Source organism: Mesoplodon mirus (genome assembly GCF_964341445.2).
Source record: "Mesoplodon mirus genome assembly, chromosome: 6".
NCBI lineage: Eukaryota > Metazoa > Chordata > Mammalia > Artiodactyla > Ziphiidae > Mesoplodon > Mesoplodon mirus.
In genome coordinates, this window is record NC_138982.1 from 16046494 (window position 1) to 16173497 (window position 127004).

The window sequence follows — 127004 nt, forward strand, 5'->3', positions numbered from 1 at the left end:
TTTACCTCAAGGGACTGCTGCTAAAAGATCCAAAGACATATTTTTGAATATTTACATTAAGAGAAATACCCTGATCAGATAATATATGTGAAAACTTTCTAAACTGATAGAGGTTTCACAAACGATCCTTTTACCTCTATTATGGAAATCTAAAAAATTACAGCCTTCTATAAAGTAAGTGAAAGCATTGGGACAACTTCTGCCTAAGGGGCCTTTGAAATGAGTCTAACAAATTCCAAAGGCTCCATTCCTAAATCTGAAAATAAACGAAGCCAAAGTCAGGGGGATGGTAATGTTAGTGAAACTGACATCACATCACATTACATGGCGGGGAGTGGGCATCAAGACACTTGATAGGGCTTCCCTGGTGGCTCAGTAGTTAAGAATCCGCCTGCCAATGCGGGGGACATGGGTTTGAGCCCTGGTCCGGGAAGATCCCACATGCCGCAGAGCAACTAAGCCTGTGCACCACAACTACTGAGCCTGCGTTCTAGAGCCCGCATGCCACAACTACTGAGCCTGCATGCCACAACTACTGAAGCCCGTGCGCCACAACTACTGAAGCTTGCCCACCTAGAGCCTGTGCTCTGCAACAAGAGAAGCCACTGCTATGAGAAGCCCGCGCACTGCAACGAAGAGCAGCCCTCGCTCGCCACAACTATAGAAAGCCGGAATGCAGAAACGAAGACCCAACGCAGTCAAAAATAAAATAAATAAATTTATTTTTTAAAAAAAGACACTTGATAACAAAGTATCTGGAAAACACATTTTACTGTCAATTACCAAAGTATTGTCTGAGAACCAGCAGCAGCCTCACTTGGGAATTTGTTAGAAATGCAAATTCTCAGGCCCCAACCCAGACCTGCTGGAATCAGATCAGAAGCAATGGGACAGGGGCCCAGGAAGCCATGTTCAGGGAGGGTTTGGATGATTCTGGGGTGCGCTTGGGTTTGAGAGGTACCGCTGTGCCCAAGTACTTTGTGTAGGCTTTACAGATGATTAACATTTCAAACACCTGGCTTTAGCTCCCGAACACTGGATGTAGACTCCGATTTTAACTCACATTTCTCTTCTTTGCCGGGGTTATTTGCTTAGCAGTATGAATCTCAGGGCACAGACTGGAGCTTATTTTATTTTCTATCGCCTTAATTTGAACAACCCGTCCTAGAGTGGAGGGAGACCCATTTCGGTCGTGACGTGCTCTTTTCTGCTCCCAAGCTATGCAGCTCCAGGGAGGCACGCATGGAACAGGAAAATGGGTCTCGCTTCCGGTCCATCAGACCCCGCTGACTCCCTCGGGGTCCTTGCTTGCCGGGAGCTCTCAGCCTCCACACCCTGCAAGGGGTCAGGCAATCTCCTCCACAGGTCCTTTCCAGCACCTACCCAAGTCACTTCCAGCCCCAGGGGACCCGCTGTGCCTCTCCGATCTCTCACACTCCACGACACCCGGCTTTATCTCTTCTCTGGCTTTTAAGGCCGGCCGGGAGAACATTTGACTTCTGGTTGCTTCTGTGTTTAATCCTGCAAGAATCCCTGAAGCCTCAAAGCCCTTAGGACCTAAAATGGAGGGAGAGCAAACACAAATTTTAAATTCCGTAAGTTATCTAGCCATAGGTTTTTCCCAATATCCCTTAAGTAATCTGATATGTATTATTTGTTCCATTTCAAGGCTATACATAAGGGTAAAATGTGAACGTTTGCAATTAAGTCGTAATAACAATAAGCAATTGCACTGTTTTTTTCTCTTGCTTTACTTTTCCTTTTTTTTTTTTTTTTTTTGCTGTGCCCCTGGGCTTGCAGGATCTTAATTCCCCTGACCAGTGATCAAACCCTTGCCCCCTGCAGTGGAAGCAGAGTCCTAATCACTGGACTGCTAGGGAGTTCCCATACTTTTGCTTTTTAAAATTATCCAAGTATTTTGGACACAATGATAAAAATATAAACAATTTTAAAAACACACACATGACCCTACAATGGTTTAAAAAAAAAACCCCACCAAATTAATATTACCCATATTCCTTTCCCATTTTCGCCTGCATATATCAGTACACCTATTATTTTATATCCTGCCCTTCTCACTTATTATTAAAGATGTCCATGTTACTAGACAAACTTTATTAAATGAATATATAGGAGCTACGTAAAACTGATTAAAATATGCCTAAATCCTTCAACCTAGTCATTTCACTCTGAATTCTACTCAACACAAGTGTTCAGAGCAAACTTACCAATCTTGTCTTCCCTGTAAATTTCTCATTCCTCCGCACATGGGACAAAACAGAACGCTTCCACATTTCACTCCATCCCCTTAATCTCTTCTACATGAAACTGCAACTGCCTGAGTCCAGTGCCTCTGTGTAAGACACTGTTGTTGCCTCACAGAGAAAAGACATAAAACGAGTGACAGGCAGAGCCAGCTGCTCACCCATGGCTGGAGGAAGAGGTCATCTTTCCTACCTTTTATCCCACCCAAGAAAGGCTTTTTGTCTAACTCCCTTAGAGTTCCCCGGGCTAGGCATGCAGGGCTATCCCCAGAGTGCTCTCAGACCTATGATAATCTATGAACAAAATCTGCTCAGTCTTCCTTCCTAGAAACAAAAGTGATAAGGTGCAACCCTGAAATCTAAAGGAAAATCCTGAATGCAACTTCACCTTTCAAACTCCTGCAGTGGTTTTCAAAATATGCTTCACAGGTAATGGTTTGGAGTACTAGGAGAACGGAGAATGGATTTTCTATCCCTGGAATCTAAAACATCTATACCCTGTGCATATTCCACACATCAGCAATGGCCCCCTTCCTCCCATCACCCACTCCACCAGTAAAGAATCTGATTAGACTAAGGTCCCAAGGGGGACTAGGATCAAATGTTCATTTATGGCCCCTTATAGTTTCTCAAAATTTAAGGAGGAAATGGGGGAGACAATACTAAAGTAATTCCTTTTCTTTCTTTATCCCCTACTCACACCCCCAAATTAGGCACTATTTATTTATTTATTTAGGCTGCATTGGGTCCTCATTGCTGCGCACGGGGCAGGGGCTACTCTTCGTTGTGGTCACAGGCCTCTCACTGCGGTGTCTTCTGTTGTTGCAGAGCACGGGCTCTAGGCATGTGGGCCTCAGTAGTTGGGGCACGTGGGCTCAGTAGTTGTGGCTTGCGGGCTCTAGAACGCAGGCTCAGTAGTTGTGGCACGGGCTTAGATGCTCTGCGGCATGTGGGATCTCCCCGGACCAGGGCTCAAACCCGTGTCCCCTGCATTGGCAGATGAACTCCCAACCACTGTGCCACCATGGTAGCCCCAAACTGGCACTATTTAGAGCCCACCTTTCCAGGTTACCTGATTCTAGCCTTTCATTGCTTTTTAGATATTTTACAACTCTGTAAATTATGGATAAATGGTAGCAATGCAAGGAAAGTCTTATCTATAAACATGCAAATACACTGTCTGATGGATGTTTAATTGACTTTTCTTCTCCCCATGGAAAAGCCAATTTCCCTATTCATTTGTAAATTCATTTCAACATTCCTTTATTTCATATAAGTTTGTGTTTCTTGACTTCCTGTTTGAACTGGTTAACATCTTACAGGTTCCTTCATTAATAATGAATTAAATAAATATTTAATACATGTTCATATATCTAATTGAGAATTATGATTTTAGCCTTTTTTGAAAATCATCCTTTAACAAGATCAAACCTCCCAATTCCAATAAGAGTACTAGAAAAATCTAGCCTTGCATTCAAAGAATTGCTAAATAAAGTTTAACAATTATCTCCTTAAGTGAGTGGCTAAACTCGCAGATTATAAAGGAGAATCCCCAAGTGCCAGAGTAAAGAAGGAATGGAAAACCAAGGTGGTAAGTACAAGAGATAATCCTGTGGCTGTCCTAGAAGTGACAAAGGGACTAGAGACAAGCCTTGGTTCCACAAGGGTTAGGGGAGGTGGAAGTGAATAAATTGAGCCCTTTGAAGGCCTATGACCTCAGTGACAGGGTAGATCAGAATGAAATGTGTCCACCAAGTCAGGGAGATGTCAAGGAAGCTTGTCTGTCTCTGTTCTAGACTCTGGTTAAAAACAGGTTTTGTTTTTTGTTTTTGTTTTTGTTTGTTTAGAAGGTTTAAACCCTGGGCCTAATACCTCACTCAGTTTTGGTATAAGAATTTCATGATTCAGGAACTCCATCCCCACCACCACAGCTGATAAATTAATATAAAATACTGTGAGATTAGTGATATCTTCCAGCTCTGTGAAAAGTCCAATGCTCTTCTGTGGAAGAATGTTTCCACAACTCAGGCCACTAACTATTTTCACAGAAAACACAACCCCCACTAAAGTGAGTTAACTGTAAAAAACTGTTAAAGCATGAGGAAATATTCCACCATAAGTGATTCAGTGAACACAAGTACCAGAACTTGAGGTAATTAAAAAGATAAACTGGGACTTCCCTGGCACTCCAGTGGTTAGGACTCCACGCTTCCACCACAGAGGGTGTGGGTTCAATCCCTAGTCAGGGAACTAAAGATCCCACATGCTTCGTGGTGCAGCTTAAAAAAAAAAAAGTGGTAAACTGAAGGAATAAAATAATTATTAAAATTATTTAAAATATTTTTTTAAATAAAACCAACCAAAGAAAACCACAACACCCTATTTTTAAAGGCAAATTGGAGGAGAAAATTTGAAAAAGAATTAAATAGAAACTTTAGAAGTAAAAAGGAGTTATTCGAAATTAAAACAAGCACACACACACAATGGATGAGTCAAAACCCATTAAACAAAACTAAAGCTAATTATCAGGCTAGTAGACATGGGAAAATGATCCAAAATACTAAAGAGAGATAAAGAGAAAGGGTTATGGCCAAGAGATTAGGAGACATAGAAGGCAGTATGAGAAGGTTAGCCATACTTAGAATGGGAATTCTGGGAGGACAGAGTGAAGAGAGAGAAATTTGAAGAGATAACTGGCATAAAAATTTTCAGTCTTCGTGAAAGACATAAATCCCCAGATTCAAGGATCACTATGATCTGGAAATCAGGAAAAGTAAAGATAGACTCCTGTCCCAAACACCTTAGTGAAACCAAGAAACAAAGAGAAAATCTTCTAAGACTTAAGAACCCTGAGAGAAAATACATATAATGCACAAAGAAAGGACAGGAAATTGATAGCTGACTTTATAACAGCAATAATAGAGAAACCAGGAGGTAATAGAATAACATCTGATTGCTGAGGGGAAATAACTGTCAGTCTGGAAATCAATATGCAAGCCATTCAAGACAGAAGACAGAATAAAAACATTTTCATACAAACAAAAAGACTGAGAGCAATTATCACTCACTGTTATTTGCTGAAAGAAGTACTAAGGGATGTACTTCTGGAAGAAGGAAATGGAACCCAGAAAGAATGAGATGCAAGAAGAAATGGTGAACAAATAAATTGGTAAACATGGAGCAATGTAAAAACAACACAGGCTCATAAAAGACAACAATAGTTAATTTGGGCAAAGAAAAATACTAGACAACATTAACATAGATCATGGAAGAAGAGATGATTGAAATCAAAGCATGTTAAAGTCTTTGTTCAAGGAGGTAGAAATAAACGTTAATTTTTTTTTTTTTTTTTTTTTTGCGGTACGCGGGCCTCTCACTGTTGTGGCCTCTCCCATTGCGGAGCACAGGCTCCGGACAGGCTGGCTCAGCGGCCATGGCTCACGGGCCCAGCCGCTCCGCGGCATGTGGCATCTTCCCAGACCAGGGCATGAACCCATGTCCCCTGCATCGGCAGGCGGACTCTCAACCACTGCGCCACCAGGGAAGCCCAAACGTTAATTTTTGACTTCATCAAACATACCTAGTTAAGTTTTAAAAGTGTTCATTGAGAGAATAGGTATAGAATTATAACTATGAAAAAAAGATGGTGGGCGGGGGGTGATAAAGAAGCCTCAATTGGATGCTCTCCCATACACGGCACCCAGTCTCCCAGGACTTTTGTGTCCCATGCGCCAGGGAAGGAGACACAAACCCAGATCCCCATGGCAGCCATGCCCAAGAATAAAGGTAAAAATAGGTACAGAGGTAAGAATGAGAATGAATCTGAAACAAACAACTAGTGTTCAAGAATGGGCCTGTAGCCCAGGTAAGTCAATGTTGGGAAATGGACAATCAGAAGCAATGTGTTTTGATGGTCAGAAGAAATTGAGGAAAAAAAGTTTCAATAAGAACTTAAGACACTATACTGTTGGGCTTGCAAGACTACTGGACAGCAAAGCTACATAATTTTTCATTACATCTCATACATAAAGGCATCTGCAGGCATATGTTGAGCTTCCAAGACAAGCTACAGTCAAAGGCAGGTTACATTTGTTCCCAGAGATGATGCCAAAATCCAGTTAAATGTTGGAGATGATGATGAAGACACTGAGGATATCTAAATTGAACTCAACGTTTAACATCCTGATTTTTCTGAGGATTCTTGCACAATTTGGATCTTAGCCGCAACCCGTGAAGAAGACTAAAACGTCATTAGCATGAGTGAAGTGTGTTAAGGCTGATAGATTTTTGATATTTGTTTTAAAGTATTATATTTCTCTTTTTAAATAATATGTATTTATTTGGCTACACTGGATCTTAGCTGCTGCACGCAGGATCTTCGTCGTGGCGTGTGGGTTCTTTAGTTGCGGCATGCAAGATCTAGTTCCCTGACCAAGACTGAACCCAGGCCCCCTGCATTGGGAGCACGGAGTCTTAACACTGGACCACCAGGGAAGTCCCTAAAGTATTATATTTCTTTAAAAATGTATGATACTAAGGGACTTCCCTGGTGGCGCAGTGTTTAAGAATCTGCCTGCCATTGTAGGGGACACGGGTTTGAGCCCTGGTCTGGGAAGATCCCACATGCCGCGGAGCAACCAAGCCCGTGAGCCACAACTACTGAGCCTGCGTGCCACAACTACAGAAGCCCACGTGCCTAGAGCCCGGTCTCCACAACAACAGAAGCCACTGCAATGAGAAACCCGTGCACCGCAACGAAGAGTAGCCCTCGCTCGCCGCAACTAGAGAAAGCCCGCACGCAGGAACAAAGACCCAATGCAGCCAAAAATAAATAAATAAACTTATAAAATAACATTTAAAAAATTTTTAAAAAGTATGATACTGAATTATCTTAAGTCAAATAAATGTTAAATCCACTTTGTTCTTTTGTTATAATGGAATTTGCTTTAAAAAAAAACTACATCTGTTGTTTAGAGAAAAAGAAAAAAAAGCTACTAGTTCTCTGCTGTGACCAACTCACTCCAGTATATGGATGTTCTGAATAATAAATTTTATGCCCTGTAATTATTATGGATTATGTGTAAATCCCTAGTTTTGACTAGTCTGTGAACTGATCAGAGGCTTCTTGTATGCTCCAGCTACTGTGATGTCCTCTCACAGTTTTGCTAAAATTCAAGGGAGGCAGGGACTTCCCTGGTGGTCCAGTGTCTAAGACGCGGAGCTTCCAATGCAGGGGGCCAGGGTTCAATCCCTGGTCCGGGAACTAGATCCCACATAACTCAACTAAGACCTGGTGCAGCCAAATAAATAAATAAATAAATAAATATATTTAAAAGTTCAAGGGAGGCAGAAATCTGCATTTGATATCACAATGCATGGCTCTTTTTCTCATATTTAATAGATTTTTTTAAACTAATTTTGATCACATACATTATTTTTATAGTCTTATGTTGCCAGCATAAAGAAATCAATAAAAAGTTATTTCCAAATACAGTTGGGTTTAAATTTGTAAGATTAGCAGTTGCAGAAATTGAACACTGGGTGGCACCGAATCATCATCAAAAATTTTAATGTATTCACTTTTTTTACTTAATATGAATGGAAATTTTCACACAAAAAGAAACTTTCTTTTAAATATTTTGATAAATATAGTTTAAAATTTTTTCTTTATATTTAGAGTTCTCCAAACATAGTTTTAAATATTTTTTCTTTAAAATAATTTCAAAGTTATAAAACGTTGCAAATATAAAAATAGTACCAAATCAGTCATATACCCTTTACCCTGATTTACCTAATATGAACATTTTATATCATTCGCTTTTATCATTCTCTCTCTCTTTCTTTCCAATAACTCTTTCTATCTGTAATTATTTTCCTGAACCATTCGCAGAAAAGTTACATACATAAGGAGTCTTCACCCCTAAATATTTTAGTGTATATTTCCTGATAATAGGGATATTCAAAAGAGTCTCTCTGGGGGCTTCTCTGGGGGCTTCCCTGGGGGCTTCCCTGGTGGCGCAATGGTTGAGAGTCCGTCTGCCAATGCAGGGGACACGGGTTCGTGCCCTGGTCCGGGAAGACCCCACATGCCGCGGAGCGGCTGGGCCCGTGAGCCATGGCCGCTGGGCCTGCGCGTCCAGGGCCTGTGCTCCGCAGCGGGAGGAGCCACAACAGTGAGAGGCCCGCGTACCGGAAAAAAAAAAAAAAAAAAGAAGGCATATTGAGTGAACTGATGAGGATGATTATAATTTTTGTGACTTTCTGTTTGAATTAAAAAAAAATATTGATTCATACTACAAAATAAATGAACCCTGAATACATTGTGCAAGTGAAAGTAGTCAGTCACAAAAGGCCATATATTATATTATTCCATTGATATGAAAAGTCCAGAATAGGCAAATCCAGAGAGAAAGAAAGTAGATTAGTGTTTGCCAGAGTTAGGGGGAAGGGAAAATGGGGAGTGACTGCTAACTGGTATAGGATTTCTTTTGGGGAAGATAAAATATTCTGAAATTAGATAGTGATGATAGTTGTCAACTTTGTAAATATACTAAAAACCACTGGCTTGTATAGTTTAAAGGGTGAATGTTATCATGTATTAATTATATCTAATATTTTTAAATGTTTTAATCTTATCAGTAGGAAGAGGCAACAGAGTAGAAAGGGTAGGAATAGACACTGGGTTTCTCTGAATGTACATTGTTTAATAGATTTGACTTTAGAATCATGTAAATGTGCCACATAGTTATAAAATCAAACTAAAAAATTAGAAAGCAACCCCCAGGGGTCTATTTCTGGCATGGTAATGTGAGGATCTTCGTGGTCCACTCCACAGTAAAACTGGTGAAAATCACTTTAAAATATTCAATTCTCTAGAGATGGTCTTTAGGCCGTGTAGCAAATGCAAAAACATTTATTCAGGAAAATTTACTAAAATCTGGTAAGAGCAATGAGAATCTGTGGCCTCGGAACCCACTCCCACCCTTCTCCCAACTCAGGGTGATGGAATCTTCACTCCAGATGGATGGTGCCAAGACATAAGGCTCCCATCTTCCACCCACCTCCCACTCATGGGACAGAGGCCCTACCTTGGGTCTGGCACACTGAGAACACTAAGGTCTGATTCCCCTTGCTCCAGCTCATTCATAAAGCAAAGGTTCCATGCTCAGACAAGCAAGCCAAAAATACCAGTGGCTATACAGCAGAAATTAAAGGAGTAGAAAATAGAAAAACAATAGCAAAAATAAATAAACTTGAAAGTTGGGGACTTCCCTGAAGGCGAAGTGGTTAAGAATCTGCCTGCCAATACAGGGGACATGGGTTTGATCCCTGGTCCAGGAAGATCCCACATGCCGCAGAGCAAATAAGCCCGTGGGCCACAACTACTGAGCCTGCGCTCTAGAGTCCGCAAGCCACAACTACTGAGTCTGCGTGCCACAACTACTGAAGCCCACGCACCTAGAGCCCATGCTCCGCAGCAAGAGAAGCAATGAAGACCCAACACAGCCAAAAAAAATAAATTATTTTTTTAAAAAGTTGCTTCTTTGAAAAGAACAATAAAGTTGACCAACCTTTAGCTAGATTGATCAAGAAAAAGAGAGAAGGCTCAAATGTAAGAGGGACATTACTACTCATCTTACAGAAATAAAAAGGATTGTGAAAGAATATTGTGAACAATTGTATGCCAATAAATTAGGTAACTTAGATAAAATGGACAAATTTCTTAAAAGACATAAACTGAGTCAAAAAGACAGAAAAGCTAACAAGTAAATAGATAGAATTTGTAATTTAAAAAAACTATCAATAAAGAAAAATCCAGACCCAGATGGCCTCACTGGTGAATTCTTTTCTCCCTGCAGCTTTTTAAAATTAATTAATTAATTAATTAATTAATTAATTATTTTTGGCTGCGTTGGGTCCTTTCATGCGGGCTTTCTCTCATTGCGGCAGCAGGGGCTACTCTTTGTTGTGGTGTGCAGGCTTTTCATTGTGGTGGCTTTTCTTGTTGTGGAGCACAGGCTCTAGGTGCTCGGGCTTCAGTAGTTGTGGCATGCTGGCTTAGTAGTTGTGGCGCACGGGCTTGGTTGCTCTGTGGCATGTGGGATCTTCCCGGACCAGGGCTCAAACCCATGTCCCCTGCATTGGCAGGCGGGTTCTTAACCACTGCACCACCAGGGATGTCCCTTCCCTGTAGCTTTATTGAGATGTAATTGACATATAACATTGTGTAAGTTTAAGGTGTACAATGTAATGATTTCATATATGTATAAATTGCAAAAGGATTACCATTCACTGGTGAATTCTACCAAACATTTAAAGAATTAACACCAGTTCTTCATAAACTCTTCCAGGAAATAGAAGAGGAAGGAACTCTTCCCATTTCATTCTATGAAGCTAGTATTATCCTATCCTGCTTATACCAAAACCAGACAAATACATCTCAAGAAATGAAAACTCCACCCAGATCTCTTATGAATTTGGATGCAGAAATCCTCAACAAATGCATTACAAAAGCCCCACAGCTGGGGCTTCCCTGGTGGCGCAGTGGTTGAGAGTCTGCCTGCCGATGCAGGGGACACGGGTTCGTGCCCCGGTCCGGGAAGATCCCACATGCTGCGGAGCGGCTGGGTCCGTGAGCCATGGCCGCTGAGCCTGCGCGTCCGGAGCCTGTGCTCCGCGACGGGAGAGGCCACAACAGTGAGAGGCTCGCGTACCGCAAAAAAAAAAAAAAAAAAAAAAAAGAGAGAGAGAAGTAAAAACCCACAGCTAACATCATACTTAATGGTAAAAGGCTGAATGCCTTTCTCTTAAAATCAGGAACAAGATAATGATGTCCACTGTTGCCACTTCTAGTCAATACTGTACTGGAGGTTCTAACCAGAGTAAATAGACAAAAAAAGAAAAGACATTCAGATTGGAAAGGAAAGAACTAAGATTATTTTTATTTGCAGAAAACAATCTTGTACGTGGAAAATCCTAAGGAATACCCCCCCCAAAAAACTGTTAGAACTAATAAATGATCTTAGTAAGTTTGCAGGACACAAGGCAATATACAGAAACAAATCATTTTTCTATATAGTAGCACTGAGCAAACAAAAAATGAAATTAAGGAAACAATTTTGGGAATTCCCTGGCAATCCAGTGATTAGAACTCTGCACTTTCACTGCCAAGGGTGCAGGTTCAATCCCTGGTCGGGGAACTAAGATCCCACAAGCCCTGGGGTGTGGCCAAAAAAAAAAAAAGGACAAAAGAAAACAATTTCATTTATAATGGAATCAAAAAGAATAAAGTGCTTAGGAATAAATTTAACATAAGTGCAAAACATATACTTTGAAAACTACAAAACATTGTTGAAAGAAATGAAAGAAAACCTAATAAAGGAAAAGATATCTCATGTTCATGGATTGGAAGAATTAATATTGTTAAAATGGCAATGCTTCCCAAGCTACAGGTTCAACACTATCCCTACTAGAATGCCAGCTGACTTCGTTGTAGAAATTAACAACCCGATTCTAAAATTCATATAAAAACTTAAGGAACACAGAATAGCCAAAATAATCTTGAAAAAGAACAAGGTTAAATGACTCACACCTCCTGATTTCAAAACTTACTGCATAACAAGAGTAATCAAGACATTCTGGGACTGGTGTAAAGCTAGTCGTATAGATCAATGGAATAGAACTGCAAGTTCAGAAATAAACATATATATATAAACCACCTGAGGGACTTCCCTGGCAGTCCAGTGGTTAACCCTAACCCTAACCCAATGCAGGGAACACGGGTTCGATCCCTGGTCAGGAACCAAGATCCCTCATGCCCACGGTGTGGCCAAAAAAATAATCAATTAATCAATCAATTAATCACCCGAAATTCCTCTCTGTGATTATGCCACTAATTTGTTACACAGTTAGGTTCATTTGTTCCATTTGATTTTGATTTTCAGGCTTTTCTTTCTTTCTTTCTTTCTTTCTTTTTTTCCTAACAGTTTAATTGAGATATAATTCACATACCATACAATTCACCCATTTTATTAAAGTGAAAAATTAAGCAGTTTTTAAGATATTCAGAGCTGTACAACCATCACCACAATCACAAGATTTTTATCACCTCAAAAAGAAATCTAGTACCCTTTGGCAATTACCACTCAATTATCCCCCCTGACTTTATAGCCTAAAGCAATCACTAATATACTTTCTGTTTCTATATATTTGCCTATTGTAGACATTGCATATAAATGGAATCATTTGATATGTGATATTTTATGACTGGCTTCATCCATGTTGTGGCATTTATAAACACTTCATTCCTTCTTACAGCTGAACAATATTCCATTATGTGGATATACCATATTTTGTGAATCCACTCATGAACTGATGGAGATTTGGGTTGTTTCTACCTTTGACTCTTGTGGATAATGCTGCTATAAACATTTGTGTACAAGTTTTTGAGTGGATGTACGCTTCCATTTCTCTTGGATATATACCTAGGAGTAGAATTGCTTGGTCAAATTGTTAAGTCTTTGTTTAACTCTTTTGAGGACTGCCAGATTGCTTTCCAAAGCAGCTTTACATCCCCACCAGTGTATGAGGGTTCCAATTTCTCTAAATCCTTGTCAACATTTGTTATTATTGTCTTTTTGATTCCAGCCATCCTAGTGGGTGTGAAGCGGTATCTCACTGTGGTTTAAGTTTGAATTTCCCTGATGGCGAATGATTTTCCTGTGCTTATTGGCTGAGTGTGTATCTACTTTGGTGAAATATCTATGCAGATCCTGTGCTTATTTTTATTTTATTTTATTTTAGTAAGAACATTTTAAAAATTGAGGTATAATTGACATACAACACTATATTAGTTCAGGTGTGCAACATAATGATTCAGTATTTGTATATATGCTGCAAAATGATCACCACAATAATTCTAGTTAACATCCATCCCCATACATAGTTACAGATTTTTTTTCTTTGCGATGGGAACTTTTAAGATTTACTTTCTTAGCAACTTTCAAATATGCAATACAGTATTATTAATTATAGTGGCCATGCTCTGCATTACATCCCCATGACTAATTTATTTTATAACTGGAAGTTTGTACCTTTTGACTCTGTTCACCCATTTCATGCACCCCACCCACCACTCCTTGCCTCCGGTAACCATCAGTCAAAGAACATTTAATATGAGATCTCTTTTTGCCCATTTAAAAAAATATTTATTTCTTATTATTGATTTGTAAGAGATCTTGATATAATTCTAGATACAAGTCCTTTATCAGATATGTGATTTGCAAATATTTTCTCCCAGTCTGTGAATTATGTTGTTAACTTTCTTGATAGTGCCTTTTGAAGCACAAAGGTTTTAAATTTAGATGAAGTACAATTAATCTACTTCTTTTCTTGCTTGTGCTTTTGGTGTCATATCTAAGAATTCATTGCCAAATCTAAGGTCATGAAGATTTACGCCCATGTTTTCTTCTAAGGGGTTTATAGTTTTGGCTCTTGTCTTTATCAATTTTGAGTTTATTTTTATATATGATATAAGGCAAGGGTCCAATTTTTTTTTTTTTTTTTTTTTTGCGGTACGGGCCTCTCGCTGTTGTGGCCTCTCCCATTGCGGAGCACAGGCTCGGGATGTGCAGGCTCAGCGGCCATGGCTTACTGGGCCCAGCTGCTCCATGGCACGTGGGATCCTCCCGGACCGGGGCTTGAACCCGTGTCCCCTACATTGGCAGGCGGACTCTCAACCACTGCGCCACCAGGGAAGCCCCTGGCGAGGGTCCAATTTTATCCCTTTGTTTGTGGCTATTGTTGTCCCAGCACCATTTGTTGAAAAGACTATTGTTTTCCTATTGAATTTGCCTTGGTGTCCTTGTTGAAAACCCAATTGACTCTATCTCCCTCATGAAATATTGCCCAAGGACAAAAAGAACTGCAAAGAAATTTTTTATTCTTTTTGTTTGTTTGTTTTGTTTTTTCTTTTAAAAATTTTTTTTGGCAAAGAAATTTTTTAAAACACTGTTTTCAGTAATCATAGTGTTAATAAAATTATTACCACATTTTGAAGCTAGTGTAGATTTAGTAGGATAAAGTAACTAAATAATTACATTAATGTTCTCAGGAGCCAAGGTTTTCAATTTAAGAAAAAAAGGATACAAATATAAAATTTAAGAAATATGTGCGCAAAAAAAAAAAAAAAAAGGGGTCTTCCCTCATGACACAGTGGTTGAGAGTCCGCCTGCCGATGCAGGGTACATGGGTTCGTGCCCCGGTCCGGGAGGATCCCACATGCCGCGGAGCGGCTGGGCCCGTGAGCCTGCGCGTCTGGAGCCTGTGCTCCGCAACGGGAGAGGCTACGGCGGTGAGAGGACCGCATACGGCAAAAAAAAAAAAAAAAAAAAAAAAAAGGAATATGTGAAAGCCTGTAATCTTAAATTTTAGTTGGAATAAATTCATGTTGTATTTTCTCTTTTGTTTTCTATCTTTTGTTATCTTCGTTTTATCATATTTTCTATCTTTGTTCACTAAAAGTCTTAGAAGCAATGAAAACACAGGGGCAATGAGCATCCATAGACTTTAGGTTGTGATCTCTAAATACCGTATCCTGGTACAAAGAACTCTTTGAGAAAATGGCCAATTCCATATCTAGGGCAGGAAATATCTCAGGTGAATCTTGGGCATCTTGTTATGCCAGTCTCTTTTCTATGTGCTTTACATGTGTTGGGCTGTACCCCTCAGGCCTAGAGCCTGGAGTCAGCAGCAGAGACATCAATGGTTTAATGGATAAGGGGGAGCTTACATGTCTGAAGCAAAGTCGTGGAGCGACATCCCACCATGTGTGGCAGACAGCGAGCAGGACATGGTGGCAGTCTTCTCTGGGTTGGGGGTGGGGGCAAAATTACCAGTTACAGGGGAATTGACGTCAGGTAGGCTCATTAGTTACCAGGGAGATGCGCAGAGGAGCGTGCCCTTCATCACACCTTTGATCAACTGTCACTGGAAATTCCCTGGAGGTCCAGTGGTTAGGACTCTGATAAGCTTTCACTAGCTGGGGCCAGGGGCAACTACTAGGAAGGTCAGTCATATGTGTAGGGCAGAGGTGAAGCAGGCGCTGGTTGGGCAGGGGATGTACAGAGAGCAAGAGAATGTCCATCTTGAGTGGCCTGATCATGCAACATGCATTAGCTCATTTAATTTCATTTTATAGTTGCGAAAATGGGACTTTAAATAGATTGCCCAAGGTTACACAGATACAAAGTGATAAAAAACAGATACAAACCCAGGCTTCAGAGCCAGCGTTTGCAAAGTTGCTCAGCCTTGCTAGGAATTAGAGAAATGCATATTACAACAACACTGAGACTATTTTCTTATTAGAAGGGCGAAAGTTAATGTCAGATAAAATGACATTTTAGGGAGCACTTGAGGATATAGGAACTCTTACACATTGCTGGTGTAAATTTAATTTTTTAGAACCTATTTTGGATAATGATTTCACCATACTTAATACATTTGAAGATGTACATACCTCATACCCAGAAGTTCCACTTCTAGACTGGAGAAATTCTGTATACATCTGTACAAGGAAACAATGTGTAAACATCCACGTTCTTTACAGCCCTACAAATTTTGAGAAAAAGAAAGCTGGTGACTTCCTGCCACGTTAAATATGGATTCTTTTTGTTCTTTTTGTTTTCGATGAGGAAGGCCCCTTACCCTATCAGAGATCTCTTTGTTTTTGCGGTTGACAAAGAAGGGGAATGTTATTTGCATAGAGTATTTTTAACTTTTCAAACTGCTTTAACAGTTGCGTGTGACAAGAGGGTAAGTGTTTCCTTTTCCTTAGGCCAAGAAACTTAGGGGATTTAAGCCCATAGATCGAGAACTCAGAGCCCTCTTCAAAACTTCTCAAAGTTTAATTTTCATACACATCAGCTGGCGGTCCTGTGAAAATGCAAATTATCTTTCAGTGGGCCTTGGGTGAGGCCCGAGATTCTGCATTCCTAACAGGTTTCCAGGTTACTGTGGGTCCCCTGGCCACGCTCTTGAGTAGTGGAAGATTAGACCATTGACACAGGCTGGATATTAAACTCCACCGGTCCACTTTCCCTGTCTGTCCTTCGCAGTGCAGATGGATTTTAACGTACTGTTTAGCAAAAGAAAGGGATCTCACCTTGAAAAAATCCTGATGTTGTTCTCAAGCAAGCAGAAATGACTTTAAGATTTCATGTTTTCATTCTCTCTGGCACCTTCCTTCTTTGTGTAATTCATTTGTAATTAATAGGTAGGCCATGCACGGGTAACCAAGACTGGAGCTAGGCAGAAACATGCTTGGGTACTTCCAGTGTTTATTTGTCATTATGATTCAGGCTTTGTCAGAAATTATAGTCTGTCTCAGTCCTGGATGCCTTTCCACCTTAGAATCTGCAATTGTTTATTAACTGATGCTCAGTGTGTCAAACAGAAAACAAACCTGCAGCAACTTCGTGGTTCACCCGGGTTCCCCAGCACTCCTGGGTGACAGGAACTAAGTGCTCTTCTGGAGCCCTGAGTGGGAACACGACTGGCATTTACCCAGAGGGGCCCTGTGAGTCTCCTCTGCCCAGAGTATGAGATCTGATTTGGTAACCACACCACACCCTAAATGCTTAACAATGTGGTACGGCCCTGCTGTAGGGAATTCCTCTGTGAAGAGAAGCAGCTATTCTCCCAGGGACTGGATCTGGTTTGGGGGTACAGAGCCATTCTGGGTTCCCAGTCTGGTGTGGAGAAGGGTGTCCCAGTGTGGCATCCTTGCCCCTTCCTGTGCCCTAGAATGGGGCTGGGGACAGAGGGCAGCTGACAGCCCATAGGCACCTGTCCTAAACAGCAAGTGTGGTGGTTTGACTCTTTCCTTATAACTGGACAGACTGGTATAGTGAGGTATCAGCTTTCTTTGTGAAGCATTTTTTGGTTTTCTCAATTACAATTACAATTCTCAATTCTCATACAATTCTCAATATCATACAATTACAATTATGAATGGTTATTATTATGAATGGTTCTCAGACGTGACTAAAGGACAAATACGGCTATTGATATATTTCCAACTATCAAGCTTCTCTTGGGAGAGTTTGTTTCTAAGGTAGTCTGAATTCTAATGCTGAGGCCAGCCATTAAGCAGAGGTTGCCACGATTGGAAGTATCTGGGATGCATGTTATTCTGGGGTTAGATGATCTTACAAGACACGTTCTTACTTTAAAGATGATTCTGATATAATAGCGTTCTCATCGTTCTCCTTCACTTTATCACTTAACTCAAATGTTTGTCTCAGGACTTCCCCGGTGGTCCAGTGGTTAAGGATCCACCTTCCAATGCAGGGGAGGCGGGTTCGATCCCTGGTCTGGGAACTAAGATCCAACATGCCGCCGGGCAACTAAGCCCGAGTGACACAACTACTGAGCCCGCCTGCTCTGAAGCCCATGCGCCACAGCTAGAGAGAGGCTCCTGTGCCTCATCAAAAATCCCTCGTGCCGCAACTAAGAATCAATGCAGCCAAAGATAAATAAATATTTTAAAATAAATAAATAAAATGTTGAGCTCCCCCTATGTATGTAAAGTTTCACACTAGCCTTTGTGGTGGTGAGAGTAAATGAAAAAGAATGAAAAAGAAAGATATGGCATTTGTTCTTTTTTTTTAAAATAAATTTTTAAATTCATTTTAGGCTGCATTGGGTCTTTGTTGCTGTGCACGGGCTCGCAGGCTCTAGAGCACAGGCTCAGTAGTTGTGGAGCACGGGCTTGGTTGCTCCACAGCATGTGGGATCTTCCCAGGCCAGGGCTCAAACCCGTGTCCCCTGCATTGGCAGGCGGATTCTTAACCACTGCACCACCAGGGAAGCCCCTGGCATTTGTTCTTAAGGACTGCATACACTAGCTGAGAAACTAAGAAACAAAACTAAGAATTATGGGAACATAATAAACACTAACTGGTCCAGAGTCATCAGTTCCAAAGAGAGTGTTTCTGACTCCCATAGCAAGGAAAAACTTCACAGAGGAGGTAAAATTTAAGCTAGACTTTGAAGGCTGTGTAGCATTGTAATGTAGGAAAAATGAGCAAAAACACTTAAAAGTGCAGGTTATCTAGAGAACAAGTAGGTGGTTGCCAGACGGGAAGGGACTAGGGGGAGGAGAGAAGTAGGTGACAGGTGAGGTGGTACAAAATTCCAGCTTCATAATAAATGAGTCACAGAGGTGAAATGTGGGGAAAATAGTCAATGGTTATGTAATGTCTTTGTATGGTGAGAGATCATAACTAGACTTATCATGATGATCATTTTGAAGTGTATAGAAATACTGAATCACTATGTTGGGTACCAGGAACTGACATAGTGTTGTAGGTCAACTATACTTCAAAAACAAATCAACTAACTCACTCAGAGAAAAAGAGATCAGATTTGAGGCAGTGGTGGAGCTGGGGGGAGGGGGAATTGGATGAAGGCAATCAAAAGGTACAACTTCCAGTTATAAGAAAAATAAGTATTAGATGTAATGTACAACCTGATAAATATAATGAACACTGCTATATGTTATGTATGAAAGTTGTTAAGAGAGGAAATCCTAAGAGTTCTCATCACAAGGAAAATTTTTTTTCTATTTCTTTAATTTTGTATCTATATGAGATGATGGATATCACTAAACTTATTGTGGTCATCATTTCATGAAGTATGTAGGTTAAATCACTATGCTCTAAATCTTAAACTTACACAGTGCTATATGTCAATTATATCTTAAGGAAACTAGAAAAAAACACTTAGTAAAGTGAACAAATGCTGTTGGAAAAATGGTGCTTATAGTTGACACTGGGTTGCTGCAACCTTTAATTTGTAAAAAATGCAGTATCTGTGAAGCACAATAAAGTAAGATCTGCCTAAGCAGACATTGCTTTCTTTTTAAAAAAAAATTATTTATTTATTTATTTATTTTTGGCTGCATTGGGTCTTCGTTGCTGCGTGTGGGCTTTCTCTAGTTGTGCGAGCGGGGCTTACTCTTCGTTGCGGTGCATGGGCTTCTCAATGCGGTGGCTTCTCTTGTTGCAGAGCACAGGCTCTAGGCGCGTGGGCTTCAGTAGTGGCACACGGGCTCAGTAGTTGTGGCTCGTGGGCTCTAGAGCACAGGCTCAGCAGTTGTGGCACACGGGCTTAGTTGCTCCGTGGCATGTGGGATCTTCCCAGACCAGGGCTCAAACTCGTGTCCCCTGTATTGGCAGGTGGATTCTTAACCACTGCACCACTAGGGAAGTCCGCTCTTTTTTTTTTTTTTTAAGACAGATTGAGTTTTTGTGGCAACCCTGCATTGTTAGATGATTGTTATCATTTTTAAAAATATTTATTTATTTTGCTGCGCCAGGTGTTAGTTGCAGCACATGGGATCTTTAGTTGTGGCATGCGAACTCTTAGTTGAGGCATGTGGGATCTAGTTCCCTGACCAGGGATTGAACCCAGGCCACCTGCATTGGGAGCTCAGAGTCTTAGCCATTGCACCACCAGGGAAGTCCCAATAAAGTATTTTTTAATTAAGGTATATTCATTTTTTAAAGACCTAATGTTATTGCACACTTTAAATAGACTACAGTGTAGTGTAAACATAACTTTTATATGCACTGGGAAATCAGACAATTCCTGTGACTCGCTTTATTGTGATATTCACTTTATTGTGGTCGTCTGGAACTGAACCCGTATTATCTCTGAGGTTTGCCTGTATATGGGGATCAGTTTTCTCTTGAAGTTCATTCTTCCTTCTAGAGGAAAAAAAAAATGATTTTAATGCTAACCAATTCCACTAGTCAAAATAAAAGTAATGCAATAAAGCTCATGTACATTGAACCTGGATAATATGAGCCTTTCACGTATTTGTGATTTTAACAGAACCCCAGGGAGAAGACAGTACTCAAAATGGTAAAATTTTGAGCCCAAAACCAAGAGTTAAAGAATACTTTTTAGTTGTTTTCACTTCTATAACCTCCCTCAAGTCAGAGTGTGTAGGCAAGTCGCCATTTTATGTCTCTATTTAAGGTCAATTCTGTGTTTGTTCTTTTTCCACATAAATGAAAAGAATTAGTTACCATGTCTGGAATGCTGAATCTGAAAAAATTGAGGTACAAGAACCTTATTGTGAATTATACAAATAAAGGAAGTAAGCATTAAAAAAAAAAAAGCACAAGGCATCTGAAAAATGAAAGTAGAGTCTTTGGGCTAGAGTGAGTTTATGACAGGAAGATGTTGGGACAAGGCTAGGTTGGGCCATGTTGTGAAGTGTCCTAAAAATCAAAGCTAGAGTTAATGCATCCCCATGGCAGTAGGAAGCCATTGAAATTTAGTTAATCCTCAGATTTTACCTTTATCAAACACTCAAGGGGGTTCATGAGATTAATATATCATCTTCTAAGGTAAGAGGAAACATTCCTAAAGAATTATAATTCTTGGCACTCAACACACTAAAGAGCCAATTTGGTCATCCCAAATCCAGTTTTCTAATCCTTGCTCTGCTACTGGTTCACTGATGATGGGAAAGATAACTTCTCTGGGCCATAATTTCCTCAAGTGTAAATCAAGATCATTTGAAAAGTTCCTTTTAGCTCCAAACTCAATTATTCTCATTCTCCTGTTTGACTTTCTCCGTAACAGTGAGAAAATAAGAAAAACCTGTTACTAACCCATTTAATGATATTGAAATCATGGTTTTAATTTTGTACACTGGAAAAGAAGTCACAAATGCATTATTCACTGAAACCTGTATCTGTGGAGAGCACATATGTGTATTTTTTTGACTACTGGGCTATCAAAAATTATTTTTCAACATCACAGATAAAAAAGAAATTAAACAAAAAAAACTTTAGCAAAACTACTTTTAAAAATATGCTCTGGAATATGTGAAAGTGAATAACATTACTGATTTGGTCTTTGTTAATTTTGTGCTGTACAGGAAATAGTAAATTTGTCACAAATTCATTTTTAAAAAACAGTTGCATCCATAAAAGGACAAACTTTTTTTCTTTCTTCTTTAAATTGGCAACATGAAAAAAATTTTTAGCTTTCTAAAAGCAGAAGCAAAAAGCTCATGAAAACAGAAGTGTCCTGTGTGGGTATTTTGCAGTCACTCTTATGGTTTCTAGATGGTTAAGTGAGTCAGGAAATCTTGGCTCTAGTTTCTACTCTACCTCAACTAGTTCTGTGAGGCCAAATCCACCATTTATCTGGTTTTACTTTTCCTTTGAAAGACTTATCACAATTATGGTCATTTTCATCGTATTGTCTTTTTCCTCACTACTGGACTGAAAGATACCTGAGTGCTGAGATTCTGTATTCACATATCTGTCTCCAGATCTGGCACATAAGTTACTCAATATTCACTGAATAAATGAATTTTTTACTTATCTGTAAATGGAGGCAGTTGTACTAAATTCCCCATCATTTAAAAAAAAGAAATTTTTATTTATTTTTGGCTGCTTTTGGTTCTTCATTGCTGTGCGCGGCTTTCTCTAGTTGCAGCGAGTGGGGGCCACTCTTCGGTGCAGTGCGCGGGCTTCTCATTGCAGTGGCTTCTATAGTTGCGGAGCACGGGCTCTAGGTATGTGGGCTTCAGTAGTTGTGGTACGTGGGCTCAGCAGTTGTGGCACATGGGCTTAGCTGCTCTGCAGCATGTGGGATCTTCCCTGGCCAGGGCTCCAACCCGTGTCCCCTGCATTGGCAGGCGTATTCTTAACCACTGCACCACCAGGGAAGCCCTCTATGTCATTTCTATCTTTGATTCTTTGATATGAATTTACTTTGAATTATTTAAGTCCAGACAGTTGAATTTTTCCCTTCAGCTTGATTTCTAGCATTTTATTGCTCATTAGCACTCTTTCCAGATTTGGACATTTTTGTTCTAACTTGAAGATAAAGTGGTACAAGCAGCTAGAGTGGGACTGTGTTTAGACAGGAAAGGGTTCTCTGAGGGAGTGTCATAGAATTTGCTATTGAACCCAACTCCTACCTCTTAACGTTGTGGTTTGCATCTGAAATGACAAGTTAAAAAAACTAATACGTAGGTAAATGTAAATCAAACTTAAGAACAATTTCTAAGTGGAAAATCTGATGATGTCCTAAATTTTACAGATGCTAAAAGCATAATAAAATTTTGTTGCTGAACCTCCCAAGAATATAATCCAGCACTACATGGTAGTCCTTTGTGCCAACAAAACTCCAGGAACCTCAGTGACAATAGCCATGGCCTCGCAGTTGAGTATATACATTTCTTTAATGTAAATCAAAGCCTATTACAATGCATTCTGTTACAATGAAAATCTTCACTTATTTTGGAAGCCCACTCAGTCATTTTGAGCAACATTATATACAACCCAACAGATACAATGATATCACTGACAACTCCTTGAAACGTTATAGCTAAATTACAAAGAGTAATTGGATAATGTAGACAACCCCGATAAAGTATTTATTCTCACATTGTGCTCAACATTAGATGACATATAAAATTCAACTGGGAAAGGGAAATCAAAAAAAGAAAAAAAATTGTGCTTTTTCCTTGAACCAGACTCAAATAATGAGATGAGGGTAAACCCCAGTTGGGAAAGTATTTAGTTCATTGTGCTTTTATATATTTTTCTTGCTACCTATTCCCAGTTAAAACCTTAAATTTGTGCCTCTGGGTACTATTTCTTTTAACTCAAGTACAACATACCAGGCGTTCCTTAAAATCATTTTCTATTAAGTATAAAAAGTATACTCAGATAAGAACACTATAAAATCATTTCCTTTTAGAAGGCATCAAATATTCAGGGATCTTTATTTTTAAAGGGTAAATGAAATGACATAGCTTTCATTGACCCAAACATGCATAATCCATCCTTAAAAATGCACCCAATTGGTAATGACACGATATACAAAGGGAATGCAACTTTACATATGTAAAATGATTGCCCACTATGGCAATTTGACAGTCAAATTAACAGACATTGTACATTAAAAAAAAAAAAAAAACAACAAGCCCTCAATGTCTTAAAGCCAGTTATCTATAGGAAACCAAGGGAAATTCTGATATGGAATAGTTTGACTCAAAGCAAAGAATAAGGCACCTGCTATGAATTTAGAACAGTAACTTTCATTTTTTAAGTTACAACAAAATAGAATTAGTTAACCAAGACACTTGTTTCCAAGAGGGAAACAAGTATAGGGGTTGACTTCCTGGGTGAGAAAGGCAGGTAACAATGCAGATAAAAACCTGCTGGCCCAAGGTCAGCAGATTCCTTTCCTATTGTAGTCAAGTTCCTAAACGTCCTTAACCACTCCTCTCCTTCATTCTCCCCATACTTAGGGGTATCAGAAGCTCTGAGGTTCACGCTGTATATAGACTAGGTAGTAGATTTCCCTTCTGTTCCTCTTAAAACAGCTTATTTTCAAGAGGTATCCTGAGGCAATTAACACAGCAAACAAGCAGCTTTCTTTCCAATTCATTAACACATAGACACCTCTCAGGCTTTTTCCATCATTATGGCTAAGAATTTAAATAGCCAATACTTGAAATTTTCAACAGTACCAGAAAACTCAAAACCTGCCTTATCACTCACCCTTACCATTAGTAAAAAGAAAGTTTGATCAATCATAACCTATAAAATCATACAACAAAGGGAAGACTAAAGACTGATCCTTATCAGCAAATCCATTTAATTTCACATGACACTTTAGTCTGATGTATCTAGTACCCTAACAGAATTTTAATCATAAATCAAGAAAAAGCATTTCCAAACTAATTTGCAGTTGATGTGCCTTTTTGGTATTAAAAGTGCTATTAACATGCTGTCTTACGGCACACTGGACTCAACAGTATGTCCTGATGAGGCATCCATTTTTAGTACTGTTTTTCCCTAAAATGTTGTAATAGACCCCTTTGATATATTAAAGTAATTCTGGTGAAATCAATGGTGATATAAAAAACCTTCCCTGACTTTACTCCACCATGGCTGCTTTTAGTGAAACCGAAGTGACTAAGTTATAAAATGCTCAACCAAGTTGTTTTCTTATGGCCTCTTACGTTAGTATATTCACTCATGCAAAATCCAAGGTAGTGTAATAGAAATAATATTGTTAAAATAGACGTTGTGGCTATAAGCATCTCCCTTTATATTAGGCATGTAGAAGATTTTTAAAATTTTTAGGTGCTAAAGATTTCGGGAAAACTAGGCTAACTGTGTAGTTGTTCCATTTATAAGCACCTTATTACAGGACGGTTACATGACCCTCTATGGGAGTGTGCTTTCAAGAAATAGTAATAAAGTGCCTAGCTATATAAAAACCGTAGGATTCCAAATTTTAAATTAAGCTAATTGCATTTATACATTAGGGCTAACAAAATCTAGACCCTGTCTACACAGATTCAATCTAATTACCTATATTGTATACTGTTCTAATAACCACATTAAAAAAAAAAACAAAACCTTACTCTTTACTGACTGAATAAGTAGGGTCCACTACTGTAGCTTAACAAATTTTATTGCTTTATTCATGTGGTGCTTTTGCAAGGCACTGTGGTATGGACTAGAAAACTTGGAATGACTTGTGAAGAAACCTTGGAATGACACATGAAGGATGGTATGAAAAGTCATTCTGAGGCAGGATGCTTTACTGAATTGTTTTTAACCAGGGTATCAAACATCAGGAATGAGTTCAAGTTAAAATTCACAGGAGAATGGAAACATCTTAAGGTCAGTCACTTCACATGCCCATCCTGATACTTTGAATAATCTGGAAAATTGCTGTAAAGAGAAAGAGCAAGTATTAAAACATGCTTGGAATAAAACAGGCCTGGCAACTGACAAATATTAAGGTAGTTCAAGAATCCAAGAATACCCTTACAGTTACCTGCAAATACTATGTAACTTCATAGTAATATGAACACAGGCCTACCGTAATAATACAATTTTTTTATGCCTCAGCTTCCTTGAAGTTTATGCCAAAATGTCTAGAGAGTTACCAAATAAGCAGTGATTTTTAGAAAGAAATTAAAGCACCAAAGCAAAAAGGTTTCCTAGCATACAATTATTTGGGTTTAACCCTAAACATTAGGTGTACTTGGCCTGTAACATATGCACATTTCCTCATTCTCCCAAGACTGAAATTCAATCATCTTTAGGTTACATAAATTGCTTGGCTCTTGGCCATTTATCAGGAAAGCTTCCAATTGGTATGTTTAGGAGACAGGCACAGTGAAATGTTTAAGAGAAACCTCAGTAACTTTAAAATGTCAGAACGTGTAAAACAGAAACAAGTATTTCCATATTAACAGCTTGCATATTAAGATGAAGAGAAGAAGGCATTCTGTAATCCATCTCCATGGGCAAGAGTCTACTCCTCTAACAGCAGTCTGCCCTGATAACTATTTTTTCCTACCATATGTCAAACATTTCTTTTATTAAACTAAAAACATTTGTCTCGCACGTTAAATTGCCAATCAGGTACAAGTTCCTCTACAATTCTCTGCACTAGCTTTACTTTATAAAATATATCCAATTTTGACATAAAGACATTAGATTTTGGAACATGTTAAATTAAGTTCGAACATCCGCATGTACATGATGTTCATAAGCTTCTCTTTCGCAAAGGCTGCAAAATATTCTAAATTCTCATTCTGGGAGGTGTTTCTGTTTTTTGTTTTGGTCTAATATTTGTCAACTCGATCATTACTAAGGACCTGACCTCCTTTTCTGCTCTCTGTGAGCTCAAATCAAACGGGGAGAAGTTTCTAGAGCACCACCCTCTGTGCATATGTGGGACAAGTAATTGGGTTCAGATAAAACAGAATTATGCGGAGCTCCCGGCAGGTGGATTGAGAACTGTGCGGGCAGGATTCACCACTGATGGATCACCACGTCATCCCCAACCCGTCATCCAACACCCTACCCGATGGTCGCCCCCAAAACACTTACCAGAACCACAAACAACAAAAATGAAGAGAGCCAATAACCAGGGTCCTACAGACGCCTTCTCTTCGGGAGCATTTCTCTGCAAAAAGGAAAATCCACGGTCTCCAATACAAAAAAACCACTCTGACCCCGGGCTCTTACCCTGCACCCCGGGCCACGTCGCCGGGTCCCTGCACCTCACTGGTCTCCCCTGCGTTCCCGAGCCGCACGGCTCCGGCACCCACCTCCCTGAGCTCCCAACTTAAAGAGTCCGGCTCGCGGCCTCGGGCCCTTGAGTCGCCCGGGTCTGGGGAAGAGAGCTCGGCGCGGCGCCGGGGCCCGGGCCTCATACCCGGCTGCGGAACCGAGAGGGGCGCCCGCTCTTCCCTTACCGAGGTCTTAGCGACGTTGCCGCGCTGGGTGATGTTCTTGCTGTGCTTCTCGTTGGCCATACGGATCCGCTGCTTGGCGACCATCTTCGCGGCGCAACCACCTGCCCCGGCCACCCCTGGGCCTCGCTCGCTCACTTCTCCTCGGGCCGCTGCGACCGACGTTCCGCTCCCGGTGCCCGCGCCGCCGGAGCGAGGAGGCTCTCAGGTGGGGCGCTAGCTCCGGCCGCTGGGCCTGGGCGCGGGGGCTGAGTCCTTAGCTGGGCGCGGGCCGCCGGCTGACTGACGACGCCAGACCGTCCGGCCGAGCGAGAGGGGCGCGCGGGAGGAGGAAAGCAGGCCGCCGGGATATTCTCGCGTTGCCGCTGTGGCCTCCGCCGGGAGCGTGGAGTGAGAGAGAAAGGGAACGCAACGCTACACAACGCAACGACCGAACGGTGCAACCCGTCGCCTCGAACTACTTCGGGTTCGGCTGCCAACGTCAGCATTGGGCCGACTCCGCCCCGCGGAAGTGCACGCTCCGCCTGCTGAGGAAGAGGGAGAGGGAGGGCGAAGGCCGGCACTCCAGCCTTAGCCCCGCCCCTCCACGCTCCGTAAAGTGTTGCCCCAGAGCTGCGCGTGCGCGTTCGGGCCCCTTTTTCACGTCTCTCTCCGACCGGAAGTGAATTGGCCCCGAGGCTGGCGGCCCCGGAAACACCAGTTCGCCGTCTCACGCCGGAGGAGACGTGTTGGGGCCGGGTTCGGCTCTCGTGAACTCTGACCCAAGCATATGAGTTTCTCTTTCCGGGACAAGATGGCGCCGCCCTCGCCGCTCCTTACAGGTGAGCTCTGAACGAGCAAGGGATTATTTCTTTAGAGCAATAATTTTTGTGTCTGTAATCTTGGGCACCACCCGAGAAGCCTTGGAGTCCGATCCGCCTTTTCTTGTGGATTGTAGGAGAGCCGGAGGGCCTTTTGGATTTCTTGGTGTAGCGTGGCAGTCGGAAATTAGGCTCTAGCCTCGGGGCTCCAGCATTCCCCTTCCCTTTTGCTCGTCCATCATTCTTTCCTGACACTTCAAGTTCTACAGGAATAGAGGAAGGGGCATAAAAACGAAGAGTGCTAGTGGGATTTGTTACTCTGGATCTGCAGTACTGGTGTTACACTAGCGCTTACTTGGTGACAGACCCCGTTGACAGGGTGAAGTCATTTAGCTCTGTAATAAGAAAAAAACGTAAACGTGTGACTCGGTGTACTAGAATAACCACGCACATTAAATGCACCTGAATTTAAGTGATACCAAATCCTGCACTCCTTGCTTTAATGAAATTTGTGGGACTGCGTAGGGCGAGTGGAGCTGCGGTAGTGTAGGTTTTAAGGGGATGAGAGTGTGGTCTGGGGTGGTAGCATATAATGAACATTATAAAGATAAAGTAGCAACGTTAGAACATTACAGGATTCCTCAGGTTTCGAAGCTAAGGCAGAGTTTATAATGTTGGAGAAGATAATAAACTTAGTCTTAGACAATGTCGGCGGTGACTGGATTAGAGTAATGGCTGGAGTCTCATATATGAGCATCAAGTAAGGAGAGGGGAGTTGGGAGGGAAAAGAAGGATATAAGTTACCAATAACTTAATAACATATTAAGGAAAAAGAAGCCATTGAGAGAAAGGTTGTCTCCTTTTGAGGAAAGGGATCATTTCCCCCTGAGACTTGGAAGGAACCTTAAAAAGCTTTTGCACTTTTCACCATTCTACATTTTGAGATCTTTGTTATTAAGCACCCTGCCCATTCATATTCAATCTGGCTACCACAGTTCATTCACCACACATTTATCAAAAACTGGCTAATTTGTTAGATAACATGCCAGGCGGATACTGCTTAAAAAGTAACTAAATGAATTTATTTCTGTAGCTTCATAAAGGTAGCTTGTATGTTACTTATAATTTTGGAATACTAAATGCTTTTTTTGAACTTTAATTTAAAAACTGGTACATTTTAAAATTTGATCATTTTTTTTCCCTTTTAAAATCCTTACAGTGACTGCTTGCAGGGTAAATTCCGTCCTGTTTAGCAGAGCATATGGAACCCTTTATAATCCTTGAATAGCTCTTGTCATTCATTTTACTCCTTGCCATCCTATCCTATTTTGTTCTCCATCAATACTGAACTGCTCATAAAACCCTTGAACAACCTATTTCCTCAGTCTAACACTACCCTCTTCCTCTTGATTTGGCTGACGTCTTTTTATCTTTTAAATTTCCTTTTAGACATCATTACTTTGTGAAGTCTTTCCTTACTCTTCCCAGATAGTCTTTCCCCAGCCTGTTTTGGTACCTCATATATACTTGAGGTTTTTTTTTTTTTCCCCACTTATCACATAAGATAATTATCTAGTAGTTTAGATGCTTTTCTCCCCTGCTGGACTGTGAATTCCTTAATGGCAGGGGCAGAGCCTTATTCATCCCTGTCTTCTCAGTACCAAGTACAATGCCTGGTAAACAATAGACACTAAGGGCTTCCCTGGTGGCGCAGTGGTTGAGAGTCCGCCTGCCGATGCAGGGGACACGGGTTCGTGCCCCGATCCCGGAAGATCCCACATGCCGCGGAGCGGCTGGGCCCGCGAGCCATGGCCGCGGAGCCTGTGTGTCCGGAGCCTGTGCTCCGCAACGGGAGAGGCCACAGCAGTGAGAGGCCCGCGTACAGCAAAAAAAAAAACAAAAAAACAAAAAAAACAATAGACACTAAGTGTTTAATGGAAGAATAAATTAATGAATGATAACCACTTTATTTGTAGTCAGATTAACCAAGAGTGACAGTTTTCTTACAGTGCTTAAGATCAAGGACTTCGTAGGAGCTTAAGGGTTATCTAGTCCGTGTGCTCCAAATAGTCTCATATTTATAGCAGCTCAGAGAAATTCACATTGCAAATTGGCAGAGTCAGGATTATATTCAATCATTCAACTCCATGGCCCATTTTTCTTTCACTAGAACACACTGACTAATCTTTTAAACATTCTTAGTATAGGTATTTCAGTCAATAATAGATTCTTTTACTTCCAAAACCTTTTTTTAAATATAGACTTATGGGACTTTGGAGTTGTGAATAATTTAAAGATTATCCAGTAAATTTTATTAGTTATGACTTTTAATTGGAAATGACAAAAAGCTAAAGCAGGTAAAAAGGGAATTTTTAAAAAATTAGTTTATTTACTTTTGGCTGCGTTGGGTCTTCGTTGCTGCGCGTGGGCTTTCTCAGGTTGTGCGAGCGGGGCTTACTCTTCGTTGCAGTGCGCAGGCTTCTCATTGTAGTGGCTTCTGTCGTTACGGAGCCCGGGCTCTAGGCGTGTGGGCTTCAGTAGTTGTTGCACGCAGGCTCAGTAGTTGTCGTTTGTAGGCTCTAGGGCGCAGGCTCAGTAGTTGTGGCTCACGGGCTTAGTTGCTCCATGGCATGTGGGATCTTCACGGACCAGGGCTTTGAATCCGTGTTCCCTGCATTGGCAGGTGGATTCTTAACCACTGCACCACCAGAGGAGCCCCGAAAAGGGCATTAAAAAAAAAAAAAAAAAAACACCTCATGTAACCTTAAAGCTTCTACTGTTACATCCAGGTATTCACATGACTCCAAAAATCTGTTTTTCTTCCTCCTTCAGCTCTTGCTTTCTTTCCGATTAAACTTATTGTCAGGCTGATGTTCTAATCGGGAGCTCCAGGTTTACAGTCAACCAGCTCAACAGCCCCAGAGGCAAGTGCACATCTGTGCCAGTCTCAAGGCTTGCTGTCTTTGGCTTGCCTCATGCTCATCTTTGAATCAGTCAATTTTTAATCAGATCACCAGGACCAAATTATATTCTCACCCCTGAATATTTCCCAAAGGAAAACTAAAGTCTCCTAAAAGGGGGGCCTGGATGCTAGGCATGTAAAACAACAATAGCCCTTACATGAAGCCCATATTGTCCAATCAGCTTGCCTAGTTGAAGCCATTGAGATAATCAAGACTGAGTCATTTTCTTAAATTGATATATACTTCAGTGGGTGTAAGCATTGGAAAAAGTACCATACTATAATGATCACCATATCCCTGGCATAGGACCCTTGTTTGTTGAAGTCCAGTAGTTTTCTCATATTAACTCAGGCTTAGAGCAATAAATAGTATGTGAGTATATAGAAAGGCTCGTAAGTTTTTAAAAGATACTATGTAGGTACAGTATTTAATGTAATTGTTGTTTTTAAACAGTTATTCTGTGTGAAACTCTGGCATTTATTTGTTGCTTTAATGAAAAGAACTGTTAGCATTCCAGATTTTTCTTTCCAATAGAACATATTGCTGATCCTTTTTGATTAAAGGGGAAAATCACTAAAAATAAGGAATCATATCAAGTGTCAATACACTATGTTAAGCTATCCCCACATTTTACTCACTGTTTTACATTTAGTCACTTCTAATTAAAATGAATTCATTAGAAATTCATATGTAGAAAAAAATTGTTTCAGTTATTGAAAAGAGTTTGAGTCCATATTTATTTTTGCTTTTATTAACTTATAATGCAGTTTATGTTCTGTTATGAACCTGATTTTGTGTTTCTTCTGATAAACTTTGTATATTCATGTATTCAAGTTTGTATAAGAAGTTGCTCAAACTAATAAATCCAGTATAGTATCTTAGTGGTTCCAAAATGTCTTACAGCACTTTCTCATAGTTATGCTTCTATGTAGGGAAGTGTGAAAGAAAATATTTGTTTTAAATAGTGGTTTACATGTATGAACAAAACTATAATGACTCAATATGACTTTTATGATGAATTTAATTGATAATTAGTTCACATATAACAGACATCTATTGTAAAGCATCATGTACAAAGGTTGTCTAATTTAATGGGAACCAACAGTATCATCAGTGTATGAAGTAGCTTTGATATGTACTTTTGTCTTGCAGAATATGTTTTTGTCTTAGTACAAAAATCTTGGTCTATTCGATTTTTAATTTTAATTTAACACCTCTGTCCTGTATTCCCAGGCAAATCAGTTCTTGAGAAATGTTGACAGACTTTTGATTGGTTTTATTTCTTGCCGTATTGTGAACAAAGTATTACCAAAAAGGGATGGGCTTTGAAAAAGCCTTTTTATTTTGATATAAATTAAGACTTGAAAGAAGTTGCAGAGAGAATAAAGAAAGTTCCTGCATATCCTTCATCTAGCTTTCCCCAATGATAATATCTTACAGTATATTAGCCAAACCAGGAGATTGACACTGGTACTGCTCTCCTTATTTGGATTTTACTAGTTTGTGCATGTCTGTATTTTATCATGTATAGATTCATGTAGCCACCACTATCAGAATATAGAACTGCTTTATCACCACAGAGATGTTACCCATTTATCATTGGACCTTCCTTCACTGATCTGTCCTGTATCATGATAATTTTGTCATTTCATGAGGTTTATATATCCTGGTGAAAAGCCAACCATTTTTTTTTAGTAAGTTTTTATAGCGTGGCTGAACATAATGATTTGTGATAAATATTGAATAGCAACCTTAATATAATACAAAATTATTGAGACTACCTAGTGAAATTATCTTGATTATTATTCAAGGGACAATTGAAATGTACTTCTAAATTTCAAACAACAACAGTTTGCCTTTTTTTTCTCCATCTCTATGCAAAATACAAATGTATTTTCCTTAAAAAAAAGAGTGTTATATAAATGGAATCATAGACTATGTAACCTTTTAATTTTTGTTTTCAAAATGTTCTTTATTTAGAATGTGAATATATGCATGTTGAAAAGCAGTTGATTAATTTGACTCAAGATTTTGCTTCTCCAGAAACATACTAAAACCAGTCATTGAAAGCCACATGAGACTGAATGCTACTTGAGCAAGAAAGACATGGCACTTTTCACACTGACTTTTCTGTCGGTGTTGCCTTCTGAGATTTGGGGGTAATAATCTGCATTATTAAGTGGGAGTTTTACTCCCCTACTCCTGTCTTAGTCCATTCTGGCTCCTGTAACAAAAATATCATAGACTGGGTGGTAAACAACAGAAATGTATTTCTTACAGTTCCGGAGGCTGGCAAATCCAAGATCAGGGCACTGGCAGATTCAGTGTCTGGTGATCACCTGCTTCCTGGCTCATAGACAGCCATTCTGCACTGTGTCCTCACATGGTGGAAGAGACAAGGGACCTCTTTGGGGCCTCTTTCATGAGGGCACTAATCCCATTCATAAGGGTTCTTCCTTCATGATCTAATTACCTCCCCAAAGCCATCCTAAATACCATTAGGGATTAAGTTTCAACATACGAATTTGGCGTAGGGGTACGTAAACATTCAGTCTTAGCAACTCTTTTGGGATCTTCTACATGTCTTAGTTCGGGATGTAAGTATGAAATAGAAATTTTGGAAAAGGAAAACCTTGTACCCGTACTGGTTGCCCTGAATACCCTGAAAGTTCCCACTGCTGTGGCCAGAAGGCTACCTTCATGGGTTCTGAGGTACAGCTGCCACTTTAATATAACGTACGAAAACTTTGAATTATCACCAAGTAAACATTGTGGTCGATAATAACAGCAAAGTCAACAAATACAGAGGACCGAGGTCACTAGGTACAAGTGTCATGAGAACACAAGAAGCTGAGATGAGCTAGGGAAAGCTTTTTATCTTTTTTGCCAGTCACTTCAGGCATTTGTTAAGGCAATAGAGCGTGGCTTGATTGCATCATCATATGGCACATTTTAAAAGTATTGCGGCTTCATTGGGTATACACTGATAATGTACCGTTTTGTTTTCCTAGGTAAGTATGAGAATTTTGAAAGAGCGATTAGTGAGTTAAATTGTCACTGCAGCTTGTGGGGAGGACCTCATTAGGCTAACAGAATTATATGCAACCTAGCAGTAACGTGTAACCTGACAACTACAAACCCCCTAGTTTGGGAAATTCATTTTTCATTAATCCCTCAAATAAATGTTTATTAAAACCTTAACTGTAGTGTTAAGAAAAGAATGGCTTGTTTTCTTCTAAATCATAATGTATTATACATTATATTGCAGCAGATGATTGATTTGGTGACAAGAAACAGCACAGCTTTGCCTGTGTAGTAAGAGAATTTTGATGCAATACTTGATTTTAGCCAGAACGCCAAGAAGCAGTTGAGAATTTCTGATGCTGAAGAATTAAACTTCATAGTTTTCAAGTCTTCTAGGAAAACATTTCCTGGCACAAAATGTTTAATAAATGTATTAGAGATTTTTAGAATAGATATCGTCAGTGTTTCATTCAAGGTGTAGCAGTAGACTGAGCTCCTTTTGAAATCATCATTTTGAGTGTAGTGACGGACTCATTTATTAAGATCCCTAATGCCTAGCACATGGAGCTGTGCAGGGGCCAGGTATAGAGCCTTGTAGGCAGTAGTGTGAGGAGTTTAGATTTTGATATATGTAGAACACTTTGGTAGACTCCATTCTATTCAAGGGCAAACTACCCACAGCAGTTTGGTGACTCAGTTTAGTATATGAGGAAACGTGGTATCCAGTTGTATACTTGTGGATATCTGACCAGAAACTCATTATTCAATTACGTGTTTACTCCCTTATTTTTCATCATTTCCACTAGAATGGAAGCTCCATGAGTACATAGATTTTTATCTTGTTTGTCAGTGGTTCTTTTACTTTCATTCTAACTTAAAAACAAAAAATTATTTATTTATTTATTCATTCATTCATTCATTCATTTTGGCTGTGCCAGGTCTTAGTTGCGGCATGCGGGATCTTAGTTGTGGCGTGCTAACTCAGTTGCGGCATGCATGCAGGATCTAGTTCCCTGACCAGGGATTGAACCCGGGCCCCTTGCATTGGGAGTGTGGAGTCGTATCCACTGGACCACCAGGGAATTCCCTTAGTCTAACTTTAACTTATTTACTTTGGGAAGGTAGATTATATTACTTTAAATATCTGAAGATTGAGCTAGTTAATTTACAGGTAGAAAATTGATGTTATGAGAACTGTCCCTTGAGAAGGGATAGGAAATAGGGATCGGAGTTGGAGCCAAGAGTGGCCCCTAGCTGCCAACTTTGCTGCTGAAGAGTGGGAGATTTGTGAATAGCTGGCAGAAAAGGAAGGAAGTGAAATTGTAGCCATGGACTTCAGTAAAACTTTTTCCTTTCTTCAGCTCTTACACTGTTGCTGCTGGCAAGAGTTCTGGCTGATAAAATAGTTACAAATCACCAAGTCCTGTCAGTTTTCTCTCTTGAATATTGAACACTTATTCTCCACTGTCCATTTCCACTGCCCTACCCTAGTCCAAGTTTTGTATTGTTTTGTTTTTTTGTGGCCGTGCTGCTCGGCTTGCAGGATCTTAGTTCCCTCCACCAGGGATGGATCCCGGGCCCCTGGCAGTGGAAGCTTGGAGTCCTAACCACTGGACCACCAGGGAATTCCCGAAGTTTCTGTTATCTCTTCTGTGGGACTACTGCAGACCATCCTGAGTAGTTTCTTCACATCTTACTGCCTTCTGGTTCACTGTCTACACTGTACCAAGTTGAGCTTTTCAAATTGCAAGTCTGGTTTTAAAAATCTGCCTAAAACTTTTTTGAAGTTTCCCAACATTCTTAGGCTGCAGTCCGACGTTGCCTAACTTAAGCCACAGGATCCTGCTTGGTCTGAGCCCTGTTTTCTCCTCCAGATCCACCTCCTTCCAGCCACGCAGGCCTCCTTTCCATTCCTGTGACACTGTCATCTCTCTTGTCACGGAGTTTCTGCGACTGTTACTGTTCTCCTTGCTTGTTAACTGCTGTTCACTATTCATCTTTCAGATCTCAGCACACAAATCACTTACTCAAGGATGCTTTCCCTAACCTTCCATTTTTAGATTAAAACTCCATATTATTCACTCTAGTAGCCTCATATCTTTCCTTTGTAGCACTAAATGCAGTTAGAGATTTCCATATATTTGACTAATTATCTGATTAGTGAGGTCAGGGACAGGCTGATTTTCCTCCCTATTGTATCTGCAGTACTCAACATAAGGTTTTGGCGGTAGTTTTTTTTCCTCCAGTAAGCATTTGCTGAATGAATGAATCATTTTATTTGGTTCAGCTTTAGAAGCTTCTAATTCAGCCATTTTAAAAACGTATAATCTAGTTCTGTACATGTTTCTGCTTATTTAATCTTGAACTTTGTTCCCACTTAATTTTTTAGAATATTACTATCATTGGGAGCTTAGTAAATGAATGTGTCTCATCCTGCTTGTTCTCTTAGCTTGAGAAATTGTAAATATATTAATAATGTCATATTTTTAAGAACTTTGAATGAATTTATACTATATTTTTATGTTATTATTTTACATAAAGCACACAGTATTTTAAAGTTTATATTTTGCTGATTGGGCACAGATTCAGAGGTGGTGATGCATCTAAGTTTCCACAGTCAGATAGGAACTGAGGTCTACCTTTGAGTTCATGTCCTTTCTACTATAGTACAACTGCCTTTCACTGGTGACAGTTACAATTTTGAGTTTTTAATTATAAAAGTTACTTGAGAGAGTAAGCTGATACAAAGAAGATTTAACTTAGACTCAGCTTCTAATTCTGTTTCCAACATCCATACATTTTGAAAATGAGATTAGAAAATAATGTGAAAACAATACTAAGATCACTTTTTTCCATTTGAATGAAGGAATATAAGTATGAATTCTGTATCTCAATGCAAATGCATAGATTTCTTGTAAGATAGATAAAAGTGGATTTATTGAAGTAGTCTCCTTAGAGACTAAATGAATATGCTCTGTAGGAAAAGAAGTAAGAGGAATATTACCTGTCTCAGTCAGTTCAGGCTGCTATAACAAAGAACCACATACTGGGTAGCTTATCAACAACAGAAATTTATTTCTTACAGTTCTAGAGGCTGGAAGTCTGAGACCAGGGTGCCAGCATGGTCAGGTCTGGTGAGGACCCTCTTGTTTGTTGACTGCCAACTTATTGTATCCTCTGTGTTTTTCTTGTAAAGGTACTAATCCCATTCATGAGGACTCCACCTTTGTGATCTAATAACCCCCCAAAAGGCTCCACCTTCCAATCCCATCACATTGGGATTAGGGTTTCAACCTGAGGATTTTTGTGGAGACACATTCAGTCCATTGCATTACCTATTTATTTCTCAGCGGTTATATGATTTTATGCAAAAGAGGAAGAAAAGTGTGCCCTTTTAATGCTGATGTTTGATAGTTCTATGAAATGTTTAATGATTTCATTAGTATTTTGACTGAAAGCTTTTTTTAAAAAAACATTTGTGATAACTGAGTATTTATTAACAAAGTAATGGTGTTCTTTCCCTCTTTTTTCTTTAGTCCAAGGGTCAGAAGGACTATACATGGTGAATGGACCACCACATTTTACAGAAAGCACAGTGTTTCCAAGGTATGGTTTATTTTGTCGAGTAGTGTTACAGAGAACTATACAATGCATTCTAAAGTATTTTTGTTGTTATATTCTGAACAAAAAAGAAAAAGAACAGATAAGCTAGTTTCTTGGGACATATTATATAATATTAACAGAAGATGGAAAGAATGAAAGAATGCATATTCTCTATCAAGAAAAATGATCTTTAGATTTGAAAATAATAGCTTAAGCATGTTTAAAAGAAAAGGTGTAGGCAATAGTGTAATTCAGTTCATGCCTCTAGCTTAGAAGAATTTATCTTGGAGACTGAGGAAAAACCTGCAAATGTGATAGCCAAACCACTGCCTATAATCTTCGATAAATTATGGAATGAGAAAGATATAAGAAATGAAGAAATATGCAAAAAGTATATACATATAAATATATAGCTAGATAAATAGAGAGACATTTTTCCCAAAAAGAAATAATGGAAGGGTAAACCAAAAACTAACAAAAGTGATTATCTATAGGAGGAGAGAGAATTGCAAGATTCAGGGGACATGTCTGTAAATGAACTTTGGTATATATAGTTTGGGCTTTGGACCAAGTAATTGTTTTAAATTAAAAAAAAAAAATTAAATGGAAAACGGGAACAAGTGAACCTAGCTTTATATTAAGCTGGTGACATAACCATATGACGATGTACAATATTCTTAAATGCATTCAATAGTTTTATTATTAATAGAAAATTGATGTTGTCCTTTTAAATCTATTGTAGGGTAAAACAAATACATAATTATATTAACGTCATTAGGAACCAAAGTTTCAGCGTAAGAGTGAAGTGGGGAGATAGACTTGCGTGTATCAATGTGAATTCCTGATTTCTTTTCACAAAAACATTTGTGTTTCCTAGTTCTGTCCACTCTAAAGGTCTAGAGCCAGGGATAACCTGGTAGCAATAAATACCTCACAGATTATGATCTCTAAATGCCATTCTTCACTAAAAGGAACCCGTTCCTTGGAGGAGTGGTCAATTCCAGGTATAGGACAAAAAATGTACGAGTTGAGCCATACATATCTTGTGCCAGAAAGCGAGGAAGTTATAAAAGGCTAATGGGGTTTTGCTAAACTGTCACAGGAGTCAATCTGAAGGGGTTTATACCAACCTTCGATGGGACAATTTGAGCATTAAGAAGAATAATGACTCTAAGAATTAAGACATGTTAAGTATATAAGTAGTCTCTAAAAAAATCCTCCTCCCTCCAAATCTTACTGGTCAGAATTAGAAATCAATGGGGTCCTTGTTCATTACTTTGAAAATTGATAATGAAAGAAAAAATCAAGCATTTATGTTGCCTTTCCTGTACAGACTATTTTTCAGTAACCAAGCTGTTGATGAGGAAAACTTCTTCATAGAACAGTAATAAATTTAAAAAGAATGATGGGATTAGATAATCACCATTTCGTTATCCTAAAGGAGTCATGTATCAGTGGTTCTCAAACTTTTGCATGCATCACAATCATCTGAAGAGCTTGTTAAAACACAGGATACTGTTCCCTCTTCAGATTTTCTGATTCATTAGATCTGGGGCAGGGGCCCAAGAATTAGAATTTTTAACAAGTTCCTAGGTAATGCTGACACTGCAAGTCTAGGGACCACACTTTTGAGAACGACTGATCTACACAAATGATCATTAAAAGATGCTGTTAGATGAACTGTTGATAGGGAACTTTATAATCAGGCTGGCATCATCTGACTCTATTGACCATTTTTTTTTACTAGACTCAGTTCTCTAGAACCTTGTTACAGGAAATATGGGCCCAAGATCAGCCATACCGGCATCACCTTGAGCCAGTGCAGAAATCAAACAACAGAACATCTCAGGCCCTACGCAGCTTACTGAATCAAAATCTGTATTTTAACCAGTTCCTCAGTGACTTGTATACGCATTAATATTTGAAAAGCACCACTTTAGAAAATAAGAGTCTGTGTTAAAGCTTTTGTGCTACACTTCATTGGGGTGTGCAATCCCAAGGCAGCAGGATTGAGGGGGAAAGGGAAATGAGACAAGGAAGAAGTGAAAGCAAATATAGAGTGAGTTGCACTGAACTGACCACAGATTCACAAAATCCATCCAAGTTGCTTGGTCATGCAGAATTTCTCCGGAGAGGTTGTATAGAACCACTGTGCCTTAGAACAATCTGTTTTGAAGAGGATGGGTACGAAATTGGTCTGCAGCCAGAATCTTCTTTTGATCTGTTCGGGTTGAATCTGAGTGCCAGTGCTTCTCTTCCTGCTACTGCAATAGGCATAATGGAGGCCGTGCTGAAATGTGGCCTTCATTCTTGGAGAGTCTGAGACAACCAGTGGTGTTAGGAGATGAGGTGGCCAGGTGTCTTCGTTGAATAGCTGGTGCCTGGGAGCAGGAAGGATTAGGTGAGTCTGAGGAGGCGCATAGTGAGCCCAGTACAATCTCAGTATCACTAAGAGCAGAACAAGGAGACATTATGTGTCTCCTGGTAAGTTTCAATAGGAACTATGTGGTACTTAACCTTCTGTGAAGATTTTTAAAAATCTGCTTCTAATCAGGCTTTTAGATGAATGGTCCTTAAATTTGGTTGCACATTAGAATGACTTGGGGAGCTTTTAAAAAACCGGATATCCAAATACTGGCTATTAAATGATAGTAAGGAATTATTGTTAATTTCATGAGTTAAAGTGGCATGGTGGTGGTTCTGTTTTTTAAAAATGCCCTCGTCAGTTAGAGATGCATACTGAAGTATAGAGTAAAATGATACGACATCTGGTTTTGCTTTAAAATATTCTGGCATTAAATATGAAAGTAGGGAGTAGATTAAAGAAAATTGACCATGAGTTAATAATTATTTAAGCTTGCTGATACGTGTGTAGGGGGGTTATCATACTTTTTCTCTATTTTTGTGTATATTTGAAATTTTTCATTTAAAAGATTGTTCCAGAAGGAAATAGACAAAATTTTCCAATTGCCAAAATTAAGAAAAGAATTGAAGTCTGGATACTATAGTCTAGGAAGCTTGCCTTCATTCTTAAACATAATTCTAGAGTGAGTTATTAAAAAGACAATTTATAATCATTACAATAAGGAGGTAATTATTGGAGTCAAAATGAGCTTGCTAAGAATAAATTGTTTCACGTTTATCTCATTTCCTTTCTGAGTAGAATTTCCAGACACATCAGAATAGAACTATAAACATGATTTTAGCAAAGTATGTGAGAAATGAGAAAGTCTTTTGGTTGAATGATGTTAGTGACAGAGTTGTCATTGGTTAAGAGCTGTGAAGTCAGCTGACTAATTAGTTGATTTAGTTTGAGGGAAGGACTGTTGGTGAGCCACAGGAGCTTGTTCAAAGGTCATCCAATATTCTCATAATTAATTTAGATGATAGCTTAGAATGATGTTTTATAATTTATATTTTACTTAAATCTGTGAAGAATGACTAATGCTTTTAAAAGAGAAAATGAAGATATAAGTAGATATCAGTAGGCTGGAATAATAGACCAAAAGTTGGGTAGGATTTAAAAAGAAAATTGTAAAATTCTGCCTTAAGGTTCAGAAATGACTTGCACAAGTATAGAATGGAGGACATCTTGGTCATAGCTATTTATGTAAGGGAATGAGAAAAAAAATGTTTTAGTAACTACACAGAGGATAAGCTACCATTATTGTATGATTGCAGAAACACAAATGTCATCTGCAGATGAATTAATGCAATGACAGTGTCCAGGGCTTCCCTGGTGGGGCAGTGGTTAAGAATCCACCTGCCAATGCAGGGAACATGGGTTCGAGCCCTGGTCCAGGAAGATCCCACATGCCACTGAGCAACTAAGCCCGTGCGCCACACCTTCTGAGCCTGCACTCTACAGCCCGCGAGCCACAACTACTGAAGCCCGTGTGCCTAGAGCCTGTGCTCCGCAGTAAGAGAAGCCACTGCCATGAGAAGCCTGCGCACCGCAACCAAGAGTAGCCCCTACTTGCGGCAACTAGAGAAAGCCCGCACACATCAACAAAGACCCAACGCAGCCAAAAATAAAAAAATAAATAAAATAAATAAATTTATTTAAAACAACAACAGAAGCAAAGACATTGTCCAGTTTAGAAGGGGTGTACTAGTCAGTTCTCTGTGTGTCGTTATTCGACAATTCAAATATTTGTTAGCCACAAAGTTCTGATCTAATGTTGTGACTACACATATGGACATCTACTGTACACACACGCACACATTTCTGTTTGGGTCTTCATTATCACTGGGAGGTGTACTCACAGTAGCCATCTCCAGTTGAGAGATACAGTACTTAAAGTTTTGATCGTTTGATAGAAGGTTGCCAAGAAGTTCAAGTTCCACAGGTTAGATTTTGTACAGAATCCTGCATCCATATTTTTTTAATGTGAAGATCCTCTTATCGTTGTTATACTTTCTGTCTCTGCACATGAGAAATTGACGAAAGGTCTTTGTCCTTGAAATCCAGGGTCACTTCTTGGCCACTTGAGGATATTTTGTCCACCATTGTTTTGTTATGCAGGTAGTTTGGGAAATTCTTCACAAAACCTCCGTGTTGAAATCCTTCAGCTCTCTCAAGATAAGGGCTGACAGCTGGTAGCTTCCACATACACCTACATTTTTGGGTTTTCATACCAACTAGTTATTTACCCAAAAGGGCTCTGTTTCTTACTTAACATTGGTCTGTTGGTATAAAATCAATTTCCAGCTTTACAGTGGTAATTGGCACTGCATTTTAAGCGAGAAAGTATTTTTGGTAGACTAAAGCATTTTGGAATTATTTTCTAAAATTTATGTAAGTTCTTAGTCATTAAATTTGTGGTAAGATTGTGGATTTTTAATCAGATTTTTAAAAAAAATATTAATGCTTATTAATTTAAGCTTTTTTTCTTGTTATTTTCAGAGAATCTGGGAAAAATTGCAAAACCTGTACCTTTAGTAAGGATGGGACCTTGTTTGCCTGGGGCAACGGAGAAAAGTTAGTGTTCATTTATATAACATTTTGTGTGTGTGTTGTGAATATAAAACATAATTGTTTTGTGTGAATAACATGTATTTGGATGTCATTTATAAAGTCCATCTTTTAATGTGTTGGTGCTGTTAGGTATTATCTCCAATATAACATCCATAGAACATCTCCAAAGTTGTTAGTTTCTATTTATGTGCCAGGACTTCTTTGAGTTCTCTAGTTACTTAGAATTAAAAAGTAACATATGAAAAACGGCAATTAATTTAATGCAAAAGAAGCTGAGAGGTTGTTTTAAATAGTGCTCTAAGTGATTGGTTAGGGTTTCTTAAGTTCTGCACTAACATTTAGAGAATAACTCTCTTTGCTTGTTTATGGTAGATACCTTATATCTTTGCTGTTAACTTACTAACAACTGTCTATATTTATTACTGTTAGTTTTATTGTGTATAACAGCATGTCATCTAAGTATAAGTTATTCAAAAGTATGTTTGGTATAGTCTGTATTACATAAAATAATCAGATTACAAAATTGGTCTTGCAAAAAAAAAAGTATTTTGGTTCAGTTCATAATTTCACTTAGAAAACCAATTCTTTTCTATTTTCCATAGTCACTGTATTTCAATTCACAGCAGGAAAATGCCTGAATATTTGTTGCTTGGTTTAAAGTTATTTTTGTTGTTTTTAGCCAGATATAATACCTTAGGTTTTTTAAAGGGGGAAAAATGATTGCATCCTTTTGAAAAGTATATTTTAAATGTTTCTTACACAGTGGTACTATATTCTGAGGTCTTTCAGCTATCAGGTCAGATTGAATTAACACATGATTTTTAAAAACGCTAAAATGATTGCGTTGAGTTAGTTGATTCACTTCTATGACTATAAGTAGCTGGCAGAATTAGCTTTTATAATTAAAAATGTTCATCAGTATTTTATTTTTTTCTTAAAGTTATTGAATCCAACCAACAAACTACTACTCTCAAATTATTAAGAATATAATTATATTGGGTCTTATTCACAGTGTTAACAGACAGTCTTACTCTCAGCCTCAAAGAAAGGATGTACTCTCAACTTTTCTTATTTCTTTAGGTGTAACCTATTGTGGGTATTAGGTTTTTTTTTTCAATCCACATTTTATTATTTTTCTAATATTTATCTATCTATATATTTATTTATTTTTATTTGGTTGCGCTGAGTCTTAGTTGTGGCATGGGAACTCTTAGTTGCGGCATGCATGTGGGATCTAGTTCCCCGACCTGGGATCGAACCCAGGCCCCCTGCATTGGAGTGCAGTCTTAACCACTGTGCCAGGGAAGTCCCTAAATCCATATTTTAGTTTACACTATTTGAGTAATGAGTTGATAGAAATTTACTATCTGATGGGATGTATCATACATCTTTTCATTGCCTATTATCTTTTTGAGGTATCCCTTATTCAACTAGCTTACAGTTTATTGAGTAAGTCTGTTTTCACTTTGCAATTATTATTAATTTTTTATATGTCATATCTCCACTTTGTTTTCTGTTGGATTCAACTCAGTCCTCTTAGTATGTCCCCACATGTTGTGTCCATCTTTTTAATAGATTTTTTTATACCTGGTTCTAGCATTTATTTCCTTAAGTTGCTGCAGCCACAACAATACATATTGTTCCTGGGGCAAGAGAAACAGATATAGTGTATTGATTGTGTTCTTTGCTGGGTTCAGGGTTAACTAAGTCCGAAGCTATAAGTGATTTTTCCTTAAATGTGTGCTTATTTAAATTAAAATAAACACCCTTCATTAAACTAAGAATAACTTTAAAGTTTATTAACAACAGCAAAAAAGAAAGCTTCATGTAATTCTAAAATATGTAATTTACAGTAAGTTGTAAAGAATCTACAGTCATAAGTGTGTGTGTTTGTGTGTATGTTTCTGTGTGTTTAAACAATATATGGTAATTGTTTATTCTTACCAGTTGCTGCTTATCCTAACCCCGTGTCCTCAAAGTTGAGTTGAACAAAGTAACTTTAAGGAATTTCTGCAATGAGATGGAGTATCTTTTTTTCTTTCTTTCTTTCTTTCACCACAAGGACTACATAAGAGCAAGTCAGGCCAAACAGGTTTCAAAGCATTGCTCTGGCATTTATTAGTAGTATGCTCTTGGGCAAATCATCAAATCATTTCATTTTTCTAACCTTCAGTTTTACCATTTGTAAAATGGAGATGATAATACCTGTTTTATGAGATTGTTGTGAGGATTAAATGAGAAAATGTCCATAAAGTGGTTAAACCAGAACATGGTTCATAGAAAGTGTCCCCAAAAGTGGAAACTGCTTTTTTTTTTTTATAATCATTGTCTTTTTTGTCATTGTACCACAATAATTCTTACAGTAATATCTTTTGTAGACTGCTTCTGAGATTTTTATAGACATCAAAAGTATCCTTGCTGGGACTTCCCTGATGGCGCAGTGGTTGAGGGTCCGCCTGCTGATGCGGGGGACACGGGTTCGTGCCCCGGTCCAGGAGGATCCCACATGCCACGGAGCGGCTGGGCCCGTGAGCCATGGCCGCTGAGCCTGCGTGTCCGGAGCCTGTGCTCCGCAATGGGAGAGGCCACAACAGTGAGAGGCCCGTGTACCGCAAAAAAAAAAAAAAGTATCCTTGCTGATTTCCCTAGCTGCTGCAGTTTCCATTTACTCAAATTAAAAAATATATACTTTTCATTTTCTCTTGGATATGAAATTCATCAGCTTGTCTGTAGATTTGTTCTGTGTTCACTTAAAGGCCTGTTTTTTCCTTTTTGGTTGAAGGTGGTATCTATTGTATCTTCCTGCAAATTCTATATTATTTCCCAACACCAGCCTTAAATAGGGGCCTTTTGGTAAAATGTACACTTTTTTACGTTAAAGTGTTTATTGGATATTTTCTAGAACTGACTGAAAATTGATTTTTATGAGGAATGAACACTTTAGAGTGATCTGTATTTAAAAAGAAGTATGAATGTTTTGGATAGTGCTGGCTATTGTGAAACAGTATTTCATTGCTGAAGTAATTTCTTTTGAAACCAGAATAAGTGTTATCAATGTCACTAACAAGGGACGACTGCACTCCTTCGACCTTCCAAAGGCAGTTTGCCTTGAGTTCTCGCCAAAAAACACTGTCCTGGCAACGTGGCAGCCTTATACTAGTAAGTATTTTCCAATTGTAAAAATATTCTGACAGGACCAACTCAACTCAGTGGGGGAAAAAAAGGAGAAGGTTTATAACCTTATAGGAAAGTAATTAATATTTATGATAGTAAATAGTGTTTGAGAATATTTTTAATCGACAGTAAATCTTGTATTCCCCAAATAGAATGTACTTTAAGTAATTTCAAGGTATAGTAAGTTAGTGAGAAGATCCATCATGAAATGGGGAAAAGAAAAAAGCTCAAGGGAAAATTTATAAAGTAAATAACCAATGGATAGAGAAGATCGCAAAAATTAAGAAGAATAATGACCTTTAAAATAAAAAAACATTTTATATAATTATAAATGAAAGAGGAAGTACAGTAGACACAACATCTAAGAAATGTGTATGGTATGACAAAGAGTAGGAAATGATGTGTCATTTTCTAACGCATTTAAAGATCTAATATACATTATATGAACATTTTATTGGCTTGGCCAACAGTTCATTTGGGTTTTTCCATAACATCTTACAGAAAAATCCAAGCGAACTTTTTAGCCAACCCAATATATAGCTGTGCTTCATAGATCAGTGATAAAATATTGGGTCCCGGTATAGGGCTTATTTTAAGAAGCATTTTGTAATAATGTGGATATTGTTGAATAAATATATGATAGTAGTTCATTGTTGGGTTATGAACTTCCTGAGTTCATTCTTCCAAGAGGCATGGAGTCTAATGAATATTATTTTTCCAAGTAAGTAAAAGGGAAATTGAGAATCAGTTGAGGACTGTGAGTGGTTTGTTTTTTTTTTTTTTTTTTTTTTTTCCTTTTTGCGGTATGCGGGCCTCTCACTGTTGTGGCCTCTCCCGTTGCGGAGCACAGGCTCCGGATGCGCAGGCCCAGCGGCCATGGCTCACGGGCCCAGCCGCTCCGCGGCATATGGGATCCTCCCAGACCGGGGCACGAACCCGTATCCCCTGCATCGGCAGGCGGACTCTCAACCACTGCGCCACCAGGGAGGCCCCTGTGAGTGGTTTTATATAACTTTTTTTCACGTGTGTGACTTATAGACACAGCTTTCACGGTAAGACAGTTTAATCTGTTTAACAGCAAACTATGTCACACTTAATAAACAAGAAATCTCTCTTTTTTTTTTTTTTTTTTTTTTTTTTTTTTTTTGCTGTACGCGGGCCTCTCACTGCTGTGGCCTCTCCCGTTGCGGAGCACAGGCTCCGGACACACAGGCTCCGCGGCCATGGCTCGCGGGCCCAGCCGCTCCGCGGCATGTGGGATCTTCCGGGATCGGGGCACGAACCCGTGTCCCCTGCATCGGCAGGCGGACTCTCAACCACTGCGCCACCAGGGAAGCCCAAGAAATCTCTTAAATATTCTTAAAAACTAGTAATTAACTCATTTCAGAAATACAAAATTCTGCTCAAAAAGCCATCATATTGTCATGGCTTTAGGAATGGATGATTAAATCTATAATTAAAGCTAGAGGGGAAAGTTGATTTAAAGCAACTCTTACCCGATCTTTATAATCTTGTTCAAATTTTTTCTAAGAATGATACCTTTTTACTAGTGTTAGGAGACAATTACTGCAAAAAATTTTGTTTTTATGGCAGCTTCTAAAGATGATACAGCTGGGATACCTAACCTACAACTTTATGATGTGAAAACTGGGACGTGTTTGAAGTCTTTCATCCAGAAAAAAATGCAAAATTGGTAAATAAATGCTTTAAAATACTAATTATTTTTAAATATTTTAAATTTCTTTGTTGTATATTATTTGTTTCTCTGATATTGATTTAGTAAATAACTTGTCAGATCAAAATCTAGATCTTTAAGGATTTTGTATATGAGAATGTAATAGAGTAAAAACTTGATCTTTTATTTAGTATTTGAATCAAAAGGAATAATATTTTTCTATTATATATGCTGACTAGAACTGTTAGTAACTGACAACATCATATTTATAAGTATTTTTCCTTAAATAGTAAACAATATCGTAAACTTTAACATGTTAACATATGATGTTACATTCTATTTAAATTTTTTTAATATTCTTTCTTTTCAATGTAGGTGTCCATCCTGGTCAGGAGATGAAACTCTTTGTGCCCGAAATGTTAATAATGAAGTTCACTTCTTTGAAAACAACAATTTTAGTATGGAAAGATTTATGAAATAATTTTATTATTTGCTATAAATATGTACAGTTTTTATTGCCTTATATGGTATCATAGGGTTCTCCTAAATACTGTTATTATATTAACAATTGCTGTTATAGTAATTCATTTGAATAACTCCAAGTATAATTGCTAGTAAAATTTTATAACACAAACATTCTTTTATAATAAACTTTTACTACCTAATAATTACTATTAAGACATTTGAGTACCTCTTTCTGAGATTAGTTGCTATTGAAATTCTGTGATACAAATTTTTAAAATATTTTGTTGTGGAGAATTTCAAATTCAAAAGTAGACACCTAGTCCCATAGCCATCAGCCCATTGCCAAACCTTCTTCATCTATGCATCTGTCCACCTACCATCTCTTTTACTCTGCTAAAGCAAATTGTAGACATCATATAATTTTACCTATAACTATTTCAGTTTGTATCTCTGAAGATTAGGGCTCTTAATATTTTTTTAAAATTTAGTCATAATACCATTATCACAGATTATAGAATATCTGGTCAGTGTTCAAATTTCTAATATTTGAAAATGTGATAATTTTTTTAAAACTCAGGATCCAAATAAGGTCCTTCACATTGCAATTGATTTATATATCTTTTAAGTTTCTTTAAGCTATAAGTTCCCTCTCCATTCTTTTTCCCCCTTGCAATTTATTATTTAAGAAGCAAAGTTACTTGTCTTATATATACTCCCATATTTGAGTTTTGCTCTTGTATCCCATTCTGTAATTTAACATGTTCATCTGTTTCCTGTAAATAACTATTTGGACCTAGAGTTGGTCAGCTTCAAGTGCTTTTTTGGGGAGCTGAGGGCAAGACTACATCATAAGGCACTGTTCAATTCTTTTATCAAGAAGCACATAATGTCTTATTGTCTTTAATTTTGTATGGTTAGTTGGCGTTAATGTTCAATACCTCGATCCATTATTTCATGTGTGGTTAAAAATTGGTGATACTATAGTTTCCCTCCTTCCCCTATCATTTATTAGCTGTACTACCTCTATAAGGAGAAATTCCCCTTTCTACTATTTGGTTACCTAGTGGACCATTTATATGGGAAAGGCAAAATAAATATTCTTCTCCTTTATCACTTTTAATAAAATGAGTTCTTTCTTTAGCAATCTCCATTGCAACCAATTAGTCCCCACCCCCAACCTAATGAACTATGGATTTAAACATGATGTGTTTCAATCCATTTTAATTACTATTCTTATTGATTCTCAAATTGTCCCATCATTGGTCAATTAGTCTTTAATGACTTTTTTGCTATATGGTAGGACAAATCATTCTAGGATTATCTTGTATATTTCTTGCTATACATCCAGAATCAGCCAATTCTCCAATATACTCTGTTCCCTTTTAGTGGAAAATGGTATTTAGAGACCACAGTCTGGGTGTAGAGGATTCTCATTGCTACTGTGTTGATTGATCACTGTTTCTAGGCCTTTTTAATTTTTTTTGTTTTATATCTGTATTACCTTTTGCCAACACCAAGAACGTGGTTCACTAGGATAACAGGGGTGATAGTTTGAGAATATCACATCCACATAATGATTCATTTGCTTTATTCTTCACTGTCCACATAGCATTCTTAGAATAGCAATACCAACAGTAACGCCTATAACATGATGACTGAAAAATAACTTAAAGAAGAAAGCTTTGCAGTTCCTTTTGTCCTTAGAATATTCCATTGGTGACTGAACACTTTTTAGTACAGTCACCGACTAAAAACAGTTTGAGTTAAGATTTTTCAACTTCATGATGGTGTGAAAGTGGTATGTATTCTGTAGAAATTGTACTTTGAATTTCAGTCTCTTCCTGGGCTAGCACCATGTAGAATGGTACCCTCTGTGATGCTGGGCAGCAACAGTGAGCCACAGCTCCCAGTCAGCCACATGATCACAAGGGTCAACAATTGATACACTTACAACTCTTTTGGACCTGTACAACCATTATGTTTTTCACTTTCAGTTGAGTATTCAATAGATTACATGAGATATTCAACACTTTATTATAAAATAGGCTTTGTGTTTAAGGATTTTGCTCAACTGTAGACTAATATTAAGTGTTCTGAGCACTTAATATTTAAGGTAGTCTAAGTTAAGCTATGATGTTCAGTACATAAGCTTTATTAAATGCATTTTCAACTTATGATATTTTCAACTTACCATGGGTTTATCAGGACATAACCCCATCATAAATCGAGAAAGTAGAATGGGAATCCTTTCCCCACTAATTTGGGGTTAGCTTGCTCGCTTATCTTACTTGCCTCTTTATGAGCATGCCAAAAGAAGGGGGCTGCCCGTTTAGCAGTTTGGTACGCTACTTTTGAATAGCTGTTGATCTCTATATTTGAACAAAGAAAGAATAATAACTCTTGATCCCGTTAACTGGGAGAGCGTAGTGTTCATAACATGGTTTCTTACTGCCTGGCACAGAGTAAGCACTCAACAAATATCGGCCATTGTTATAGTTACTGTTGTTGATTATCATTGTTGTAGATGTGTTTATTACATTAGTTACAGAATTTTCATTTCCACGTTCTACAGTAGCAAGCAAGGGTCATCTGTCCCGTCAAATGGGCTCTAAGACTACTTTAGTTCAGAGATTTAAGAGAAGAGAACTGATATTTATTTAATACCTACTGTGTGCCTGGCCCTGTACACTAGGAATTAGGTATGTAATCCCACTACTTGCCCAAGGTCACACAGTAGTGACTAGGAATTCAAGGTCTGTCTCCCTCACCCATGCTTTTTTCACTACGTTACCCTGCCTCACCGACATGAGACTACAGTGAGCCGTTTTGCGTATAGTTACGTTAACCTTTTATAATGCATTCAGAATTTGAGATATTTCTATTAGCTTCTCTCATTAATCTAATACCCTTTACTTTTTTTAGATACATTTGCAAATAAATTGCATTTGAAAAAAATTAATGATTTTGTGTTATCGCCTGGACCCCAGCCGTACAAGGTAACTGCTAATGTTTTTGTTTGTTCATGTGGAATATTATGAGATTAAACCTTTTCCTAGTTTTTAGTGATTTTAAAAACATGTCCATTTTCGTTTATATGCTTCAAAAAATTTTAAGTCATTATTTATGTCTGTGTCTCTTAGGTGGCTGTCTATGTTCCAGGAAGTAAGGGTGCACCTTCATTTGTTAGATTATATCAGTACCCCAACTTTGATGGACCTCATGCAGCTTTAGCCAATAAAAGTTTCTTTAAGGCTGATAAGGTTACAATGCTATGGAATAAAAAAGGTATGATAAATATATTTTATCTCCCATTTTGTTTATCAAGCATTAATTTAGACTTATAATCCTACGTATATAGAAAAAGAAAAGAGTATCAGTGCTTATTCAATGAAAATTTACGTGTGCTTTGTTACACTTTTTAATATTTTTCTAATCACCATTAGTTTAATTTGTGTTTTAAATCTAATTAAAGTTTTTACCCTTACAGCTACTGCTGTGTTGGTAATAGCTAGTACTGATGTTGACAAGACAGGAGCTTCCTACTATGGGGAACAGACGCTGCATTACATTGCCACAAATGGAGAAAGTGCTGTGGTGCAATTACGTGAGTGTTCCAGCAGTCTTCCTTTAATAGAATAAATGATAGTAAAAAATACAGTGCCATAAAGATGATACCATCTAAGTTCTTGATCAAGTGATAGAACTCACATATTTTCATAACCTTTAAGATAAAATTCCTCTTATCATCCCCAAACATACCTTATTTTGACAGAATCCAGTCAGTTAATTTAGTTATGCCAGCAGTTTAGTAGGGAACTTGCTGAGTGAGATAATTCCATTGTAATAGCTCTTTGGGGGCTTGTTTAATTAATTATGACAGCAAGTTGGTGCAGTGTGTTTAGCATCATCTTCAGAACTGAAGAGTTTTAACCACTTCATATTTTGTTTTGATGAGTTAACTGTGAAAAACTAGTTTTAAAGTTCTGGCAACTCCCTAATCTTTTTTATTTTGAATTGAACATGTAAGGGTAAGGTAACTTTTCTTTTAAAAACTGTGTGTATTCCCATTCAAATCAGGAACAAAACAAGGATGACCCACCCCCCCTTCCATTTATTATTTAACATTCTGAAAGACCTAGTCAGTGTACCTGATCAAAAGAATAAGTATACAGTTTTGAAAGGTGAAAATCGAATCATCTCTGCTCATCAGATGAAGCCACAGCATAAGCAACAGCCTCTTAAAAAGCAAGATGGAAGGAAAGATTCCATATACAGCAACAAAAAAGAAATATATAGGGCTGATGGGAAGAAAACTTTAAAACTTCTGAGGGGCGAACTATAACCTTTAATAACTTTACAGAGATGTCATTTCTCTCCAAATTGATCTAAAAATTAAACTAAAATGCCAGAAGATTTTCTTTTTTACAACTAGATAAGCTGGTTCTAAAGTTGATATTGAAAAATAAACATGCAAGAATGTTTTGAAAACTTTGCAAAAAAGAGTAGTGAAGGAGGGATTCTGATACTATTAGATATTAAAATGTAAAGCAATTGTAATTAAGACAATTTGGTTCTGGCTTATGGATAAGCAGATAAATCAGTAGAACACAATAGGATCCACAAATAGATCCATACTTCCAAAGCCATTGACATATAATAAAGTCAGCATTTGAATCAATGCAGGAAAATATCATTTAATATATGGTTTGGGGACAGTTGGCTAGCTATTTGGAACAAAAAGTTACTATTGCTAATTCTTTACCAAAATAAGTTCCACTTGGGCCAAAAAAATGTATCTAAAACTACAGAACTAGAAGAAAATGTGGGAGAATTTTTTTCTAATTTTTTTAAAAAATTTTTACTGGAGTATAGTTGCTTTACAATGTTGTTAGTTTCTGCTGTACAGCTGCAGCAAAGTGAATCAGCTATACGTATATTTTTCTAATCTTAAAGTAGAAAAAGACTTTAAACAAGGTAGAAGTCGTATGGGGAAAGTGATAAATTTTAGTATATGAAATTACAGATTTCTACACTGGGGGAAGAAAAGAGTATAAATTAAGCAAAACAAACAAAAAATTAGGGAAAAAATTTTTAGACAATGGATAAATATGAGAAAAGGTGAATTTTGTTAATATCTCAAGTGTAACAATAAACAACCAATAACAGGAGAGAAAAATAGGTATAGGACAGTAAGAAATAGTCCACATAAAAGAAATAAAATTATGTATAAGTATACTAAAAGGTGCTTCATTTATACTAAGCGAAAACAAGATATAATTTTTCACTTAATAGGTTGGCAAAGATAAAAATATGAAACAGTATGTGTGAGAGTGAGGGGAAAATCTTTGCTATCTAAAACTACTGGTAGGGCTTCCCGGGTGGCGCAGTGGTGGGGAATCCGCCTGTCAATTCAGGGGACACGGGTTTGAGCCCTGGTCCGGGAAGATCCCACATACCGCGGGGCAGCTAAGCCCGTGTGTCACAACTACTGAGCCTGTTGTCTACAGCCTGTGCTCCGCAACAAGAAAAGCCATCGCAATGAAGAGCGGCCCCCGCTTGCCGCAACTAGAGAAAGCCCATGCACAGCAACAAAGATCCAACGCAGCCAAAAATAAACACATTTAATAAATTAAAAAAAAAAAAACCTGGTAGTGTAAATTGGTACAAGTTCTTTGAAGGGCATTTCGGTCGTACATTATGAAGTAAATGTATGTGCCCTTTGACCAGGCAGTTTCTCTCCTACAGATGTATTTGTGTACATTTACAGTGGAGTATAAACAGCAAGATTAGTAATGGAATACAGTGCAGCCGAATGAAGCAGAGCTCAATGTGCTTATTACATGGAAAAATTTCCTAGAGCATTAAATGAAAACAAAGGTTTAGAACTTTTTGTGTGTGTGTAAGTACGTAAGAGAGAGATGCTTAATTTCAACAAAAATATTCTGAAAGGATATGCAAGAAGTATAACAGAGGGCTGCCTTTGCGTAGAGGGACTTATTTTTGTGGCATGTCTTTTTATATAGTTTGTATCTTTATTACTGTATGCATATATTACCTCTTGCAAGAAAAACTAGTTTATTAATAGCAATAATAACCTATGCTTCTATGAGCCCACATTGCCAGAACGTTTACAAGAAATTAAGGGACTTCCCTGGTGGTCCAGTGGTTAAGACTCCGTGCTTCCACTGCAGGGGAGCACGAGTTTGATCCCTGGTCAGGGAACTAAGATCCCATATGCTACACGGCATGGCCAAAAAAAAAAAATTTAAATAAAAGTACTGAAGACAAATAATAATATACAAAATTGCAAAACAATTATAAAAAAATAAAAGAAATTAAGATTCATTAGGGATTCTTAAATAAATTTATAATCATACATTAATCCGCATAGTATGTCATATAGAAATATTTTAATTTTAAAATACCATGAAATTTTTGGATTTTTTTTAGTGTTTGATGTGTTTATGAGTGTTATATAATTGTAATTTGTGCTATTAAATATTATAATCCTATACATATTCCTTTATCACTAACTTAGATTTTATATTCTTTTTCTAGCAAAAAATGGCCCCATTTATGATGTAGTTTGGAATTCTAGTTCTACTGAGTTTTGTGCTGTTTATGGTTTCATGCCTGCCAAAGCAACAATTTTCAACTTGAAGTGTGATCCTGTGTTTGACTTTGGAACTGGCCCTCGTAATGCAGCCTACTACAGCCCTCATGGACATATATTAGTACTAGCTGGATTTGGAAATCTGAGGGGGCAAATGGAAGTGTGGGATGTTAAAAACTACAAACTTATTTCTAAACCGGTGGCCTCTGATTCTACATACTTTGCGTGGTGCCCAGATGGTGAGCATATTTTAACAGCCACGTGTGCTCCCAGGTTACGTGTTAATAATGGGTACAAGATTTGGCATTATACCGGCTCTGTCTTGCACAAGTATGATGTACCATCAAATGCAGAATTATGGCAGGTTTCTTGGCAGCCATTCTTAGATGGAATATTTCCAGAAAAAGCGATAACTTACCAAACAGTTCCAAGTGATGTACCTAGTGAAGAACCTAAAGTTGCAACAGCTTATAGACCCCCAGCTTTAAGAAATAAACCAGTCACCAATTCCAAACTGGTAAGTAAAGTTTTACTACTTTAGTAGGAAAAGGTTTTTCAGTGTGTAGAGTTCCCTAGATCCTTTTCTTATGCATGTTCTTGTGTTACTTAGTATCTGATTAGAAGATATAAACTCTAGGATAGAAATTGTGGAGGACCTGCTGCTGAAGATGGTGAATGGTTGTTTTGGGTTTTGTTTTTTTGTTTGTTTGTTTGTTTTGGCCATGCCATTGCGGCTTACGGGATTAGTTCCCTGACCAGGGATTGAACCTGGGCCCCCTGTAGTGGAAGCGAGGAGTCCTAACCACTGGACTGACACGGAAGTCCCGGTGAATTATTGTTAAGTTGACAAAGTAATTAATGTAAAATCTCTGGGAAAGATAACTGGGTGTGACTTACTGGGTGTAGATTGTGGGCTCAAATTCAAATGCCTGTCAGGCTAGGCTGGTAGTGTAAGACAATGGTGAGTGGGAGAGAATGGTGAAAGGGAGAGAGCATGCCCTCTTTCAAGGCCATAGCAACTACACAGCAGTAGCCCGTTGTTTCCACAGGAGATTTTAGGCCCAGTTTGCCAAAAGTTTGTCTTTTCAAGACAAGTCTGGATGCTTGTATGAAATTTCTCAATTTTTAAAACACTGCTGTTCAAACAAAACACACATTGTCCTTAGGCCATCAGTTCCAGACCTCTGTTGTAAAGTTATGACTGGAGTATTGGTCACATTCTGATCTGCTTTAAAATGTTAGCATTTCAGAGCTCAGGGGAAAGCATTTATTAATATCCTGAGTTTCTGTGATGACATTAAGGAATAAAGTTGCTCTATAAGAATGAGCAATATTATTCATATTAATAGAATGATGACCATACAATAGGTGTAAACTGGGACTGTTCCAAGTAAATGGGAATATATAGTCACTTAATTATTAAGGCACTCAGGGAAGTAGATACTTTTTCAAAGGATAAATATTTCTGTGCCTACATTGTGCTCCTAACCCTCTGAAAAAAAAAAACAAAGGAACAAGCCTTCTTCCTCCACAAAATGTAGCATTTTGACTTCAATGAAATGTTGAAACATTTTTGTTGCATTAAGTTATTTAGTAAAAATATATAGAAACATAACAAATTAAGCCCTGTTTATTATTTTTGTATTTCGATTTTTTTAAAAAGGGTATAATAGTCTTAGGATTTGTTCTGTCTCTTTATGGAAATTTTCCTTACCTGAGATAAAAAAAAGAAGTGACCTTAACACATCCTGCTTTCTAAATCTGTATAAGATAGCACAAGAGGAAGAACTTCTGAATTAGTGTATATTTTTATTCTCTGACTCATAAAACTAATTTGTTTTGGTTGGTGGAGGGAGAAAAATTAATATAGAAAGAATATATTTTGAAAATAGTGGGGAAAAAACTAGGTAAGAACTTCTTAAAACCAAACTTTTTTTTTTTTACACTTTTTTTTTGGCTGTGCCGGGTCTTAGTAGCGGCACGCAGGATCTTTGTTGCAGCATGTGGGGTCTTTCATTGTGTCATGCAGGCTTCTCTCTAGTTGTGGCGCTCGGGCTCAGTAGTTGCGGCACGCAGGCTTAGTTGTCCCGCAGCATATGGGATCTTTGTTCCCCCACCAGGGATCGAACGTGCGTCCCCTGCATTGGAAGGCAGATTCTTAGCCACTGGACCACCAGGGAAGTCCCCAAACCAAACTTTTTTGACATTTAAGGTTTCTACTAAATTCTTGCTTTTGTATATAACCTGGTGATTATGTGATCCTATCACATCATTTTATTTGAAGGAACTATATGCCTATGAATGAGAAATTATTGTTTGTATCTAATTCCAGAAAACTAAATGGCAAAGAAAACATTGTCAAGAAATTACTAGAAACAAAGATAGTCTGGTCAATAACTTCACAAAGGAAGAAGGTTACATAGCAGAGGGGAAAAAAGGTGTTTGGATTCTTCCCCCTGAAGGAAAAAATTACTTTTTTTATAAGTAAAAATTCATATATAAATTATACTTAAAGAAGTATTTCTTGGCTTTCAAAAAAACCCTTCACTTTTATAATGTGTTCATCAAGACAATCTTATAATTGATGTAATTGAAGAAACAAACTTTATTAATGAGGATGAAATTGTGTACAGTAGACACATAGTGCTAAAGCCAGAGAAGCTCATGATCCATAGTAGCTGTGTGGATTTTTTTCATCTAAAATGAAAGTCTGTCAGGGGACTTCCCTGGTGGTGCGGTAGTTAAGAATCCGCCTGCCGGTGCAGGGGACATGGTTTCCATCCCTGATCCGGGAAGATCCCACATGTCGCAGAGCAACTAAGCCCACACACCGCAACTACTGAAGCCCGCGCACCTAGAGCCTGTGCTCCGCAACAAGAGAAGCCACCGCAGTGAGAAGCCCACGTGCAGCAACAAAGACCCAACACAGCTAAAAATAAATAAATAAAATGAAACTCTTGTCAGTGGCTACATGATGCTCATAGTGTGGAACAGACTTGTAACTCATCCTTTCTTCTTGCATCGTTCTTAATTGCTTTCTCTTTGTTTTTAAACTTCTCATGAGTAGAAACTTTTTCATCCAAAGCAAGATACTATAGAAGAACTAACTACTGAAAGAATATAAAACAAATGTTCAAGGATTAGTATATCTTAACTAACATTTTGTGCAGTGGGGATCAAAAAAGTGCAAGAGGCTTGCCATGCAAATTTGTCTGTCCTGCAAATGTGGGTTCTCATATATTCAGTTGCTTCAAGTAGGGTATGTTCACACACAGAACTTCGATGCCTGCAACAGTTAATGCAGCTGCTAAGATAAAAATCACTTTATGGTTTTTTACTTATTCCTCTATATCTTAAATGTTTGAGCCCTGCGCATTTGATTATAGCACTTACAAGTACAATACAGCTCTGAGATCTAGTACTCAAGAAACTTCAAAAGTGTACATCATGGTGATTTAATACACATTGTGAAAGGTTTCCCCTCATCTGGTTAATTAACATATCCATCACCTCACATATTTATCTTCTTTTTTTTTCTTTTTTTGGTGAGAACATTTGAATTCTACCCTCAGGAAATTTCAGTTATGCAATTATACAATACAGTGCTATCAAGTATATAGTCACTGTGTTTTACATTAGATCCTTCTTGATCCTGTATGTAATTCTGTTGTTGTTGAATGTGGTTGATAGTTATATAAATATCTGATGATGAAAATGATTGCCTGTTTTCACAGTATAGTCTGACAAGTCATTTAGTGTTTTAAAACCTCTTCATTATGTTAATTCTGGATTTATAACTATATAGTTACCCCCTTCTTATTTATTTTTTTATTGTCTGTTTTAGTTTTTCCATTTGCTTTTATTTTTAATCTTCTAATCTCTGATTTTGCAAGATCTAGCAAGTGACTCTTTGTGCAAAGAAAACAAATGAGGCAACTGTTTTCTGTTGGCAGTAGTCAAATCCAAAAGGACCCCAGAAGAAGCGATTGTTAGTATCTAATTTCATAAAAATCATGTGCCAGTGGTAGTAGTAAGAAAAATTCCATTGTTTAAACAAAAACAAAGTGAATTTTGCTGGCTCTTAAATAACTGAAAGATATCATATATCAACTAGTAGGAAGAGCCTCATTAAATCCATCTTGACCGTTGAAGTGTGCCTACAACAAGAGTTTTGAAATATTCTTTGCCAGTGAATTTATGATAAATTTGGTAAAGTAAGTTTGTCCTGTACTAGCATTGTCTAATTTGTTGTATATGTTTGTAAATACATGGACTCCATTTCAAAATCATTTATTTTACATTTTCTATAGCATGAGGAGGAACCACCTCAGAATATGAAACCACAACCAGGAAATGAGAAGCCGTTATCAAAAACAGCTCTTAAAAATCAAAGGAAGCATGAGGCTAAGAAAGCTGCAAAGCAGGTACTTGGGGCACTTATCTTTTCAAACAAAACAAACAAATAAAACCAGTTAAATTAGCTGTATGCCTTAAAGTTTAAAGAATTGTAGTCCTAAAAACTTGACAGGTTATAAAATGTAGTTGGAGTTAGACTGAAGTAGCCAGAATGTCTCTTTTGTGTTTGCCTATGAATTTCTCAGTAGTCCTTTATATATAATGTGGGACCTAGGAAACTGGAACTGACCTTAAAACCTGAAACCCTCATGGGATTATGTAGTGTGTTACTTGCAACAGACCCTTTTGGAGGAGCCTGTGTGAAATGGTATAGTTTTGCTTTCTTGAAAGCATATGTTTAAGAGAAACCAGAAATTACATGACTATAAGGCCATTTTGTCACTCAGTATATTACTATAGGAAATTGTTCAGCTGGGGATCTAAACACTAGAGTACCCAAACAATGGAATTGTTCTAAAATAATTTTTTATATGATTTGGTAGTTGAAAAACCACACCAGCATAATAATTGACAAGTAAATTGTGGTGATGTGTGGCTTACGGTGATGGTGAGATCTGCTGGGCTGGAAATTTGTGGTTAGTAAAGTTGTGGTAACCACATTTTTGAGATTGAGACAATTCCATCTTGCCTATGAATGCTTAAATTTTGACAGCTCTAGGTTACTTGTGTGTTTTGGCAGGCAGTTACTTTTTTTTTTTTTTTTTCCCGCTACGCGGGCCTCTCACTGCTGTGGCCTCTCCCGTTGCGGAGCACAGGCTCCCGACACGCAGGCTCAGCGGCCATGGCTCACGGGCCCAGGCGCTCCGCGGCACGAGGGACTCTCCGGGGCCGGGGCACGAACCCCCGTCCCCTGCATCGGCAGGTGGACTCACAACCGCTGCGCCACCAGGGAAGCCCAGGCAGTTACTATTTTAAGGTATAGAATTTCATTATGCAGCATATATTCTGCTAAAATCTGGGCCTAAAAAAATTGGTGTGCTCTTTTGTAGTTAATATATTTCATCTCCAGAAATGTCTTTAAATAACTCAGGCTTAGGTCATTCCAAGTAAAATGATCTAGTCCATGTATTAGACTTGTGTGAAAAGGAGGACTTGGTCTTTCATCAGAGTGGGTAGAGACCTCTGCTGGCCCCAAATATTACAAACTGGTAGCTAAGATTCCTTTTTTGTTGTTGTTGGTTTTCCAGCTAATAATTACAGGTATAATTGACAAATAAAAATTTTAAAGTGTTCAGCGTGATGATATAATATAGGTATACATTGTGAAAGGATTCCTACAATCAAGTTAATTAACACATTCATCACCTTACATATTTACTTCTGGGGGATGGAGCACTTAAATTCTACTTTCTTAGCAAATTTCAATTACTGTATTCAGTACAATACATTATTATCAACTACAGTCACCATGTTATACATGAGAGCCTCAGACCTTATTCATCTTATAACTGGTGGTTTGTACCCTTTTACCAACCTCTCGCCATTTCTCCCACCACCCCCCAGCTCCTGGCAACCACCATTCTACTCTCTGTTTCTATGAGTTTGACTTTTCTTTTTTTTTAGATTCCGCATATAAGTGGTACCATGCAGTATTTCTCTTTCTCTTTCTGGCTTATTTCACTTAGCATAATGCCCTCCAGGTTCATGCATGTTGTTGCAGATGGTAGGATTTCCTTTTTTTATGACTGGATAATGTTCTACTCTGTGTAAATATGTAGGTATGTTTATATATCACATTTTCTATATCCATTCTTTCGTTGAAGGATACATAGATTGTTTCCATACCTTGGCTATTATAAATAATGTTGCAGTGAACATGGGAGTACAGCTGTCTCTTTGGGATAATGAGTTTTGTTTCCTTTGGATATATACCCAGAAGTGAGATTGCTGGCTCACATATTTTTAATTTCTTGAGGAACCGCCATACTGTTTTTTATAATGACTGTATAAGATTCCTTCTAACTGAGATTTAAGGGCCTTCAGAAACCCCCTCAACGTAGAATCCTACTTTTATAAATGATGTTTCTTCCTCTTTATCAGCAGATTTTTTTATTTTATTTATTTATTTTTTCTGCGGTACGCGGGCCTCTCACTGTTGTGGTCTCTCCCGTTGTGGAGCACAGGCTCTGGAGGCGCAGGCTCAGTGGCCATGGCTCACGGGCCCAGCCACTCTGCGGCATGTGGGATCTTCCCAGACCGGGACACGAACCCGTGTCCCCTGCTTCGGCAGGTGGACTCTCAACCACTGCGCCACCAGGGAAGCCCTATCAGAAGATGTTTTTAATATGACCATTGCTGGTACTGAGCTAAGGTTCCTTTGTAATAAAATATTAGTTGTTTATTTTATTTTTTTTTTTTTTTGCGGTATGTGGGCCTCGCGCTGTTGTGGCCTCTCCCGTTGCGGAGCACAGGCTCTGGACGCGCAGGCTCAACGGCCATGGTTCACGGGCCCAGCCGCTCCGCGGCATGTGGGATCTTCCCAGACCGGGACACGAACCCGTGTCCCCTGCATCGGCAGGCGGGCTGTCAACCACTGCGCCACCAGGGAAGCCCTAGTTGTTTATTTTTTTTATTTTTTTATTTTTTTTATTTTTTATTTTTTTATTTTTTTTTTTTTTTTGCATTACGCGGGCCTCTCACTGTTGTGGCCTCTCCCGTTGCGGAGCACAGGCTCCGGACGCGCAGGCCCAGCGGCCATGGCTCACGGGCCCAGCCGCTCCGCGGCATGTGGGATCCTCCCGGACAGGGGCACGAACCCACGTCCCCTGCATCGGCAGGCGGACTCTCAACCACTGCGCCACCAGGGAGGCCCCTATTTTTTTTTTAAATATTTATTTACTATTTATTTTGGCTGCGCTGGGTCTTAGTTGAGGCACGCGGACTCTTAGTTGTGGCATGCAGACTTCTTAGTTGTGGCATGCATGTGAGATCTAGTTCCCGACCAGGGATCGAACCCAGGCCCCCTGAATTGGGAGCATGGAGTCTTACCCACTGGACCACCAGGGAAGTCCCATTAGTTGTTTATTTTTGTGTGTTTTTCTGGTATTTGAGCACATAAAATTTGGGGAGGAGGGTCATAGAATCAGTATGTCTTATTTAGAAAAATTAATATTAAAATAGTCTGACTGCTTTTTCTTTTTGCCTACACCACACGGCATGTGGGATCTTAGTTCCCCAACCAGGGAACCCACACCCTCTGCCATGGAAGTGCGGAGTCCTAACCACTGGATCACCAGAGAAGTCCCAATGTGACTTTCTTAAAGATAACTCTGTGGTTCTTTTGAAAAAACAATCAGTGCTATTAATGTAAAACATAATAATTACAAAAACAACCCCCCCGACACACCCCACCTCATACGACCATATAAGCACCCACACACGTTATTTACTAAAGATGATACTACTAATCCGTCATTTTGGAGTTATTCTGCGTATTTTCTCAGTGATGACAAAGAGTTTTCTAGTTGCAAGATAATCCTTTCAGTATGTATTTTTGAGACAACTGGCTGGAGTTAGTAAAAGTTATGACTGTGTGATACAACAAAGGTAAATGATCTATGACAGGATCTCATCCCTGACTGAATTAAGGAACCAGAGATAAAGGAGTCAGATGTACATAATCTAACCAAGTACTTTTATAAACTGGTGATGACTTTGTAACCTTATCAGCTTTACCAAAAATAATTGAAACAAAGAGTTTAATCTTACCATGTACGTAACCTTTTTTAGAGAATGACCAGAATTCAAGTATATTAACACAAACATTTTAACTTATTCTTGGTTTTTTAAAGTATGGAGGAAAATCGTCATTTCACTTAACTTTACTTATTTATTTTAAATTTATTTTAATTTTTATTTTTTTGGCTGCATTGGGTCTTTGTTGCTGTGCGCGGGCTTTCTCTAGTTGTGGCGAGCAGGGGCTACTCTTCGTTGTGGTGCACAGGCTTCTCATTGCCGTGGCTTCTCTTGTCGCGGAGCACGGGATCTAGGCACGCGGGCTTCAGTAGTTGTGGCGCACGGGCTTGTTCCACAGCACGTGGGATCTTCCCAGACCAGGGATCGAACGTGTGTCCCTTGCGTTGGCAGGCGGATTCTTAACCACTGCGCCACCAGGGAAGTCCCTCACTTAACTTTAATAGTTTTTCATATTTATGACATTTATCTTACTAGAAAATTAATATTCTCAGCTGATTACAAACAACTAAATTAAAAATTTTTTAATCTGATGTCAAAAGTGAATTTTGATAGGCAAAGTGTGTCTCTTCTCCTTTTATCCACTCTTCTCCTTTAATTTGATATTATGAAAAATACCAAACTGTATATTATCAGAACTTATAGGCTCCTGAAGAGTGGAAACTAAATAATTTCTTTCTGAATACTCTGTTAAAGTGCTCAGTAATGTTCTCACATAGAAGGTTAGGAATTAATGTTGGTTGATTGTAATGTACAAAATACAACCAACATGACTCTAAAGAGAAAAAAATACTCCAATTCTGCACTCTCTAAAAACTCTCAGGCAGACATTTTTAGATTTGGAGATCTAGGAGTGATAGCCTGTCCCATGTTCCCCTGGGATGCTTTGGTAGTTCAGAGTATCCCATCCAGAACTCTTAAGAGGTTTTAGAGTCTTGCAGGGTCTGTGTGTTCCACTGGGAACTCTGTAAGGAAAAGGAGAAACCCTACTTTTGGTCCAATAAAGAAAGACTTTCATAACTTTTCCCTCCTCTTGTCAAAACGTATATCTTGTCATAATTACAGAGGAGAGTCGGTCTTTTGCTCTTTCATTTATTTAGCATGTACAGTTGAGCTCACATTATGCTGAGGGCACAAGTGAACAAAGAAACCTCAAGTACAGTCTCGTGGGGGATAGTACAGTGCAGTTACAGTAAGGAAACATACCATGTGTTGTGCAACTAATCTGGTCTCTTGGGGGGTGGGGGAATTTTCCAGAGGCCTAAAGGATAAGTAGGGTTAGCCAGGTGACCTGAAGGTGTTCTAGGCACAAGGAACAGTACACATGAAGGCCAGGAAATACGAATATATGGCACCTTAGGGGAAATAAAAGTGGTTCAGAATCAGTGGTTACTCGGTGAGAAGGGATGAAGCTAGAAAGGTCATCATCAGAGATCTGATCACATTGGGAGCAATATATTGTCCCTTTCAGGGAACAGAGTTTTCCCATGGCACTTCCTTGCAGAGCTGAATTGATCTGATTATAAATAAATCCCTATGGAACTTATCCTGTAGCATCATCTATTACATGTACTTGATATACGTGTAATAGTTTTTGAGGATATCCCAAGAGTGAAGCTTCAAACACCTTAATTAGAAAAGCCCTCTCACATTTCCAACCATCCACATAGTGGCACTTCCCAAAATATCCAAAAATTTGGAATGCTTATTTGCTGATACAGAAACCTCCTAGTTTACTCTGCTAAGGTCATTTCATTTATTTCCATTGTTATTATATTACTAATTATATATTTTATATTACTAAGATAATATTTTATCATGTTACTAATATAATATTATATTACTAATATACTATTATTTTTTATTTTATTATTATGTTACCTTAATTTTGGGGGATGGGTGGGCGGCCCACACGTCACAGCATGTGGGATCTTAGTTCCCTGACCAGGGATCAAACCCGTACCCCCTGCATTGGAAGCGCAGAGTCTTAACCATGGGACTGCCGGGGAAGTCCCTAACTTTAAATCCTAGATCTAGCAAAGTGTTCCCTATGACAATTATATAGTGAAAACCTTTTGGGTAGCTCATTATACTGTGACTTTTTTTTAACACTTCTTTGTAATTATCTGTTATGGACAATATAGCATACTTCATGAGACCAGCAATTCAGATGCTTTCTTTATATGAAATGTGCAAAAGATAAAATCATATATTGGTTTCTGAATTTTATGTGCCAAGGCTATGTTTGTTGAAATACTTTAATGATGTCATTTTAGAAAATTGAATTTTTGAAAATATTTCCTGTAGGAAGCAAGAAGTGATAAGAGTCCAGATATGGCACCTACCCCTGCCCCACAGAGCACACCACGAAATACTATCTCTCAGTCAACTTCTGGAGACCCTGAGATAGACAAAAAAATCAAGAACCTAAAGAAGGTGGGAGGCTTAAGTGAAAAGCACATGTGTTTATTGAAAGAATACATGAGAATTATACAAAGAAAGTAATGCTTAGATGCCTAAAGACAGGCATCCGAGAGGTTTGTACAGTCCTCATTGTTGCTTTTTCACCATGAAATACTGTAACTTAGGAATGGCACCTATTTTAGTTCTGTTCACAGTTGTCTAAAGGATATTAGTCTTTATTATTGATTTTTGGAGTAATAAGAAATAATGTACATTTGAACACTTTTATACTCACTTTTTCATTAAACACTTGTGAGACAGGTAAGAGCAGATATTTATCCCATTTTTAAAGATGAAGAAAGAGAAACAAAAGGAAGTTCATTAAATTGTCAAATTGCAACCAGTTTGTGATGGTGGCCTTAGAGGTAAAATCCAGGTTTCTAGAGCCCTTCCCAGGCTACATTATGGAGTTTCTCTTAAAGCCAAAGACATCGTCCAGGTACAATGAGGTTCTGAAATGTTGAAAATGGTGATATATTTAAATACATATACTTGTACATGTATACACATAGATGTACATATATGATAATATTAATTAAAATCTTGAAAAATACTTTGCTAAATTCCATGTTCTTAACATACCCAATTTTACATTTAATTTTAAAAAGTAGTTTACCTTAGCATTTTAGCAGTCTGTTCTTGATACAAATGTAAGATAATTGATTTTCCTTATTCAGGTTTCACATTTATATGATTGAATTGTTAATAAGAAAATTTGCATTCTAAAATTACTTATTCTTCCTTTTGACTCATAATATATTTGATGTTTGCAGAAACTGAAAGCAATTGAACAACTGAAAGAACAAGCAGCAACTGGAAAACAGCTAGAAAAAAATCAGGTCTTTTCTGCATTTTTCATTTGGGCTCACAGTCACTACCACCCTTCCCCTTTTTATTATAAGCAATTATTTAATCAGGTAAAAGAGCCATATAGATTTTAAAACTTCTTTTGAAAACCATATGCCTTTTTTTTTTTTTAACATTTTTAGTCTTAAATAGGCAAGGATAGGGGAAGACATGATGTGGATCGTGGTGAATGAGGGAGTCCCTGTTTCCTCTGAGGCATACCAATGTCATTGCTGCTGAAAATAAAGGCAGTTTATATTATGTTAGACAAATAGAAGATTCTCTTCTTTCCTGTGTCTCAGGTCGCACTGTCCCGTTTGCCCCTTCCCCTCCTCCTTTCCTCAACACTTTGAAGCCCCAAGTGTAGAATGGAAGACTTATTAGACCTAAAGATGCATGCAGTAAGACAGCTCTGTTTTTTGCCCCCTTAATTCATACCAAATAATAAATTAGAACTTGTTTCTAATCTGTATTTTAAAATCTATGTTTACCAGTAGATCTGGTAAAGTCTCAGAAATATTCTTTCTCTAAATTTTTTCTCTTTTGCTATATGGCTATAGATCCAATAATTATTTTATTTCCTATTTAATAACTTTATTGTTTTAAACTTTTCTAGTTGGAGAAAATTCAGAAAGAGAAAGCCCTTCTCCAGGAGCTGGAAGATTTGGAACTGGGTATTTAAAGATTCAGAGAAAGCAAGTTGCTTACCAGAAATCAGTGCAAACATATTTTCTGTTAAACCCATTGGTGTACATGGAATATTCATGTGCCCACATTTAATGTTCACTTATAATTTTAACCATTTATCCAAGATTCTGCATATGTATAGAATTATTTAATAATGTCTGTTAAATTGATTTTTACCTCCTGCATCCTATATCATGTCAACACATGATATAGAAAAGAGACATATGATTTTTTTTTTAAGCTAAGCTTGACAGATTGAAAGACCAATGTCATTGTTTTTTAGTAGGGGACAGTATTTACCATATAAATGAATAAAGGCGTTTTAAATTTGATCATTGTTGACTTTGTTATAAGTTCCTCAATTAACGGATCCTTTATTAATTTACAAGGCAAGTTTGGGAAATACTTCCTTTGAATATATAATGTGGCTATCTTGATCCTAAACACTGTATTATCAAACATTAGAGAAACGCCTTAAAATCAGGTTTTCCTGAATATATTAAATTGTTGGGACTTCCCTGGTGACGCAGTGTTTAAGAATCCACCTGCCAATGCAGGGGACACAGGTTTGATCCCTGGTCCAGAAGATACCGCATGCTGCGGAGCAACTAAGCCCGTGCACCACAACTACTGAGCCTGCACTCTAGAGCCTGAGCGCCACAACTCCAGAAGCCCACGCACCTAGAGCCCGTGTTCCTCATCAAGAGAAGTGCACCACAACAAAGAGTAGCCCCTGCTCGCTGCAACTAGAGAAAGTCCACGCATAGCAATGAAGACCCAATGCAGCCAAAAATAAATAAATAAATTTAAAAATAATAATAAATATATTAATTTGTTTATATTATTTGTAGTATTTGAAGTAAAGTTTTTCTGACTAGTTCTAAAAAGTAAATATAGAATAAAAATAGAAAATAGCAAAACATTTTATTTTGATATTTCAAATAATAAACCTGATCATTTAATGATGAGGTAAATATTTTCTAAACATGAACTGTGATCATTTTGCTATAGTCATCTTGATTGTTTTGATTGTTCACTCATATGAAGAATAAAAGATGTACTGATAATCCAAGACACTCAGCTATCAAAACTGATTTCTATTTGGTTTTAGAATCTATTACTGTTAATTGTTTTCATCTGATTTACATTTGAAGTTATTTTTATTTCATTTGCATTGATACAGGTTTTCATTATCTAGAGCTAGTATTTAAACTAAATAAAAGAAAAAAATTTAGGAATACTTTGAGAGATATACACAAACAGATAACTGAGTTTACTAATGCCCCAAAGCTGCAAAGAAGATTTGGTAAAGACCTAATGCATTAAAATTTGAGTGGTATTTTAAATGTTTTGTGTGTGAAGTGAGTGTGAACATACACACACTCATGTACATATAATTGCTTTCAACATTAATTTATTTCTGTTAATAGAAACTTAAGGTTTTTAAAAGTAATATATTGCTTTTATAATATATTTTAAAATTGTTTTTCTAACGTTAAATAATTCATCCTGAGACAGTATAATGTTTTTTGGCCTGGCAGCCTAATAATTTTTTTTAATTTTAAATTTTTAAAATGAATTACCAGTTTACACAGTTTACAGCAAATATATTAATCATTTTTAAAATGTTAAGGGAATTCCCTGGCGATCTAGTGGTTAGGACTCCACACTTCCACTGCAGAGGCATGGATTGGATCCCTGGTCTGGGAACTAAGATCCCATCTGCCGCGTGGCCAAAAAAAATTAAGAAAAATAAAATGTTTATTTTAGAGGTAGTATCATTGAACCTTTTGTTTTAGTCAGATGCTTTTTAATTGCTCCAAGGTGACTGTTCTGACCAAAATTAGATTGCTTGGACTCGTTTTTTAGAATTGTCTTTATTTGTGTAATCATTTAATCCATTTAATTTTTTTCCAAAGAAATGTTTTATTTCTGAGCACATATCAATATAAAAATCATTGACGTGTTCTTTGACTACATATTTTGTTTGGTTTTTATTTTAAATACATTGTCCTCAGGGAGTAAGAGTAAGGTGATAGAAGAGTGTAAGGTGATAAACGTGTGCTTGAAAGTGAAATTTTAAGTACACTGCTGTGTATTCATTATAAAGGAAAATGTATAAATCCTGGATTCTCATAAAAATCTCCTTGCCTTAATCATCTCCGAAATGTATTTGGCATTTACCATAAGCATTTGTGAATACCATTGTAAGCTTGAGGGGAGATACTGCAGTAGACACAAAGGCTTGTGCATGTGTTACACAAGCTTCCCAGTGAGGGAAGAGAAAAAGGGGCAAAACCCAACCTTTGTAGCTGGAAGAAAGGAATTCTCTTAGAAAAGGAATAGAGAGATAATTTATGTCAAAACATACTTATATATGTTGCCAAATAATACAGAATATTTTTAAAACAATACTATGTTTTTTATGGCTACATTTAAGTATGTAAACTTACAGAAAAAACTTTGGACAGGGTATGCACTAAACTGATAACATTGACTACTAGGATGGGCGGTAATCAAAAGGAACTTTAACCTTATTTGTAATGGTTAACGTTTTTCTATCTATTTATTTATTTTTGGCTGCGTTGGGTCTTTGTCGCTGTGCATGGGCTTTCTGTAGTTGTGGCGAGCAGGAGCTACTCTTCATTGCGGTGCGCGGGCTTCCTCTAGTTCGGGTGCTCGGGCTCCAGCACATGGGCTCTGTAGTTGCAGCATGCGGGCTCTCTAGTTTTGGCATGCGGGTTTAATTGCCCCACAGCATGTGGGATCTTAGTTCCCTGACCAGGGATCGAACCCGAGTCCCCTGCGTTGGAAGGCAGATTCTTAACCACTGGACCACCAGGGAAGTCCTTCCTTCTTTAAAGGTTTATACTTCTACCGGTGAAATTTTCCCATATTCTTATCAAATCTATAAGGCTTTTGAATTTTTACCAAATCGAGGGAAGGGAAATAATACTTTTTGGTTTTGTTACTTCTTTTTTTTTTTTTTTTTTTTTTTTTTTTTTTGCGGTATGCGGGCCTCTCACTGTTGTGGCCTCCCCCGTTGCGGAGCACAGGCTCTGGATGCGCAGGCCCAGCGGCCATGGCTCACGGGCCCAGCCGCTCCGCGGCATATGGGATCCTCCCAGACCGGGGCACGAACCCGTATCCCCTGCATCGGCAGGCGGACTCTCAACCACTGCGCCACCAGGGAGGCCCACTTCTTTTTATTAGTAATGGGTTATGTACTTTTCCACATTTGATGGTTGTTTATATTTTTTTAGTGAATTGTTTTTTTCTTTTCCTTGGCCCATTTCTCTATTTGGCTTTCATCTTACTGATTTGTAAGAATATCGAATATAGTAACACATAAAATCCTCTTTTTTAAAAATTTTAAATAGGAAGTACATGAACAGGATTTTTTTTTTTTTTAATTCAAGCAGTACAAAAGGCACACAGTGAAAAGTACCTCTGTTCTACATGCAGCAATTTTCACTTCCTTATGTATCTTTCTAAAGATACATTGCATATTTATATTCAAGTATATACACACTTCCGTTAAAAAAAAAAAGCATACACACTGTTCTTTATTCCTTTTTTTCCTTAACATATTTTGGAAATCATTCCATATCAGTACATAGCTGTTTTAAAATTTATACATATATCTTTATAATGACCACATTGTGTGGAGGTAAGATAATTTGACCACATTGTGTGGAGGTATGAGTTAACCAGCTCATACTGATGTACATTTAGGTTATAAAATGTCAGTTAAACACATACACACATGCTTTAAAATAACAAGTATAGATGTTTATCTGTATTCTGAGATTAAGCTGGATGTTTTGAGAAATTAAATTTGTTTTATGGATGCTCAGTTTAACTGGTGGTCATTTTTGCAGTATATTTCTTTGAGTTAGATATTAGGACAGCTAGGACTATTAAAAATTTATTTATTTATTTATTTATTTATTTTGCGTTACGCAGGCTTCTCCCGTTGCGGAGCACAGGCTCTGGACGCACAGGCCCAGCGGCCATGGCTCACGGGCCCAGCTGTTCTGTGGCATGTGGGACCTTCCTGGACCGGGGCACGAACCAGTGTCCCCTGCATCGGCAGGCGGACTCTCAACCACTGCGCCACCAGGGAAGCCCTAAAAATTTTTATTCAAGTGAGGTTTCAAAGCAGTTCTTGGATTCATCCACCTGTGTAAATATATTAATGTCCAGAGCAAGGCAAAGTGATATGAATTTATAAGTAGTAAAATGACAGAAATTACAGTGACAGCGTTGCTGTTCCAATCTTGCCAAAGTTAAGTGTTTTCTTTATTCGTGGAAGGAAGGAGGAATAGTGGAATAAGCCATACCAGGTGCCTACTTCTCTGGGTCATCTTTGCCCCCAAGACCATAAAATCAAACCAGATTGAGGAGGAGTAAACTTGGCGCTTTTTAGAGAGCTGCATAGGTCAATTCATCAAGTGTTTACTGTGTAAAGTGCAGGTTACAAAGGAAATGCGATGTATTTAGAAATGTTAAGATTGACATTGAAATGAAGTGTAAGACACTTGAAGATTCAAGACCTGGTACCAAACGATGTAGCCAGGTGTCTTAATCCATCAGGGCTGCTGTAACAAAATACCATAGACTGGGTTGCTTATAAATAAGAGACATTTATTTCTGACAAATCTGCTTCCCGGTTCTGTCTTCTTACTGTCTCCTCACATGGTGGAAGGTGTGAGGGAGCTCTTGGGGCCGCTTTTATAAAGGCACTAGTCCCATTTATGAGGGCCCTGCCCTCATGACCTAACCACGTCCCAGAGGCCTCACCTCCAAACACCATCATGCTGGGGATAGGTTCAACGTAGGAATTTAGAAGGGACACACACGTTCAGTCTATAGAGCACCTAGGCAAAAAATACATAAAACAAGCATTCATTGTATATCGATATAAAGAGATGGGAGATACTACTGTGGTTGACCGGTATTTCTTGTTCTCCGGGTCATGTGGGAGAATTACACTTCCCTGTCTAGAGTTTTTACAGTTCCTAGACCACTGCCTTCTTTCCAGTGTTGCCATGGGTTTATTGCTGTACCACTTTACTGTCATTTCTCTAAGATCCTGAGAAAGGAGAGAGGCAAATGCATGTGCTTATTTTGCTATCTTAAAGCGGAAGTCAGAAAAGCATACTTCTAAGGTTTGTAAAAAAATATTTTATAATATCTTTATATTTTAAGTGAATTTGAAAATCAAAAGCATTTTATTCATTTCACCCAAAACACAATTCTTGTTATGTTCACTAGAGGGTTTCAAAGATCAGAGAATTGGGGAATTAAGGAATTAGAATTTATGGAAATATGTTCCGTACTAGAAATATGCAAATGAAAATGTAATAGCATGGGGTGCTGCTCCTTTTTTTTTTTTTTTTTGGCCACGCAGCATGTGGTATCTTAGTTCCTCGACCACCAGGGATTGAATCCATGCCTCCTGCGTTAGAGGCATGGAGTCTTAACCACTGGGCCACCAGGGAAGTCCCTGCTCTTTCTTTTTATATTGACAAACTCCTTGAATTAACCCTCTTTAGCCCCTTGCCATCAGGCTTAACTCCTCCCTTTCCCCTGAGTTCTGTCAGTAATCTCCTATTGGCTGCAATTGAATCGTGTCTCAAGAGTTTGTTTGTAGGTCAAATGTTTGCAAATGGAATTTGCATATGTTTTCCCACAGAGGATAATAATATAAGTGGTTATTGGTGCTGAGGTGAGCCCATGAAAACTTTACATGGAAGAACTGAGTATAGATTCATTAAAACAAAAAAGCTGTTTACAAATTAATTTTTAAAATGTAACGCCAGGGGCTTCCCTGGTGGCGCAGTGGTTGAGAGTCCGCCTGACGATGCAGGGGACACGGGTTCGTGCCCCGGTCCGGGAAGATCCCACATGCCGTGGAGCGGCTGGGCACGTGAGCCATGGCCGCTGAGCCTGCGTGTCCGGAGCCTGTGCTCCGCAACGGGAGAGGCCACAGCAGTGAGAGGGCCGCGTACCACAAAAAAAAAAAAAAAAAAAAAAAAATGTAATGCCAATAAAAGAAAATAGAATGAGAATTCTTTTTGAAAGTTTGAATGCTTACTTTTTTTTTTAAAGCAGATTTAAATGAAGGAAGAAGTAGAAGAAAATAATTTTTAGGAGATTCCTATAGATGCTTTTGGTCATTTTTGTGTGCTTTAGATACTGGTTCTTTGCTACATACATATAAACTTATGTTCTCTTTTCCTTAATTTAAATTTTCACTATTCACAAATTCAACCACAATTGAGATTTTTCCTAAGATCACTAAGCAAAAAATGGAAGCAGGAGGGAAAGTGAAAAAGACATTATGGAGAAAAAGATATACATGAGATGGACAGAGAAAGACAGAAAGCAAGGGAGAAGTGAAGCGAAGAGACCCTGGAATTGGGTCAGAGCCATCACACCCAGGACACCATCTCTGGTTCTTTTCTGAGCTGGGAGGGATGGTGAGCACCCTTGGAAGAGGAAATAAGTGCTGTGTAACCCAGGAATAGCTGCAAATCAGGAACTATGTGACTTGGGAATAGCTCCACAAATCTCTTAGGAATTAAGCTCCTTTCAAAAGAAAAGTCAAAAAACAAAAGAAAAGTCACCTGTGTTTTTAAAGTCTTAAAAGACGTGGCAAAGCAGAGCTGCTTGCATTCACATCCTTGGGCAAAATTACTTCTGAGCACAGTTTTGTTTATTTGTCTATGTTCAGTTGAAGCTTAACAGGTCAAATCCTAGAATGGTGATATCACCAGAGAGAACCTTTTATTGCGCCCAGCCTGCTTTGCTTTTGTGTCCTCTCCCCCTCTTCTTCCCAGCAAGGGCCCATGGTACCCTCTTAAGGAGTCTAAAGTCCTTGGCTTGTGCCTCCTCTCCCAAGCCCCCAGTCATATAATAGAGACAATTCATGCATACTTATTGATTGAAATAATACATCTGGACCACAAAACTCAAGCAGGCATTTGCATTTAAACACTGGCAATGAAAGACTTGGGAATTTAGATAGAGTTTGGTAATATTGACCGGAACAGAGAAGTGATCAGCCTTGGGCGTAGAAGTAGCAGGGGCCCAGGGCAAAATGAAAATGTGGAGTTCCTGTTCAAAAACTAAGAATTTCATGGCAGTGACAGCAAAGCATGGGTTAAACCAAGTGCAGGGTGTTTTTAAGTCCTGGGCCCTGTGTAACCACACAGGTCGCACAGCCATGAAGCCAACCCCGCACAGAAGCTGTGAGAATCTGAACTCCCTCTGATCTAAATGAAGAGACTTGACTTTGTTTCTGGACATCCCCCTGTTCCCTGGAGGAGAAAGAGGTAGTGGCTGACCCTAGCAAGAGTGCTGCAGAGGAAGGAAAGGTTGTGGGGTTTTTTTCAGACTTTTTTTTTAGATGAGTTTTTAGGTTCTCAGCAAAATAGAGGTGAAGGTACGGAGATTACCCTGTATACCCCCTTCTTCCACTCATGCACAGCCTCCCGCATTATCAACATCCCCCGCCGGAGTGGGACATTGGTTACAACTGGTGAGCCTATCTTGACGCATCATAATCATCCGAAGTCCATAGTTTACATTAAGTTTCACTCTTGGTGTTGCACATTCTACGGGTTTGGTCTCATGTGCAATGACATGTATCCACCATTATAGTAGCGTCCAGAGTCATTTCACTGATTGGAAAATCCTCTGTTCTCCACCTACTCATCTCCCTACTCTCTCCCTGGCAACCACTGATCTTACTGTCTCTGTAGTTTTGCCTTTTCCAGAATGTCACGTAGTTGGAATCATACAGCGTGCAACCTTTTCAGATTGGCTTCTTACACTTAGTAATAATGCATTTAATGTTTCGCCATGTATTTTCGTGACTTGATAGCTCATTTCTTTTTAGCGCTGAATAGTGTTCCATTGTCTGGATGGACCATAGTTTATTTAACCATTCAACCATTCACCTACTGAAGGACATCTTGGTTGCTTCCAGGTTTTGACAATGTGAATACAACTGCTATAAACATCCATGTGCAGGTTTTTGGGTGAACATAGTTTTTATTGTACGCCTTAAATCTTAGGCCTCTTGCTCCAGCCCCTTCCTGGTACTGAGGTCTGGCCTTGATTCTGAGCTTGCTGGCCTGAACAGCTTGCTGGGCCAGGGTTATCCCATCTGTGTAATGGCCTCCTAGACACTGATAGTATACTGTCTGAACTTCTAAGTATTGTCTGCCAACAATTCTATGTTTAAGAGTTGGAGATGGGAGTGGCAAGAGTTTAAAAACCGAAACCAGGCTTAAGGAAAGAAAGAGCTTAACATGGCTCTAGTTAGGGTTAGTTTGCAAGCAACAGAAGTGGTCTCTCTCTAACTTAAGAGGAAAAGAGTAGTAACAGAATATGTTATAGCTCACAGATTGAAGTGAAAAGAAAAACAATGAGGCTAGGAGATGACAGGAACCAGAGTAGTTTGGGGTCTAGAATGCTCCTCAGGGTTCTTCTACCAGAATTAATTGGCTTCAATAGTTTTTGGCTTGGGACACTGTCACAGCTCTGGCTGGGAAAGCTTTGGGCATCTTTTTTTTTTTTTTTGCGGTACGCAGGCCTCTCACTCTTGTGGCCTCTCCCATTGTGGAGCACAGGCTCCGGACGCGCAGGCTCAGCGGCCATGGCTCACAGGCCTAGCTGCTCCGCGGCATGTGGGATCCTCCCAGACCAGGGCATGAACCCGTGTCCCCTGCATCGTCAGGCGGACTCTCAACCACTGTGCCACCAGGGAAGCCCTGGGCATCTTAATTGACAGTCCCAACAAGATTGTGTGCAATGGGTTCCGGCCAATCCTCCAAAGAGAAACTGAAGTGCCATTACCAGAAGAGGGGGAGTTAATGCTGGGGAGCCTTCCTACAATATGCACTTTATTAATATTATGAAGAGGCCCCCACGAGGTAACTTGCTGCTCAAATTTTGTACAGCACTCTTTCTTTCTTTCTTACTTTCGATCTTGAAATGGATACATTTGGTTCAAATAATATTTTTCCATACAGGCTATGTTCTCTAGATACTGTTTTTAAGTTCAATTCTAGGTGATTATATTAATTTACTTTGTATCAAATGCTTTTAATTGAGGCCTCAAAACTATTATGTGTTTACTACACATGGATGTTCTTTTATAATTTTAGCTACCACGTGCACTTAAATTATTCCCAAATACATATGTGTACATTCTGTCTCTTTCTAGTACCATATTACTAGTTATCTCCAGCATAAGTTTACTTGACTATCTAGTCAAAAGTTGAAATTTAACACATTGACAAATTATCTTCTTTTACCACTTGCAAAATTTTCCATTACCATTCACTGCATTAAAAGTTCAGGTAACTTCCATGTTCATAGTAATTTGCTGGGTTCTCTGGAGATTTGAAGACAAATAAGACCTGAGTCTATACCTTAAGAGACCTCAAGTCTAGTACACTAGACTTGGCTTCATAGTCTGAGGAAACTTAAATACATCGGTGCCCAGGCCTCATCCTAGACCAATTAAATCAGAAGAACACTTGAGCTAGAGACATGATTATTGCTTCTTCATTGTCTTAACTCAGGCTGCTATAATAAAATACCATAGACTGTGTGGCTTGAACAAGAGACATTTATTTTGCACAGGTCTGGGGGCCGGGGAGTGCAATAACAAGGTGCTGGCCAGCTTGGTTCTTGGTGAGGGCCCTCTTCCTGGCTAGAAGACGGCTGCCATCTTGCTGTGTGTTCACATGACTTCTTCTTTGTGAGCATGTGTGGGTCTCACCCTCAAGACCTAATCTAAACCTAATTATCTTCCAAATGCCACACCTACAAATACCTTCACATTGGAAATTGGGGCTTCAATATATGAATTTGGGGGAGAACACAAACATTTGTCCCATAACATTCACTCTCTAGACCGCCCATCAGCAATCACCATATTTCCTCTGGAAAAAATCTCTTAGCCATGTCTCTTCCTTTTTCTTTACATTTATCATACCACGTTCAAAATTCTTAAAACGTTTTTCTTTCTTTGGCCTTGCCGCAAGGCTTGTGGAATCTTAGTTGCCCGACCAGGGATTGAACCCAGGGCCCTGGCAGTGAGAGTGCCAAGTCCTAACCACTGGACTGCCAGGGAATTTCCCCCCATACTACTTTAGACAAGCAATAATAACTGTCACTACCACTTACTGAGGCACCAGGCTAAACTTTCTACATATTGCATTTTTATTTTTTTTAATTTTTATTATTATTATTTTTTGCAGTATGCGGGACTCTCACTGTTGTGGCCCCTCCCGCCGCGGAGGACAGGCTCCGGACGCGCAGGCCCAGCGGCCATGGCCCACGGGCCCAGCCGCTCCACGACACGTGGGATCCTCCCGGACCGGGGCACGAACCTGTGTCCCCTGCATCGGCAGGCAGACTCCCAACCACTGCGCCACCAGGGAAGCCCCATATTGCATTTTATTCACTCTAATCCTTGTTAAAACTGTAAGGAAAGTCACAGGTACACCGCTAGTAAGAGGGAAGAGGATTGGACTTCAAAACCAGTGATCATCACTCCTGTGCTGTACTATCTCCATTCTCTCTTTTTTCCAGTCCACCTTGCCTTCAGTCCCGAAAATGATCTTCCTCAGAAACCTGTAGCACTTTTTTCTCTGCCATTGTCTGCTCAATTCGTTCTTTACTTTTCAGTAAGCCTTTCAAGGTTGTCAATTTTCTGACCCTTCCTTATACTAATTGTATTAATTGTATTCTCCAAGGAGACTTCTCCAGGCCAGTTCTGCTGATCTTTTTATGGACATAAACTATTTCTGTGTAACCTGAATTTTTGACCAACTACCAGCCTCTGAGAATAAATGGAGTAACATTAATAATACCAACTCAGGGCCTCCCTGGTGGCGCAGTGGTTGAGAGTCCGCCTGCCGATGCGGGGGATGCGGGTTCGTGCCCCGGTCTGGGAGGGTCCCGTATGCCGCGGGGCGGCTGGGCCCGTGGGCCATGGCCGCTGGGCCTGCGCGTCCGGAGCCTGTGCTCCGCGGCGGGAGAGGCCACAGCAGTGAGAGGCCCGCATACCGCAAAAAGAAAAAAAAAAAAAAAAAAAAAAAAATAATACCAACTCATAGGCTTCCCTGGTGGCTCAGTGGTTAAGAATCCGCCTGCCAATGCAGGGGACACAGGTTCGAGCCCTGGTCAGGGAAGATCCCACATGCTGCGGAGCAACTAAGCCCGTGAGCCACAACTACTGAGCCTGCGCTCTAGAGTCCGTGAGCCACAACTACTGAGCCCGCGTGCTACAACTACTGAAGCCCACGTGCCTAGAGCCCATGCTCCGCAACAAGAGAAGCCACTGCAGTGAGAAGCCTGCGCACTGCAACGAAGAGCAGCCTCCACTGGCCGCAAGTAGAGAAAGCCCGCACGCAGCAACAAAGACCCAACGCAGTCAAAAATAAATAAATAAAATTTATTAAAAAAAAAATAATAATACCAGCTCACATGTCACAGACTCATTGGTCCTCCATGCAAATCCATTTAATGCCTGTCACCCCTGCCCCACTTCCAAGTATGTCTGGGAGGCTCCAGGGGATGTCTGATTTATATTCAGTAAATGAAGTCACTCTTATCAGGTGTTGCCACTGCCCCTAATTGCACCGTACGTCTTTCTGATAACTGCTACATCTGCACTGCTGCATACCCCACCCTCTGCTGGCACCTGAAGTTGCTCCTCTAGACCCTGGGGTCTCTTTCAACATCTGGGCATATTTAGCATATCATAAGCCTGATATGCTAGAGCTTCGTCATGCCATAGCTTGTGTCCCTGGATAAGATGGAGAATGTCTCTTTTCCCTTTACATTATATTCTTTTGGGGGAGAGTTGTTAAAAGTTGTGCTTCTGGGGTTCCAATGTTGTGCTGCATTTTTAGACTTGTCACTTTTTTTGAATTGAGTTGGGCTGGGATGGGGATACAGTCTGAGCGACAGTCCTTATGCTGTATTTGGAATCATCTTTCCCCCAAAGACCTGTGCTCTGTCGCTGCCTGGGCTCTTGTTGTTTGGCTCCTTCTCTTAAAATGCATTATTTCCCAGAAGGATTCATTCCATGTTCCCCCACCCTAACCCACGTGTCTACCTGCCAGCCACACCACACGTCTGAGCCCCAGCAGTGGAAACCTTCTAGGCTTAATGAGATTTTCCACTTGCCTACTTTTGCACATCTTATTGTTCCCAGTTGAAATATTTTCTTACCCTATAGTGATCTTCTTTAAGAAGTCGTTCCTCAAGAACCCAGCAAGTCTAGTTATTCCTTGTGCCCTGGTTTTGTGCTATGTCAAAGTGGTTTATAATGATTGTTCTGCATTAACTAGCTCCCTGTTGTATATGAGTTCCTACTTTTAGACACTTCTTACTTCAATCACGATGCACACAGTTACTACATCAGTCTTCCTAAGACAGTGCTTTGATAATGCTGCCAATCTTCAACAGCTCCCATTTTCTATAGGAAAAAAATTTAAACTGCTTAGCCTGGCATTCAAGGACTTCCACAATCTGCCCCACCTACATTCCCAATATGGTTTCCCATTCATCCCCTAGTGGAACCCCCCTCTAGCACAGCAGTCCTGCAGCGACCCCTCTCCTGGCTTTTGCTTACGTTCTCTTTTCTTCTTCACCGTTTAAAATCTTAACCATCCATGACCTGCACACATTCAAACATTATTTGCTCTGTGTCAGTAACTAATTAATAAATAAAGATAATATAAGTAAAGCCCTTAATAGCACCTTGTATATAGTAGGCACTCGTAGCTGATATTATTTGTTCTCATTTTATTCTCATTGTTATTTCAAGAAGTCCATGGTCACCTGGACTACAAGGAAGAATGACAGTCCTTAACCTTGCCAGTCTCAGCTAAAAGCAGAAGAGTCTGACATAGTAATAACTGATTACAATGTTATATAATGACTAGGTAGGAGGTCAGTGCTGAGTGCCTCAGGGGCATAGTGCAGGAAGGGCTGAAGATAGACTTCACTGAACAAACAGTGAATTGGCCTTGAAGAGTAAGTAGAAAGGTTTATATTTTTCTTTATAAAAGTTTTGCACATTTCATTTTAGATTTATTCTAGGAAGTATTGGTAAAGGATACATTTTTTAAAAATACATTTTTTAATTGCTGATGAAAGATAATTATTGATTTTTGTAAAGTGAGCTTATATCCAGCAACCTTGCTGTACTCAGAGTTTGTCAGTAGATTATTTTGGTTTCCTATGTATATGATAATATTGTTTGCAAACAATGGTAGTTCTGTTTCTTATTTTGCAGTACGTACACATTTTAATGCTTTTTCATGTCTTACTAAATTCATTAGGTACAGTGCACAGTTGTACAATTTAGTACAGTGCTGAATAGGAGCAGTGAGAGTGGGAATGCTTGACCTGTTTCTGACTGAAATGGGAATTTCCTCAAATTCTAATGATTCAAATTAAGTATGATGTTTATACTTTTTGTTAGATGCCTTTTATCAGCTTATAGAAATTTCTTTCAAAGTTTGCTGAGAAATTTTGTAATTAATGAAGTGAATTTTATTAAATTCTATTGAAATAGTTGTGATATTTCTCCTCTAATTTACTGCTGCAAAGACTTTCTAATTGTTTTTAATAATTGTAATGCTTTATTACTGAAGGTTATTTACATAGTGTTTAAGGCACAATAAAAAATAAATTATAAAAGTTCTCTTCAAGTAAAAGACACTGAACAGCAGGGCTATATTAACCCTTGAATATTTAGCCAAGACACAAAAGCTACAAGTTTTGCTGGAAACACCTTCCCTGAGTTTTTAACTACCTCTTTACGCTTATGGAACATCACCCAGGCCATCTGTTTGAAGAAATATCCAGTTACTATATTTTCAAAGGTTGAATTTTAGAGAAAAATAGAAAATGTGAAAGGTAATATAGACTTTAAATCTAATTTTTAGTTTCAAAACTGGGTACGGAAACTGTACTTTTTCAGACAGTATAAAAGGCAAAATGAGACAGGTATGGAATGCATTTCAGAATCAAGGTTCATATGTAAATTATACCAGGTGTTTTTTTTTTTTTAAGTATTGGAAAAAAATATGAAAGTTCATCATCTTTAAATACAGATAAACTATTTGGAAATTCCAGTTTGTTAAAAGAAATAACATCTTCAGCCTAGTTGGTGAAAACTGAAAATATCAAGCTGTAAAGATGCAGGGGGCAGGGGGTAGGGGGAGAGGTTCCTAAATGTTTAGATATTTTCTATTCTTTAAATAAGTGCTGCAGTAGCTTAAGTTTGGAAAGGCACTGGAAGGCTAGACACTTTTTTATGATTTTTTTTTTTTTTTTTTGCGGTACGCGGGCCTCTCACTGTTGTGGCCTCTCCCGCTGCAGAGCACAGGCTCCGGACGTGCAGGCTCAGCGGCCATGGCTCACGGGCCCAGCCGCTCCGCGGCATGTGGGATCTTCCCGGACCGGGGCACGAACTCGTGTCCCCTGCATCGGCAGGCGGACTCTCAACCACTGCGCCACCAGGGAAGCCCTGGACACTTTTTGAAAAGCGTTCTTCTTTCCATGACCTACTTATAAAGTTTGTTTTATCTACTAGTATAAGAGAAAAAAATAATAAAGTTGGTTTCATTCTGTTAGTTTTGGTATTTCTTTGCCCCCATACCAAATCCTCCCCCCAAATAAGCAACTGATTTAAAAAATAAATAAAAGAAAGAAAAAAATATTTAAATAATCTCTTCTAGTTGTTAGAGCTTTGTATAATACTATACAAAATTATTATCATTTAGGGTTGATTTTTTTCACTAGCCCTAAATTTTTAAATTGTAATATACTACTTCAGAAACCTTCCATTTAACTGCTTAATGATTCCAGTCTACAAATGAGCATAGATTTTGCTTTGTTATAAATAATTGAATTGGGGGAAAAACTATAGTAAGCTAAACAGTCATTCACTGCTTGTGAAATATCTGAGCTGTTGATTGCTTGTCACAGCACAGAAAAAAGGTGACAAGCAATTCATCTTGAAGTGGCATTTGTCAATCTATTAGCATTTATATAACCTTCCCTAGTTACTCTGTGGTCTAGACTTGTACTACTGTAAACCTTGGATCAATTGACCAAAAACAAACAAAAACAAAAACCTGCCATCTAGGGTATTGAAAGAATTTCAATAAAGTAAGATGTGTCACATACTTGAGGAGAGCCACAAAAATCAAACTGTTCTTTAACAGTTTGAATTTAGGATTTTCTGTTAATCAATCAAAAACAGTTGGGAGAATTAGGTCACCTTTTAACTGAGAGTGTGAGAAGGAAAGAATAAACATGTTAACTTTAGTAGCAAGAATGCTGCTCTAAGGAAACTAATATATTAAAGGAAATGTTATGACAGACAAGTTGACTTTTATCTCATTTGATGCCAATATATGTGTATACAAGTCATAATCCACAAGGAGTGATTAAGGGCAAAAATGTAGCTTCCTAGTATATAAAAACTAATAAGCATTTGAAAAAAATACAATATTTGTACTCTGAAATTAAATAAAACCTTAGTAACAGAGCTGTGTGTGAGTCTGGTGGTATCTGCTCAAGAAGGGCCCTATGCTGGCTCCAGAGGAATGTTGCTTGTCTAGGTGGTTATATACTGCAGAGCTGGTTGGAAGACAGGTCACAACTGGAAAAGCCAAAGAAAAGCTTTCATTAACTCCAACTTATCTCAGGGTTCTTGTTCTTGGAAACCTTCAGCTTCCATATAATAATGTTAGTCTGTGTCTTCCAAATAAACAGAAACCTTTTTCTTGTATGAGCTTTTTTCTTCTTTTCTGCTAATATTGGAGGGTCTCCTGCAGAGGTGGGGGGTAGCCGTGGCTCACCGTGGGGACAAGGACACCAGCAGCAGAAGTCCTGGGAAGCACTCCCTGGAGCCCTCCCAGAGTCTGCCACCAGCCCCACCAAAGAGCTGGTGCCGGGTCGCCTCAGGCCGAACAACCTCTAAATGTTTTTTTAATTGAGAAAAATACTTTCTTATGATGTATTTTTAATACATTAACTTAAATCTGTTTCCTTTCTCCTCCTCCAAAAGTTTGATTCCCATTGACACCAGTATAATCACTCATTTGCTTTATCCCACATTACATGCAACAGTCTTAGAATATGTTACTAAACCAAATTGGAGTTCACTTGCCCCATGTGCAGCAAAGACAATCCACTGACATGGGGTTGTGGTGAAGGAAAGTACAGTGTTTATTGCAGGGTGCCAAGCAAGGAGCATGGGCAGCTAATGCTCAAAAGACTTGAACTCCCTGATGGCTTTCAGGGAAAGGTTTCTAAAGGCAACCTTAGGGGTGAGGGTTGCAGGGTGTGTTATCAGCTTGTGGACTTTCTTCTGGTTGGTTGGTGATCAGGATGATATTTTGGGAATCTTAATCATCAACCTTCTGGTTCCAACCAACCTGGGTCTATGTACTTGTGGTCAGCATGTAGTCACCATCCTCCACCTGGGTGGGAGGGGTCTTAGTTCCTGCAGAACAACACAAAGGTATGCATCAGGTTGTTATGTATATCCCTTCAGGAGGAACTAGGAGTCCTGTAACTCTATTGTTTAAGCTATTCAATATTATTACTTTTCTTGGTTGACTGATTTCCTTTGTTTCTGCATTCCCTCACTTCTCTAATTAGTCTGCTTTTTGGAACTTGGGGAAGGCCTAGGAGACTAAAGCGTTTTTCCTACAAAGAAGAAATAGGGGACACAGAGGGACTTTTGTACCTGGGAAGGCCACGCAGAGTCCTGCTAAGTTTCAACCCCCCCTTTTCTTTGATACTCCTCAGTTCTCAGGGAACAGGGGCAGAACAAGAAAGGTAATGAAGTTTTGGATAGAGAGGTTAATCATAAACTTGATACGAGAACTCCGTTTTTTAGGGAGACTGGGTTTCAAACAATAATACAAACAAAATAGTATCACCATCCGACTTCTCTGGTGGCACAGTGGTTAAGAATCCGCCTGCCAATGCAGGGGACACGGGTTTGATCCCTGGTCCGGGAAGATCCCACATACCGTGGAGCAACTAAGCCCGTGCACCACAACTACTGAGCCTGTGCTCTAGAGCCCACGAGCCACAACTACTGAGCCTGCATGCCACAACTACTGAAGCCCGCGTGCCTAGGGCCCATGCTCTGCAACAAGAGAAGCCACCACAATGAGAAGCCTGTGCACCACAATGAAGAGTAGCCCCCACTTGTTGCAACTAGAGAAGGCCCACGCACAGCAACGAAGACCCAACGCAGCCAAAATAATAATAATAATAAACGAAATGAATAAATTAATTAAAAAAATAGTATTGCCATCAACGTGATTACTGAAAACATTTTAAGATTTTGGTTTTTCAGTTCCTTTTGTCCTGATATTACAGGAAACAAAGGTGGGGCACGAGAGGATGGTTGCATCCCAGGTCTCAGGTGAGTCCCTGGGACGGCCACCAAGTGTGGGTTCTTGGCTCTGTGAAGCCATAGTAAAGTGAAAGAAGGTTTATTAGGAGATACACACTCCAGAGTGTGGGCCATCTCAAAAGGCAAGAGAGGCCCCAGGGTATGCGGTTGTCAATTTTCATAGGGGTGGGTAATTCATAGGCTAATGAGTGGGAAGATTATTCCAACTATTTTGGGGAAGGGACGGAGATTTCCAGGAATTGGGCTACTGCCCACTTTTGGCCTTTTATGGTCTGTCTCAGAACTGTCATGGCACCTGTGGGTGTGCATTTAGCTGCTGATGTATTACAATGAGCATATCCTGAGGCTCAAGGTATAGTGGAAGTCTACTCGTCCACGATCTTGGACCTAGTTGGTTCTAACCAGTTTATGTCATGTCCTCAACAGCTATGTCATTCTTTTAAAGGTTGTGCCCTGCCCCCTTTCTGTCTCACTAAGATATATAAGACTTGTTTTAGTCACTTTAAGTGAGTTGAAATCAACTATTATGAAATGTTTTCAGACTTTCACTGCATCCTTAAATTAGGAAACAATTTTTGATCATGTGCTTCATTCAAACTATTGGATATGAGAAACTATGGGCATACACATTTATTGAGAACTTCCTATTCAACTATTTCTTGAATTCATACCTGATGTATTTCATAACTGCAATACCTGGGCTAAATAATCCAAAATGATGGATGTTTATTCATTCTGAGGCTTTATTTAAAAAATATGACCAAATTTTCCATTGGCACTCCCAATACTCTTCCCAAATCATCCAAAGCCCAGATGCTATAATAATCTTCCTAACACCCTCTTACTGAGACTCCCCTTGATTCCCTGTGGTGTGTGTTCCCTTTGCTGCAATGAATAATAAATGAAACTTTTTCAATTCCTGGTGTAATCTTGACCTTAAAGGCTTTGTTTGATGGGATCTAAAAGACATATCAACCAATGGCAAAGGATTACTTTTTATTTTGGTACTGATTTTGAAAAGGAACAGGACCCTGTGGGGCTCTCCTGGGTACAAATCCTTTCTGTGTCTCTGGTTTCTTGTTTGTAGGAAATAGGCTTCATTCAGCCTCTTTGACCTTCCCTGAGTTCCAAAGGGCAGATTCAAACAGTTGCTAATCAGGGAAGGGACAGAAACAAGGGAGGAGCAGTCAAGAAACAATAGTGCAGCCCTGGGGAATATATATAACAATATCTTTGAGTTCTTCTGCAGGAACTAAGGCCCCTACCCTGGTGGAGGATGGTAAATTCAAGCTGAGCACCTCACCACCAACCAATCAGAAGAAAGCTGCACACCCTGCATCCCTCACCCCAAATTTTGCCCATAAAGACTTTTATAGGCAAAACCACCACGGGTTTCAGGGTTTTAGAGCACAAGCCACCCATCCTCCTTGTATTGGCGCCTTTACAGTAAATGCTGCATTTTCCTTCACTACAGCCCAGTGTCAATAGATTGGTTTACTGCCCACAGGTGAGCAGACCCAAGTTTGGTTCCATAACAATTTGAACAAATTAACAATAAAAATAAATAAATATTCATTAAGACAGGAGAAATTCGAACACTGGATATTTCGGTATTAAGCAATAATTTATTTTTCAAGGTGGGATAATGGTATTGTGGTCAGTTTTCTTCTCCCCAAAGAAAAGTTATGTTTTAGAGATACATGCTTAAAAATCCATAGATGAAGTGATATGTCTGGTATTTGCTTCCTTGGGGGAGAAGTGGTTAGAGCTGTACTATAGACAATTAATATTGCCAAAATACTAGTAATTGTTAAAGGTCGTTAATGAGTTAGGTAATTACTCTGTTCTTGTATATGTTGAAGTTTTCCAAAGGTCTTTTTAAAAAAGACTCCTTTAAGAGAGCGCAATATTCCAAGTTCAAAGAAAAGGCCACAGCATGCACCCAGAGAGAGTGAAGCATTCCTGTTTGGAAGGCGGGGCTTTCTCTTTTATCTCCCACACCTGAATCAAGGCTGTTAAACAGGTGTTCCTAAGTGTCGTGGGGAGATAAAAGTCTGAACTACATGAAATTGTGTGTAGAACCCAGGTGTGCCAGAAGCTTTCATTAGCAGGCTCCTCTAATATCCCATCAACTGCTGTTTGTTCTCTACCTATCTCACTCCATCCCAAGAATCTCCGCGCACATCCAAGATGGTGGGTCAGGACCGTGAAACAGGTCAGCTCTCCCTCCCAGAGCGTGCGCAGGCGCCGGGATGCGCAGGCGCATTCCAGCTTCCCTCACGACCTTGGCGGATCGCGCCTGCGCGGTGGGGAGCAGCTCGCGGCTCCGGCTCTACCTTGGACCGGCTGCAGTCTGAGTCTGAGGACGGCCGAAGTGGTTTGTTCGTTTAAGATGAGGTTTCTGCTACTTCTCCTGGTGGCGGCGTCGGCGGTGGTCCGGAGCGATGCCTCGGCCAACCTGGGTGGCGTGCCTGGCAAGAGATTAAAGATGCAGTACGCCACGGGGCCGCTGCTCAAGTTCCAGATTTGGTGAGTATGTGCGCCGGCGCCTGGCCGCCCCGCTGCCCCTTCGCTCGGCGCCTCTCACTACGCGAGGCCGCGGCTTCGCGGCCTAGAGAGCTGAACCTTCCCTGTCCCGGAAGAACGGTGCCAGCAGCCTTCCGCTGCCTACCTCCTCCGGGGCTCTTCCCGGGGATGGCCAGGCCGCCTTCTTTGCCTCCAGACACAACCGCTCACTTCTTTTTTGGTTCCTAGAATGGAGGGAATGGGGAAGGAGGGTACGAGAACGTTAAATACTGAAAGGCGAAGACGCGGGGACACTTGTCAGTACGGAGGACCGGTCGGCGGCGTCACGCCATGGCCACCCGGCTGCCTGCGGAGGTGGGCATGAGTCGGCGCAGGGTCGGTGGAAGAGCTCCAGCGTTTGTTTCCCGGTTAACTTCCTCTCGGTTTTCGCGGGGTACGCCAGGCGGCCTCGCCGCCCCGCTAGGCGAAGGTCACCTCGGGTCGTTGAAGGAGACCCGCGAGGGACAGACGCCTTTTTCTCCAGGGTCCGCCGGGGTGACTGTTGGGTGAGAGCGTAGGGATTCTGACAGCTGATAAGCTTGGACGAGGAGGCTGATTCTCCGTTTGCAATTTCTAAAGTGTTTTTGTAAAGGAGCACGTTGCTCTTCTGACAACCTTTCGCTCCCAGACAACTGCCTCTTCTCCCCCATTCCCCTTACTCCCGTGAGTTCCCTGCCCTGGCATCTCCTTCTGCCTTTTAAATCTCTTGGGCATTCAGAGAAATAGAAAAAAAAAAAAAAACCCTTTCCCCCCAAACCCGGCATTTTTCGACAGTGTTCTGTAAATGATTTTGTTGTTAAGTATTAGAAGCAGAGCAGTAATGCATGTGATAAGGTAAGTGGTGTTCGGGAAGGTTTGAAAGGCTCAGATTAAAAACAAACAAACAAAAACCAAAATTGTAAAGTTGTGGAAATTAGAATCCCATATCTCAAAAGGTGACGTTTTTTCAGAATAGGATGGTTGGATTAGTAAGTCTTCAGAGTCCTGATACTTTGGAACATTGGTGTTGGCCGTAATGCATTTAAAATCAGCTTTTTCAAACTTCATGTATTAATATAAGTGTACTAAAGTTTAGATTTTCTACTTATCCAGCTAGTTTTTTTTTTGCTTAATCTTTAAAGACTAAGCAAATCTTTAATATTAAATCAATTTAAGTGCTGTTTAAAGAGAGTCAGAAAATAAGATGGTAAGTCTTTATTTTTGGAGTGAAAACTAAAAACCTTGCAACTTCCTTCTGATTAAAAAAAGCTCTCTGTAGTGTTTACTGTGTGCTTGGCATATATCATCATATCATCTTTCATATATGATACTGTAAGTGGGAGTTATGGCTGGATTATTCTGACTTTTTTCTCCATATTTATTTTTTTTTCCATTAGAAAGTGGCAGTCGTTTTACTAACTTATAAATATTAAGGGTTAAGTGCAATACTTTTGGATTTAAGTAGTTAAAAAAAAGACTGCATTTTCCAAGTTATGTAATTTTTCTATTTTGTATGTCTTGCTTTCACTTGGGCTTTTCCAAAATACTCTTCTTTTACAGTTGCTTGTATTGGAATACTTGTCACAGTAATTTAACAAATGTACCTTATAAAGTTCTGAAAATGTGTAAACAAATGTAGGGGGAAGGGCATTTAGTCCTTCAAATTAAACTTTAAAAAAAGTATAAGTACTTCAGTTAAACTTTTGATACTTAATTTTTGTTTCCTTTCCTTTTTTTTCTTTAAGTAGAGAATTACAAAAGTCTGTTAAGTATTTTCTTTTGCAGTCATCCTGAGCATGTTACATACAAAAATGCTTCCCTTTTTTTAAAAAATCTGTAGATGGGAAGTAACTATTAATATGCCCTATGCCATACCCATTACAGGTAAATTTAGCTTGTTGTTTGTTACTTTTTCCCCCAGAGATTAATGTGTATATAGGAAAGTGAATATTTGGTTTCTGATTTTGGTAGAGTTTCTTGGGCATTTATTTGAAAGTTTGTTTGGGAAAGGAGAGGAAGCGAAGACAATTGAGGGTAAATATGTGAAAATTCTTTTAATTCCATTTGAAATCGGAGTGCTATAAAATACAACTTTTCACTAATTACCAATGTTAACAAAGGAGAAAACAATTTTTACCTTCCTTTCCGTTGCTTTTGTCCCTTATTATTTTATATTGATTATGAGTACTCTTTCTTTAACTTTAGCTCAATATATCATCTGTTAATTGTGGCACTTTTGTAATTGCTTATAGAAAAAAATAACAACACAACACATGAATTGAAGGGAGAGAGATGAAGCATGCAAAATAGCTTAAAACAAACTTTCCTATTTTGTGTTGATGTATTTTGTCAGTAAATCCTCATTCAGTACCTGCTTGTGCCAAGGGCTAAAGATATCCTGGTGAACAAGACAAATGTGGCTCCTCTGGAAGCCTACAGAGAAGCACAGACTTACTTGATGTACCTGAGTGTTTGGTTTATTACATCCGTTGATTGAGCAATTGAATTAGATAAGTTTGATGACATTGATTGCATATTTGGGGAAAAATTTGTACTGCTTATTTGGACGTTTAAGTATTAAGCATAAAAAGGGAAGTTCTCTAATCAGAGCTTAAAATAAAGTTCCCTCGTCACATTTTCCTTTCTTGTGATTTTTTTGTGTAAATGTATTCTGACAGGTACTGTTTGGCATGTTTGTATGCATGCTTTTTTCCTCCCATATGTGTGAATTAACATGTCATCAGATTTACAGCATTTTATCAATTGTTGCAGTTTAAAGAGATTACTGTCTACAGCTCTTTATGGTTAACACTTATTTGAACATTTGACAGTTGATTTACTAAGAATAGTAGGTTAAAGTTAAGATATCAAGACGTAAGCAGAATACAGAATTTTCCAGTTTTTGTTAATTTAAGAATCCACTGCTATAATTTTAGGACAACCAATTTCTAAATGGAGTTTTAAGAGGTAAATGAAGCAACTACTAGAAGAACAGATTTTAATTGAAATTTATACCAACTTAGCCTTTGCTTTCATGGTATGGAGGCAAGAAAATAAAGACCTAAGTCTGATTTGGGTGTTGATACTGATCAAGATGAGTAAAATGCTGAATTGAAGAAATCTGAGCAATTGAGAGTTATAGATATCATGTTAGTTACTTAGACAACATTTGTATATTTAACAAATATTTGTGCACCGTCTCTGAAGATGCTTTGCTTGGTGCTGGGAATTCAGTTCAGTGCTCTCATAGATGTTAAAGGCAAGAGTAGAAGGCAGTCATTAATCCATGGACAACACATAAAATTACAGTTGTGTTAATTGCTGTAGGAAAGTAATATGATATGAAAGAGACCTAGTCACCAGGATCAGGGAAGGTTTCCATGAGAAAATGAACTTTGAACTGAGGCTTGAAGGATAAAATGTATTTAGAGAGCACTGTTGAGCAATGGAAATAGCACGTTCAGTGATTTTACAGTAGGAGAGAACATAATTTCTTTTTTTTTTTGCTATTATATCAATTGTACTTTTTTTCTGAATTTTATTTATTTTTTTATACAGCAGGTTCTTATTAGTTATCCATTTTATACATATTAGTGTATACATGTCAATCCCAATCTCCCAATTCATCACACCACCACCACCATCCCCTGGCCACTTTCCCCCTTGGTGTCCATACGTTTGTTCTCTACATCTGTGCCTCAATTTCTGCCCTGCAAACCGGTTCATCTGTACCAATTTTCTGGGTTCCACATATATGTATTAATATACGATATTTGTTTTTCTCTTTCTGACTGACTTCACTCTGTATGACAGTCTCTAGATTCATCCATGTCTCTACAGATGACCCAATTTCGTTCCTTTTTATGGCTGAGTAATATTCCATTGTATATATGTACCACATCTTCTTTATCCATTCGTTTGCGATGGGCATTTAGGTTGCTTCCATGACCTGGCTATTGTAAATAGTGCTGTAGTGAACATTGGGGTGCATGTGTCTTTTTGAATTGTGGTTTTCTCTGGGTATATGCCCAGTAGTGGGATTGCTGGGTCATATGGTAATTCTATTTTTAGTTTTTAAGGAACCTCCATACTGTTCTCCATAGTGGCTGTATCAATTTACATTCCCACCAACAGTGCAAGAGGGTTCCCTTTTCTCCACACCCTCTCCAGCATTTGTTGTTTGTAAATTTTCTGATGATGCCCATTCTAACTGGTGTGAGGTGATACCGCATTGTAGTTTTGATGTGCATTTCTCTGATAATTAGTGATGGTGAGCAGCTTTTCACGTGCTTCTTGGCCATCTGTATGTCTTCTTTGGAGAAATGTCTATTTAGGTCTTCTGCCCATTTTTGGATTGGGTTGTTTGTTTTTTTAATATTGAACTGCATGAACTGTTTATATATTTTGGGGATTAATCCTTTGTCCGTAGATTTGTTTGCAAATATTTTCTCCCATTCTGAGGGTTGTCTTTTCATCTTGTTTATTGTTTCCTTTGCTTGGCAAAAGCTTTTAAGTTTCATTAGGTCCCATTTGTTTATTTTTGTTTTTATTTCCATTACTCTAGGAGGTGGATCAAAAAAGATCTTGCTGTGATTTATGTTGAAGAGTGTTCTTCCTGTGTTTTCCTCTAAGAGGTTTATAGTGTCCAGTCTTACATTTAGGTCTCTAATCCATTTTGAGTTTATTTTTGTGTGTGGTGTTAGAGAGTGTTCTAACTTCATTCTTTTACATGTAGTTGTCCAGTTTTCCCAGCACCAATTATTGAAGAGACTGTCTTTTCTCCACTGTATATCCTTACCTCCTTTGTCATAGATTAGTTGACCGTGTGGGTTTATCTCTGGGCTTTCTACCCTGTTCCATTGATCAATGTTTCTGTTTTTGTGCCAGTACCATACTGTCTTGATTACTGTAGCTTTGTAGTATAGTCTGAAGTCAGGGAGCCCGATTCCTCCAGCTCCGTTTTTTTCCCTCATGACTGCTTTGGCTATTTGTGTCTCCATACAAATTTTAAGACTTTTTGTTCTAGTTCTGTAAAAAAATGCCATTGGTAATTTGATAGGGATTGCATTGAATCTGTAGGTTGCTTTGGGTAATATAGTCATTTTCACAATATTGATTCTTCCAATCCAAGAAGAGAACATAATTTCTTGAGGCCAAGGCTGCTGACCTTATAGACCAAAGAGAAGGTAGCACAGACCCTGGAAGGTCTGGATGGCTATGTTAAGGAAAAACCAGTAAGTATCATTGTGGAAAAGACATTACAGGGAACAAAAAAACAGATGTGGGGAGACCATTTTAGGGGACTCTTGGAGTTGCCCAGGCAAGAGACAATGGAGCTTGAAATAGAAGGGTGGTGGTAGGAGTAAAGGGACAGGTTTAAGAGATTTTTTTTGCAGATAAATTTAGCAGTTCTTGATGATTACGTTATGTGAGGGGCCGGAGAGGTGGCATGCAATGAGAGGTGTCACAGGTGACTCCTGAGTTCTGGAGTGATGCTGTGCCATTCACTGTAGTGATAAACAAAGAAGGCAATTTTTATGTTTTTTTTTGTGGGGGAGACTGAAGGGGATGAATCTTGAATTAAAAAAAAAAATTGTATAAGTTACAGTGTTGTGTTAATTTCAAGTGTACAGCAAAGGGATTGTTATAGATATACTATATATATATATAAATATATATAGTATGTATTTTTACTTATAGATATATGTAAGTATATATAGTATATGTATATTTTTTTCAGATTCGTTTCCATTATAGGTTATTACAAGATGTTAAGTGTAGTTTCCTGCACTATATAGTAGGTCCCTGTTGTTTACCTATTTTATATATAGTAGTGTGTATATGTTAATCCTAAACTCTTAATTTATTCCCCCCACCCCCATCCTGTTTGGTAACCATAAGTTTGTTTTGCTTTGTTGCTGAGTTTTTAAAACTAAAAACACAGTAGCTGGGGAAAATCCTACAATGCTGGAGTCCAGCTCCAGCGAGTCCAGGGATACCCAAGGGATGGATAGCGTCGGCGAAGGAAATAAATCTATTACATACACTTCTTAAAGTATCAGCATTGCATGTTTCTCTCTCTCATGTCTCTTTATTGTTTACAATCACAGGTTTATATATTGTAGTTGATTACATTACCAGGTACGTGACCAAACAATCTTAGCACAAACCTCAAAATATTCTATAAAGATTAAAAAAAAAAAAATCCCCTAGTTTCTAGATGTCCTATTAAAATATTTCCCCAAGTTCCCATTAATCACAGGTTATTTCTTAGTAATCAAGCCAAGCAGTTATAGAATTATTTTAATTATAAAAGTTGGAGCTACTTGTTCCTATTTCTCTTCTTTCATGGGCAACCTTTTACGATGGTTCCACAAAAATATTTACAGTATACCCTGCATGCCCTTTCTCGTTGTTTCCTTCAACTGAGACAGTGTTTTCTCCCTATCCTAGCAACCAGTTCTGCTCTAGGCATTTGCTTTTGTATAATTAATCTTCCTTTATAATAGAACCATAAATTTCCTATGTCATCAGGAACTCCGGCCCATGGCCATAACTCCATACTAGAGGGTGTCTTTCATAAAAACATCCCCTTAGTTCCAGGCTCTTAATTCTTTACCCATTTCCCTGGGGCTTTAGTGGGTACTTCCCATTCTGTGGTAGTTTCAGGAGGGGGAGTCCTTAGAGGAATTTTTCTTTCATGTGGAGCAACATTCCCCCCAAATTGCCTCTATATGTAAATTTATTATCATAAAACGTAACAACAGAGCTGTAGTCCACCTTCCTGGCACGGCGCTGCCTTGCAGTTTCGCCTTCCGTTGCTTCATGACTTTGTCATGGTGCAATGGCTCCAGGATGGCTTCCGACACTACAAAGAAATTTTCACCTCCCCAAAATAGTCACAGTAACTGAAACTAAAAACTTAAATAACAGTTATTATATTTCTCCAAACCTACGATATGATAGGTTGTAAGGTACACCATTATTCTGTATACCACTCAGAAGGAAAAAACTGTGGCCATTTAAACTGTGACACACTAATGGTTATAAGATAAATCTTGGTTTTTAAAAAGGTGCTAAATAGGAAGAATGTACTATTTGGAAACAGTGAAGTAAAGGAGTAATAAGTTGATTCAGATAGTAGAGTAGTATAGAGTGCTCTGGAGAACAAATAAAATGGTGGCTGCTGCACCTGCCACTATGTTAGATTTTTAAAGTTACATAGAATTTAGTCACCAGGTTTTTTTTTTGTTGTTGTTGTTTTTTACCATTTTAAACAATAAATAGCTCAGGAGCTAACTGAATACCGTGCACATAATAGTTGTTTCTTCTTAATAATGAATGAAGTACCTTAGTTCAAAGCTTTTAGATGTAAGTAAAATATGAATGGTTTTAAGGTTTTATCTCCTCTTACAGAAAATGGGAACATTGTTTCCTTACAGTTTGCCATTAAGGTAAGTGGTAGAGATCAAATTTAATGTATCATTTGGAAATCTCATAAATAACCTCATAGATTTTGAATGGTATGGGTACTGGGAAGGTGAGCATTTACTGGACTAGCAGTTTGGAGGCCTAGTTCTTAACTCCATCAGCCTTTTATCTTCTGAATGACTTTGGGGAAATGTTTAATCTCTAGCTCTCAACTTGTTCATCTGTAAAATAAGGGTGTTGGTTGCATTCCAGTTACCTCTAATATTCTGTTATTAGGTACTGTAAAGAAGCTTGAAGGAAAAAAGTAAAAGCATGCATGTATGTTTCATTTCCATCTTTGTCACTTAAGAGTGTAGTTGGAGTCCTCTGGTTCATTTGATTTTTGTCACCATCCCTGCTTTTCAAAAAGGAAAATCTTGTTTTCACATACTTTATCTTGATTGGGGTGTAGCTTGGGATTGATAAGAAGAAATCTTGGCCACAGATTTTAGCAAGAACTGCTCATAATCAAGCCTTTGTTTTGTTTTGTTTTTAATTTTTATTGGAGTATAGTTGATTACAGTGTTGTGTTATCAAGCCCTTGTTTCTTTTTTTTTTTTTTTTTTTTTGTGGTACCCGGGCCTCTCACCATTGTGGCCTCTCCCGTTGCGGAGCACAGGCTCCAGACGCGCAGGCCCAGTGGCCATGGCTCAGGGGCCTAGCCGCTCCGTGGCATGTGGGATCTTCCTGGACCGGGGCACGAACCTGTGTCCCCTGCATCAGCAGGCGGACTCTCAACCACTGCGCCACCAGGGAAGCCCAAGCCCTTGTTTTTAATGTCCTCTTTTTCATGCCACTTGTTTTCCTGTTTTGTCCAATTTTTAGGAAGATACGAATTTGTTTTTCACAGTAACATTTGAAGACCAGTTTTCTGGTGGGAGAGACAGACATGTAAACAATATAACAGTAAACCATTCTGTTCTGAGTGTTCTAAAAGAAGTCTTAAAAACCCAGAGAGAAGAAGGATTACCTATTCAGGGAGAGTTGGAAGGCTTTGCAGAGGAGGAAATGAAATCTTGCAAGGGTATAGGGAACTCCACCAGGAGATACAGAGAATGAGCTTTACTAGCTAAAGGAAGAACACGTGCACATGAAGCCTGACTCAGCATAGAGGCGGAGGAGGAGACAGGAAATGAGGAGAGCTGGAGTCAGCTAATCAGTTAAAAACACCTAGCACAGTGTACCTGCTACTACCATTTATCAAGTGCTCATTATCGTAATTTATTATTTGTAATGTCTTTAATGTTGTAATAAGACCTGCAGTAAATAAACCTTTGAAAGCTTTACTTATTGACTTTCAGCTTAAAAAGTGAAAATAGCCCTCTGGCTGTTGATGCCGAAAGCTCAGCTTCTCTGTACACTGGTGCGGAATCGAATCTCGGAGAGAAAGTTTTGGGTGAAGTAGAAGAGGATAGCTTTATTGCTTTGCCAGGCAAAGGGGAACACAGCGGGCTCCTGCCGTGAAAAGCTGTGTGTCCCAACCCAGGAGGATTTGAGGAGGAGTCTTACAGCAATAGTTCAAGGGTGGGGTTGCTGACAAGATTAGGCTGTGTGCAGGGTCTCTTAATCTTGATGAGTTTCTCTGGTCCCTTTAATCTTCCCTCAGGTGATTTCTTGGCTGCTCCTCCCTTGATTAGCAACTGTTAATGGAGGCTGGAGTCTTGCCTATAAGAAATGGGGGACAAAAAAGGCTTCCATGCCCTGGAGCCCCTCAGGATCCTTCTCTGTTTCACTGTGAAAATAACATGTTAACTGTAAAAATAATTTTTTAAAAAGTATATGGAAGAAAGTGAAATATCCTTGTAACTCTTTAATAACATTTTGAAGAACCTCCTTCAAGCCAACTCTTCACCTAGAAACATATGCTATATTATATAATTTTATATTAATGAGTTTGTAGTTGTATGCTTTTTTTGAAATTTGCCTTCCCCTCATCACTTATCTTTTCATATCAGCAGATGCTGTTCTGTATCAACAGGCATAGTATTCCATAAGATGGGTATTCTTTAATTTATTCAAGCCACTGAATCTGTTTGTTTAACATTTATGTTGGTCCTAATTTTTCATAAAACTACTTTGTTAAGATGACTGTCCTCAGATATCATGTGTGCTTGTCCAGTTATTTCCATAAACTTAATCCATAGAAGTAAAATATTATGATTATGTTAATGGGTATCACATTTAAAATTTTGACATAATTAAACTAGTTAATACTCCTACCAGAAGATCTTAAAGTGGGTTGGGTTTTTAAAATTCTTTAGTTTATTGCACTGTAATTAGAGAATGTGACATTCGCTGTTATGTTTTATTCCGCGGACATACTGAGGACTTAGGCCCAGGAGACAGCCTCTCAACTCTGAGGGACTATTCTGAAGAAGTAAGGGAGGAGCCAGAATATATAGGAGTTTAAAAAAAAAAAAAAAAAAAAAAAAAAACCTCCAGGTTATCGGAACATCAAAAGGTTACTGTTAATTAAAGAAAATCAGACATCTCAAGTTAATGAATTTAGTGCTTTTCTGTGTATGGGAAGATGCAAGAGTCTGGGCTTACTGAAATTCCTTTGATATGTACCTTAACTGTCTAGGTCCAGTATCCTGTTTTTTTCCATCCTGAATCTCCTCAGGGTGCACAGCTGGGGGTGTCTGCAGTGGCTTGATGGTTGCAGCATCCTTTGTTTACTGAGAGAGCTGGTGACATTCTTCATCCACCTACTTATTAGGCTTTCTTTGTGACCTAACATAGATGGTCAGTTGTAAATATTCTGTGGTCTCTCAGGGTGTTTTCTATAGGAAAAAACCTGATGTATCTGTGGATTCCATTTATTGATGATACTATTCAGATCTTCTGTACTTTTTATTATTCATCTTCTAACACTGATTCAGTTTTCCACCCATCAATTTTCTTCTTCAGGGCCTTAAACTATTTTTTTAAATTCTGCTTTTGGTTTTGAGGTTTCTTACAGTCCTTCCTTATCTCTTTTATCATCCTTTTCTTCTGCTTGTTGCAAAATATTTTTGGGTGTCGGTTCTTGTTTTGAATCTTTTGTTCGATGTTTTTGCTCTTTCAATTTGTGACATTTTTTCCATAGTCCCTCGGGTGTTCTGTTTTTTTGTTCCTGTTTCTCAAGCAAGACAAGGGAAACGGCTTCGGATATTATCAGTTGGTGCACTGTATCTTCTCCATTAGACTGTTACAGCTCACTCCCTCTTCTTCATCAGAATGTTGCCAGCATCAGAAAGGCGTAGATTTTTGTCTGTTTTGCTTGCTGCTGTATATCTTTAGAGCCTAAAACAGTACCTGCCATCAGGCCATATTTATTGAAAAAGAGAGTACAATCTCATGGTAGTCCACTGGGTTTGGTTCTGACATAACCTATCTTCTCCCTCCTCACTTCCTTTTAAAAATTCCTAACTGGAGTATAGATCAATGTTTTCTGATACTGTTCCTTTCAGGTGGATTTCTACTTGGTTGACCTCTGCTTCAGTTTGGTAGCTTTTAGGCATAGAACGTGATACACGTAAAACTTCAGTTTTGAACATACTCTTCACTCAGTAACCTTCTTGACCTAGCCTCCATCTCTGCTGATGGGGCTAAACTTCCAGAATTCATTGTGTTATTGTCAGTCATCTTCCTGCTGCTCTTATTCGCCAACACACCCTTATTGCTTATCCTGTTGGTGGTTTTCTTTCTTAGATCTCTGTTTTTTTGGGTTTTTTTTTCCGGTACGCGGGCCTCTCACTGCTGTGGCCTCTCCTGTTGCGGAGCACAGGCTCCGGACGCGCAGGCCCAGCAGCCATGGCTCACGGGCCCAGCCGCTCCGCGGCATGTGGGATCTTCCAGGACCGGGGCACGAACCCACATCCCCTGCATCGGCAGGCGGACTCTCAACCACTGCGCCACCAGATGGGTTTTTCAATCGAGTTCATTCTAATGTCTGAAGTCAGTCTACAACCAACAGGTAAAAGTATAAGACAAACAGGAAAGCAGTAAAGCAGACAAGAGACATATCTAGTTTTGCCATTGAATTAGCATAGAACACAATATGTTTATCAGTCTTTCTAACAAATTATAAAAATGCACCGAGGATGAATTTTATGGTGTGTGAATTATATCTCAATTTTTAAAAATGTATTGAAAGAATAAAAGTGTTGCAGGAAGGGGGGTCCCCTTCCCGAGAGTGGGCTCTTGTCTGACACTTGGAAATGAATTGTCCGAGGAGACACACATGCTGACAAAGCAAGAGACGTTACTGGGAAGGGGCACCTGAGCGTAGAGCAGGAGGGTAAGGGAATCCAGGAGGACTGCTCTGCCATGTGGCTCGCAGTCTCGGCTTTTATGGTGATGGGTTAGTTTCTGGGTTGTCTCTGGCCAGTCATTCAGACTCAGTCCTTCCTGGTGGCGCGTGCAACTGCTCAGCCAAGATGGATTCCAGCGAGGAGGATTCTGGGAGGTTAGTAAGACATGTGGACATGTGTCGTCTCCTCTCTCTTTTTGACCTTTCCCGAATTCTTCCCTTTGGTGGTGGCTTGTTAGTTCGTGTTCCTTACCAGGATCTCCTGTCGTAAAATAACTCATGCACATTGTTACTGTCTTTGCCTGGCCAGGGTGGGCAACCTTTCAGTCAGTGTTTCCTCTAACAGAAGCATCAAGTCATGTATGAAATATTTTAAGATGAGACAAAAATTCTTGCAAAATGCAGGTAATTCACCATTTATTGAATGCTTTTATGAAGTCACTTTTACTGAGTGGCTGCCATACCTTATAAATCTGTTGATGAGAAGTGCTTTCCAGAGTAAAGAGATAAAATTCCTTCCCCACAAAGAGCTGAGGAACTGACACAATTTATAAATTCTTTGTGGAATAGTCTGCAGCAAAATATTTCCTGAAATGTTATGCCAAAGGTATAGGAAAACTAGAAACTAGTGACCTCAAGAATAAGACACAAAGAAGGAAGAGAATAAAAACAGATCATTAATTGAATTTTAGATTTATCAAATCTTTGGAAAAAACTCTAAGGAAGCCTGAAATTTTTTTTTTTTTTTTTTAATTTTGGCCATACCACATGGTGTGTGGGATCTTAGTTCCCTGACCAGGGATTGAACCGAGCTCCCTACAGTGATAACGCAGAGTCTTAACCACTGGACCACCAGGGAAGTGCCAGGAAGCCTGGAATCTTAGAAGCCATGTTAGGCATATTTTGTATTCATATGCATTTTTACTATGGTGGCCACTGCTGTGCTCCTAGAGTGAGGCAGCTGGAAGGGAAATCACTTGATTTCATATAATACAGTTCTTAAACCTGATAAGCTCATAACTGTTTAGTGCTGTTTTTCAACTTTTAAAAGTGCTAGGGTCTGTGATACAGAGTGAAGTAAGTCAGAATTAGAAAAACAAATACCATATGCTGATGCATTTATATGGAACTTTAAAAAGCGGTACAGATGAACCTATTTGCAGGGCAGGAATAGAGACAGACGTAGAGAACAAACGTGTGGACAAGGGGGAGGGGGAGACTGAAGTGGGAGATTGGGATTGACATACATACATTACCATGTGTAAAACATAGCTAGTGGGAACCTGCTGTATAAGCACAGGGAGCTCAGCTTGGTGCTCTGTGATGACCTAGAGGGGTAGAATGGCGGGTGGGGTGGGGCGGGAGGGAGGGGACATATGTATACATATAGCTGATTCACTTCCTTGTACAGCAGAAACTAACACAACATTGTAAAACAACTATACCCCAATTAAAACAAAACAAAACAAAACAAAAGGCTGAGCAAGTTCTGATCTACATTTTGATCTTCATTCAAAGTGTGTGAGTCCTTTTTTTTTAATTGAAGTGTAGTATAGTTGATTTAGTGTTTCAGTTGTACAGCAAAGTGATTCAGTTAGTTTTTCAGATTCTTTTCCATTATAGGTTATTACAAGATACTGAATATAGTTGCCTGTGCTATACAGTAGGGCCTTGTCTTTTATCTATTTTATATATAGTAGTGGGTATTTGTTAATCCCTAATTCCTAATTTATCCCTCCCCCCACCGCTGCGGTAACCATAAGTTTGTTTTCTATGTCTGTGGGTCTATTTCTGTTTTGTACATAAGTTCATTTGTATCTTTTTTTAGATTCCACATATAAGTGATATATGCTATTTGTCTTTGTCTGGCTTATTCACTTAGTATGATAATCTCTAGGTCCATCCATGTTGCTGCAAATGGAATTATTTCATTCTTTTTTATGGCTGAGTAATATTCCACTGTATATATGTACCACATCTTGTTTATCCATTCATCTGTTGATGAATGTTTAGGTTGCTTCCATGTCTTGGCTGTTGTAAATAGTGCTGCTGTGAACATTGTGTGAGCACTCTTGTTTGTAATTTTTTTAAAAAGCATTTATAAGGTTAGTCTGTTCACCCCTGAATATCTTGTTTCTTGTATGGTTTATAGAGCCCCTTGTTCAGATTTCATTGCTTAAAATACTTAGAGCAGGTAATGCACCAGACAAATGTCTATTACTGCTTCTACTAAACAGAGCAAGGAGAAATAAAGATTACATCTAAACACCCAGTGTTCAGTGATTATTGCACTGTCAGACTGGTCAATGCTGTTGACAGTTAGAAAGCATGGTAAAAATGCCTTCCTGATTTTCTGCATACACCATGGGAGAAATATTAGTTGACATTCTTAGAATGCAAGTAGAGAAACCAGTTTTGAACTGCTTTAAACAACACATTTGGAAATCTGTTTAAAACTACTGAAAGAGTAGTATAGAATCCAAAGGCAGGAATGCATCAGTGCCAGAACATGGCCTGAAATAGAAAACCGAAAGGTCTGAGAGAACTTCATAAACTTGCTCTGGCTTACAGCTGTATTCTTCTCAGTAAAATATATTTCGTTTTTCTTTTTCTCTTTGAAGATTGATTTATCTCCTCAGTCTTTTTTTTTTTTTTAACTATTTAAAAAATTTATTTGTTTATGGTTGCGCTGGGTCTTCTTTGCTGCACGTGGGCTCTCTCTAGTTGCGGCACGCGGAGGGCTATTCTTCATTGAGGTTTGCGGGCTTCTCATTGCAGTGGCTTCTCTTGTTGTGGCACATGGGCTGTAGAGTACGTTGGCTCAGTAGTTGCGACTCATGGGCTCAGTAGTTGTGGTACATGGGCTTAGTTGCTCTGCGGCGTGTAGGATCCTCCCAGGCCAGGGATCGAACCTGTGTCCCCTGCATTGACAGGCGGTTTCTCAACCACTGAGTCACCAGGGAAGTCCTCCTCAGTACCTTTTTTTTTTTTTTTTTTTTTTTGCGTTACACAGGCCTCTCACTGTTGTGGCCTCTCCCGTTGCGGGGCACAGGCTCTGGACGCGCAGTACTTTTGAAAGATTACCACTCTCCTCTACCTACAACAGCTCTGATTAAATGTTTACCTGTCTGGAGATAGTTATTTTTTTAAATCCCAGTTCTTCATTTTTAGAGAGGAAACTCAAGTCTTCGTGACAGGTTTGCATTTCTGGAACATTAGATATTGGCAAGGGGTCGGGTCTTATTGTATAAACAGGATCCGATCCTATGTGTGGGTGGGAGGATAATTGGAGGGAGGTTATCGTAAATAAAAGGGGAAGGTAAGTTCAAGAGATGTGAAAAATAGAAATCACAAGTATTTAATTCATAACAGTAAATATCTGAGATTTTGCCCCATTTTCCTTTAATAAGGAGATAGGAGAGGTTGGGGTTTGTGACAGACTCAAGTTGATATAAGTAGGCATTTGACTACAATTAGGGGCTGATGTTAGTATAGAAAAGGAAAAGTGGGATGGTTGGCACCATGAATTAGGAGACTGAAACTTGATGGACTTAAAAAAGCACAGAATATATTTGAAATAGCATGGACAAATTGCCTAAATTTCCTTTCTATTCATTACAGAAAGATGATCTAATTTGTATGCAAGTTCTTTCTTTTAGAAAATTAATCTTAGAAAAGTATTGTGTAAAATATTTTAAATTGAACAACTGCAAATTCGACTCCATATAGTAAGATATTTTTGTATTGCAAGAAGGAGATTTGCAAAGTGATTAGGACTTAAATGAAGATTTCTTTTCACAGTTTAATTTACTTCTTAAGGGCCTTTGGTCCAGGGGCAGAAGAAATAGGCAGCAGCTACAACATATTTTTAGCATGTTCACATATTTATTCGTTGAAGGTATACTATGAGTTATATAGTTTTACTCACTGACCCAGAAAGAGTGAAAAGTTGAAAGAACTGGATGTGGTGGTAGAGGTGGAATGATTACTGGCTCCTTACCATGTGTGCCTTTAATTTAACATTTTGCCCACCTTGATAAACAGTAGGTATGTTTTATTTTGGAAAACATTTGTCAGCAGTAGAGATGGCTATTTCAAAACAATTTGAACATTTGGGGAAAATTATTGCATAGGGGAAAAGTTACTTGTTTTTTCTTCACAAGTCTCAAAGCAAATATAGGGAGGAAGTTTACTAATGCATAAGTAAACTTGCCTACAAATAGGTTGTGTCTGTCTTGTAAACTACTTCATTTTTCAGAAATAAGAAATGTACAGGGTTTTTTTTGTTTTGAGGTATAACACATTAGTTTCAGGTGTACAATGTAGTGACTTGATATTTGTATATATTGCAAAACAATCACTGCGATAAGTCCAGTTAACGTCCGTCACCATACATAGTTACATTATTTTTTTCCTTGTGATGAGAACTTTCAAGATCTGCTCTCCTAGCTACTTTCAAATATGAAATACAGTATTATTAATTACAGTCACCATGCTGTACATTATACATCCCCATGACTTTATCATTTTATAACTGGAAATTTGAAGAAAGTTACAGGTTTAAAGTCCTTTTTATATTTCAAGATTATGGGTTGATTCTGTTTGAAATTTGATACAAAGATTTGTGACTTAACTGAGGAGTTGAGACCTGAAGAACCAAGGATAGAGTTAGGCTTCTGAGCATAATACCCAGAAAACTGGGAGACTAGGAGGACTCTGACCCAAAGTGTTTCCTGCATATAGACATACTTTCCTTTACAAAGGATTGGAACTCCCAGAGCAAATATGAGGACTTTTGGGGTCCACAGGCTTAGTTCACTCAGAGGGAGAATCTATATCTTCATCATGGAAAAACCTCAAGAGATATCTGCTGTTTTATGGGTACTTGATTGTGGCTTTGTGGACACAGGGAAGGTTAGCTCTTACATCATCTAACTCTTATTGAGGTTTAATGGAAAGGGCCTAGGATCTCAAATCACAAAGACTGTGTTCTGGTCTCAGCCCTGAATAAGGGCAGGGACCATATGTGAAGTCACTTGATCTCTCGGGGTTTCAATTTTTTTCCCCTTCATCTATAAAAAAGGAAATTTCAGCTCAAGGAAATTTCAACTCAAGTAAGTCTCCAGCTCTCAAATAATGCATTAAAAGTTATCTACTATCATTTTAGATCATCAACTCCATTGTAAACACTGATGCAAACTTAGGCATTGAAATCAGGTGGCATTTCTTGGTTTCAAGGTAGTTAGGCATATAAGTGCTTTACATTTTTTTGGTAGTATCTTCAAAACAAAAGCAACATTAAAATTTTCTTATATAGAAAACAGTTGTGAATCTGACAACAGTAATAATAAAATATTGGGTAAGGTGAATGTTTAGGAAGGATAAGGTGTCTGGAGATTAAGTTCTTTTAAGTATTTAGTTAATAGAGACTTGTCTCCCTTTGCAAAAATTTCATACTTTTTAGGGACTTCATCTTCCGTGAAATTTTCATTCTAAATGTAAAAGAAGTATTACTTGTAAAGAAAGAGTGGTGAATTTCTTTTTCTTTCTTTTTTTTTTTGAAAAGTGAGTTTTCTTACATTGAGATCTACTAATATTTGGACTGGTTCTCTGCCAGGGTCCAGCTCCAGCGAGTCCAGGGATACCCGAGGGATGGATAGCGTTGGCGAAGGAAATAAATCTATTACACTTCTTAAAGTATCAGCATTGCATGTTTCTCTCTCTCATGTCTCTCTTTATTGTTTACAATCACAGGTTTATATATTGTAGTTGATTACATTACCAGGTACGTGACCAAACAATCTTAGCACAATCAAACCTCAAAATATTCTATAAAGATTTAAAAAAAAAAATCCCCTAGTTTCTAGATGTCCTATTAAAATATTTCCCCAAGTTCCCATTAATCACAGGTTATTTCTTAGTAACCAAGCTAAGCAGTTATATGATTATTTTAATTGTAAAAGTTGGAGCTACTTGTTCCTATTTCTCTTCTTTCATGGGCAACCTTTTACAATGGTTCCACGAAAATATTTACAATATACCCTGCATGCCCTTTCTCGTTGTTTCCTTCAACTGAGACAGTGTTTTCTCCCTATCCTAGCAACCAGTTCTGCTCTAGGCATTTGCTTTTGTATAATTAATCTTCCTTTATAATAGAACCATAAATTTCCTATGTCATCAGGAACTCCGGCCCATGGCCATAACTCCATACTAGAGGGTGTCTTTCATAAAAACATCCCCTTAGTTCCAGGCTCTTAATTCTTTACCCATTTCCCCGGGGCTTTAGTGGGTACTTCCCATTCTGTGGTAGTTTCAGGAGGGGGAGTCCTTAGAGGAATTTTTCTTTCATGTGGAGCAACATTCCCCCCAAATTGCCCCATATGTAAATTTATTATCATAAAACATAACAACAGAGCTGTAGTCCACCTTCCTGGCATGGCGCTGCCTTGCAGTTTTGCCTTCTGTTGCTTCATGACTTTGTCATGGTGCAATGGCTCCAGGATGGCTTCCAACAGTTCTCCCTATCAGGTATAAACTTGTTGCTGATCCCTTGAGTTGGTCTTGGTGGTGGTCGATATTTTTTTCCTTGATGACTGTGGTATTTTTTTCCTTGATGATTGTGATATTTTTTTCCTTGATGATCATATGATTGACAAAGTTGGCATCTTGGGTTTCACCCTACTATCTATTACTGATTCTGCTCCCTCCTACCAAGTGGTACCTTCATTGCTTTATATTGTGTTTTTAATGATAGTTATCGTAACAGGTATGAGATGATAACTCATTGTGGTTTTGATTCACATTTCCCTGTTGATTAGGGATGTTGGGCACCTTTTCATCTACCTGTTGGCCATTTGTATGTCATCTTTGTGAAAATGTCTATTCAGCTTCCCTTGCCTTTTTTTTTTTGGATGCACCCAGCTTGCAGGATCTTAGTTCCCCAACCGGGGATTGAACCCAGGCCCCTGCAATTGAAAGCACTGAGTCCTAACCACTGCACTGCCAGGGAATTCCCCCATTTTTTAATTAGGTTATTAATTTTTTGGCTATTGAGTTGTAAGAGTTTCTTATATGTTTTAGATAGTAACCCCTTATCAGAGGTTATATTTGCAAGTATTTTCTCCCATTGTGTAGGTTGCCCTTCCTTTCATTTTGTTGATGGTTTCCTTTGATGTGCAGAAGCTTTTTAGTTTGCCATAGTCCCACTTGTTTATTTTTGCTTTTGATGCCTTTGCTTTTGGTGTCAAGGCCAAAAAAAAATCATTGTCAGGACCAGTGTCAAGGAGCTTACTCCCTATGTTTTCTTCTAGGAGTTTTATGGTTTCATGTCTTCTGTTCAACTCTTTAATCTGTTTTGGGTTGTTTTTTGTGTGTGGTGTAAGATAGTGGTCCAGTTTCATTCTTTGCATGTCCACTTTTCCCAACACCATTTATTAAAGAGACTATCCTTTTCCCATTGTATATTCTTGGCTTCTTTGTTAAAAATTAATTGACCATGTATGTGTGGGTTTATTTCTGGTTTCTGTCTAATTGATCTGTGTGTCTGTCTTTATGCAACTACCATACATACTGTTTTGATTACTGTAGCTTTGTAATATAGTTTGAAATAAGGAAGCATGGTGCCTCCAGCTTTGTTCTTCTTTCTCAAGATTGCTTTGGCTGTTTGGGGTCTTTTCTGGTTTTATACATATTTTAGGTTGTTTGTTCTATTTCTGTGAATAATGTCATTGCAATTTTGATATGGATCGCATTGAATCTGTAAATTGCTTTGGGTAGTATAGACATTTGAAAAATATAAATTCTTCTGATCCACGGACATGAGATATGTTTTCATTTATTTGTGTCTTCAGTTTCTTTCATCAATGTCTTATTAAAGTTTTCAGTGTACTTTTTTTCCCCCTGTATATTCATTCTGGTGGCATATCTCCCTTTTCTTGCTGGGGCAACAAATATCATATATCCACAGCCTAGTTATTCAGAGGTTTTAATGAAGGTGATGGGATGCTGTTGACTTAATTTCTGGAGTAATGACATGGAATACTGTCATATTGCGGAAAAGTATCTTCCCAATCCTTGTTTTCCTTTGCAAAATAGAATCAAATCTTAGAGTCAGAAAGGATCTAAGAATTTTTAAAGTTTCTTTTATTGTGATTGAGCAGGCATGTTTGCCTAGTTAAGGGTAGAGTGGGAATAAGAAACAGGGTGTCATGTCTTGTGCCTTGGTATTTTTTTAAGCTTCTTGTGCCCAAATTTTGAAAGTCCCTATTTCAGACAAATAAGAGTTGTTTTCATTTCGGTGTTTATACAGTTGTTGATACCAACAACAAGAACAGAAAAAAAGGCAAAATGATTTGAGAGCTCAGAATATGGTGGATTCTCTGAATAGGTATTTGCTCCTCTCCAACAGTAACCCAAATCTATAAAGTTTAATGTTCTAATAGAAGGATTTACTTGAAGGGAAGAGAACTTAAATATGTGAAATCTATGAAAAAAGTTCATATCCAGCATCAATCATTATTAGTTTGTGACTGTTCTTGAGAAACATTTTTAATCTTGGTAATAATTTTTAGGCTTTGTATAACTACAAAATAAATCTAGTCATATTCGAAATGACTTAATGGAAGCACTTTCATTTTTCTGCAGTGTTTCCTGAGGTTATAGGCGGGTGTTTGAGGAGTACATGCGGGTTATTAGCCAGCGGTACCCAGACATCCGCATTGAAGGCGAGAATTACCTCCCTCAACCGATATATAGGTAAGTAAATTTCTGTAGTTTATAAAGGAATTTTTTAAGTGAATTCTTTCACATTTGTAAATAAACTTTTGTGAATTGGTTCAATTAACTTTCCTTGGTTATTATAATTTCTTAGTTGGTTATAATTTACAGAGAACAGTTTTAAAAATAGCAAGTTTATTTGATCCAAATATGGAAGAATTTTTCTGTAACAAGGAATAGAGGAAGATCATTTCAGAGATGGCAGCCCTTCTAAAGATGTGTTTTCTTATGTAATTTTTATTGTGGCTGTAGATCAAGAACTCCTACATTTTTATAGAAAGTCAGTGGTACAAAATTCTGTACTGTTAAAATAGTATTTTTAAAGGCCAATGCTCTGTAGTTTTATAAATTAATTTTTGATTGATTCAAAAGATGTTAAACATTTTTGTTTTAAAACTGCGCAATAAAATTTAGTTACTAGTATTTTCCTAGTATAATTGGCAATTTTTAGATTTGGTGTTTAGGAAATGTCTATACACATAGACTTGAGTTATAGAAATTTTGAAGTAGATGAGAAATTGCAGCTTCTGATGAATTTCCTTCTTTTCTTTTAATAGACACATAGCATCTTTCCTGTCAGTCTTCAAGCTAGTGTTAATAGGCTTAATAATTGTTGGCAAGGATCCTTTTGCTTTCTTTGGCATGCAAGCGCCTAGCATCTGGCAGTGGGGCCAAGAAAACAAGGTATGTAATGTAATAGCTTTGGTAGCTGTAGGTTCTTAGTTGTCAGTGAGATATTTTAATGGATTCTTCTTCTTTCTTTTTTTTTTTTTAAGTACTTTTTGCTATTTCAACTTAAACCACTTTATTTCTGGGCAAAGCACTTAACCTCTTTTAGCCTTAGTCTCCATATTTATATATTAAGAATGATTAGGTCTTACCTTTTTATTATTTGAAGGACAGAGAGGTGTTACTTTAGTAGAACCTGGGCACAAAATAATTTAATACCTGATTTTGATTATATAAGTTGGGCAAAACAATATATATACATAATGTAGGCCTTTTATACCAACTAATATGGGTATTAATAGGTTTATTCATGTTAAAAATGGGATTTCCACCAGTTTATTCTTATCAAAATTCTCTGTTTTTATTATTTGTTCTGACTTTTCTGTTCATGGGTAACCTAAAGCAGATTACCTGAAACAATCAATATAAATATACATAAGAATCTTGTGCTATTTATTTTATTCTTTGTAGGGTCTTGCTGCATCATATACTCTTTCCAGATCTCTCATCTGTTTTAGTTAAAACCATCTTTTCTGGAGGGTCTACCTTTCTGCTGTGAGAAATGGGAATAACTTCTCTCTTGAATGAGATTGCTTAGGTTTCCTTCTAATAAGTATTCTCTTTTGGAGTCCTCTGTCTGGTCTTATACTTTAGTTCTAGGCTGAGACTACCTTTAGCCAATTCCTAACATAGCTGTACTTCTTTTTCTTAGGGAATCACTTATTTCCAGTCACAGGCAAGGCTTCTTAACATAAACATCCTCAGGTGCTACCTCTAATTCAGATGTGTCTCTACTCTGTTATTAACAAAATATTGATTTATATAGGATTAAGAATTAGAAATTAAGTACTTACTGATAATGTTTTGTGCTATATTTGTTCATTCTGTTGATTCTAAATTGTCTTCAGTGCATTTTACTTCTTTAGACTTATAACATTGTCATTCTACTGTGGGAGAGGATACTTGAAGGCTGTAGCTTTCGTGACACTTACTTGGGTATTGTTCTCATGAAAGTAGACTTTGTGCCCAAATGCTAGGATAACTTCTATGAAATCAAAGCCCACCTAGCTCAAGTGGGGTTAGGGGAAATCTCCTTCTCATCTGCTATAGGCATTTTGATTTATTTTTCTGAAACAGCTGGCTGTGAGTTGACATCCTCACTACGTCCTGCTTTTAGGTGATTTTGTTAAATTGAAACTTCTGTTCAACAGGAGCCTCTGATCTTTTGGGACAGTATAGATTTGCCTTTAAAAGGTCAATGAATGTAACTTAATATGCTAGTGCTTTCTAACCTACATTTTTTTAGTTTGACTTAAAATGATTTGTTTGGAACACGGACAGGTTGCGTTGAATTGTGGAGTTGCTGGTTATTGCATCACTAGTCTCTTGTGTGTTCATACATTATATTATAAAAATTCTAAAATGAACCCTTCTTATGCTGGTATTCTTTTGTTTAACTTATTAAGGCTATTATGAGATTTCTAGAAATTTTATTTAGGAATAACATGTAATTTCTTCAGAATGTATAGAGCTGTGAATTAACGTTGCAATTTTCTGTGTACACTATCTGAATATATGGAGTAGCAGTAATAATTTGTATAGAAACTTAAAGTAGATTTAAAAAGAGCAATTACCAAATAAAAATGAGACTATTTAAAAGCTTACTTAATTTGTCATGTTGTTTTGATTTGAAAATGACTTACTATTGTACTTAATTGTATTTTCTTTTAGGTCTATGCATGTATGATGGTCTTTTTCTTGAGCAACATGATTGAGAACCAGTGTATGTCAACAGGTGCATTTGAGATAACTTTGAATGGTAGGTTCTGAATAGTTTGCATTCTGTGATAAATGTTAAATGATTTATAATAAGCATTAGGCTTTTCCATTTTTCATAATATGCTAAATTATCTCTTTACATGGTCCTCACCTACTCCCGTGGCGTTAGAATAACATCTATATGATGACCCTTAAATGTATAGCTCTGGAGAGCTCTAGACCTCTCTTCTAGGTGTTATAGCCAGGAATCCTGAACATTACCTACTCCCAAACTGTTGATTACCTCAGCTTCCTGCAGCTCTTTTATACTCCAGTTTGCTCCTTCCCTGACATTTCTCACTTATTTAAGGGCACCATTATCATTCTACCCAGTTGCCCATGTCAGAAACCCAGGATAACATCCTAGATTTCTCCCTTACTCTCCATATCTAATGGATTACCAGTTTTTCTCAATTCTACTTTTTACAGTTTTCAGAAATCTTCTATTTATCTTCATTGCTAACCACCTGAATCCAAGCTACAATTATCTTGCTACCCTCTACCATATTCTCTAAACCAGAGGTTGGCAAATATGGCCTATGAGCTAACAGTGGCTTTACAATTTTAAAATTTCTTTATATTAAAATTTTTTTTATTCAAGTATAGTTCATTTATAATATCATGTAGGTTTCAGGTATACAGCACAGTGATTCAGATTCTTTTCAGGTTCTTTTCCCTTATAGGTTATTACATAATATTGCGTATAGTTCCCTGTGCTGTATAGTAGGTCCTTGTTGGTTATTTATTTTATAGAAAGCAGTATGTATATGTTAATCCCAGCCTCCTAATTTATTCTTCTTCCCACCCCCCTTTCCCCTTTGGTAACCATAAGTTTGTTTTCTGTGTCTGTGAGTCTCTTTCTGTTTTGGAAATAAGTTCATTTGTGTCTTTTTTTAAGATTCCACATATAAGTGATATCATATGATATTTGTCTTTCTCTGTCTGGCTTACTTCACTTAGTATGATAATCTCTAGGTACATCCATGTTGCTGGGTGGCTCTTACCCTTTTTTTTTTTTTTTTTTTTTTGGCCAAGCCACACAGCTTTCTTGATCTTAGTTCCCGGACCAGGGATTGAACCTGGGCTCCAGCAGTGAAAGTACCAAGTCCTAACCACTGGACCCCCAGGGAATTCCCTCATATTTTTTAATGGTTAAAAAAATCAGAAATACTTTGTGATGTGGAAATTATATGACATTCAGACTTCAGTATTCATACCTAGAGTTTTGAGTTTCATCACTGAAAAATTTGTGGAAATATATCTCCCTGGTTTTATAAGTACCTATATGGTATCCTTGATTTTGCTTCTTGGTATGTAAAGCCTAAAATATATACTATCTGGCTTCTTACAGAAAAATTTGCTGACAGCTGCTCCAACACTTGAGTCATTTAAAAGAAAATTTTTTTTTTTTTTTTTTTTGCGGTATGCGGGCCTCTCACTGTTGTGGCCTCTCCCATTGCGGAGCACAGGCTCCGGACGTGCAGGCTCTGGACATGCAGGCTCAGCGGCCATGGCTCATGGGCCCAGCCGCTCCGCGGCATGTGGGATCTTCCTGGACAGGGGCACGAACCCGTGTCCCCTGCATCGGCAGGCAGACTCTCAACCACTGCGCCACCAGGGAAGCCCTAAAAGAAAATTTTTTTAATGCACATTTCATCTTGTTGCTTCACTCCCTCAAATTTATTAAATGGCTTTATTTTGTTCTCAAGATAAAGACCAGAACATTTAACATGGACAAAAGGCCCTGAATGATGAAGCCTAGGCATGGGCAAACCATAGCCCTGTGGACCGTGTCCTCTGCTACCTGCTTGGTGAATAAAGTTTTATTGGAACACAGCCATGCCCATTCATATATCTATTGCCTGTTACTGCTTTCAGGCTACAATGAATATTAAGTAGCTGGGACAGACTATACATCTTCTTGAGCTGAAAATGCTTACTTTATAGTTTCTTGATCCCTGATCTAATCCCTGCCAACCTTTCCAGCCTCCCTTGTACCACTCTTCTATATTTCAGCTTTCACGTTTAATAATATCTCCCAATTTTAATAATCTCTCTTTTAATAATAGTAAGTACAAAGGCTCCTTCCCAGCCTCTCATATGTCCCTCTCATAGCATCTTCTATTTTTGACTTTTAGTATACAAATGTGATTTTGTAGCTATTTATATAGTTCTTTTTATATTTCCCCTACCAGAATGTAAACTCCATGAAAGCAAGAAGCTGAATTCTATCTCCAGCTGTGTGCATAGACAGTACATGTTTATAGAATGAATGTCTATTATAGAATCATCTTTAATTTGGAAGGGGTGGTACCATTTATTTTTATAGATGTACCTGTGTGGTCTAAGCTGGAATCTGGTCACCTTCCATCCATGCAACAGCTTGTTCAAATTCTTGACAATGAAATGAAGCTCAATGTGCATATGGATTCAATCCCACACCATCGATCATAGCCCCACCTATCAGCACTGAAAACTCTTCTGTAAGTAGTTTAAAAATACAGTAACTATGTATAGGTATCAGTTAATTGTCATGAATCAGCAAGATATTTCATATATTAGCATAATAGATATAGATATATATAATAATAGATATTGCATATATTGTCAATTGAGTTTCCAACTTAAGATTTAACAGATGGTTGTCTTCTTCATTAAAATTTATAAATAACCAAGAGAGTTGGATCTGCTAAAATAAAGTAAGGTTGTACTATTAATTTTATGTTTAAGGCTTAATAATTGGGCCTATAACATCATTTTTTTTGACTTGTGAACTTCTAATGGCCAGAATTCATATACTGTACATATATTGTACATATATACCCTCTCCTTACCTTCAAATAACTAGTTCCTAAAACTATGCAAATTCTTTTCACATGCTCAAGATAGAAAATTTATAAGCAAATGTGGGTGAACACAGAGAGGTGCAAGTTAGTTAATTTTGTTTAACAGAGATGTTCTCACTTCTTTTCTGATCAATGAGTGGATTTTACAAGAGTGAATTTTGAAACAAAATATTTTTTCTGTGTGTCTTTCAGACATTAAGGGATTTTTGCAAGAGCAGCGTGACTGACATTATGAAGGCCTGTACTGAAGACAGCAAGCTGTTAGTACAGACCAGATGCTTTCTTGGCAGGCTCGTTGTACCTCTTGGAAAACCTCAATGCAAGGCAGTTTTTCAGTGCTGGCACATTTTGGAATTCTGCACATTCGTGGAGTGCAATAATACTGTATAGTTTTTTTTTCTTCCCCAAGTCCACTCGGTTAATAGTTTTTAAAAAAAATGCAGACATTACTAGTTGCACTTCTTTTTTCTCGGTCATATTTGAAAAAGTAGAAAATTGAGTTGCAATTTGATTTTTTTTTCAAAGTTGTCTATTAAGTCTGTTGTGATTTTATATGAATTTTCCTTTTTTATAGTTTAAAATTGATCGTTTTGGGACTAGAGCTGAAGTTCCCAAATACTTTATAAGAGTTTATCAGACATCTCTAATTTGGTCATGTCCAATTTATATAGTTTTCAAAATACTGCAGATTGTGAACAGCACATTATATAAGATTATGGGGGGAAATCCTATATCCAGAGTACTCTGCCAATTTGTGTATGTGTGTGTGTGCGTGTGTGATTACCAGAGAACTACTAAAAGACCAACCACTTTTTAAATCCTGTTAATGTAGTTCAAGTGTCCTGCCTTGACCAATTTAATGAGTTGATTAACTGGGCCTTTATACTTAACTCAATAAAAAACTAAGCAGATGTAAGTTAAATAAAAAGTTTGAGTTTATTGCCCAGCGTACCTATTAACATTATATTAACAGTTGTCTGCAAAGTTTTGTTTTTGACTCAACAGAGAATTTCCTACGGGACACACTTTAGATTCACACACAAATAATAGGTCATTTACCATTTTTAGGATAATTGAAACTTGTCTCACTAAAGAAAGGTTAGTTGAACCTCTTTACAACATTAAGTAAAGGAGATCACTTGTCTAATAATTTAACTTGTCTAACATCATATCAGAATTTTATTATATTTGAGGGACAAAATTGAAAAGTTTTTTATTCAGTGAATTTAATATCTTTCCAGAGTTCTAAAAGGTAGTTTTTTTTGAAGCTTAAATTGATAAAGACTATAAGAGTAATTTAGCAGAAATAGGACAATAATGTAGAAAAATAGTCATATAGCAACAGTCATAACATACTTCATCTTCTCTGTAGGAATAAAAGTGGTAGGTCTAGATTTGTTAGTGGAAGTAAAGGGATTTATGGAAAAGTAATGAGATAATTCAGTATTGAGTCCACCAAACACTTAGCACACTCTTATACTTCATTTGTCAGTGAATATTTGTTGAAATGCATGTCTGGTAATTATCATGATTGTGACAGCCTCAAGGTGGAACATACTGTAGTCTCTAGCTGAAAAGAAGTTAGCCTCATAATTCACTGCAGAAAATTGATTAAATGCCTTATCCTTTTAATTAAGGCTGCAGAACTGTTAACCTAAGATTGTACAGTGGCAAGAGTCTATACAAGTTAAGCTAGAGGTTACTTAGAGATTGTTATTCAGGTGTAATAACATTTTGTTATCTTTGACTAGGGCTTAAAACTTTGTTAACTTGATTTGTACCAGCCCAAACTTCCTTCTGCAAGTTGAACACACTGCTGAGTGTGTGTAGGGTCTTTCTTCAGTGACAGACATTCCACCAGTGACAGTTAACCTTTTGATATTTAGACCTTCGAGACTTGTCTTGGATATTCCCATGTATCTGACAGGCCACCCATCAAGAATTTAAAATTTAATTCTAATTTTTTCCATGTTTGCCTTGGGTGGATAACTTATCCTTTGGAGAATAGCTTTAAGTGGCTAGGTCATTGATAAAACTCAACTATTTTGTTCACGCCCATTCCAATATTATTTTATGTTTGGCCATATCTAAATCTAAGATTATATGGAGTCTAGTGAAAAAATTAGTGGGAAGTGTGAATGTAAAAAAGAAAAACATGAAAAAATGGAAAGTTAGAAAGCTATTTAGAATGTGGCTTTATTATATTCCTAACATTTCAAAATTTATTACATAGTTGGTTACAAATTAGTGTGGTTGTGTAGTTTATAAATGTTTATGTACTCTGTTAATTAGAAGACCATAGAACATGACAGCAGGTTGGCTACTGCTATTGGGGTTTTTACCATAGTTGCTATTGTGGAAGAGATTACATGTTAGATTAATAAAACAATGTTGGCAAAACATGGCTTTATACCTCAGCATCAAAACGTGCAAGACACATATGCTTGCAGAACATAACTGCATTATTAACTCACGGCACTGAGATCAGTGGTAGCAGTTGATCAGCCTTTACCACTATCAGAACGTAACAGCACCCTAATGATGATTCTTATTTTGAATGTTATTAGCTGGGGACCTTGATGGGTCGGCATTTTATTGTCATGATTTTAACTAATTTAGATGAAAAGGAAATAGCCTACAGAATTTTAAAGCATGATTTAATATTTCATACTAAGACTTAAAAAAATCTTTTTTGAGAGAAACATGAGGAATTGTAGAGTCTGGGGGCTTATCTTTAAAGCATTGTGAAAATAAACTTTTATTAAGCTGATATGAAAGGAACCCCTCCTTTCTGGAACTGAATCTGTGCTAGAGCCCTTTATATGATACCTGTATTTAGGAAATTTATGTTGTAAAAATTGTTGTCATCAAGTAATGTTTTCTAATGGTTTCTTAACCCAACCAGTGCTACACCCCCCCTCTCCCCCTCCCAGTCTGGCACTCCCAGTATTACCACTCTGGGACCTTAAACTACTTCTTGAGGCTTATGGTCCAGTTTCGTGTGCTTCAGTGTTACCTGAAATTTCAACAGTTCTGTGCTGGGGTGGAGCAAAGAGGAGCCGTTTACATTATTGACCTTCTTTACCCCCAACCTCCAGAATCCCTGAGGAAGGTCATACTAGCATCCCCAAATCTGGATAGAAATAAAATGAGGACTTCTCTTGACTGATACAGACAGGTTAACAATCTCAGAAGAGAAAGCAAAAGTTCAGATATTTTTCCTAAATCCAGCTGAGCCTTTTCCCTCACAGTTCCAGGCTCCTTTTCCCTAGGCTTAAAAAAGCAAATAGAAGCAGACCCAGATCTGAACTGTATCTTGAAGAAAAATAGAAATTGGTCTCATGTACAGTGGGAAGAGTGTTAAGTCACCCATTCTTCGTCAAGGCTTGTAGAATGTCTTCTGTTGCCTTTGTTAAGCATGAGCAAAATAAAAAGAAACAACATGATATCTAGGCAAACGTGTAACAGTAGTGGTTTTAAAAGTTTAGTGTGCCTACGAATCATTAGGATAAATTACTGGATCCCATCCCTAGAGATTCTGATTCATTTGGTCTGAGAGGGGTCCATATAATTTGCCCTTTAGCCCAGCTTCCAGATGATGCTGATGTCAGTTTGAGGTCCACACTGAGGAGCACTGTACCATCATAGGTCAGAGTGCAGAAGACTCAGGACACTCTGGAGGGAAATGTAGCTCGTGGAACAGAAGAAAATTTTGCATATTTGCTTCACATTTATGCAATGACTTAATAACAACAAGAAATTCAGTAAAATGAGAACGCAAAAGAAGAAACAGAATGAGATGAGAGGGAGATTGTTTCCAAGAAAACAAATTGAGGACTTAATTGTCTCAATTAATCTGTTTTATCAGTGCAACATATGTTATCCTTTGGTGGGTTAGTATGTTAAAACTTTTGGGGTGGGTATTTTAAAAGGAAATGTTAAATCTTTGAGTGTAAAATAACTGATTTGAATTGCCAGGTTTTCTCAAAGTGGGCAACATGCCTGCATTAATCTTTATAATGACAAGTCATCTTGATTTTCACGTCAAACAAATTATTTAAATTCTTACTGTTCTCAGTAGGGAAAATGCATACTTTAGTTTTATTTTAGTAACCATAATAGAATTCTTTATATCACTGGGGAAATCCAATCTGAACTTAATTAAGCCCACCAAAAGTAAAGGATTTACTTTCACTTAACTGAAAAATCCAAGGTAAAGTTGGCCGCATTTCTCCATGAGCCTCCACCATAATTGGGGAGAGGATTGTGGGGGGCTGGGGAGGATGGGAGAGGAATGAGAACACTTTGGTGTAACTTGGGATTACATTCGTATCTTTGGATTCTGTTTCTCACTTGATATCGACGAATAATTTTGTCATGTTCTACCTTTTCTCTAATTATTGACTTTACTCCCTCCACCCAACCTCCTTCCTATTCAGGATCATAACTGTTTAAGACAAGTTTATGGCTTTGTGGTTATAAGCTGCTGAGACCAAGTGCTTAGCTATCTGGGAATTATCTGGAGCCAGCACTGGGTCACTTGGCTTGGTTAGTAAAGTGTTAGAACCTGGCAGGCAGGTTGCTACCAGTACTCCCTGGGGCCACTGGCTATACTCATTTACTTTGTGTACTAGCAACTCTTACTAGAGGAAAAAACAATTACTGTTCTTGTTTATTTTTGAGTTGCTAAGAGCAGGTCTGTTTGCGGGGAAGTGTACTGATGACATTTCCTCCTAAATATTTTTTTTTAATGTATTAGAAAATGCTGCTGCATTTCATCTTTTCATAGTCCATAGGCTCTCGTGATGAGACACTTTTTAAGGTATTAAAATATATAATGTATTTAAGCAGTAGGTAAGTTATCAGTGTGATTCTGCTAGTAAAATTCTATATTATTCAGAACTATGGAAATTTGGTGTTGCAAAAGATTTTTGAGATTTACTTCAGAATTCTAAAGAAAAGACTAGGGGTTAAGTATCTTGCCCTGATTCCTATAGCATGTGGCAATGCTAAAATGAAAGGAAAACAAAACCCTATACTGTTGGTGGGGCTTGGGGAAGGAGGAGAAAAGCAAAGAGAGCTTCGTCAGAAATTACTCCTGGTGGGAAGAGAAGAGACCAGTAACAAAGCAAACTTAAAAATTTAATCTCAGTTTCACTTCACAACTGTTTATTTACTTTTACTTTAGCTATGGTATGGAATTTTTCACTTCAACTAAACTGAAAATAAAAGGCGACAGAGTGCAGGGTACCCCAGAAGAAGAGAAGGCAAGTTCCACTAAAGTAGGGCTTCTCAACGTTTGTGCTGAAGCACAAGTCTGCCTGGGACTACGGCTTGATGTGACCCTTTGCAAAAATTTTGCCAAATAGTTATTTTAAAATTCATGCAAGAAATTTGCTCCAAATTGTTCATGTTGTTTTTAACATAAAAATTTTGTTTTATTGTACTTAATAACTCCCTAAATCTTCAAGCAAAATTCATATTCCAGGAAACCGTTTCTCCTGAGACTGTGTGTAATCCCTGCTCCATTTGCTTATTTTTCTTGGTGTGGGTGTGTGTGTGCTTGTTTGTACACACCATCTTAGGAAACGTGGAGTGACCTACATTATAGTCATTTCCTTTAAATGGACATAAAGTTTATATATAATCTGCACTAAAGCTTTGCACTTAGGAATTACTACAATAACTGACGAGGATGTTTTCCAGGAAATTTGTATCCAGAAGATGCATGTGGGAAGATAATGTGAGAAGCATAACTGTGAGTTTTAAAATGTTAAATAGAGTTACAATACCAAAAAACTAAATACTGTCTAGAGTAAAGTAATGACAGACATGCTGATAACATAAGCCTCTGGAAGTATTGAGGAAGGCTAAAATGGTGGTTTTATAAATGTTGCCTATGCATGAGTGGATGGATGGATGAATGAATGGATTTGGTTAAGGCAGTGGTTCGCAGCTGGGGGTTTTACCCTCTAGTGGACACTGGTGCTGAGACTTTTTTTTAAGCCTCTGTTTTATTTGCTTTATTATTATTTTTTAAACATCTTTATTGGAGTATAATTGCTTTACAATGGTGTGTTAGTTTCTGCTGTGTAACAAAGTGATTCAGCTATACGTATACATATATCCCCATATCCCCTCCCTCTTGCGTCTCCCTCCCACCCTCCCTATCCCACCCCTCTAAGGTGGTCGCAAAGCACCGAGCTGATCTCCCTGTGCTATGCAGCTGCTTCCCACTAGCTATCTATTTTACATTCGGTAGTGTATATATGTCAGTGTTACTCTCTCACTTTGTCCCAGTTTACCCTTCTCCCTCCCCGTGTTCTCAAGTCCATTCTCTACGTGGTGATGAGATATTTTTGACTGTTACTCCTGGGAGGGTGGGGTGTGTTGCTCCTGGCGTATAGCTGGTAGAGCCAGAGATGTGAAACATCCCACAGTGTCCAAGACAGCTTGCTACAACAAAGGTCCAAAATGTTAGTAGGGCAGCTGTTGAGAACTCTGGGTTAGGAGAGTTGGAGGAGGGTGGTGGGAAAGGAGAAGAAAAAGACTGAGAGACAGAGACCAGTGGACCAACACATGCTCATGCAGAGAGGTTCCTGGAATGGAGCCTGGGAACCACTGCCTTTAGCTGGGACCTGGCGGGGAAGGAGGGCGGAAAAACTGATCAGCCTCCGGGGGGTGGGAGAGGGCGGCTCTTTTCTAGCCAGGCCTGAAAGGATTTGCTATTAAGGAGGCCTGATGTGGTTTCAAAGGGTCTCCTTTGCCCCCCTGGGTAGTTTTTCCATATTTAAATTCCAAATTACTTCAACAGAGGAAGGCTTTCATTCCAATAATGAAATAAAAAGCTAAATTGAAGGTGACGTATTTTTGTGGGAGAGACTGTCAATGTAACAGGCCAACAAAGAGAGATGGCTCTTATTAAATCCTTTCTGTTTTTGATTAGGGAAAGGAGAGAAGAAGTTTGAGGGCTTGAGGTTGGTAGTGGGTCAGAGCAGAGCACAGAAGGGTACATAAAGAAGAGGCTTCACAGTGTTTCTTAGGGAAGTTCCTATTTTCTTGGAACGTGTGTGGGACAGTGAAGCTACATGATCAGAAGCAACTTTGAAATAAATAACTTTTAAAAAGTGGCATTGGTGTAGGAATATTTTTTCCCCTTGAGACATTTGTATTAATGAGTTGGATGTTAAAAGATGATTAACATTCCAGACTGGTAGAGTCCAGCATTGGCTTCCAACAATTAAAATAACCTGTGTTTAAATTCTCCAGGCTTCCACCTTTCCTTAGGCTGGCTGAGGGGGGAAAAATAGCTTTGGAGTCTGCACCGAGGGACAAGCAGATCCACAACTTGAAAGTCAGTCGTGTTCTTGGAATATTCCAACTTCAGAATAATGTTACCATTTAGCTTCTTACAAGCATGTTTTTTTTAATATATATATAAATTTATTTATTTATTTATGGCTGCATTGGGTCTTCGTTGCTGTGTGTGGGCTTTCTCTAGTTGTGGTGAGGGGGGGCTACTCATTGCAGTGGCTTCTCTTGTGGCAGAGCACAGGCGCAGGCGTGTGGGCTTCAGTAGTTGTGGCACGTGGGCTCCAGCAGTTGTGTCTCGCGGGCTCTAGAGTGCAGGCTCAGTAGTTGCGGTGCACGGGCTTAGTCGCTCCGCGGCATGTGGGATCTTCCCGGACCAGGGCTCGAACCCGTGTCCCCTGCATTGGCAGGCGATCCTTAACCACTGCGACACCAGGGAAGCCCTGTGTGTTTTGAGGGGTTTCTTTGTGCCAGGTAATGTGGAGGATAACAATTGTGAAGACGTCTAATACAGTTGCTGCATTCAAGGAGCTTATAGTTTAGTTAAACACAGCACAACATACTAAGACCTCGTAAAAGAAACCTAACAAAGCGGGCTACGGAAGCAGAGGGTGGGGCAGTGGCTCTAAGCCCTTGAATATAGAATTTTTGATAGATGGGGGAGGGGGGTTGGGAAGGCACAGAGGAACAAACAGCGTTTTAGAGATGGAAAAGGGCACAAAGGCACAGGGTCTTTGTGATCATTGCTGTAAGGGGAGGACCATAGAGGAGAAGTGTCTGGGAGGGGGTGGGTGAAAGAGCGGTGGGTGATGTGCTGGGAAATAGGCTGGAAAGGTAGAGTGGGGAAAGATGATGGAGGGCACTGAGAACCGAGGAATTGGGCTGCATTCTATGGATGATACAGCCAAGGAAGGTTTTTGTGCACATGAGTAGTAGGATCCGATCTGGGTTTTGAGGTGATTTGGCTGTAGAGAGGATTTGGAGGGCAGGAGTGGAGGGGAGGCAGAGGCTCTAACAAAAATATTATGCTGGCATCCTCATAGCATCTCTTCAGATATTTTTGACCTTGGAGATAACACACATGCGCGTGCGTGCACACACCCACATGCACACACACACACACACTGATTTATTCAATTAAAAATCAGTGTCAGCTTCTGTGGTCATAGTCCCTTTATATTCGAGAGTTTTCTTTTACTTTAAGGTTTGGGTTCATGATAAAATTTACATTCCCTTAGAATTATCCTCATATCTAAAGTCTCATGTTTACAATTTAACTTTTAACCCTTGGGTATCATTTAAATTTCTCTTTGTATCTATTTTCTGCTTATTGACTAAGGAGCCTCCCTTTTTGTCCTGAGAACATGAAATTCACTGTAATTAAAGTGTCTAGTGGATTAGTGTGATTATTGTGGGTTTTTTTAACATCTTTATTGGAGTATAATTGCTTTACAACGGTGTGCTAGTTTCTGCTTTATAACAAAGTGAATCAGTTTTACATATACATATGTTCCCATATCTCTTCCCTCTTGCGTCGCCCTCCCTCCCACCCTCCCTATCCCACCCCTCTAGGTGGTCACAAAGCACCGAGTTGATCTCCCTGTGCTATGTGGCTGCTTCCCACTAGCTATCTGTTTTACGTTTGGTAGTGTATATATGTCCATGACACTCTCTCACTTTGTCACAGCTTACCCTTCCCGCTCCCTGTGTCCTCAAGTCCATTCTCTAGTAGGTCTGTGTCTTTATTCCCGTCTTACCCCTAGGTTCTTCATGGCCTTTTTTTTCTTTTTTTTCTTAGATTCCATATATATGTGTTAGCATACGGTATTTGCTTTTCTCTTTCTGACTTACTTCACTCTGTATGACAGACTCTAGGTCCATCCACCTCACTACAAATAACTCAGTTTCGTTTCCTTTTATGGCTGAGTAATATTCCATTGTATATATGTGCCACATCTTCTTTATCCATTCATCTGTTGATGGACATTTAGGTTGCTTCTATGTCCTGGCTATTGTAAATAGAGCTGCAATGAACATTGTGGTACATGACTCTCTTTGAATTATGGTTTTCTCAGGGTATATGCCCAGTAGAGGGATTGCTGGGTCATATGGTAGTTCTATTTTTAGTTTCTTAAGGAACCTCCATACCGTTCTCCATAGTGGCTGTATCAATTTACTTTCCCACCAACAGTGCAACAGTGTTCCCTTTTCTCCACACCCTCTCTAGCATTTATTGTTTGTAGATTTTTTGATGATGGCCATTCTGACCGGTGTGAGATGATATCTCATTGTAGTTTTGATTTGCATTTCTCTAATGATTAATGATGTTGAGCATTCTTTCATGTGTTTGTTGGCAGTCTGTGTATCTTCTTTGGAGAACTGTCTATTTAGGTCTTCTGCCCATTTTTGGATTGGGTTGTTTGTTTTTTTGTTATTGAGCTGCATGAGCTGCTTGTAAATTTTGGAGATTAATCCTTTGTCAGTTGCTTCATTTGCAAATATTTTCTCCCATTCTGAGGGTTGTCTTTTGGTCTTGTTTATGGTTTCCTTTGCTTTGCAAAAGCTTTGAAGTTTCATTAGGTCTGATTCATTTATTTTTGTTTTTATTTCCATTTCTCTAGGAGGTGGGTCCAAAAGGATCTTGCTGTGATTTATGTCATAGAGTGTTCTGCCTATGTTTTCCTCTAAGAGTTTGATAGTGTCTGGCCTTACATTTAGGTCTTTAATCCATTTTGAGTTTATTTTTCTGTATGGTGTTAGGGGGTGTTCTAATTTCTTACTTTTACATGTAGCTGTCCAGTTTTCCCAGCACCACTTATTGAAGAGGCTGTCTTTTCTCCACTGTATATTCTTGCCTCCTTTATCAAAGATAAGGTGACCATATGTGTGTGGGTTTATATCTGGGATTTCTATCCTGTTCCATTGATCTATCTGTTTTTGTGCCAGTACCATACTGTCTTGATTACTGTAGCTTTGTAGTATAGTCTGAAGTCAGGGAGCCTGATTCCTCCAGCTCCATTTTTTGTTCTCAGGATTGCTTTGGCTATTCGGGGTCTTTTGTGTTTCCATACAAATTGTGAAATTTTTTGTTCTAGTTCTGTGAAAAATGCCAGTGGTAGTTTGATAGGGATTGCACTGATCCTGTAGATTGCTTTGGGTAGTAGACTCATTTTCACAATGTTGATTCTTCCAATCCAGGAGCATGGTATATCTCTCCATCTATTTGTATCATCTTTAATTTCTTTCATCAGTGCCTTATAATTTTCTGCATACAGGTCTTTTGTCTCCTTAGGTAGGTTTATTCCTAGATATTTAATTCTTTTTGATGCAATGGTAAATGGGAGTGTTTTCTTAATTTCACTTTCAGATTTTTCATCATTAGTGTATAAGAATGCCAGAGATTTCCGTGCACTAATTTGGTATCCTGCTACTTTACCAAATTCATTGATTAGCTCTAGTAGTTTTCTGCTAGCATCTTTAGGATTCTCTATGTATAGTATCATGTCATCTGAAAACAGTGACAGCTTTACTTCTTTTCCGATTTGGATTCCTTTTATTTCTTTTTCTTCTCTGATTGCTGTGGCTAGAACTTCCAAAACTATGTTGAATAAGAGTGGTGAGAGTGGGCAACCTTGTCTTGTTCCTGATCTTAGTGGAAATGGTTTCAGTTTTTCACCATTGAGAACGATGTTGTCTGTGGGTTTGTCATATATGGCCTTTATTATGTTGAGGAAAGTTCCCTCTATGCCAACTTTCTGCAGGGTTTTTATCATAAATGGGTGTTGAATTTTGTCGAAAGCTTTCTCTGCATCTATTGAGATGATCATATGGTTTTTCTCTTTCAATTTGTTAATATGGTGTATCACGTTGATTGATTTGCGTATATTGAAGAATCCTTGCATTCCTGGAATAAACCCCACTTGATCATGGTGTATGATCCTTTTAATGTGCTGTTGGATTCTGTTTGCTAGTATTTTGTTGAGGATTTTTGCATCTATGTTCATCAGTGATATTGGCCTGCAGGTTTTTTTCTTTGTGACATCTTTGTCTGGTTTTGGTATTAGGGTGATGGTGGCTTCATAGAATGAGTTTGGGAGTGTTCCTCCCTCTGCTATATTTTGGAAGAGTTTGAGAAGGATAGGTATTAGTCTTCTCTAAATGTCTGATAGAATTTGCCTGTGAAGCCATTTGGTCCTGGGCTTTTGTTTGTCGGAAGTTTTTTTTTTTTTTTTTTTTTTTTTGTTGCCGTACAAGGGCCTCTCACTGTTGTGGCCTCTCCCATCGCGGAGCACAGGCTCCGGACGCGCAGGCTCAGCGGCCATGGCTCACGGGCCCAGCCGCTCTGCGGCATGCGGGATCCTCCCGGACCAGGGCACGAACCCATGTCCCCTGCATCGGCAGGCAGACTCTCAACCACTGCGCCACCAGGGAAGGCCAAGTAGTGTATTTTTTAGCCTCCATGTGTTTGTATTTTTTACATACCTTTTCCTGTAATTGATATCTAGTCTCATAGCGTTGTGGTCGGGAAAGATACTTGATACAATTTCAAATTTCTTAAATTTACCAGGGCTAGATTTGTGACCCAAGATATGATCTATCCTGGAGAATTTTCCATGAGCACTTGAGAAAAGTGTGTATTCTGTTGTTTTTGGATGGAATGTCCTATAAATATCAGTTAAGTCCATCTTGTTTAATGTATCATTTAAAGCTTGTGTTTCCTTATTTATTTTCATTTTGGATGATCTGTCCATTGGTGAAAGTTGGGTGTTAAAGTCCCCTACTATGATTGTGTTACTGTCGATTTCCCCTTTTATGGCTGTTAGTATTTGCCTTATGTATTGAGGTGCTCCTATTTTGGGTGCATAAATTTTTACAATTGTTATATCTTCTTCTTGGATCAATCCCTTGATCATTATGTAGTGTCCTTCTTTGTCTCTTCTAACAGTCTTTATTTTAAAGTCTATTTTGTCTGATACGAGAATTGCTACTCCAGCTTTCTTCTGATTTCCATTTGCATGGAATATCTTTTTCCATCCCCTCACTTTCAGTCTGTATGTGTCCCTGGGTCTGAAGTGGGTCTCTTGTAGAAAGCATATATATGGGTCTTGGTGTTTTTTTTTTGCGGTACGCGAGCCTCTCACTGTTCTGGCCTCTCCCGTTGCAGAGCACAGGCTCCGATCACAAAGGCTCAGCAGCCATGGCTCACGGGCCTAGCCGCTCCGCGGCATGTGGGATCTTCCCAGACCGGGGCATGAACCCATGTGCCCTGCATCGGCAGGAGGACTCTTAACCACTGCACCACCAGGGAAGCCCCGGGTCTTGTTTTTGTATCCATTCAGCCAGTCTCTGTCTTTTGGTGGGAGCATTTGATCCATTTACATTTAAGGTAATTATCGATATGTATGTTCCTATTCCCATTTACTGAATTGTTTTCGGTTTGTTGTTGTAGGTCTTTTCCTTCTCTTGTGTTTCTTGCCTAGAGAAGTTCCTCTAGCATTTGTTGTAAAGCTGGTTTGGTGGTGCTGAACTCTCTCAGCTTTTGCTTGTCTGTAAAGGTTTAAATTTCTCCATCAAATCTGAATGAGATCCTTGCTGGGTAGAGTAATCTTGGTAGTAGGTTTTTCTCCTTCATCACTTTAAATATGTCCTGCCACTCCCCTCTGGCTTGCAGAGTTTCTGCTGAAGGATCAGCTGTTAACCTTATGGGGATTCCCTTGTGTGTTATTTGTTGTTTTTCCCTTGCTGCTTTTAATATGTTTTCTTTGTATTTAGTTTTTGATAGTTTGATTAATATGTGTCTTGGCTTGTTTCTCCTTGGATTTATCCTGTATGGGACTCTCTGTGCTTCCTGGACTTGATTAACTATTTCCTTTCCCATATTAGGGAAGTTTCCAACTATAATCTCTTCAAATATTTTCTCAGTCCCTTTCTTTTTCTCTTCTTCTTCTGGTACCCCTATAATTCGAATGTTGGTGCATTTAATGTTGTCCCAGAGGTCTCTGAGACTGTCCTCAGTTCTTTTCATTCTTTTTTCTTTATTCTGCTCTGCAGTAGTTATTTCCACTATTTTATCTTCCAGGTCACTTATCCATTCTTCTGCCTCAGTTATTCTGCTATTGATCCCTTCTAGAGTATTTTTCATTTCATTCATTGTGTTGTTCATCATTGCTTGTTTCCTGTTTAGTTCTTCTAGGTCCTTGTTAAATGTTTCTTGCATTTTCTCTATTCTATTTCCAAGATTTTGGATCTTTTTTTTTTTTTTTTGTGGTACGTGGGCCTCTCACTGTTGTGGCCTCTCCCGTTGCGGAGCACAGGCTCCAGACGCACAGGCTTAGTGGCCATGGCTCATGGGCCCAGCCGCTCCACAGCATGTGGGATCCTCCCGGACCGGGGCACGAACCCGTGTTCCCTGCATCGGCAGGCGGACTCTCAACCACTGTGCCACCAGGGAAGCCCTTTGGATCATCTTTACTATCATTATTCTGAATTCTTTTTCAGGTAGACTGCCTATTTCCTCTTCATTTGTTAGGTCTGGTGGGTTTTTACCTTGCTCCTTCATCTGCTGTGTGTTTTTCTGTCTTTTCATTTTGCTTATCTTACTGTGTTTGGTGTCTCCTTTTTGCAGGCTGCAGGTTCGTAGTTCCCGTTGTTTTTGGTGTCTGCCTCCAGTGGCTAAGGTTGGTTCAGTGGGTTGTGTACGTTTACTGGTGGAGTGGACTAGTGCCTGTGTTCTGGTGGATGAGCCTGGATATTGTCTTTCTGTTAGGCAGGTCCATGTCTGGTGGTGTCTTTTGGGGTGTCTGTAGCCTTTTTATGATTTTAGGCAGCCTCTCTGCTAATGGATGGGGCTGTGTTCCTGTCTTGCTAGTTGTTTGGCGTAGGGTGTCTAGCACTGTAGCTTGGTGGTCGTTGAGTGAAGCTGGGTCTTGGCATTGAGATGGAGATCTCTGGGAGGTTTTTGCCATTTGGTATTACATGGAGCTGGGAGGTCTCTTGTGGACCAGTGTCCTGAAGTTGGCTCTCCTACCTCAGAGGCACAGCAGTGACTCCTGGCTGGAACACCAAGAGCCTGTCCTCCACGTGGCTCAGAATAAAAGGGAGGAAAAAGAGAAAGGAAGAAAGAAAGAGGATAAAATAAAATAAAGTAAGATAAAATAAAATAAAGTTATTAAAATAAAAAGTAAAAAATAATTATTAAGAAAAAAATTTTTTTAAGTAAAAGAAAAAAATACCGGACGGTCAGAACCCTAGGACAAATGGTGAAAGCAAAGCTATACAGACAAAATCACACATAGAAGCATACACATACACACTCACAAAAAGAGGAGAAGGTGAAAAAATAATATATCTTGCTCCCAAAGTCCGCCTCCTGAATTTGCGATGATTCATTGTGTATTCAGTTATTCCACAAATGCAGGGTACATCAAGTTGATTATGGAGATTTCATCCGCTGCTCCTGAGGCTGCTGGGAGAAATTTCCCTTTCTCTTCTTTGTTCGCACAGCTCCCGGGGTTCAGCTTTGGATTTGTACCCGCCTCTGCGTGTAGGTCGCCGGAGGGCGTCTGTTCTTTGCTCAGGCAGGATGGGGTTAAAGGAGCCGCTGATTCGGGGGCTCTGGCTCACTCAGGCCGGGGGTAGGGAGGGGTACGGATGCGGGGCGAGCCTGCGGCGGCAGAGGCCAGCGTGACGTTGCACCAGCCTGAGGCGCGCCGTGCGTTCTCCCGGGGAAGTTGTCCCTAGGTCACAGGACGCTGG

At 38.7% G+C, this 127004-nt stretch overlaps 3 protein-coding genes across 3 annotated transcripts; 2 read left to right on the forward strand and 1 right to left on the reverse strand.

Moving 5' to 3' along the window:
- Positions 1-22514: 22514 nt before the first annotated feature.
- On the reverse strand, positions 22515-27037 carry SERP1 (stress associated endoplasmic reticulum protein 1). Its single transcript, XM_082625674.1, has 3 exons — positions 26584-27037; positions 26216-26291; positions 22515-25045 (listed from the first exon to the last, which is right to left on the reverse strand). Exons 1-3 carry the CDS (start codon positions 26665-26667, stop codon positions 25005-25007), a joined length of 201 nt encoding a protein of 66 aa, XP_082481800.1. The 5' UTR covers positions 26668-27037; the 3' UTR covers positions 22515-25004.
- A 237-nt stretch (positions 27038-27274) lies between these two features.
- EIF2A (eukaryotic translation initiation factor 2A) lies at positions 27275-66312 on the forward strand. The gene is made up of 14 exons (XM_082625673.1): positions 27275-27401; positions 36904-36973; positions 41877-41951; positions 44989-45107; positions 46716-46815; positions 47173-47255; positions 50185-50258; positions 50403-50547; positions 50750-50866; positions 53821-54392; positions 58186-58299; positions 64292-64420; positions 65221-65286; positions 65910-66312. Exons 1-14 carry the CDS (start codon positions 27350-27352, stop codon positions 65973-65975), a joined length of 1782 nt encoding a protein of 593 aa, XP_082481799.1. The 5' UTR covers positions 27275-27349; the 3' UTR covers positions 65976-66312.
- A 19444-nt stretch (positions 66313-85756) lies between these two features.
- Positions 85757-112877, forward strand: SELENOT (selenoprotein T). Its single transcript, XM_082625786.1, has 6 exons — positions 85757-85991; positions 106414-106524; positions 107103-107229; positions 109006-109093; positions 111422-111575; positions 112131-112877. The coding sequence occupies exons 1-5, from the start codon at positions 85855-85857 to the stop codon at positions 111544-111546; spliced, it is 588 nt and encodes a 195-aa protein (XP_082481912.1). The 5' UTR covers positions 85757-85854; the 3' UTR covers positions 111547-111575; positions 112131-112877.
- The last annotated feature ends 14127 nt before the right edge of the window (positions 112878-127004 follow it).

Excerpts from the sequence above, each read along its gene's own strand:
- EIF2A (XM_082625673.1), top strand. The coding sequence starts at position 27,350 with ATGAGTTTCTCTTTCCGGGACAAGATGGCGCCGCCCTCGCCGCTCCTT. Across the intron at positions 54,393-58,185 it reads CAGTCACCAATTCCAAACTG|CATGAGGAGGAACCACCTCA; the intron begins GTAAGTAAAGTT and ends CATTTTCTATAG. Across the intron at positions 65,287-65,909 it reads AACAGCTAGAAAAAAATCAG|TTGGAGAAAATTCAGAAAGA; the intron begins GTCTTTTCTGCA and ends AAACTTTTCTAG.
- SERP1 (XM_082625674.1), bottom strand. The coding sequence starts at position 26,667 with ATGGTCGCCAAGCAGCGGATCCGTATGGCCAACGAGAAGCACAGCAAG. Across the intron at positions 26,292-26,583 it reads GCAACGTCGCTAAGACCTCG|AGAAATGCTCCCGAAGAGAA; the intron begins GTAAGGGAAGAG and ends TCCTTTTTGCAG. Across the intron at positions 25,046-26,215 it reads TTTTGTTGTTTGTGGTTCTG|CAATTTTCCAGATTATTCAA; the intron begins GTAAGTGTTTTG and ends TTCTCTTTACAG.